The sequence below is a fragment of the Pelodiscus sinensis genome, chromosome 20 (assembly GCF_052426305.1).
Source record: "Pelodiscus sinensis isolate ZL-2025 chromosome 20, ASM5242630v1, whole genome shotgun sequence".
NCBI lineage: Eukaryota > Metazoa > Chordata > Testudines > Trionychidae > Pelodiscus > Pelodiscus sinensis.
In genome coordinates this window covers 23,216,394-23,360,572 of record NC_143071.1, presented here as the reverse complement: position 1 = coordinate 23,360,572, position 144,179 = coordinate 23,216,394, and the positions used below count along the sequence as shown (strand labels likewise).

General features: G+C 46.1%; 1 long non-coding RNA gene across 1 annotated transcript; it reads left to right on the top strand.

Annotated features, from left to right (window-relative positions):
• Positions 1-62,643: 62,643 nt before the first annotated feature.
• Positions 62,644-109,862, top strand: LOC149521953 (uncharacterized). The gene is made up of 3 exons (XR_016347572.1): positions 62,644-62,714; positions 106,500-106,767; positions 108,901-109,862. It is a non-coding gene; the product is annotated as an uncharacterized LOC149521953 (long non-coding RNA).
• The last annotated feature ends 34,317 nt before the right edge of the window (positions 109,863-144,179 follow it).

The window sequence follows — 144,179 nt, the reverse complement described above, 5'->3', positions numbered from 1 at the left end:
ATAAGGGGGACCCTCGGGAAAGGGGGGTCTTCTTGGACCTTTGGCATACCTTCGGGTCCCCCAGGCTCTGGCAGTGGTGTGGCTCGGCCTTCAGTCCTGACTGGTCCGGCTGTGAAGAACACACAGAGGGAGAGGCGGTCAGTCATCCCTGTAGATACTGTCCCTGAGGCCGTGCCCTCCTCTGTGAGCAGCGACCAACAGTCTGCAACTCAGAGGAGGGGAATGTCCCAGGAGCAAGGCCATACGTGGACTGCACAGCAGGCCATGCCTCACAGGGGCCCCGACATGCCCAGAGGACCCATGCTGCCCGCTTCCTACACCCCCCACCATGGTCCACCGACAAACAGCCAAGGGAAGTGTCACAGTGGAATCCCCTCATGGGCTGCAGAGGAGCCAGGAGCAGCCTGGGCCTCCGTGGGGGCCACACAAACAGGTGCAGCTGGCAGCGCTATCTACAGGAGTGGCTGCTGTCTCGCACGTGCAGGCATGCCCATGTGCTAGGTGCGGCACTCCTCGGTCCATGTGGGGTCGTGCCTGTGCCCTTGTGGCTAGTCTGCTTCCAGCCGTGGTGCTCCCCCCGTGGCAGGATGTGTGTGGCCTTCCCCGAGCTCAGGGTGCATGCCTGGGATTTTATTCAATGTGCAGGATCCCAGGCATGCACAGATCCCTTATGCCTCCTGCCTCATTTGCAATGTCGACCTGCCTAATCTGCATCCCTCTGCCGACAGAGGGATGCAGTCTAGACATACCCTAGGGCTACGTCTAGACTGGCATGATTTTCCGGAAATGCTTTTAACGGAAAAGTTTTCCGTTAAAAGCATTTTCGGAAAAGAGCGTCTAGATTGGCATGGACGCTTTTCTGCAAAAGCACTTTTTGCGGAAAAGCGTCCGTGGCTAATCTAGACCCGCTTTTGCGCAAAAAAGCCCCGATCGCGAAAATAGCGATCGGGGCTTCTTTGCGGAAAACAAATCTCAGCTGTCTACACTGGCCCTTTTGCGCAAAAGTTTTGCGCAAAAGGACTTTTGCCCGAACGGGAGCAGCATAGTATTTCCGCAAAAAGCACTGATTTCTAACAGTAGGAAGTCAGTGCTTTTGCGGAAATTCAAGCGGCCAGTGTAGACAGCTGGTAAGTTTTTCCGGAAAAGCAGCTGATTTTCCGGAAAAACTGGCCAGTCTAGACACAGCCAAGGTGTAGTTGTAATATAAATAATAACAAGTGACCATTTCAGATATTATTTTAACCATTTTGTATACTACAGTTTATTGAAATCTGAAGGTTGGTAGGACACTGCAGCATGAGATCCTTTCATTTGTTTGTTTTTCTGCTTCTTTAAATCTACCCTTCCTAGCGGTGTTATCACAAAAATGTGTTCTTGGCTGTTGCACTGATGTTTTCACAGGTGGGATATGGAGAAGTGTTGAGTCATAGTGTCCCATGTGAAAGGAGCAGAGATAGTGGACCACTGTTTTCCTTTTCCATTCCATGCTGTTTTCCTTTTCCCAGAGAAATTCGGTCGTCATGCTCCAACTCCGCAACATTCCCTTTAACAGCTCAGACCAGAGGGATTTAACCAAAAGACACAGTGGGAGAGGGGGAGAGGAAGAGCAGTTGTACTATTTTAACTGAAGTAGAATGAAATAGCTTCAAATATCAGTCTAAGTAGTGAGTATGTGCTGCTTCGCCGCTGAATCCCATCATAGACCAGTGGTAAAGGCTTTTATGGTACAGTAGCAGCTAATATGTCAAGATCAAAATAAACCCCATTCTGTTCACCATGGTTATAATTCCTGACCTGATTCTCCGCACCAGAACGCAAAACCACAGTCACCCAGATTAGCTGTCTCCATGTGCTAGACCGCTACGGCTCTGAGCCACCCTGCCAGGGAGCCTTATTGCAGTTTTTATTCAATGAGATTTGGATAAGCTCAAATCAGTAACTCCCAGATGCCCTCGTCTGCTGTTGCTCGGTATGAGCATATCCCAATATTGTCCTGTGGCAGACTAGCATCTGAGAAATAGATGGTGGTATTTAGTCTTCAGTGCCAGCATGGCTTAAGCTGGGTTAAATGGTGTGGTGTTGCCTGAATCTTGTAAAAGGGCATTTTACACCTGGGCTACGTCTACACTGGCACCCTTTTCCAGAAATGCTTAAAACGTAACAGTTTTCCATTATAAGTATTTCCGGAAAAAGCGCGTCTAGATTGGCAGGATGCTTTTCTGCAAAAGCACTTTTTCCGGAAAAGCGTCCATGCCAGTGTAGATGTGCTTTTCTGCAAAAAAGTCCCGATCGTCATTTTCGCGATCGGGGCTTTTTTGCGGAAAAGAAATCTGTGCTGTCTACACTGGCCCTTTTCCAGAACAGTTTTCCGGAAAAGAACTTTTGCCCGAACGGGAGCAGCATAGTTTTTCCGGAAAAGCACTGATCATTTTACAGTAGATCATCAGTGCTTTTCCGGAAATTCAAGGGGCCAGTGTAGACAGCTGGCAAGTTATTCCGGAAAAGCGGCTGATTTTCTGGAATAAGTGGCCAGTGTAGACACAGCCCTGGTGTGTTTAATTCATGGGTGTGTTTTCCCCTTTGAAGGATGCAAAGAGTAATCTGCTCCCTGCTTCCCTCTGGCCTGTCGCAGGATGGGGAGCGACTTCAGGAGCTCACACAAAGTTCACTGAAGGACTCTGAAAACACTTTCAGATACAAAGACACTGGGCCCAGTGCTCAAATGCAGATGCCTCAGCACCCAGATGCAGAGCACCCAGTTCTGAAGTTGCATGTCAGATTGGCAGTAAGGCTCCTGAATGGTCATTTTAGGTGTCTTCATACCACGATGTGGTTGCAGATGCTGGGATCTGGGTGTCCTGTTAAAGTTTCCCTAGCCCACAGTTTGCAATTTCTATGGAACATAGTACAGAGACAATTTCCCCATAAAGGATGGGTTGAGGGATTCTGCAGAGCTGGGAAACCATAACGTTTCTTTTCTTTTCATCTCTGTGCTGTAACCGCTTCCCATCCTCACAGGCCAATCATCCTTACAGATGAGACAGACAGGACAGGGACGTCCCCAAAATTCCACGGAGATCATGGGGGAGCATGATCCCTTCACTCTTGTCTCCGTGTGAAAAAGTTGCTTTGGCATTGGTTGGAGGACTTTTCACATGAGTAGGGATTTGGACTGTGAGACACACAGTGAGTAAGAGTCCTTGGCAGGGGATTGGAGCACCTTGCCAGCATGATGTTGTTTGACACTGATGCTACTGGTCAAAAGGTCCGCCTGTCACATAAAAAGCCATATGTAGGTCTGCAGGGGTTAAATTTGTATTCCTCTAGGCCAGCCATGAGCTCTGCTGGCGAAAATACCAGGTGTTGAAAATACCAACCTTTATCAGATGACCTTCATCAGCTGCAACTCCCTATGCTGGCTAGCTGAGAGCCGAGTATGGGATAAATAACATGACTTTGGTTCTCAGCCCCGTGGGAATTGAGGGGTAGGGAGGGACAGACGTTCTGATTTTTACTGAAACAGTTTGTCCATTTCCGACCTTCTTTGGAAGTGTGAGTACATGTGTGCACACGCACATACCTGGGTGTTGCATGTGTGAACCTGTGCACAGGGCTGAATTAACACTTCTGGGGTCCAGGACTATTAGATTTTGTGGGGCCCCATAGGCTCTGTTGTGGTGCCAAAAATAAGGGGTTCATAGTGCAGAAGGGGGCTGTGGTTCAGGCAGTAAGGTGAGTTTGGGAAGGGGTGATGGCTCCATCTGGGGGATTGGGCTTGGGAGGGGCTGAAGATGAAGTATTTGGGGTGCAGGATGGGGCTTAGTGGCGAGTCGGGGTTGGGGTGTAGGGTGCTTACCTGAGGAAGCTCACTCACATTTGGTATGTGGGGGGAAGCAGGTGGATCAGGATGGGTTGTGCTGCCCTACACTCGCCTGTAGGCACTAACTTCCACAGCTCCCAGTGGCCATGATTCCTGGTCAATGGGAGCTGCAGGGGTGGGGTCTGCAGGCGAGGGCAGTGTGTGGAGGGAGCTTCCCCTAGCACCCATAGTGACACAGTTCCAGCCCACAGGGGAAGTGAGCATGTGGAGCAGCCTCCGCCTCCCCTTCCTTCCTAGACAGGCCAGGCCAGATGACACCCTCAGCTAAGGGAGCTTTGCAAAAGAGCTGGACAGTTGGTGGTCCAGAGAGCTTTTTGCAGGGCCCCCCTTAGCCTAAGACTGTGGGCTGCAGCCCCTAGAGCCCCTTTCTTAATCCAATCCTGCTGTGCATATCTATAAAAAGTGGCTTATTTGTACTCCCCTGGAAATCTACAATCAACTGCCATGCAATAACTGAGGAGACAAGATGACATTGGAAAGCTTCTGTGGATCACTTGGACTCTAAATTTATTGGTGAACTTCAGTCAAATCATTTATGATATTTGAATGCTGGGTGATAGCATTGCTTTTTTGTTTTGTGTGGTTTTGTTTTTTGTGGGGGGGTTTTGGTGTGTAGTTTAATTATAGTGTGGCTGTGCACTGCCTCTCCATTAATAATACAGTGAATTTCAGTTTCAGATTAAATTTCTATAAAATAGTAAACTGCAAGGGAAAGTGGAGGAAAGTCATGGTTGAGGAAAATAAGTACATTATGAGTCCTTTATTAGATAGAAGCCCATGGCATCAGGCAGACGGGTTCTTACAAACACACACATATGAGAAAAACACGGACTGCATCAATCAGCTTATCAAAATCACTTAAACGAAATGGGCTTCTGCTGAATGTGAGGAGTGTGGTAAAATATCAGTGTAACGCTGGACATATATGAACTGGCACAGAAAGATTATTACCATGCTGTCTGCAGAGAGGTCCCGAATCCTATGGATTCTGTTCATTTTACAAAAAAAATCTTAATTTTTATTGGTCTTGTTATAAGCAGTCACTCTTTATAATAAAATCAGAGGCTGAACATCCATAAAAAGAGATGCTGTTTCTGCCCTGAAAATCAAATGTACATTATAAGGGTATATAAATAGTTTGCTAATCTAGAGCAACCTCAGAACACAAAAAGAAATGAAAAGTAAGGAAAAACCATTGTGCAAGCAGTTCTTATCTGCAGTGAGTTCTGCGCTGACAGCCCTCGCCCTCTGTCCTCATTGTTTCTTAGGGTATGTCTACACTGCAGAGTTTTACGTTCACACCGCAATTACATTCTTGCAACAGAAAGTCGAAAGAATGAAGGGGGTTTTCCAACAGCAGTAAATCTCTTTCTACGAGGAAGAAGCCTTTTTCCAAAAGAGCTCTTTTGTAAAATGGCGTGTGTGGAGAGGGAAGAGGGTTTTTTTTTTTTGAAAGAAGAGGCCTCCTCCAAACCTCATTGTAGGAGGAATAACAGGTAGTTCAAACTAGGACTTTATTTCGAATGCCCGTTTCACTGCCACGTGTAGTCTCAGGGAATGTCACTCAGGGCAGTTACTTCGGGCTTGTAAATTAAAAAAAAAAAAAAAAGGCACCCAGCCAGGAAGATGCAAATCAAGCGCGGGATATTTAAATCCTGGGCTTGATCTGAAATTCCGAATGCCTACATTTGCAGCCCAAGTTCAAATTAGGCTGCAAGTATAGACACACCCTAACTGTTGTCATTCTTAGCTTAGAGGAGATGCAAATGTTCATTGTTCCTCATGCAGTGGAAATTATAATTGGGATAGTTAACACATGTTAAACCATGACTGAAAATGAAATTATGAGGGGTGGGGGGTGCACGCTCCTGTACACGTGCTGCAGAGAGAGCTTTCACAGCAAGAAGAGAAAATGAAGCAATATGGAGACAGCTTCTCTTTTGCCACAGAACAGATCTGAGCAGGAGTCAGTGAAAGAAGCAAGGGGGCTCCTGAAATGCTGCAGTGAAGGAAGTTAAGAGTGAAATAGGGGATCTCCTGTAATTTTGAAGCACAGGTTGGAGCTAAAGAATAGCGTACAAGAAGGACATGAGACAAGATTCCTTCTGCTCTTCTGTCCCCTTTTGTTCTGTTCTGTAGCTTTATGCTCTGTGATAGTATGTTAGTTTGAGGATGCAGAGTCCAGCAGGACTGGAGAAGTGATGCTCAGTAATGAATCTTGAGGAGGAGACAGGCTGAGAGTGCACCAGACATCTCTGTTCATTTCACATCACTGGAGTCAGACACCTGGGTCATCTGTCAGGAAGAAAAAAATCCTAGAATTGTTGAGCTCATGCTTTGGCTTGTTTTAAGCATCTTCTGTTCTCTTGACTCATAACACTCTGATCCACTAGATCCTTGCTACCAGTGCTCAGGTTCCACAGACTAGTGCTGCCTTTTCATTGTTTTCAATTTGGGCACATTCTTGACCATGGCACACTCAGCTTAGATGCTTAAGGAACTGGGCTGGGTAGATCAGTAATAAAGCTGCCTCATTATTTTAGCTGTGTCTCCACACTCTTTTGAAAAAAACCTGAGGACACTAGTGCTTTGGATATGAACACCAATAACAGCAAACCTTAAAACTTACCTTTGTCGTTCTGCCCTTTATAGCACCAGAATGGAACACAGCTTGCCCTTCTGTGACTCGAGTAGTTTTGCTGTGCCGATACAGAGCTTTTATGACATTACGTCTAAACTACACCCCTCTGTTGTCAGAGGGATGTAAATTAGATGTATCAAAAGAGCAAATGAAGCTGGGATTTAAATATCCCACTCTTCATTTGCATAATGGCGGCTGCCACTTTTTTCCGAAACGGGGCTTTTTAAAAAAAAGGCAGTTTAGACAGGGCATTTTCAACAGAAATGCCCTGTTTCAAAAGATCTTGGTCTCCTCAAAAAATGAGGAGTCCAGGATCTTTCAAAATGGGGCATTTCTGTCAAAAATGTCATTTTTTTCTAAAAGCCCTGTTTCGAAAATTATGCAAATGAAGCGCAGGATATTTAAATCCCGGCTTCATTTGCACTTTTGATACATCTAATTTACATCCCTCTGACAACAGAGGGCTGTAGTTTAGACACACCCACACACAGGAAACAGGCATGCTAGGTACTGAAGGTCCATTTTTAGAACCACTTTTTGGGCTTTATATCCACACTTAGAACCAAATGAGAGATGAGAACTCTTTCAACCCAAACTGTAAGAGACCCCAGGGGACATAGGATTATGGACACTTATAACTAACACAAAATAAACAAGACAAAATTATGTGTAATTACTCCTAAAGTCATTTACTTGTTTCAGTAATTGACCTGTGCATTCTTTAATCTTTAATGCTCTTTTAAAATTCAGCCTCAGGGACTCATAATATTTATTGACATTTGTCATGGTTAAGACTCTGGAGGAATTGGACTTTATTAGAAGTCTTCAAAGAAATATCAATTTAGCAATAAATAGCATTAATATTTTGTACACAGCTTTCTCCACCCTGAAAGCTCGGCCATATTTTTTTACATTTTATGAAAGAAAATGACTGGTAAAAAGGGCATTGTAATCAGTTGTTAGGTCTGCAGGACAAAGTACATGATACCATTGTCTGAGTGAATGTTCTTAGGCTATGTCTAGACTGCAGGCTTCTTTCGAAAGAGGCTCTTTCGAAAGCATCTTTCGAAAGAGCCTCTTTCGAAAGATCGCGTCTAGACTGCAGGCGGATCTTTCGAAAGAGAAATCCGCTTTTTCGAAAGAGAGCACCCAGCGAGTCTGGATGCTCTCTTTCGAAGACGGCCTCTTTACATTGAAGAACGCCTTCTTTCGAAAGAGGAACTTTCGAAGGAAGGCGTTCTTCCTCGTGAAACGAGGTTTACCGCCATCGAAAGAAAAGCCGCGTTCTTTCGAAATAATTTCGAAAGAACGCGGCTTGAGTCTGGACGCAGGGGAAGTTCTTTTGAAAAAAGGCTACTTTTTTCGAAAGAACCCCTGAGTCTGGACACGGCCTTAGTGGAAAATCTGGGGTGATATAAAGAAACAGCAGCTGATGCAAGACTTTGATTTGTCTAAATGGAGTGGCATTGGGGTACATCCACACTGGTACGTCTAATGGTGTGGCACGTCTAATGGTGTGGCATTAGAATCTTAGGGTACGTCCACACTGCACCATTATTCTAGAATAACAATACTAGCATCCACACAACAATTGCATTATTTCAAAAGAAAATGAAACAATGGATGGCTTTTTCTGAAATAGCTATTTCGGAAGAGGGGGCATGTGGACATGGCATTAGGAGTTTTGTTGAAAAAAGGGTCCTCCAGGAAATCCCACTGCTGCCCTGCTGGCCATTGTGTCCACATTCATCAGGACTCTATAGTTTCTCTTCCCCAGCAGCTCTTAAATCTGCAGACACAGGGAAAGGGCTTGTGATCGGAAACTAGCCGTCACAGACTCCAGCCACGCTGCAGCTTCCAGTGAATGCTGTGTGGCCACCATGGCAGACTCTCAAACTCCCCAAGAGCCCTTTTCCCATCTCTGGGAGCACTCAGAGGGCTCCCAGGTACCCACCAGGAGCTGCAAAAGGCATGCATCAGCCTGGTCTGCAGCGGAGATCCTGGCCCTCATAGAGTTGTGGGGCAAGGAGGAGACCCTCCAGGATCTCTGCTCCAGTTGACACAATGCAGACATCTATGGCTGGATGACCAAAAGCCTAGCCACCAAGGGCCATACCCAGACTGAGGAACAGGTCCAGAGTAAAGTCAAAGAGTTCAGCCAGGCCTACACCAGGGCGAGAGAGTGCAGCTCATGGTCTGGGGAAGGACCCCACTCCTGCCCCTATTTTGAGGACCTACACAACATCCTGGGTGGTGGTGCAGCCCCTTCTGCATCCCTGGTGGTGGACGGAGGGCTAGAAATGCCTGTCGTTGCCTGCCTGGGGATTCCAGCCAAGGAGGGGGCCAGCAGGGTGACCACCATCACCCTTGAAGCCAATACCCCACAGCGTAGATGTGTTCCAGGCATCCTCCAAGGCTGGGGAAGAATCATCAGGTTAGTGGTCTTAGTGTTCTCACACAGCCAGGGAGGGGGTTGTGGGAGCTGAGGGGCTGGAGTGCGATCGTTGCTTGGCCTTCTTGGCTTGGCTATCGTGCTGCAGTCCGTGCACGTGGATGCATGTGCAGGGCCAGTTTGTGCCACACAGCCCAAGGAGGTAGCACTTGAGCACCCCTGGGCTTCTGCTTACAGGCTCTGGGGAGGCCACCCACACTTCTGACCCCAGGGGAACACCCTCCCACGACGAGCCACTGCTAGAAGGAGACTGGGGACAAACACACACACACACACACACACACACATTGCATAAAAAAGCCTATGCCTGAGCTTACTTGATTTATTCACATGCATTTTCTGAAACTACACTAACTGCAAGGTCTAAGGTTTTGAACTGCAACTCATTGTAATCTTTGTCAAACCCTGGAATTTGTTGTAATCTTTGTAAAACTTTGTAATCTTTGTACCTCTCAGCCACCTTGCTTGTAACTTGCTCTAAACTGCATTCTCCCCTGAGTGAATGGAGAGAGAGAGGATGAGTGTGCGTGTGTTTTTTGGAGTTGCAATGTTAAGACTGGAGCACATGGTGATGAGTCATCACAGACTGCTGTTTTGCTGGATAAAGGGAAGCCTGGGCATGCTCCCTGATGACGAGGTGAATGAGTCACAGGAGCCATTCAGACACCATATAAGGAGAGGGAGCACATGTGAGACTCTCTTTCTTCCCCTGCTCCTCTCTTCAGCCAGTGTCTCTCCTCCTGCCCAGCTTCCCCAGCCATGATGAGCAGACAGACCCTCCAGGATCTACATGCCTTGGCTCTTTCTGCAACCTATATGCCTGTGTAAGTGTGAATGCCTGAGGGCAGGAATGAATGTGTATGAATGAGGTCTCTCCCCTTGAGATGCCACCACTGCCAGAGCCGTTGAGTGTGTGGCACTAATTGAAGGCCAGGCAGCTCAAGGCCTCCCTCCCACCCATTGGATCCCAGTGTGGCTGGCAATTTCCCATGCCTGCTTGTCCCTGGAACATGGGGGGCTGGGAAGCATGGTCCCCTGGAGATGTCGGGCCCCTGTAAGAAAGAGCCTGCTGTTCAGGCCACACGTGGCCTTGCTCCCAGGACATCAGCTTGCTCTGACCTGGGAACTGTTGGTCTCAGCTCACAGATGAGGGCAAGGCTTCAGGGACAGTGTCTCCTGGGATGACTGACCATCTCTTTACTGTCCCTAGCCAGACTAGCCAAGACAGTGGGGCGGACTACACTCCCAAGCTAGCTGCCCAACCCTGAGGGAACCGCAGGCACTGGAGGGCCCAGGAAGACCTGATGTTAAGCAGGGGCGACCTTCCAGCAGCCCCCTGCTTTTTTGCAAAAAAAGCAAACATGATTCTGGGATGCATAAAGAGGAATGTTGTGAGCAAGAGATGAGAAGTCATTCTTCTGCTCTTCTCTGTGCTGATTAAGCCTCAACTGGAGTATTGTGTCCAGTTCTGGGCACCACATTTAAAGAAAGATGTGGAGTAATTGGAGAAGATCCAGAGAAGAACAACAAGAAAGATTAAAGGTCTAGAGAAGGAAGACTGAAGGAATTGGGCTCGTTTAGTACGGAAAAGAAGATTGAGAGGGGACATGATAGTGGTTTTCAGGTATCTCAAAGGGTGTCACAGGGAGCAGGGAGAGAAATTGTTCTCCTTGGCCTCTGAGGATAGAACAAGAAGCAATGGGCTTTAACTGCAGCAAGGGAGGTTGAGGTTGGACATAAGGAAAAACTTCCTAACTGTCAGGGTGGTTAAACACTGGAATAAGTTGTCTAGGGAGGTTGTGGAATCTCCATTTCTGGAGATATTTAAGAGCAGGATAGATAAATGTCTATCGGGGATGGTCTAGACAGTACTGGATCCTGCCGTAAGGGCAGGGGGCTGGACTCGATGACCTCTTGAGGTCCCTTCCAGTCCTAGTGTTCTAGGATTCTATGAGGGAGCATATCTCCATACTCAGGGACATGCAGGAGACGCTAGCCCAGAAAATCCGGGGTGACACGCAGTGGCGGAGAGACAAGTGGACGGAGTTGCTACAGCAGGGACTCAACATATGTGTAACTGTCCAGGCTCTCCTGACCCACCCAGAGCCAGCTCCTGTCCCAGTTCCTGCTCCTGCTCCACCTCCCATGCCAGCCCCCACTCTCTCTCCCATGCCAGCCCCATACTTCTCCTATGCATGACCCTGCTTCAGCCCCCGCCTCCCCACTTATCCCCTAGCTTCCCTGGACCTCACCCCCCCCCCCCACTCCCGAGGTCGCCGAGGTTCCTGTACATGAGGCGGAGGAAGCACCCGAGCCACGCACCACTCCCAGCCCCAGTCCTGAGCCTCTCTCCTCCCCCTTCTAAGATTCTCAGTCCCTCCCTCTCCCCATTTCCAGGTTTTCAGCCCTGCTAGCCCTTCCCGTTTCTAGGGTCTCAGCCCCCCTCCTCTCCAATTTCTTCTGCCCCAAATAAATCACAACACAGTTCTCTTTTTATCAACCAAACAGGTTTTTTTAATTGGCTACGTCTACACTGGCCCCTTCTTCGGAAGAGGCATGCTAATTTCAAACTTTGGAATAGGGAAATCCGCGGGGGATTTAAATATCCCCCGCGGGATTTAAATAAAAATGGCTGCCGCTTTTTTTCCGGCTTGGGGAAAAGCCGGAAAAGAGCGTCCAGACTGGCGCGATCCTCCGGAATAAAGCCCTTTTCCGGAGGATCTCTTATTCCTTTCAAGTAGGAATGAGATCCTCCGGAAAAGGGCTTTATTCCGGAGGATCGCGCCAAAGCCCTTTTCCGGAGGATCTCTTATTCCTACCTGAAAGGAATAAGAGATCGTCCGGAAAAGGGCTTTATTCCGGAGGATCACGCCAAAGCCCTTTTCTGGAGGATCTCTTATTCCTACTTGAAAGGAATAAGAGATTGTCCGGAAAAGGGCTTTATTCTGGAGGATCGCGCCAGTCTGGACGCTGTTCCGGTTTTTCCCCAAGCCGGAAAAAAAGCGGCGGCCATGTTTATTTAAATCCCCCGCGGATTTCCCTATTCCAAAGTTCGAAATTAGCATGCCTCTTCCGAAGAAGGGGCCAGTGTAGACGTAGCCATTGTGTTTACAGTGGAGAAGGGTGGAGCGGGGAAGGGAGGGGTTGTTGGAGGAAAGGCAGAAAGGGGGCAAGGCGCAGGCCCCTAGTGGGGAGGCCCTGGGGAGAGTTACTGGGGTTTTTCAGAAAAACTCTCCCTCAGAGCCTCCCGAATGTACACCCTCAGATGACGGGCCTGGCGGATAGCAGCTGTGCGCAGCTGCTGGTAGGCCCATCCCTCCAAGCAGGCCTCTGCCCTCTATCCTGGAAGGAAGGCTTCCCCTTTGCTTTCTACAATGTTGTAGAGAACACAACACACAGAGATCACCTGCGGAGTGTTGTGCTCCCCCACACTGAGGCAGGTCAGGAGGCACCTGAACTTTGCCTTCAAGCAGCCAAAAGCACAGTCTGCCTGCATGTGGGCTCTGCCCAGGCAGGCATTGAAGCGGTCCTTGCTGGGGTCAAGGTGTCCAGTATATGGTTTCATTAGCCACAGCATAAGGGGGTAGGCTAGGTCCCCCATGATGCACAATGGCATGTCCACATCCCCCCCCGATGCTGCTCTGGGGAAGAAAGTGCTGGCCTCCAGCTTGTGGAAGAGGCTAAAGTTTCTGAAGACGTGGGCGTCATGCACCTTCCCCAACCAGCTGACGAAGATGTCTGAGAACTAGTTGCTGTGGTCGACCAGGACCTACAGGTCAATGTACCCCTTCCTGGTAATGTTCTGCAATGCCCAGTGTTTGGAGGCCAAGAAGGGGATGTGGGTGCCGACAATAGCCCCCCCCCCCCGCAGTTGGGCCAGCGACAATGAGGGCTATGTCACCCAGGTGAATGACCCTGTGGAGCAGGACAGTGCTGATGGCCCTCACCACCAGCAGAAGCAGACAAACAAACAAATCAGAGAATCAAAGGGGGTACCAGAGCCCTTGGGAGGTCCCTGAGTCCTCCCCCTTCCTCCCCACAAATACCCCAGGTGCCACCTCCTATGAAGCCCCTCCCCCTCGCAGGGCTGTGTGAGGGTGAGAATGCAGAATCACCTGGGGACAGGGGCTTCCCCAACCACCCTCACCTTACCACCCCTTACCCCCCCACACTCACAACCCCCTCCTTTCCCTAGGGTTCCCTTTTCCAGTATTTCCCCCGCCCTCCAGGAGCTGCAGCCCAAGAGTGCCAGACCTGCATAACAAGGGCCCTGACGGTCGACTTCCCGACACTGAACTCCCGATGAATTGGTAACTGTCTGGCGTGGCAAGCTTCCAGAGCATGATTGCGACCCACTTCTCCGGGGGGATGGTAGGTCAGATCTGCGTGTCCTGTCATGTGAGGGCAGGGGCAAGTCAGGCTCCAGGAATGTCTCCTTCCTCATACAGAAGTTCTGAAGCCATTGCTGGTCATCCCACTGCTCCATGATGAGTTGGTCCCACCAGTTAGAACTGGTGTCCAGCCGCTAGAAGCAGTGCTCCAAGGTGGGATGAGTCTGAAAAAGCTGCGTTCCCAGACACAAGTTGAGAGTCTCCTCAAGTGGCTTGGTGTCGTGTTCCTGCAGGGCCTGGAGGGCAACCTGCAGGAACTGCTGCAGAAACTGCAGCATGACAGTCAGGGGCTGTCGCGTTCCCAGAGGCAGCTCTGGCTCCATAGCAGGGAGTGCTGTGGTGTCCAAAAGCAGGGCAACCAAAGCATGCAGTGGAAATGCTTTGCTGTACCTCAGAGAAGTAAGTAAGCAAGCAGAAGAACCTGAGAAACAGCAGTACAGGGCGGTCCCTTTAAGCATGAGTCTCAGATACCTCAAGCAGCAGACCCAAGGAAGTCACTGCTGACCCAATGTCCTGCCTGAACTGGTTCTGGGTAGCTTTACATGCGAGATAGCATCCAATCAGTGAGGATGCTCTATTTTGAAATAGCAAATCGCTGTTTTGATCAGCTTTTTGTGTGTAGATTGGCTATTTCAAAATAAGTAAGATATCTTCCCGAATAGCTTATTCCAAAAGAAGCTTGCAGTGTAGATATAGCCTTAAAAGTAGCATAGTCCAGGTGATTTGGAGTCAGAAGATTCCACTTCTGTTCCTAGCTCTGCCACAGACTTGCTCTGTGGCCTTGGATATGTCTCTTCACCTCTCTTTGCCTTAGAGACCATATTCATAACCTTGGGAGAATGATACTTAAATTTGGTTATATCATTTGAGAGCTGCAGCTGAAAACTGTTTTGGATCCAAAGCCAACAGAAGACAGTGAGAACATGTCCATTACTTCCATGGCCTTTGGTTCCTGCCCTGTATCTACATAAGTATTTTTACTACAGAACTTCTGTGCAAAAAAAGGACACTCCCCAGTTTTCCACCAGATAAATGAACTGCATTAAATCTAGCTACTATATGAAATTTCAAATATCATCACCTTATATTAATCTATTACTTTTGCCTTAGATTAATATAGTTATCCCAGTATTTGAAGATGTGCAGGTACTCGGTCATTATGGTAAGTATAGGGAAGCATGTAGGATTCCGCAAATGCCAATGGAACTTTATTTGTGCATTTAAGTTAAAGCTGGTAAGGTTAACCACTGTTAACACTAAAGCTACGTCTACACTACAAGGTGTTTGACCTGGGGAGCGTGCACATCTCAAATGAGCTCGTGCGCAATTAAATGGGCAGTTAAACGGCAGAACAGAGGGCTTTTTCTGCCGTAGGTAAACCTCCTTTTCTGAGGCATAACTGCTTTTAGCACTACAGCTATTGCACAAGGCTAGTGTGGATGCTCCAGAGAGAAAAAGCACAGGTGCTCTGATGGCCATTCTGCAAATGGCCATCAGAGCTTTCTTGTGCAAAACCGTCCATGTAGTGTGGACGTGCTCTTGTGCAAGAAGTTTTTGTGCAAAAACTTGCGCAAAAGGCTTCCTGCGCAAGAAGCATGTAGTGTAGATGTAGCTTAAGGGTGCATCTACACTGCACTGTAGGTCAAAATAAGATATACAATTTGAGCTATGCAAATTGTATATCTTATTTCTATCTTATTTTGAAATAGCTTATTTAATAATTTGGCTCTGTCTACAAAGCATTTATTTCAAAATAAAGTGCTATTCCGAAACATCCCTTACTCCTTGTGGAATGTGATTTACAGGAATGTTGGAAGAGGGAGCCCCTTTATATTTCAAAATAACGGGCATGCTCAAAAGATGTGGAATAACTTTTTTGGGATACCTCCACACTACCATTCCTATTATTTTGAAATAATGGGCCAGTTATTTCAAAATAATAACTCCTGTTTGTCATGAGGAATAATGCTCATTTGAAATTTTTATTAGTGTGGACGCTTAGCTGCTGCTATTTCAAAATAATTGGCCTCCAGAGGCTTCTCACAGCTGCCAAACTCCACTGATCCCCATTCTCCTGCAGACTTGAAAGTTGCAGGCAGAAAGGAAAGTGCTTGTGGCACCAGGCAAGCCCTGCTAGCCCCATGCCACACAGCCCCCATTGAAGGAGACATGACCCCAGTGCTCCCTCTGTGCCCCTTTCAGCTACCAGCAGACCTGCAGCATCCTCTGATGTCCTTGGCCAGGGGCAAGTAGGGCACCCGCCTGGATTGGGGTGGAAATCCTGGATCTCATCAAGGTCTGGGGCACGGAGACTAACATCCAGGATCTCCGGAGCAAGAGGCAAAATGCCATTGTGCACAGCTGGATGGCCACCAGCCTTGTGGACAAAGGGCACACCAGGACCCTGGACCAGGTCCGTATGAAAATCAGAGAATTCTGTCAGTCCTAAGCCAAGGCCAGGGAGCAGCGTTCCTACTCTGGGATGGCACCGCACACCTGCCACTGCTATGAGCAGCTGGATGCTATCCTGGGGGTGGGGAGCCTGTCACCCCACATCATCATCAACTGTGGCCAGGACACGTTAGCATCAGCCTCCATGAGGGTGGGGTTGTGAAGGAGGAGAATGAGGAGAAGCAGGAACAGGATCAAGTTAAGCAGGACACCATGCCTGCTAGCCAGGAGCTGATCAACCAGGAGCCAGTCCCCCATCTCCCAGGATGTCTCCCAGGGCTCAGACAATCCTGGTGCAGGTACTTCAGGTGAGTTCCATAACTTTCCCCATACATATGGGGGCGCAGGTGGTGGGCTGTGAGAGGCTGCGCACTCCTCACTCGGCCTTCTTGCCCTGAAGCTCTGGAGCACTCAGCCCCATGACACTCTCACACAGAAACTCCTCAGTCCTTCTCACGAGGTCCCTGCACAGGCCTGTCTTACTCTGGCTTCTGTGATGGGACATCTTCCCATGACAAGCCACAAAGAAGTCTAGGATCAAGGAAACACACAGCACAGGCTCATGCCCACACTTGGGCAGCATCTGCTCCCGGTCAAGGTTCCTGACTTGGAACCTGCCAGGGGGAGGAAGAAAAGGGGGCCTCAGTTGCGCTCTCTCTGGCAAGCAGCTTCTGCCGCTCTCACACACCTCCCCCAACACACACACCCCCTTCCAGCAGGCAGGGACAGAAGTTCTCTCTGCGGGAAGCAATTAGTACCAACTTGGCTTGTGCTGAACATGGCATGCAAGGAAGCCAAGCCGCCCTGTCACACCCTCCCACCCACAGGCACTTGGCCTGGATGGTGCCTTCCCATGCCTGCTTGTCCCTGGCACATGGGGTAGAGAAGCTCCCCTGGGACATCTGTGCCCCTGCAGGAAAGTGCCTGCTGTGTAGGCACATCTCCATGGCCTGAACCAAGACCTTCAGTGTCGGCTAGGAGATTAGGGCTAGGCTTCATGCACAGTGTCTCCTGGGGTATCCTTGTCACTTTACTTCAGAGCTGGGCCAGCGTGGTGCATCCACTACCTCCCATGTTATCTGCACAATTGCATGGGATCTTCAGGCAGAAAAGAACTCGCGAAGACCTGCTGCGGGGAGGACCTGTCTCCAGTCCCTCATCTGGAGCTACGATGAGGAGCACCAGGAGTGGGCCGCTGTCCATGAGGAGTGCCAGGCTGACTGGGAGCACAGGAAGGCCATGCGGGAGCAGCTGTCACACCAACACAAGGTCATGAGCTCCTCCATAACATCAGTCATGGAGTGCATGGCCATGTGTATGAAGCAGGCCACCAGCCACCTCCCCCCAGCTCCTCCAACTCCCTGCCCAACTCCCTGCCCCTGCCCCCTCAACTCCCCACACCCAACTTCTACCCCCCAACGCCCCTCCTGCACTCCTATCCCCTGCCTCCTCCTCTTAGCCCCCCTCCCCCAACAACCCGCAGGGCTCCTGAATACATGGTGGTGGGATTTTCCAGGCAGCCGAAGCCTCCCGAGGTACCAAAGACAGTCCAAGTCCCATCCCTGAGCCCCTCTCTTCCTTCCTCCCAACTCCTCCTCCTTCCCAGGTTCTTTCCCCAATCCCTCCCCTGTTGTATATCCCTCAAATAAAAAATGATAGTTTTTTTCAAACAGAAAAGGCTTCTTTCTTCGAGTGGTTGCTCATGTCCATTCGAAGTAGGTGTGCGCACTGCGTGCACCGCGTCTTCCGGAGTGTTTTCCCTAGCGGTACCCGTAGCACCGGCAGGGCGCCCCCTGGAGTGGCGCCGCAATGGCGGGGCATAAGTACCCCTGCCGGCGCTGCCCTACCTCAGTTCCTTCTTACCGCAGTGATGGTCGTTGGAGTGTCTCTATATCTCTCAGTCTCTTAGGGTATGTCTACACTACCCTTCTCGTTCGAAGTAGGAGGGTAATGTAGGCATACCGCACTTGCAAATGAAGCCCGGGATTTGAATTTCCTGGGCTTCATTTGCATAAGCGGGGAGCCGCCATTTTTAAAACCCTGCTAGTTCGAACCCCGTGCAGCGCGGCTACATGGGGCACGAACTAGGTAGTTCAAACTAGGCTTCCTAGTTCGAACTACCATTACTCCTCATTTCATGAGGAGTAACTGTAGTTCGAACTAGGAAGCCTAGTTCAAACTACCTAGTTCGTGCCCCGTGTAGCCGCGCTGCACGGGGTTTGAACCAGCGGGGTTTTAAAAATGGCGGCTCCCCACTTATGCAAATGAAGCCCGGGAAATTCAAATCCCGGGCTTCATTTGCAAGTGCGGTATGCCTACGTTACCCCGGTAGTTCGAACTAGCGGGGTAGTGTAGACATACCCTTAGTTAGTTAATGGTTCCCGTTCTCACATTGGTTTGTAAATAGTTCTTGCAGTTAGATAGTTAGGTTCTTTGTTTTGTTCCTTCCCCCTTGGGGGTAAGGAATGCCAGGGCCGCAAGGCTTCAAGACGTGCGCTGACCAGGATCTCCTCCGCCGCATAGCTTCCAACCTGGCCGTTCCGGTGGAACCTGTCATCGAGGACACGGATCCAATGGTGGACATCCTCACGGAGGACGCGCCTACGCGGTTGGCCTTACTGCTCAACGAAACGGTGTCCAAAATTACTAATGCCCTGTGGCAAACGCCGGCAACCTTGACCCCTACCTTAAAAGGGGTCGAGAGGCGTTATTACGTCCCGCACTCAGGGCATGATTACCTGTACTCACAACCCATCCGCGGGTCCTTGGTCGTGCAGGCCGCGGCCCAAAAGGAAAGACTCCCTCAGCCTGGTCCTTCTCCAAAGGCGACGGAGCCTAAGTGGCTGAACCTGTTGGGCCGTAAGGTTTACGCCACAGGGGCGCTACAACTCTGCATCGCGAACCAGCAGGCAATGCTAAGTAGGTATGCCTTTAACACCTGGCAGGCTGCCGAAAAGTTCCGAGACAGACTCCCTGTGGAGGATCATCAGGAGTTCGCGGCTGTTGCCTCGGAGGGTAAAGTCATCGTGCGAACTGCTCTCCAGGCGGCTCTGGACACTGTGGATTCAGCAGCCTGCACGATGGCGACTGGTGTCATTATGCGTCGGGGGGCATGGCTCCATGTCTCGGGAATTCCCCCGGATGTGCAGCATACGATACAGGACTTGCCTTTTGAGGGCAAAGCTCTGTTCTTGGAGCACACCGACTCTAGTCTCCATACCCTAAAGGACACAAGGTCCACCTTGAAGTCCTTGGGCATCCACACGCCGGCTCTGCAGTGGCAGCAGCTGCCTTATAGGCAGCAGGGGAGGGCGCAGCCCCAGATCCCCCGTGGGGATTACTGGAGGCGCCGCTCCCGGACCTCCGGTGGAGGTTCTGGGGTGGCCGCGCACCCTCAGGGGGCTAGGGGTCGACATCGTCGCCCCAGGACCGATACCCAGCGGGGAGGTCCTCACGGTCCTTCCCATCAGGACAAGCCCCAATTTTGACACCCTGTTCGAGAGTCCTGTACCAATCTCCTGCCCTGGCCCCCCATTTGGGGCCAGGCTATCCCTTTTTGCCCATGCATGGGCCCTAATAACATCGGATGCCTGGGTTCTGAACATAGTAAATGGAGGCTATTCTATCCCTTTCCTAGGCCCACCGCCCTCAAAACCCAGCCTTAGTAAGAGACACCCCTCACGAACACATCCTGTGTCAGGAGGTATCTGCGCTCCTCGAAATAGGAGCAATAGAGGAGGTTCCTCCGCATCTGCGAGGAAGGGGTTTTTACTCCCGTTATTTCGTTGTCCCCAAGCCGAAGGGTGGGGTCTGCCCCATCTTGGACCTCTGAGATTTAAACAAGGCGGTCATAAAACACAGGTTCAGAATGGTGACCTTGGCATCGGTCATCCCAGTGCTACAATTAGGAGACTGATACGCGAATCTCGACCTCAAGGACGCGTACTTCCACATGGCGATCAGACCCAGCCACAGGAGGTTCCTCAGGTTTATGGTGGGCCGATACCATTTTCAGTTTACGGTGCTCCCTTTTGGTTTATGTACAGCACTGAGGGTATTCACGAAATGCATGGCGGTGGTTGCTGCATATCTCCACAAACAAGGGGTACACGTGTTCCCGTACCTCGATGATTGGCTGATCCGAGGTCGCTCGTACGGGCAGGTAGAAGCTCACGTGGCACTCACAAGAGCCCTTTTCCTAAGATTAGGACTCATGATAAATGTCAAGAAGTCATCCCTGACTCCCTCCCAACAGATAGAATTCGTGGGAGCCCTCCTCGATTCGAGGGTGGCAAGGGTGTTCCTGCCCAAGAGCAGGTTCCTCTCCATAGTGGAGCTGATCTTGGGGTTAATCCGGTCCCCTATCACGACCCCTCGGGTCTGCTCCAGGCTCCTGGGCCATATGGCATAGTGTACGTACACAGTCCGCCTTGCCAGATTGAGGATAAGACCCATGCAGGTGTGGTTGGTGAGGGCCTTCAGCCAATCCAGGGGTCTTTGGGACTCAATAATTACGGTGCCCACAGAAATTCTGGACTCCTTCCTATGGTGGACCCAGGAAACTGTGGTACGCAGTGGGGTTCCTTTCAATGCCCCTCCTCCCTCCCTGACGCTGGTCACCGATGCATCCGACCTGGGCTGGGGAGCACACCTGGGGCGGCACAGGACTCAAGGCCTTTGGTCCCTCTCCGAGCGAGCCCTACACATAAACATCCGGGAATTGTGGGCGGTGAGGAGAGCCTGTGAAGCCTTCCTGCCAAGGCTCGCCCACCGTTCGATCTTGGTTCGTATGGACAACACAGTGGCGGTCTTTTACCTCAACAAGCAGGGTGGGGCGCGATCACCTCCCCTCTGCAAAGAGGCCCTGCAACTTTGGCACTTGTGCATCACGCACGGTATCTCACCTCAAGTGGAATACCTCCCGGGGTGCAAAAACCTGCTAGCGGACATGCTGAGAAGATCCTTTGAAGCCCACAAGTGGACCCTCAAGGACTCTGCTCTCCCCCAGGTTTTCCGCAGGTGGAGTTATCCCCGCCTAGACCTGTTTGCTTCGGCAAGCAATGCCAAGTGCAGGAACTACTGTTCCCTGCTGGGGCTGCGGAAATATTCCCTGGGGGATGCCCTGACGACCGTGTGGCCAGAGGGCATTCTCAATGCCTTTCCTCCATTTCCCCTTATTTCCAGGGTATTGACCAGGGCGAGGACCTTTCGGTCCTCGATCATTCTCATAGCCCCCAGGTGGCCCAGACAGTTCTGGTTCCCCATCCTAGTGGACATGCTTATCCATGACCCAATAGCACTCCCTCTAGTCCGGGATCTGCTAACTCAACCCAGGGGAATCATGGTTCTCCGGTCTTTCCACCTAGCGGCATGGTTTATCCGTGGTTGAACCAACCTGAAAGGAAATGTTCCCAAGAGGTTCAGATGGTTCTCCTCAGTAGCAGGAAACCCTCTACTAGACGGTCGTACGCTGCCAAGTGGCGGCGCTTGTCGTCTTGGGCGTCCCGGAGAGGAGTACACCCGTCCTCGGCTCCTATTCCAACTATTCTTGACTACCTTTTCCAGCTTTGGTCTAGTGGCCTATCTTTTTCTTCTATCAAAGTCCATGTGGCATCTCTCTCTGCCTTCCACGTTGGTATGGCAGGAGTCTCCCTTTTTTCTAACCCAGTGGTTAAAAGGTTTCTTGCTGGCCTGGAAAAGCTGTACCCCTCGGTGAGGGCCCCGCTTCCCGCCTGGGACCTTAACGTGGTCATACACAGGCTTATGCTACCTCCCTTTGAACCGCTGACCACGCGTTCCCTGCTGCACCTTTCATTGAAGGTTGCTTTCATCGTGGCCATTACATCGGCTCGAAGGGTGTCGGAACTAAGGGCGCTAACTGTAGACCCGCCCTACCTTGTTTTTTCTCATAACAACGTAAGGCTACGGCCTCATCCAGCCTTCCTCCCAAAGGTGGTATCACCATTCCACCTGTCCCAGGAGATTTATCTCCCGTTTTTTTTCCCCAAAACCTCACACCTCCTCTAAGGAGCGGGTGCTGCACTCCCTGGACACCAAGTGGGCGCTGGCATTCTACATTGATAGGACCAAGCCGTTCCGTAAATCACAACAATTGTTTATTGCGTTTGGGGATAGGGTGAAAGGGTCGCCTATTTCGACACAAAGGCTATCAAGATGGGTGTTGCAATGCATCATAGAATGTTATCAACTGGCTGGTAAAACCAGTGGAACAAAGTGTACAGCTAGTTCGGATTAGGAAGCCTAATCCGAACTAGCTAGTCTGTGCCGCGTGTAGCCGCGCGGCACGGGGTCCGACCTAGCCGGCATTTAAAAATGGCACCATCCGGCTTTATGCAAATGAAGCCCGGGAAATTCAAATCCTGGGCTTCATTTGCAACTCTGTATGACTACATTACTCCCCCTAGTTCGAATTAGGGGGGTAGTGTAGACATACCCTATGCCTCCATCGCCAGAGGCATGTAGTCTAGACATATCCCTGGTGTCCTCCCTGGAGTGCTTCCGGAGGCTTTAAACACAATGCTGGCTCCAATCAGTGTGGACGCAGTATTTTGAAATAATTCTGCACTATTTTGATGCTACCTTATAGTGTGGATGTGCTATTTCAACATAGTTATTTCGGGAGTTATAATTCCCTGAAGGGAGGTTCCAAAGAGTCTGGAGAGAGGCTGCTCACAGTAGTGATGGATAGCAGAACAAGGAGCAATGGTCTCAAGTTGTGGTGGGAGAAGTCCAGGTTGGATATTAGGAAAAACTATTTTACTAGGCCTCAGTGTGGTGAAGCACTGGAATGGGTTACCTAGGGAAGTCGTGGAGTCTCCATCCCTAGCGGTGTTTAAGTCTCGGTTTGACAAAGCCCTGGCTGGGTTGATTTAACTGGGATTGGTCCTGCCTTGGGCAGGAGGCTGAACTTGATGGCCTTCTAAGGTCTCTTCCAGCTCTATGATTCTATGATTTCAAAATAAGTTATTTTGATATAATTTCCTAATGTAGCCATGCCCTTACTGAGCTCCATACTACATGCAGCACATATTGAAACAATTATTCTATGGCACTTTCTCCTCTTACCAGGAGAAGTTGGAGAGGAGGATGATACTTGGGCTTGTTTGTTTTTAATTTATGGCTGGAAAGACATATTAGTGAGACTTATGCTTATTTTAATCTGTTTGGAAGGAATTTGCATAGCAATGGGCTGATCACCAAGGCCTGGGTGGTGAGTAAAGGGGCTGCTCTGTTACTTACACCACAGTATAATGCCAGCTAGCATGATTTAACACGGTATTTTCCCCAGGTTTAAGTGGTGTTTCAAACTACTGTTGGTAATTTTTTCTCTTGTCCTAGGTACTAGGATACCCAATTAACATGATTTTAAAATGCCCTTTTCTGGCCCAAGAAAGCAGTTTTCCTTGTGAGTCTCCACTTTGGGGTTGACCATTTAATTGCTACTGAAGATAGCAGGTGTCATATTAAGTTCTAGTCACAAAGGGAAGGAAGAAAGGAGAGAAAAGAAAGCAGTGGGAGATGCACAAACTGGGAGGTATGGCAGCTTTGAGCATATGGCCATTTAAGGCTGTGTTAAATTCAAGTGTTGCATAGCACTTAAACATCCGTCTAACAGACATCATAGAAAATCTTAGCATAAGCAGTTAGCCTGCCTGTGGTCCTGTACATTCCAGTCTCCTAGGCTATGTCTAGACTACGGGGTTTTGCAGGGTTTTCTCCAGTATCCCACAAAAACCCCACCGTGTCCAAAGAACGCTTTTGCTCTTCCGCTTTTTTTCACAGAAGAGCAAACACGCTCTTTTGGGGAGCCCTGTATACTTCGTTTCATGAAGCATAAGGGCTCCACCGAAAGAGGAGGCTTTTCTGCCATTTGGCCCCATCTAGACTGGGCCAAATGGTGGAAAAGCCTCTTCCAGAAAAGCAATCAGCAAAAGTGACACAAATTGTGGAGCACGATTTGATTAGCTTTTTCCAATAAAGCTCCGTAGTCTAGCGCTAGCCCTAGTGTCCTTTGTTTTCTTGCAAGCCCTTTGGTGCTTTGCTTATAAGGACATTTTAAACACCAGACCTTCTGCAACCTTCTCTTCCTTTTCTCGCATGTCCAAGGAGAATTTCATGCTGTAGGTTGGATCATGGTGATGAAAATTCCTATCACAGTTTCCTAGGTTGTTTCAAATTTGGCTTCAGTTTATCTTCAATCAGAAAGAGGACACATAGGATTTCTGTTCAGTTACCATTGGAATCATAGCTCTTTTCCATTGGGACAGATTGTCTCAAAAGCACATCACTTTAAGAAAGAATTTACAGAGAGAAACCCAGATTTGAAATAATATAGCTCTGTGAGCACCCCCGTTCACTATTTCATTTAGATGTTATTTGCGGAAGCTTAGGTGCTCTCTGACAGGCAGCTCAACAAAGGGATAGGGGTTTTTTTCCCCAAAAATTGTTGACCACTTGGGGCGCTGAACATTGTATGCTGAATTCTTTTAAAAAATTGACCCCTGCTAATTTGGACTCCCAGTGATGTTCCAAAAAGAGATTTGTGCACATATCAGGTACAATGCATGGAACATATTCCATGGGTACTCTCTGAATAATTATAAGGGTGAAGTAACGGCAGCATTTGGAAGGAAGAGAAGTCCACAAGTAGCATTTCAACAACCTTTTCAGACTCTCACTCAGGGCAAAAGGATGGACCTGGGCTGTGAATTTCTGATTCAGCTAAAAACATGTATGAACTTTCTAAAAGTTTGTAAGTACGTTTTTGGGTTGGATTTTCCTCTAAAATCAGTGGGGACAATGTTTTTATCCTGCTATGTTTAATAAGTGTGTGGTGTTTGTTCAGACAAGATCTTTTGGTGCCTCTTCCACATTCATCTTCTCAGTTTACTATACCCCTGGAGCTGTACCATGCTGAGCCAGTGCTATCACCATGAGATTAGTTTGCAAACGAATCACAAAAGGATAAAGGGCTATGCTCTTAATAAATGTTGTTTACAAATCATTTGTCTCACTCACTCGTTAGTATGACGTAAATTAATGTGGCTCTAGCTGCATTAGAAATGATTGTTTTAATAACTGTGGTCGCAAAAGCAAAATGCAGGACAATGTAGCACTTTAAAGACTAACAAGATGTTTTATTAGATGATGAGCTTTCGTGGCCCAGACCCACTTCCTCAGATCAAATAGTGGAAGAAAATTGTCACAACCATATATACCAAAGGATACAATTAAAAAAAATGAACACATATGAAAAGGACAAATCACATTGCAGAACAGGAGGGGGATGCAGGGGGGGGGGGGAAGGTCGCAAAGGAACTGTAAGAATAGTAGTGGAGATGAACAGACTCATATTTAAATATTACGGGCCAGATTGTTCATCCCCTACTAACTGAGCAGTTACACCACCAATCCTGTTGATGTCTCTTAGTTGCCTGCTGTCAGTAACTGCTCAGCAATATGCTAAGGGGATTACTGGCCCTGTGTAAAGTGATCAGGTGGGGTAAAGAGCTTAAATGTCCCTGCATGCCATAGGCCTTTCTCTGCCTGGGAAGACAGCCTCTAACCTAACACCAAATGATGCTCAGACCTTTTGTCCCTTAGCAAGACATAGTATTCTCTCTGTGCAGCAGCAATGCCATGGGTGAGGTTTTCAGCAGAGTGGCAGAGCTGAGCTGCCTCTCACATTATGTGTTAAAGATTTCCTTAAATGGTGGAGGAGGGAGCTGATTTGGAGTGGGAGGCTTACCCCAGAGACATTACAGATCGTCTCCTGCTATTTTAGTGGGCTAAAATGAGAGGAAAAGAATCTGCAGCTAATTGGACTTGTGCATTAATCATAGTCTGCTGCTGAATACTTCACCCGTTAGAATGTGTTAATTTGGTAATTACGATGAAGGGGGAGGGGAGATCTCTATAATCCACAGCCTTTCTCTTCCACATTGTATCTATAGGAAATAGGTGCAGTCAGACGTTCCAGCCATGATTATTGTCAAAGGAAACTGCATATTGCCCCCTCCTACTGCACATATGAGCATGCAATCTCTCTGGTTCCAGTTACCTCCCATTAACCTCGGTTAGACATTAAGAGCAGAGTGTCATTTATTTTTCACTTCAGTTGCATCTGAGATTCTATTGTACATATCCCGCTTTCCCTGTGTGAGATGATGAGACCAGTCCATGGAGCTGCTTTGGAAAGGGGAGCTTTTGTTTGCGATGTATCTTTTCTGTTTACCCCGCCTTCTTTTGAATTCTCTTATTTTCCCTGATCTCTCTCAGGGTGTGTTTGAAGTGTTTGCGTGAGGGAGGTTGCAACTGAACTGTGAAAATGGGAAAGCAGGAGTTATACTCTCACTCCTAGAGATCCCACATTGCAGCCCGAACATTCAGCTGAGGAAAAATTATCCCCTTCCCTGCTTTTGCCTTTAGTTTTGTTGATTCAAGCACTAACCCTCTTCTCGTCTCCCACAGCCACCCAACTGGCAACGTGTGTTAAATTCAGAAGTACCATATAAACCAGCTAGGAGGGACAAATAATACAAAAGGACCTCAATAGATGAGCAACATGGACAGAAAATTCAGTCTGGGGAAAATGCAAGAGAGTAGACCTGGCAGAAACTAGTACAAAACGCAAATGCTCACGGGAGGGAGAAACCTGGAAAATAAGAACTCTTGTACCTAATAGTGAGGAACAAATTAAATCTGAGGTTGCAATGCCAAGCTTCCTTCAGTGACTTCATTTTGGGAGCATGCTGTTAGGAGATTCCATTTACAGCCTTCCACTGTGGAGGAATCCGCTATGAAATAACAACCTGATATCAGCTCTTAAAAGCGTCTCCAACTACAATCACCCACTGTTATGTTGCTGATTTATTAGCCAACAAGGAGGTAATCATCCTACAAGAGATCCACTCGGCTTTGAAGTTTCACATGTTAGCTCCTCACTGGGAAGAATTCCCTTCACGCTAATAGAATATTGTGCAAGCTTCAAATGTAGTGCCAGAGCTTATTTCCATGTAGGTCGCATCCTCTTGTTATGAATGACTTCAGCTGTGATATATTTGTGGGAATTCTTTGTGCTCACATGCAGCCTTCACAAATACTGACCTAAGAGACTGACCTCAAAAAACCACATCATTTTCCACTTGGGCAGCCCCAGATTGGTTTTCTGAGTCTGAAGAACCAGAGGGCTGGTTTTGACTCTCACAATAATTTGCTGGCTCATTAGCACTAACTCCTTAAAGGGGCACCTTTAATGTTAGTAGGCCTAAAATGTGACTTAATTTCCCTGCTGTATCTTCTTCCAATTTTCACTTAGTTCCATCTCTTCCCCAAAAATTCAGTATTCTTTTGAAAGGATCCTTTTACAAACCTGCTCTAAAACAAAGTCCAAATTCTGTCAAATCAAACCTTTCCTGGGTGTTTGCTTTAGTAATGAAGCATAAATTGAAATAATTCTCTTTATAGGAGACTATAAAGGTCAGTACAAACCTTCCCCTCAGATTTGGTTGCTCCTAGAGATCTTCTCTCTGGGCTACTCTACCCACACCTTATATATAGAATCACAGAGTTGGAAGAGACCTCCGAAGGTCATTAAGTCCAACCCTCTGCCCAAAGCAGGACCAACCCCAACTAAATCATCCCAGCCAGGGCTTTGTCAAGCCAGGACTTTAAAACCTCTAAGGATGGAGATTCTACCACCTCCCTAGGTAACTCTTTCCAGTGCTTCACCACCTAAAACAGTTTTTCCCTAATATCCAACCTAGACCTCCCCCACTGCAACTTGAGACCATTGCTCCTCATTCTGTCATTTGTCATTATAGGGAAAAGTTTAGTCATATATCCATATGGAATAACAAACAATAGTAAACCAGCAATTAATTTACAACAGCAAAATGTCTATAGGAAAATATATTTGTTTCAGACTTGCAAGGAATTATTATAAGCATAATGTAAAAAGGAAAAAGTTTTAATGATGACAACTCTTTTCTAAGAAATTATCATGCATATGGTGAAGCCAGTTAAACTAATCTTGGATGTAAGAATTAAACCTATTATGAAAATGATTTAGTACAACACAGTCTACATTTGCTATAGACTGACATGCACTTTGGAATAAAATGATTACTACAGCAGCTAAATAGATAAAGACCATTCACCAGTTTTTATTTTTGGGATGACTAATGTGAAACCTTGTTAAACAAAACGCATGATTAGGGTACAATTTTGTTAGAAGAGCAAATTTACAATGAACGTTGACTAGGTGTGAAAGAGACTTCCTCTGCACAAGCCACTTTGCACATCTAGCCTATATTCCTGGACTTTAATTAGCAATGCTGCATCTAACCTGTTACAAGTTGTTCCTTGCCAGACCTTCAATTCTCATGTCAGCAGGTGATAATCAAGTACTTTTAACAACATAATGTTTCTGCGCCTTAGTCTTGGTTAGGAGAAACAGAACTATTTCAAAACTTCTTTGGGCAAAGTTTGTGTTCCATGGTGAAAACTAAAATTAGGACACTATTTTATGGTTTTAATAATTTTTAGTTCATGTTTTTAATCATTTAAATTGCACTCATTATTTATCCTATGAAACCCCTTGAAAACTTGAAACTAAAATCAGTTCGTTTGCTAAATTACTTTTTCCTGGTTGTCACAGGCTGCCATATGTCAGATTGTTTTATTCTGAAGCAAAAACAAATGCTGAACAGTTTGACAGTATAACCCAGACAGATCTGTCTTACAGATCTCCTTCTACAAGGCTGTCCCTTGCAGTTCTTGTGCCCTAACAACCCCCTGTGGGGAGGGGGGGGGATAGACTCCTCAGGAATGTCCAGTGAGGCAGAGGTCGCAAGTGCTCTCTGGCCCCCCAGCCATCTACTCAGGATAAGGAGAAGGTCCAGGGCTTCTCACAGTAGTCTGGGCTCCCTGGGCAGTTCTGAACATGGCATAGCTCTGGCTCCTGGCCTGGCCAGAGAGTGTGGCTTTGTAGGGAAGAGGAGAAGTGGGGCCAGGATCACAGATGGAGGGTGAGACTCCTGCACAGCAGTTGGTTCTCTAGCTGCAGCTTGAGATCAAAGAGGGACATGTAAGATACACTGACCAGTGAATTACACTTTGATGCCCTAAACTAGGGCTTAGCTGTGTCACAAGCATAACACACTCCGGCTATGTCTAGACTGCAAAGCTTTTCCGGGATACCACAATTTCCAAAGAAGCGGACGTGTTCTTTCACCATCCCTGTAATCCTTATTCTACGAGGAAGAAGGGATGTGCCAGAAGAAGAGGTTTTTCTAAAATTTGGCACTGTGTAGACGGGTCAAATTTCAGAAAAGCCTCTTTTAAAAAAAAGCAGGAAAAGATATGCAAAATGTGGTTAGCAATTTGCAAACCTTTTTCCAACTTTACTTTGGAATGTAGACCTAGCCTCAGTTTGTAGAGTAGAAGACTATAACACCTGGGCTATGTCTACACTGGCGGGTTCTTGCGCAAGATGTTATTGCACAAGAATACGTCCACACTGCCCTGTGGTTTTGCGCAAGAGCATCCATGGCAGCGTGGACATTCTCTTGTGCAAGAAACTGCTGATGGCCATTTTAGCTATAGGGTCTTCTTGTGCAAGAATCCCCTGCCACACATCCACAATGCCCTCTTGCTCAAGAGTTCTTGCACAAGAGAGCTTACGCTTGTTAGAAAAGAGTGTAGCTCTTGTGCACGAAGCCCTCTCTTCCCACGCTTTACTATAAATCCTCTTGCGCAAGAGTGGGCCAGTGTAGACATAGCCCTGAAGTTTTGATAAGTGCCTTACCAAAAGCCACTGTTTGTTGAGAATAGAACCAACTTGTCACTGTAAAACCATATAATATATCCCCTCAGGATGTACTGTATTTTTCATTTACAATGAGGTCAAAAGTTTGAACCAATGAAAACAAATAAACAAAAAACCTTTTAAAATTGAGACCAGTGAGTTCTCACTAAGGAAGCTAACCAGGAGATATAAATGGCTTGGACTGAATTTACAGTAATGCCAGCATTTCAACTGAGTGCTTTATTGCACCTTTAAAACAACAGCTTGACATTAGAAAAGAGTAAGATGGATTGTCTGAAAGCAAGAGCCATCCTGCATGAAACATTTTTTTCTACCCAAGGTCCATTTAAATTGTGCCATATTAGAAATGCATTCTGGCATGTTTGTTAATAAAGGCACTCAACTGAACCAACACTACTTGTGTGTGTGTTTGTTTCAGCCCATTTTGTATCTCTAGAGAAATGTTATTGGAATTGTATCACATTTGCAGGTCAAATGAAACTACAGTAATATAAGCACTTTATGTAAATGTGTTGTAGTGTAAAAAATAGCATGTCATCTACTATCAATCTTTAGATAACTGACATTCTTGTTATGTCTCAGTTTTAACATATCCTGATGTAAGGGCAATTATTTTGAGCCAACAAATTGCCTCTCTTAAAACTTTGTTTCTTTTTCAAAGAAGATGTCTCTTTACCAAATCACATATCGGGTCAATTGTTGGCATTGATGGTGAGCTGGTCACATTATTTTATTGACCACAGATCCCCTGACAAATATGTTTAGGGTAAGCTGTTATTGCATAAGGTTAGGATTGATTTGAGTATGACATTGTAGTATATAATCTTTGCTTTTACATCGCAAATTTTGAATGAGGATATGAAAGAGTTTCTCCTGAAATCCTCTTAGACCTTTGGTTAGTAGGTAGATATTGGGCCAAATTTTCAGCTAATATAAATCTATGTAGTATGGAGCTATGCCAATTTATCCCAATTGGCCCATCATATCCTTCTTACTGATGGGGGAAATGAAGCATAAAGAGGTTAATTGGCTTGAAGTCTTCTAGAGATTCAGTGGTAATGCTGGAGAGTTTGGTTTCTAATCCTTCTCTTTAATCACTTTCTTTGGGAGCTTAGTATTATAATTAGTAAAAGCAGAAAATGGTTAACTGACTTGTTAACCCATTTAAAGAAAATATGCCAAAATTTCTTGCAGTGCCTAAAAACTGAAAGTCCCAGTATAGCTATTTTATTCTCTGCATAAGATTTTAATGCCCCTTTGCCTTTCTTCCAAATGATCTCAAATTTAACTTTACAAGAGAGACAAGAGGGTATAAATTGTGTATTTGAATAAGATGTATTTTTTTCCAACTTCTCGGCTTCATCCACCATTTAGTGGTTCATGCTGAGAGGGTCTAATAGCTTTTCCAAATTCTGCATGTGTTGCAACCTCCCTGGGGCTCCCTTAGTTCAGAACTGCAAAACATTCTAGCAAGGAAAAATATTTCACAAAAGCATATAACACTAGTTTGTGTTCATTGTGATGTACTAGAAGGAGATGGAAGAATGCAGATTTCTGCACCACATTAATAGCAGCTTGTATCCTAAAAGATCAGACAACACTTTACATGCTGGACAATATGCTCATTACTAAAATGCACTCAGCGTTCTACTGGAATAGCAGCTATTTAAGGGTGCATATACCAACCCTGTTTAACATGTTAGGCAGGAAGTGAAGAAGTAACCTTTATTCAAAGAGTTCTCAAAATTGTTCATGATGTGAACCACATCTTAATAGATGATGGTCTGACTCCACTTCCTCTTGGTGAACCCATGACACCAATGTCATGATAATGGCAACTGGAAAATTTGAAAAATAATACTGGGAAATCATTCAGTGCATTTGTAGCTGTCTCTAAAGGTGATTTAGAACATGGAAATGAAGCGGCAACGCCTGTAATTATGTCCCCACAGAGCACTAGCAATTATACCAGTTCATGGACCAGTTTTGCAGTTGCTACCTTTATCCAAATAAAATTGTATGGGGAATTTACCTCACTTGAACATAATAAAACATCTTGTAATCTGGCCAAGATACAGGTGCTTGCATGAAACCTCTTACAAAAAGAGCTAGAAAATCTTTAAGTAGTTAACAAGAGTTTAGGACCTTGATCTTGCATTTTCTCTGACATCTCTATGAGCAGTATCTGACCCAGAATGATGCCTATTTAAGCCTCAGTTTAGGAAAGCAATTTAAACATGAGTTTGACCTTTACACACATGTTCGAAACCATCCCTATTCAGCAAAGCACTTATTGAAATCAAGTCTCAAAGCTAAGAATGTGTGATGAGCTTTGCTGAAATCACCTAAATGGACCTACACCACTAACACCACTTCCTGCAGCAGCAGCACCCATCATTTCTCTCCTGTCTCTGTAGTAACGGGGCCCAACCCTTTTTAGTTTAGTTCCTGAGTGCTGACAGAACACACAACCCAAGCTAGAATGGCTTCAAAGTGCTGTAAGAAGTAAAAAAGCAGCATGCAGAGTCAGGAAATTAAGTATAATATCTGAGCACAGCAGCTCAGGATGATTTCACTGTGGCTAGGCAACAGGATCGGAAGTGGAGGAATGATCTCTCTTTGTCAGACAGCCGAGCTGTTAGAGGTTATGAGATTCTTTTATTGCCCTAATTTGCAGTGCGATGCACTGACATTCTCTCCCTGTTGCACAGAGAATATATAAATTATGCCTGCAGGACGATTAACTGTTTGTCCAGGCTAATTGTCAGTATTAAATCTTGCTCAGTCACAGTTTTAAAGCTTTAATTTAAACTCTCTATCTTTAAGGAATCCATACTCCCACTCCCCCTCCCACCATAGGGAAAAATAATAACGCTTTAATGGCTTAAGTCAGTTTCTTCTGTAAAGTTATAATTGGGTATGTGTATAACAGAAGCGTCTACACATGACAAGTCTGTGGATTTTTCCTTTCATTTAGCTGATAATGCCCATTTCAAATCCTATTGTCTTTGCAACCCTGTATTAATTTCTGAATTATGTATTATTGTTCAGAGACCCTTCTTGAGCCAGCGCTATTCCCCACATCTATTACTGCATAAATCTTTGCAGCATGGTTAAAACAGCAATGATTCATCCTGAAAGACAAAGAGGAGCACAAGCTCTAATGAGAAATTTCCCTCATGAAACAAGCGCACTCAGATTTGCAGACCTTTTAAAATGTATCAAAGGGCAAGTGGACCTAGTTGGAAAGAGCTTCATCAAAAGGGAAGAATGCATTTTGAGTCAGAGGTGATGAGATGTTGTGAACAACCACAACATCTGAGGCTGCTCAAACATTCAACTATACCTTCACTTGACCTGGGACAACCAGTCAACCTATATTCTGGGGAGTGGCTTATTTGTGTCTGTTGCTTTAAGACAGAGAATAAGAACTAACCAAAACTGCCACAGAACTTCCATCTATGTTTTATCATGTGTGTTTTGTTGTTTCATTATAAAGATGCCACTCCACAGACACAAACGATCCATATAACCTTACATTCTAAAGGAACCCCACTATAAAGTTCTCCTATTTGTCTAGGAAAGGCTTTTTCTGGACTTCACTGGTAATCTGGGTTTAGCGATTGATGATTACAATGCCTTTGTCTGGGATTAGCAGTTGCATGCCAAAAGTGAGCTATCAGCAATCTATCACTGCATTCTTAAAACTGCTTTTCAATCCACAGTATGCCCTGGTACCTTGGTAAAAAGCCACTGCACTTATGAGAAAACATCAGGACTATGCCATCAGTAAGCGCTTCTGACTGAACTTAGGTTTGGCCAAACACTTTAATTTTCCCAGAATAGTATCTGTCCTTCCTGAAGGTTTGTGTCTTCAAGCCTATAGAATATGTTCTGCCTTTGAAAAGCCTCAGTGAAGACTGCAGATTAGGAAATCCTTAATTCTCTTTGAAAAGCCTGGTAGGGCTACCCAAAGCTGTTGGTGATGTTTTCATTGCCTGCTTCCCCCGCCCAAGTACACACCAGTAGGCACGTATTTTTGCTTTCTGGCTACTTGTTCCATAATACAGGTTGAGATCTTTATTGACCCGAGGCAGGAGATAATTGAGAAGAACAAGGTTGCAGTCAGAAATGAATACAGAAAAGTGAACAAACTAGCCCTTCCCCTAATGGTGAACTTGTTTCAGGAAGATCACTGACCCTGGCAAAAAAGAGAAGTTCTTCTGCCCTAAAGAATACTTGACAGCTCTTATATTTGAACCATTTTTATTGAGCAAGAGAGAGTGCTAGCTTGGACAGGAGAAGCTGAAAAAACATCAAGGACAGATATTTAAACTTCTCATCTGGGGGATAACCTTTCACAGTTCAGCACCTTCCTAAAGCCATGCTAAGCACTGAGTAGAAGCCAGCATCCTAAGGTAGAATTTGAACTCATGACTTTTTGGCTGAAAAATGAGAGTGGGACAATCAGAGTAACACTGACACATTATGTAGCTCTTGTCTTAGGAATCTTTAATTACTGGAAAGGAAAGAGTATCTTTTGTGTATTCCTGCACACACAGTGTTCTGGAGTATTCAAGGGCTTAACTAGAGGCTGGAGAAAGGTGAATGGATCGATACCTACTGAAGAAAATAGCCATCTGGGAGCTGAGAAGAAAGGCTTCTTACTAATCCTGCTCTTTCTAATGTCTTGCAGAGAAACAAAGGGGTTCATACCTGTTCACTTGCTCTACCAAAGCTCACTTTGATAGTGACAGCTTTTTGCATTTTCTCACTTCTTTTCTGAATTCTGCAAAATTAGGGAGAGCAAAAGTTGGAGAGGGGAGGAGTGCAAGACTGGCTAGAATACAAATGCCTGAGAAGACTACAGTTAGGAAAGAAATTCTAAGATGAGATGTGAAAGCAAGAGCAATGATAGGTAATTAACTGGCCAGGCTGCCTGATGGCAAGTATGATTGCCTGTATGACAAGTAGAGGCAAAGCCTAGAATCATTTTGCCTGGAAATGGGGTGAGTTAAAGATTTAGGAATGATACATTAGATTAAAAAGGGAGTTGTGAGAACAGACCAGTCTCTTCTTTTCACAGCCACCTCGTAACCCAAGAAGAAAGGGTCACTAAGGAACTGAATGGCAGGTAGCACTATAAGGAATAAAAGCAGTACTTCATCACACAGCCTGCTGTCAGCCTGCAGAACTCACTCTAACTCAGATCATCAAGTCAAATGCTTTGCCTAGGTTTATTTTAAAAATAGAATAGTTTGATGATTAGTAATAACAGAGCTGATTGCTTCAGTTGTGCGTGCACAATTCCCCCTCACAGGCCATATTCTTGACTGACACAGGTCTTTACAGATGCTGAACAGGTAATTAGACATGTGTGCGTGTGTTCATTTTTATACACCAATGCCAGTTTGTCAACATAAGAGAAGTGGGTGCCATTTTGCAGGTGCAGTTTAAATTTCATCACTCCGTCAGACAATGGTCCATCAAATCCAGCATCCTGATCAGTGCCAAATGCTTCAAAGGAAGGAACAATAATCTTTGCACAGAGCAATGGAAGCAAGCTTGCCCACAGGGTGTGTCCTCAGTACCCTGGGTAGTTATTAGGTAGTTTATACCTTGTAACATGATGTTGTATATTCCTTATATTTGTATGATGACATTATTTGTATTAACTGTAACACTTAGGAGACTTAACTTGTGGGCTAGGACCCCACTATGCTAGATGCTGTAGACACACAGAACAAAAAAGATTGTCTGTCCCCGAAGAACTTACATCCTATCTAATGCAACCGTGGACATTCCTGTTATTTTTATAATGTCTAATGATTTTTTGAAGCATGTTACATTCTTGGCCTCAATTAGATCTTGTGGCAATGAGTCAAACAATTTAATTATGCATTTTGTATAAATAAATAAATTACATACAGAAATAAAAAAGTAAACATCCTTGTTCAATTTTAAATGTGCCATCTTTCAGTTTCCTTGAACGTCCTTCTCTATCCCATTCTTTTATAATTCTTATTTGTCTTTTCTCTAAACTAAACAGTCATATACTTTTCAATTCCTTCTGCAATTGAATATTAGTGTTGGGAGAAACTTCAGAAGGTCATCTAGTCCCATGCCCTGCTCTTCTCATTTCAATTTCTGCAATATTTTCTTTGAGGTGGGTTGATCAGAAATTACTACAGCAATGAAAAGAAAAGATTACCATTGATTTATATAAAGACATTGGTGTGCATTCAGAATTATTTACGTGTTGTTCACTTTGACTGCCATTGCACACTGAGTAGATGGTTTCACTGACCTGTGCATAATAACCCACCGTGATGCTAACAAATGCTAGTCAGCTCTCGTGCTTCAGAGTGTACAATGATCACTGCAGGGTCAGGAAGGAATTTCTCCCCCTCCCCATGTATATTGCATTACACTCAGTTGTGAATCATGTTTAGAAAGTATCAAATATTGGCTACTCTTGGAGGCAAGACTGCAAATTGCAGAGTCTAGTGTGGTCAGTCCAGTATCAGGTTTACCATGGCCCCACACTCAGAAGAGATTCTGTTGCTTGGAACATGACCTTGTGTCCACTCAGTCCCAGAAGGACCCACTCTTCCCTCTGTTTTCCTACCTTCCCCTACCACTCACTCCCCTTTGCCTTCTGCCCCCATGCAAGCAATAGGTGGACCCTCAGGGAAAAAGACCAAGAGGAGGGTGGAGACTCAGGGCAAAACATGGGAAAGTCCATGAACCAATGCCAGGCCCCACAAAAGATTAATCTGGGCCCTGAGTCAGTCTGGTTCCATGCTTCCATTGAACCAACTTGATTTGTGGGACTAATTGAGATTCTAACTGATCTCTGGCTTGTGGTGCCAAGCAACTTCATGAATAGAGCCCTATTAAATTCACTATCCACTTTGGGCAATTTCACAGTAATAGGATTTTTAAAATGGCAATTTTCATGTGTTGAGGGGCACACTGCCTCGACAGTCCAGAAGTCTCCAAAGCTGCCCCCTTTTTCCAGGGCAAATGCAGCCAGTGTGCTCAGTTCATAGCAAATGTCCCACTCTCAGAGCATACACGGCCTACGGGCCTGGTTTAAAATACAGTTCCCTCTACCCTGGTACAGGCAGTCCCCGGGTTACGTACAAGATAGGGACTGTAGGTTTGTTCTTAAGTTGAATGTGTATGTAAGTCAGAACTGGTACATATTGTAGGGGAAACTCTAGCCAAACATTTCTCCAGAGCTCAGTTTTATTCTCCCACACCTCACTTCCCTCAGTCCTTTACTCTCAAGCTGAGGTGTCTGCTGAGAAAAGCCGCTCCGCATCTCCCTGGTCTGCTGGGGGGCGGGGGGCGCTAGCTTCGCGTCTCCCTGGTCTGCTTGGGGGGGCGCTAGCTTCGCATCTCCCTGGTCTGCTGGGGGGGGCGCTAGCTTCGCGTCTCCCTAGTCTGCTGGGGGGGGCGCTAGCTTTGTGTCTCCCTGGTCTGCTGGGGGGAAGCAGCTAGTGCAGGGTTGCCTCACCCAGTTTGTGTGTTGGGATCCGATGTAAGTCGGATCCATGTAACCCAGGGACTGCCTGTATATACGGCCCTGAGGCCTAGTCCCAAGCACAGTTCCCTCTATCAGGGTATATACGGCCCTGCAGGCCTAGTCCCAAAGTACAGTTCCTTCTATCAGGGTATATACGGCCCTGAGGTCCAGTCCCAAGCACAGTTCCCTCTATCGGTACAGGCAGTCCCCGGGTTACGTACAAGATAGGGACTGTAGGTTTGTTCTTAAGTTGAATCTGTATGTAAGTCGGAACTAGCGTCCAGATTCAGCCGCTGCTGAAACTGACCGCCAGTTCTGACTTACATACAGATTCAACTTAAGAACCCCAAGTCAGCGGCTGCTGAAACTGATCAGCGCTGATTCCAGGAAGCCCGGGGCAGAGCAACTGTGCCTCGGGCTTCCTGTAGTCAGCGCTGGTCAGTTTCAGCAGCGGCTGACTTGGGGACGCCTGGGGCAGAGCAGCTGGGGTGCTGCTGGGTTGCTCCAGTAGCGCGGCTCCTTGGCGCTACTGGACCAACCCAGCAGCACCCCAGCTGCTCTGCCCCAGGCGTCCTGATTCAGCCGCTGCTGAAACTGACCAGCAGCGGCTGAATCAGGACGCCTGGGGCAGAGGCTGGGGTGCTGCCGGGTTGGTCCAGTAGTGCCCAGAGCAGCGCTGCGGGACCAACCGGCAGCACCCCAGCTGCTCTGCCCCAAGGTCCACAACAAAAGCCTGGTCTTCTGGGGGGGGGGCACACTAGCTGCGCCCCCCCCCCCCCACCAGCAGACCAGGGACACGGGGAGCAAAGCTGCAGCGGCGGGGTGCCTCGCCTCTGAGGCTTTGCTCTGGCGCGGGACCCACTTTGCTCGGGGTGCCCCTGGTCTGCTGGAGACGGTCCCCAGCAGACCAGGGGCACCGTGAGCAAACCCGCCGGGGCTGCTGCTTTGCTCCCGATGCCCCTGGTCTGCTGGAGACGGTCCCCAGCAGACCAGGGGCACCGGGAGCAGCTTTTCTCGCCCCGGAGGTCAAGGTGGCTGACCGCTGCCTGTGAGCTCCAGGGCGAGAAAGTCCCGTTCGTAAGTGCGGATCCGACATAAGTCGGATCCGCGTAAGACGGGGACTGCCTGTATATCTGGCCCTGAGGTCCAGTCCCAAGCATAGTTCCTTCTATCAGGGTATATACGGCCCTGCAGGCCTAGTCCCAAAGTACAGTTCCTTCTATCCAGGTTCTACAGCCTTCCAGCCTAGTCACAAACACATTCCCCTCTCTTAGAGTCACTACGGCCTAGGGCAGTGTTTCTCAACTGGTGGCACGAGTACCCTTAAGGGTACTTGAGAGAAGTCTGGGGGATACAGCAACACAACTGAAATGAGGAGAAATCTGAATTTTTGTTTTAAGTTTTACAGTGCTTTATTATTTTTGTACTTTTTACACCTCAGGTTCCCAGATACTTTCAGAAAAAATTCCTAACATGGTGGGGGAAAAATTAGTTGAGCAAAAAAAAAAAAACCCCCACGCACCAGGGGACCAAACTTGTTGAGAAAAAAAGGACCCACCAAACACAGCAAGGAAAAAATGTCCCTGCCAGCCTTCCATCCAAGAAGATGCAATTGCCAGACATCCAGGTGAAAACACCTGGCAACCCTAACCCCACGCAGAGAAGGGGTGGGGGGCTTCCTTTCCCTCCCCCTCTTGCAAGGGATTCCTCTCCCCCACACACTTTCTCTCAAGTCCCTCATGCCTACTTAACTGTTAAGGAGGCATTGCGGCCAGTGTAGGGCTAGTTAGGGCTACAAGACACTGCTCCTTGCTGCAGCCAGCCTATTGCAGGGAATAGGGTTGCCAGGTGTTCTGTTTTGAACTGGACAGTCCAGTATTTGAGCTTTCTGTTTGGGAAACAAATTAAGAAAATCTAAATGAGAAAATAGAAATTTCCGGTATTTTCTAAATAAGATGAAATGTAGATTGTGATGTAATGTCACGTGTGTCTGGTATTTTTGTTGAAACCATCTGGCAACCCTCTGGAAGGAGTTCTGGGGCTTGCCCAGATGGGGCCACCCTTTCCTCCCTAAATGCACCCCATGCAGGGAAGGGGCTGGGGATGATTCTCTTCCTTCCCACTCCTGCAAGGTATTCCCCACCACACCTTCCCTCCAGTCCTGCATGCCTCCGTAACTGTTAAGGCTCCAGTCTGCCAGAAGCTAGCCAGCCTGTTCAGTGAAGGGGGTGGGGGGCAGGGCAGGAGAGAAGAGGAAGGGGAGAAACTGTCTCTGCTGTGGCTTCCCCTTCTTTCCAAAAGGTGCCCCATGCAAGGAAGGGACTCGGGGGCTTCCCCTCCCTCCCACCCACCCACCTGCTCACAGTAAAAGGAGTTTTGCTGGAAGCCTCTGCAGCTGCCTGAGCCTGGGAAGGAGCTGCAGCCTTTTTCACTGCCGCCTCGCTGAAATGCTGCAGGGCTCCAGCACGTGGAACTTCTCCCTCCTTCCAGAACTCCTGTGCGCGCCTAAGGTTGCCAGGTGTCCAGTATTCACCTGGACAGTCTGGTATTTTCACCTCTTGTCCAGTAAAAAAATTCAGAGAATACCAGACACCTGAGATGTCTGGTATTCTCTGAATTTTTCCCCGGCCAGGAGGCAAAAATGCCGGGCACCTGGCAACCCTACAAACACTCAGCACTTGGCCTCCCCAAGTCCCTCCCTGGCCCCCAACACCAGCCCTGGTCCCCATGCTTACCTAGTTCCCCAAGGCTGCCTGCACAAAATGGGTGCTGGACAAAAGACACTGGATCTTAGTGCTCAACCGCTCCCCTGTTCCTATCCCTGCAGTCACTCTTAAAGAGGACATGCTGTTTTAATGCTGTTTTATTGTATTGTATTTTATTTTTGGCTTAATAAGTCCTTGGAGTTTTTTTTTTGTTGCTCAGCAACTTTGGTCTCCCCCCCCCCCTTTTTTCCCTTCAACAGAATTTTTTCCTAGTGTTTTTTTTTTTTTGGAGCGGGGGGGTGTTCGGTATTTTTGTTTCAACCATCTGGCAATCCTATGCGTGCCTCTCCCACCTGCAGGAGAAGAACTGGAAGTATCTGGCCGTGCTGCAGCGGAGGCTGGGGGAAGTTTTAAAAGTGGCCCCAGGGACACCCCTTGCCCCGCACCAGATGTGGCAAGGTAAAAATGTCCCCGCCAGCCATCTGTCCAAGAAAAACAGAAAATACGGGACATTTTGCATGACTGGTATTTTCTGGATTTTTTTTACTGGACAGAAGACGCAACTTCCAAACTGTCTGGAAGAAACCCTATTTATACTCAAAAATGTCATCGCCCACCCAGCTATGATTAAATTATTTAAACAAATGTGTTGCAATGGTAGAAAAAATTTTGTGTGTCTGAAAACTAGGTACTAGGGGTACTTTTTTTTTTTTTTTAAAGGGATATTTTATTTAAAAAGTTGAGAAACACTGGCCTAGAGGCCTAGTCCATAGGTAGCCTCCCAAGCTGCCTGGGAGCAGGGTTATCGTGGGGTGGGGAGGTAGGGGGCATGCTGCTCAGCTCTCAGGGTTTGGCACGGTGAATCAGAGCCTCCCAGATGGCCTCACTAACCGGGGCGTTCATTGGGGCTGTGGCTGCTGCAGCAGAGCCTGCTGCTGCCGGGGTTACTGCTCTTGGGGTGGCTGCAGCTGCCAGGGCTGTTCAGGAGCCTGAGGTTCTTTCCCTCTGGCAGCCAGCCCTGACTGAGCTGCTCCAGGCTCAAGTCTGTCTCCAGTGGGAGCATGACCAGCAGGTCTGTGGGGGTGGGGCCATTCTCTTAGTTTAAGTGCAGGGCTGGGGCATCCCATCACATCATGGTTTTAGCTATTTAAACCTGAAATGTCATGTTGTGGTAATTGTAGAGGTCTTGCCCCAAAAGGACTTGGGGTGTGGTGGCAGCACTGCCTTCAGAACTGGGCAGCTTGAGAGCGACAGCTGCTGGCCTGCATCCCAGTTCTGAAGGCAAAGCCACCACCAGCAGCAGTGCAGAAGTAAGGATGGCATGGCATGGTGGTGCCACGCTTACTTCTGCACTGCTGCTAGTGGGTCACAGCCTTCATATGCTGGTGCCCCGCCAACAGACGCTACTCTTCAGTCACCCCGTTCTCAAGGCAGCACGGAAGCAAGGGTGGCAATACTGCAACCATTCTAAAATAATCTTGCAATCCCTCTACAACTCTCTTTTGGGTCAAGCCCCTAATTTGAGAAACACTGGTCTCCCCTGTGAAATCTGTACTATGCTGTTTTCTAGGTACATTGTGTCCTGAACCTCTTGATAGAAGGGTCCAATAAGCCCATCAGTGAACATAGGAGTGGCCCTCCCAGCTGAAAGAATGTTACAGCAATTTTTATTCAGCTGGGGAATAAACTGTATACTGAAGCAAAGACCTCTCCGCATTCTGGGCTAGTCTGTTGCTAGAGGGCAGGGGAAAGAGTGAGTGCTAGAGCGAATGCAGTGACACAAGGAGAACTGCTATCTTTAATGCTAATTAAAGATGGGTCTGGGTTTTCATTAGAAACCCTGTTTTTGCTGGGGAGCAGAGAGGATATAGCATCCAGATGTAGCTGCAATTTATATGTACATGAGTTGTAAAAATGAAGAGTTTAAAACTGTAGCAGAAACATGAGCAAAATATTGCAAGTATGAGAACAAAAGACATTGAGCTGAAATAGCTGGGATCTTCAGCCCCTTCTGCGGAGTGTGTGGGGGAGGATGTTAGTCTGCCCTGGTTCGGCAGGGATGCTTTCTTTAGCATATACTCTGCATATTTTACTGCCGGCGAAAATATGGCAATGATTTAATATGCAAAGGTAGAGAGCGTGGCATTGATATGTATCCACCTTGCATAACATGCGCATTCATATTTCAAAGGTGATACGGGAACCTGCACAGCTGAAGGGAGGAAGGCATTTGTCAGGATTCAGCACTAAAAAGAGGTTAGCTTGATGTAACAGGAAGGGGTTTGTGGTCAGACATTCGAGACTCTTTAAAGCCTTAAGTGACCCTTCAGGAAGAGAACAAGCAATAATCGTGCTGGTTGTTATTATTATGTTATTATTAATATTAATATATTAGATGTTGGGGAAAAAGAGAAACATAGATTTGAAAGTGCTGGATGATGCAATGTAGAAGGAGAAGAGTCAACAGATTCAATAAATAAAGGGCTAAAGATAGTGAAGCAGAGTGAAATGAAGAGAACTTGAGATGGAAAATCATTCCCTTGAAGCCCATGCATTCCTCTGCTTAGTGAATTTGCACTAAAGCCAGTTAGGGTGTGTCTAGACTACAGATTTTTTTTCGAAAAAAGTGGCCTTTTTTCAAAAAAACTTCCCCTGCAACTAGACTGCTGCTGTGTTCTTTTGAAAGTAAATCAAAAGAATGTGGCAGTTTTTTCAACTGCAGAAAACCTTGTTTTAGGAAGAATAATGCTTTTTTTCAATAATGCTCTTTCGGAAAAAGGTGCTATGTAATGAAAACTGCTTTTTCGAAAGAGAGCATCTGGACTGCCTGGGTGCCCTCTTTCGAAAAAGTGGCTTGCTTTTTCGAAAGTACTGGTTGTAGTCTTGTAGCTCTTTTTCGAAAGAGGCTTTTTCGAAATATTCTTTTGAAAAAGCCTCTTTTAAAAGAGGCTTGTAGTCTAGACGTAGCCCTAGTGAAATGAGCACCTTGGAGAGCTGTAGTGGTTTTGTCATTTTTATTCTGGGAACAGAGCTGAGCTGTGCAGGAAAAGAGGGGTTGACACACACAGAGAAGTGACAAGTGAAAAGGGGAGCATAACGTGCAAATAGCATGGCTTGCAGGAGCCTTTTACATTTTTATTTCATTTTATTTTTGGAATTGGGGATGGAGAGGAGCAGCAATGAATGAAGCAGTCTGATTCTGGTGTTTCAGTGCAACTCTGATGTGTGAAGCAGCCTAGAGAGGGGATACATTGCCCCTGAAAAGCTGAGGTGGCTGTATGTTGGGCTGTCACTTTACTGTGAGGTTGATGACAAGATTAAGGGATGGGAGGGCAGAAGCAGACCATTTAGAAACGAAGGCTGGTACCTCCAAAACAGGTTAGAATTTCAATGAATAGAAAGCCTAATTCCCTTAGTCTCCCTCAGAAATTACCAGCCTGAGAACATGGACATAGGGATTGCCATACCAGATCCATGGATCAGATCCCTGTCTGTGGAAATGATTAGTACCAGTTGCTTCAGAGGAAAGGAACAGCAGGCAGTTATGAAGTAACCTGTTCTTAAAAACATAAGAACCGTCATGCAGGGACAGATGAAAGGTCAGTGTAGCCCAGTGTCCTATCTTCTGACAGTGATCAGTTTCAGATGCTTCAAAGGGAATGAAAAAGGACAATTTGAGAGATCAAATTGCTTCTTGCGAACAGAGGTTTAGGGTCCAGCTCTGAGCACCGGGTTGCATCTGACTGTTTTGGCTACTAGCCATCAATGGGCCTCCATTAATTTATCTAATTCTTTTTTGTATCCAGTTATAATTTGCTTTTCACAGCATCCTCTGGCAACAAGTTCCACAGGTTGACTGTATGCTGTGGGAGCGGGAAAGAATCCATTGATCATCCTTCATGTAGGAACAAATGATATGGATAGATTCTCGCTGGAATGAATCAAGGGAGACTATGCCAGATTGGAGAAATCAAGGCTCAGGTGATCTTTAGTGGGATTCTGCCTTTTCCTAGAGAAGGGCAACAAAGGTGTGACAGGATTATGATGGGATAACATGATCTTGGCAATTAATTGACCTTTCACTATCAGTGGTAAATAGGCCAATGGCGGGATGATAGGAGATACTATAGAGAACTTTTTTCTGGGTGTCTGGCTGGTGAGTCTTGCCCACATGCTCAGGGTTCAGCTGATCGCCATATTTGGGGTCATGAAGGAATTTTCCTCCAGGGTAGTTTGGCAGAGGCCCTGGAGGTTTTTCGCCTTCCTCTGTAGCAAGGGGCACGGGTCACTTGTGGGAGGATTCTCTGCATCTTGGGGTCTTTAAACCATTGTTTGAGGACTTCAATACCTGAGATATAGGTGAGAGGATTATTCCAGGAGTGGGTGGGTGAGATTCTGTGACCTGCATTGTGCAGGGGGTCAGACTAGATGATCATGGTGATCCCTTCCAGGGCAGTATCTCCTACATATGTACCCACCCACACACTCACCTCTTCCAAGTCAGGTCTAATGGGCAAAGCCTGGTAATCCCAGGCATGAGTCTTCATACTTCTGCAAATCAATCTCCCTTCTGATGTACAGAATCCTTGTTTTTCCAGTCTTGTCCTCTTTGCAAACAACTCTGCCAATGCCCTCAAATCATAACCTGAATGCCACCAGCTATTCATATTTTGGGGCCTCTCTACCATAAACCGCACACTTAATCTGCTACATTTTGTAACACTGTGCATATGTTTATGGAAATGTGCTTTTGAATATGAATATATATAATTCAAATATGCTTTATTCAAAACAGGGCAAGTAACTTATCATTCAAGAGCTTCTAATCCCCTGAATGTGTATATTCTTGTACGTGAAGTTAGAAATATAAAGTGTAAACCTGTTTATTAGTCTAGGTCTTCTAATAAAATCTATTAGTATACTAAAGGAACTTAATAGCCCAGTGCTCAAGACAAGAATCTGTGAATAGTCCTACAATAGACCAATCTGTGGTTGGTCCTACAAAGACATGTGACTATACCACCTGGCTCTGGAATCCATTTTGAATGTGGTATTTTCCCACAGAGGGGTAGGAGGAATGGGACAAGGACAAGGACTTCCTGCCCTGGGGAAATTCTATTTAAGGAATGGAAAGCAAAGATGATTGTCTTCAGTTGGCTTTACAGACTGCTCCCCACCTCAAGAAAACACATGAAAGGACCTGAAAAGAAAAGAACGCTAAGGAGGGTAGAAGTTGTTAGAACCAGATCAGCTCTGGCCTGAAGAACTTTCCCTGAAATAAGAACGAGGGTGAGAAATTATGATTTGTAACAATTTCTCTTAGCTGGCATGCTTTGTTTATTTTATCTTAGTAACTTACTTTGATCTCTCTGTCATCACTTGCAATCACTTAAATCCTACTTATTTTACTTAATAGAATCACTTTTGTTATTATCAAAATCAGTGTAACTAATTGTTACCAGAGGGACAACAACGGTGCATAGCTCTCATTAATTGATAAAAGGAGCAAACTATGAATTTCCTCTGTGTGAAACTTCTATGCAGAGTAAGACAGATTTATTTGGAGTTTTGGTCTCAATAGGGCTGTTCTCCTGGGTGCTGTTCTCAGTGTCACTGTGTCACTCTGCTCAGGGGCTGTTACGCTAAATCTGTGCCTTTGTTTGGGGAGACCAGAGCTCCTTGCTTAGCAGGACAGGGTGTTGGGGTGCCACAGAGGACAGGTTGGCAGACATCAGGTGTTTTGAGCCTTTCCTATTTAGAATCAACCGGCTGTGTTTTATTTATTGTGCAGCTGTTTGCTTATAAGCCTGAGTGTTGTCTCAAGTTTTGAAGCTCATTGCTGGTGAGATTGATTTGCATTTCCCAGAGTTCACACTCCAAGGGTTACCTCTGCACAGAAAAGGGCATGCCCATTAGAGACAGTATGAGAGTCAAGGCTTGAATGAATGAATTCCTGATTTTCTGATGCTGTCCTCTGACCATTAAACCAAGCCCTCTCCCTGGCTTGGAATGAAATGATGAAATCCATTTGACATTTCTGAAACATACATCAAACTTGTATTTGCATCCAACAGAATGCGGCCACTGCCTGTTCCCTTTGCTTCTACCTAATGTTCCACATGTGGTTCTTGGGTATCTCCTGAGCCTTAGGTGTCTTAGTCCCTCTATTACTTTAGGGGCCAGGCCTTGGAAGCTATGGGCATTTTTTGCCACTGTTTCCTGATTCTTGTTAGATGTTCTGCCTCCTCCCCATAGACCAGTGGTCATCAACCAGTAGGTCAGGATCTACCAGTAGATCTTGTAGCCTCTGACAGGGAATCCTGCCTGACTGGTTTGGCTGGGAAGCTCTCAAGCACAGACATTTCAGCTGCCCCTTCACCCACTGTCATGCTGCTCCTGCCCTCTTCCTTGGAAGCCTCCTGCTTGCTGTGCAAGCTGAGGGAGGGAGAAGTTGTGGGGTGCTGATGTCAGGGTGTCCCTTTCCCACCCTGTACCCTAACTCCACATAGAGGGAAGAGGATGGATGGAGCTTGGCAGTGCAAATCTCTGTCACTCTCGCACAGTGTGTGTGTGTCTCATTCTCACATGCACACACTGTCCTTCCCTCTCATCTTTGCTCCTAGGGTGGATGGGACTTAACTCTCTGCACTCCCCAGGCAAGTGCCATATACCTTAGGCCACTCCAGAACCCACACCACCACCCTACCTTCAGCAGGTTCCTTATCCTGCTTTCCTAATGTGGGAGCCATTTTCATCTTCATCTCTGGGACAGCGGATGTTGGCTGCCCAGCTGCTGCTTGGGTAGGTGGAAGGGGGTGGGATTGAGCCCACCACCCTGCGCTACAGAGGCTGATGCCCCTTAGTCTACTCAAAACCCCCCACCACTTCCCTAGGGTCCTTTATCTTGTGTTGGCTGTCTGGCTGCTCCCATGGTGGGGGGGGGGGGTAGGTAAACAGGACTCCAACCCACCACTATGTGCTACCCAGGTGAATGCCCTAGCCCCTAAGCCAGTCCAGAACTTACCCCACCTCCCTACCTTCAGCAGCTCCCTTATCCTGCTTTCTTATTGCGGGAGCCAGGTCCATCCCGGGAGCAGCCTGTGTTGGGCTGTCTGGTCACTCCCAGGGTGGGCAGAGGGGGCGCGACTTGAACCCACCACTCCGCACTCCACAGGCTAATTCCTTAGGCCATTCCAAAACCCACACCACCTCCCTACCTTCAGGGTATCCCCTCCCACTCTCTACCCCTTGGCCCAAGACCAGAGCCTGGACCCCAGCCCCTACCCCAGCCTGGTGAAAGTGAATGTGATTCGTGGAGGAAGGGGGTTGGAGTGAGCAGGGTGAGGCCTCAGAGAAGGGATGGAGCAGGGGCAGGGCCTTGGGGAAGAGGAGGAAGGAAGCCAGGAAAGAGTATTTGGGTTTGAGGTAGATCTTGCATTGCACTTAAATTGAAAAAGTGATCTTGTGGTTTAAAAGGCTGGAGACCCCTGCCATAGACTGTCTGCTGGTGGCATGTGGCCCAACATTTGGAAATACTTTGCAACCAATTTGTTCATCTTAAGATCTCATGATCTGGTACTGTTTTACAACTATTACTAGCAGCAGCTATGGCTGCATCACACAACTTACTGTACTTCAGCCTTGTTGAAGGTGATTTCTCCAACAGCTCTGGAAAGTTACATTCTGCAAGTCCAAGTCATCTGCAGGATGAGGTTGTCATTTTTGTTATCAGGAAAGCCAACAGGGAGATGGTTTATTTGGTTCCATTTGCTTCTCACTAAATTGCTACCAATGGAAAGGAACCTTTTTTTATCAAAGTACCAGAAATGGTGTTTGCAGCATCCATTGGGGCTCAGACTCAGCCATCGAGTCTGTTAAAAGGCAGGCAGACACCTGTCTTTTCTCAGCACTGCAAGTCCTAGCTGCAATACAGAGCAGCAGGTGCCTCATTCACAAGATGCTCTATAACTCTTTGGTCTCTGGGGAGCTAGAGAGGAGAATGTACTTTGCAGTGAGGTGTGAAGAATAGAGAGGGCTTCTGCAGTGTTAATGACAGTGGGCCGCACTCCCGGAGCAGTGGAAACTACAGTAACTCGATCACTCTTTAATTATCTGGAATTATAGTGCCGGTCTCATCCTTTTTATGTTATGGTGAAAGAAATCAGGGCATACATTAATTATCTAATCCGTATGTAACGTGTCACACATAATTTTCCCAGAGCAAAAGGTTCCAGCTTTAAGACCTGCATCGTCTCTTAATAATCATGTGTGAAAGAAGAAAATAACACTCAATCTATGATTATTACACTGGTTGGTGCCTATTGGTGCTGCTCTCGCCAGAGCTGGGTTAATGTTCCCATTAGAGAACCTTAGCTTGGAAAGCTTGAAACTGGCATTTAAATATCCTCTGAGCCTGACTCTTGCCTGGCAACCGGGGGTGAATGGGCGAGGTATGGGAATTGGATGCTTTTCGTTGTTGTTGCCACTAGTGTGTTCTGAATTTTGCTTGTCTATGTTTGGAAAAAGAAAAAGAAAACCAAACAAAAGCCAATGCCTAACCTAGAGAATATGTACCGAGGTTTGAGAAGCCGGTGGTCAACTAAAATCAATTAGGATAGCATTTGTTTTACTCTGTCCATGATGCATGGTTTTATGGTTAATTTAAGCATATTATTACTGTCATTAATTCAAACTTTATGCAGTGAAAACTTATTAAGAATAGAGCTGGGCGATTACTGGTTAAAAATGGTTGCATATTCATTCAAAATAGGAAACAACTTTGACTTGTCTTCATTTTTGCCTCTTTTGGGGTTCATTTTCATTGAATATTCTCACAAATGAGTTTAGTGGTAAGATATTTGTGGGGACAATGAATTTCATGAGGGATGTTTCATAATATTTGTTATGAATGATTAATAAAATTTTAATCATAAGTGCTTACAGTGGAAACCATATTTTAAGGGTATGTCTACACTGCAGCATTTTTCCAGAAAAACAGTATTTATGTTCACACTGCTATTGCATTCGTTCAACAGAAAGTTGAAAGAACGAAGGAGTTTTTCCGACAGCGGCAAGCCTCTTTCTACAAGGAAGAAGACTTTTTCCAACAACGCTTTTTTGGAGAAAGGCATGGTGGATCCAGACAAGGGTGTTTTTTCAAAAGAAAAGGCCTCCAGGAAATAACACAGGTGCTGTAGTGACCATTCCGTCCAAAGTAATCAGCACTCTATAGTTCCTGTCTCCTGCCAGCTCTTAAAGCTGCAGGCACCTGTCACAAGCCTTGTGGCAGGAAGCCGGGCCTGGGAGGTGCACCTCTCCGTGCGGCTCTGATTGCCACCCAGATTTGGACCCATGGCCCAGCCTCAAGTCCCCCAAAACCTCCTGGCCCTCACCAGGGCTCCCAGGACCCAGCCAGGGGCAGCAAAAATTGTGCGTCCTTCTGTCCCTCCTCGAGCTGTGTGGGGAGCAGGAGACCCTGCAGGATCTCCATTCCTGGTGAAGAAATGCCGACATCTATGGCCTTATGACTGAGGCTCTGGCAGAGAGGGCACCTTTGAGCAAGACAGGAGCAAAGTGAAAGAGCTCTGCCAGGGCCATGCCAAGGCCAGAGAGCGCAGCTCTGTCTCCGGGACAGAACCCCACTCCTGCCCCTACTTCTGGGAGCTCTACCAGATCCTGGGGGGGTGGGGAAGCCCTTTCCCCACCTGTGGTGGTGGACTTGGGGCTTGAGACACCCATCGTTGCCTGCCCAGAGCTCCCTGCCAAGGAAGAGGAGGAGGAACAGCAGCTGCAGGAGGAGGAGGGCACAGCCAGCATGGTCACCCTCACCCTGGAGCCGGTACCCCAAGGCTTGGAGATCTCCCAGGCATCTTCTGATGGTGGGGGGGGGAGGGTCATCAGGTGAGTGTTCTCAGTTTGTTACACACACAGGGTGGGGGAGGTGGGCACAAAGGGGAAGGGTGCGATTGTCGCTCGGCCTGGACATCGTGCTGCAGTCTGTGAACATGGAACCACATATAGTGCCAGTCTGCGATGCGCAGCTTCAGGAATCCCCACACATATGTCCTCCCACCACCAGCCACCGCTGGAAAAAGGTTGGGCACAAGGGCGGACACACAACCCCACACAGACCAAGGAGTGCCGCACACAGGCATGCCTGCCCATGCGAGGTACCACCCACTCCCGCGGACAGCGTGTGTGTGTGGGCCCCATGGAAGGTGAGGCTGCTCCAGACCCCTCTCCCACCCGTGGGATCCCTGTAACCCAGTTACACCTCCCAGAGGGGTTCTTCCGCCTCCGGGTCAGTGAGCGCCCACTCAGCACCCGGCTCCAGCAGACGGAGGGTAGCTGCTCCTTCCCCTCCTGTGCTCCAGAGCACCCTCCCTTCCTTTCTCCCCTGTCCTGCTGCCTGGAGCCCTCCCTGGCCAGCTCTCCCCTGTGGCTACCTGCCTGCTTGCCTCCCTGTTGCCTCTCCCTCCCAGGACAGCTGCTACCACCCACAGCTTGCTGCTGTCTTGGACGGGGGGGCCTCTGGGCCTGCCCCTCCCCATCCAGGGGGAGAGGTGAAGAGGACCCGTCACCACCAGCACCTACCACCCAGAGCTCCTTCCTTGGTTGGCTGCCACCCACCTGCTGCTGCTGCAACACCTGCGCTTCATCGAGGAGGAGGACATACACTTGGACTGTGGAGGGGATTTGTTTGTTGGGACTGAGCCTTTAACATCTGTGCTCCTGGGGGGTGGTAAACTGAGTTACTGTGAGGGGGACTAGGGGAGAGGCACAGAGCCCTCCCCCAGTCTAGTTGTCCCCCTCTTTCTATTGCAACCACCCCCACAAGCCCCTCCACCATCCTCTGTTAACACCAGGACCTGCTCTTTGTCCTGGGCGGATCTAGCTACTTGCCCCCTTTCCACCTGGGACTGTTTGCACAGTCGCAGGTGTGAGACTGAGCACCCCAAGCACTTGTGGGTGTTCTCCCTCCCCCCTTTGACCTTGGCCCCCCTCCTTCAGCTACGTTTGGCTCGGGGGGCCTCCCCCAACCTCTACTCCCCCCTTGATCCCCTACCACAGCAGTTTGCCTCCCTGTTACCTGTCCTGCTCTAGTAGCCCAGTTTGTTATTCCTTCCCTCCCTGCCTTAGCCCTCCCTGAGGCAGTTTGTTGCCTGCCCCACCCTGCCCCTGAAAGTTTGTTTGTTTACCTGCCCTGCCTGATCTCCACGCAGTTGCCTGGTCTGCTCCTCCCCAACCACCGGTCAGTTTGCTGTATTTGCCCTGCCCTCTGAGCCTCCGCCCTTCTTAGTGCCCTACCAATCCCAGCTCCTTCTTGCTCCCTCCCCCAGCATCCCATTAGTTCTCTGCCTACCGCCCAGTGCACCCTGGCCCCCTCCTTAAGCACTCGTGCTCCTTTCTTCCCCAGTTAGTTAGTGCCCCCTGTTCACTGCACCCCCAGTCACAGTTGTGTGTCCTATCACCTGAGGGCAGGGTGAGCCACTCGCAAAGCTCGAAGAAGGTGACTTTCCACGTGGGGAATTTCTGCAGCCATGCGGAACGTCGTCCGATAGCTGGTCGGACCACCAGACCAAACTTGTCTCTTGCCACCAGAATCGGCTTTCCGCAGTGTCCAGGGGATCAAGGAGCATATGCAGCAGCAGAAGCATCAGGACCTGGGTGATCGGTTCCTGCAGTCCAGGGTGATCCTCGGCCTGCTGGAGCAACATGCAGGCAGTTTGCAAGCACTGCACACCATGAGGTGCAGCGTGAGGCCCTTGAGCATCTGCAAGGGCAACCAGAGCACACTGCATCACTTCTGTGTCCCGCAAAGGGGGAGGCAGTGGAGGAGCGTGTGAGATGCAGCAGTAGAGAGGAGCCTCTGAAAGCACAAGTCATAGCTTGCCTGACCAAGCAGCCGCAGGAAATCTCCACTCTCCTAGAGCCCTCCCCAGAGTGCTTCCTAGGGCTCTACATCTGAATCAGGTCTCAACCAGTGTGGACATACTATTTCAAAATAATTCTGACTAATTTAGATGCTTCCCCACTATTTCACTCTTGTTAAATCAGCAGTTATGTCTAATTTAGTTATTTTGAAATAATTTTCTAGTGTAGACATGCCCTTAGACAGAAACACTTCTTGTTTTCTCTTTTTTGGGTGGGGTGGAGAGGAAAGGAATCCTCTTGTCCATCCCTGCCCCCTCTCCTACTGCCTCCCCCCCATCCCTGTCCCCTCCCCGCTCTCCAGCCCACTCCAGGAGAATGATCTGAAGGAAGTTATGTAATTTTCCCATCAAGACAGCAGAAGAACTTGGTATTAAAAGATCCTGTTAGGCAATGATGATGATGTCAAGAAATAAGGTAATTAGCAAAATGAAAGGTTCTGCGGACTTTGTGAGAAAGGCATGGCTGTAGAAAAATCTATTTGTCATAAAATCTTAAGGCCAGATTAATATCCTCACTTTGAGTATATTTGTGCTGTTCCAGCAGCGTGAACAGGCTGAAATTCCAAATTATCTGGCTACCTGAGGATTCACTCAATGAAGGTGGGGACGCCTTGAAAATGTGAAGAAATCTATGCCGCCGTGTACCAGAATAGCTTCTTAAGGCCGCAGGGAGTGATGTGCATTTAGAACGCCTGGTATTTACAATAGCTTCTGTGCATTCATTTGTTTAAATTTAAATTTAAAGGTGGGACATCTCCCATTGATATCAGTGTAAGTTTTACTAATGAGCTCAAAGGGAGCCGGACTGGGCTTGTGAAACTGTGTTGGTTGGTCTTGCATTAAATATGTGGTCAGAACTGACACCAGAGTATTCCACAGTTCTTGGCTCCACCCTTCTTTCTAATCTATATAATCTACAGAGGTACAGCTACATAAAATGGGGAGGGGCTTATTGTAAAAATGGATGGGATCTGCAGCTGCATTCACAGGATGCTAAGAAGTTAGCAGGAGACATTTCCCCTTGCCTTCTCCTTTTCACGATGCCTTTGGCCACCTGTGTTTATTTCGAAGGGTACCTCTCTACTGCAGTCACAGAGTAAGAGGGCAGGCCTAACTCAGCTAGCTTTATTTTAGGTCCAGAAGTTCATGCACATCAGCATGGGCTGTGCAAGTCTGTTGAGCAGCACAGATTGGCTCTTAAGTTTCCCTGTTCCAGGTCCCCAGCTAGCTGAAGTTTGCTCAGGTATATCTCCCCTAACTGTTGTCAGCCCCTGTGATTGCAGTATAAACATACCCTGAGGTGTGGTGCCAAGGCAGCATGTGAGGTTGGTACCTCATCTGGTGTACTGTATATGGAGCCCAATTCAATAGAGGGGACATCCCCACACATCTGGAGTAGGATGCTAAGTGAATGAAATCAGACACAGTCCAACAGAACCACTTTAAAGAACAGAACAACAACAACAAAAGCATGAAGCCAGTGAGTCTATTTGTGTTCTGAGTTCCAGCTGGCTCGCTTTCTGATAATTCATCTCTTTGTAGTGTTGAGGTATAAGTGAGGCCCCGGATACCTCACATTAATTAACAGTGCATTTCACTGGCTTTTTATACTGATATTCTTTCCCTTTGTTCTTCTGCTGTGTGACACGGGGGAGACCTGTAAGATTCCATTCTCTTTCACTTGGATTTGCTCTGCCCTTTCTGCTGGATACAAGGGATTTGATTGTACTAACTGGATTGGCAAATGTATTGTTCAGACAGCTGTGGCAGGGATGACTTTGTGTATTAGTCGGCAGGTTAAGTAGCTCGTGAAAGCTACTGACATCTACTGCTGCTGCCAGGCTCTGCTGTACCTATTCAGGACCATCCGGTTTGAGGCAGACATTGATATTGTGGGGCTAGAAACAAACTGATAATGAACAGAGAAAACAGGCCTGAAGAAGCATCGTGCAGCTTCCTATAGACTTGTTCAGAAATGAATTGAACATAATTATATATTGGATGAACAACAGAGGCTGAGCTTTGCAAAGCAGCCTCAGGGGATTCAGATCCTAGCTCCCATTGATTTTAATGGGGATTGGGCATCTAAATCCACTAAGTGGCTTTGTCTATCTCAGACTCAGTGTCTTTATCACTGCATTTGGGTACTTAGACAAAAAAGCCTGGTCCTAGATGCCTTCTGAGCTGCTAAGTCACTTGTATTTCAATGTATTGGTGTAAATATGGGAGAGGTATGGTTATGGTTGCAGTTTGTTCCAAGCACAACAAAAGAGGAAGAGCAGTCTAGTGATTAGGCCACTAATCTAGATGTGGATATGCAGGTTTCATTCCTTGTTCCATCACAGACTTCCCGTGTGACCCAGGACAAATCATAGAAGCACAGATTTGGGAAGTTTGGCACCCAACTGTGTTTAAAAATTTGGACCTTAGTCATTATGTGCTAGGTGGGTTGGGGGGAGGGGGAGCTTGGCTCCACACACCCTGAAAGGAGCCAAGGCCAAAGGCAACCAGCCATTACCACCACCAAGATTGTGGCATGCCGCCTTCCCTGGAACCATGCGGAGCTGCAGAGCAGAGCTCCAGCAGCAGTTTGAAGGAGTCCAGGGCTCTGGCCACCGCCACTGCAGTAATGGTGGCAGTGGCTGGAAGCTCAAGGCACCTTGAATCTCCAGGCAATTGCCTCTTTTGCCCCTCTTGTCAACAGGCCTGTTAATAGGACGTCTCTCTCTCATAGGGTTGTTCTGAGGTTAAGAACATGGAAAGGTGCCAAATTCTCAGGTCCAGATCTGTAAAGTTAGTTAGGTGTTACATCATTCAGTGCTGCAAATTCTCAGGGAGCCAGTCCCATTTTCAAAAGTGATGTAGGCAACTGTGACAATCAATGGGACTTAGTCTCCTAAGTCACATTTGAAATTAGGCGTTTGCCATCTACGTCACCTAGGCCTTGCAATGCTGAGTCTAAATACCTTTAAAAATGTGGACCTCAGATGCTAATACGAACCGAATAAGCTAATAATAAGAATTTAAGCTGAGCTAACCTATGTAATAAGAGTCTAAGCTAGCTATGCATAACCTGCTTTGTGTTGCATCTCTGAGAGAAAGGCTTTGAGTGTAGTGTCCTGTCCAAGAGTGATAAAAGCACATTTTAGAGGCAATTAAGGATGGGAAAATGTTGTTACCCATCCAGTTTATATCTAATGTGAACAAATAGATATTATAGGCATCTCTTTCAAAAAATCAGGTGCTGTACAACAAAACAAAACAAACAAACAACAACAACAAACGAGAGACAAGCTAATCCAGAAGTCATCCAAATACTTACTAAAGATTTTGTCTTCCTATCTCTTTACTGTTTTTATTCTCATTTCTACAAGGGCCAGCGTCTCATGGACAGAGCTATTGTAATTACATTTTTGTGTATCTGGCTGACACAGATTGCATGTATGCTTGTGTATGTATCTGTTTCAGGACCTGTATTACCTGATGTAAGTCCTCCATTGATGATGTCCTGCTCAACGAGAGCCTGGTGACTCCACTCGGAGCTCTCACCAGTGGTCAATATTGTTTATAAGAACATTTTTATTAAGATATAAAGTAAGATGATTCCAGCCCCAGGAGTATGTCATCTAGCTTAGATGGACACACTGTAGTTAATTAAGAGTTTGGGGGAGCAGACACTTGTGAAGTCATCAAGATCTGGAAGCAAATTGATCAGTGAACAAGAAGATGTTTGAAGGAAAAAAAGGGGGGTCTTAGTGCATGGGAAAACAGAGGCTTTTCCAAGCCAGGTAGCAATTGATGCCACTTGGGGATGGACAAGACTTTGGAACAATGAGGATGTTTATGGTAATCTCATGCCACATTTATTTCCTGAAATCAAAATCCTTTAAGGCTTGTGTTACATTGTGGGAACCAGTGTCCCCTGTGGGTATGTCTAGACTACATGGCTCTGTCGCCAGTGCCATGTAGATTAGTTTACTAGACATACCCAAATGAAGCGGCGATTTAAATAATCGCCGCTTCATTTAAATTAAAATGGCTGCCGCGCTGAGCCAATCAGCTGTTTGTCAGCTCATCGCGCTAGTCTGGACGCACCGCTGTCGACATCAAAGGCATTTGTCGACCGCCCCGGTAAGCCTCATCCCACGAGGCATAACGGGGCTGTCGACAAAGGGCTTTGATGTCGACCGTGGTGCATCCAGACTAGCGCGATGAGCTGACAAACAGCTGATTGGCTCAGCGTGGCAGCCATTGAATTTAAATGAAGCGGCGATTATTTAAATCACCGCTTCATTTGGGTATGTCTAGTAAACTAATCTACATGGCACTGGCGACAGAGCCATGTAGTCTAGACATACCCTGTAAGATGAGTGGTTGGGTGGCCCCCCAGAAGAGATTCAGGTGCCTCCCTGCTGATTAGCAGAGTGCCCACAGCCACTTTCAGCTGGCAGCTTGTGTTTCTACTGATGGTGCACATCCACACATGCTTATGTGTATAACAAAATTTATTTCACCCATGAATGAAAAAAATTAGAGGAAACACTGGTGGAAACCTGTCATTATGTAGCTAGGAAAAGTGAAGCACAATGAGGGGGAAGTCACTTCTCCAAGGTCACCAACGAGGCATGTGAGAATAGGACTTTGGTCTCCTCATTCCTATTTCTGCCTTCCATGTAGGGTGAGACTTGCCTCCATTCACTCCTCCCACATCTTAAAACATCTGCATGAAAAAGCCTGTCCACAATTGGCAATTCAGGTTTCAGACTGCATGTTCAGTGGGCTCTAGATATGTCTGGTCTGTGCATCTTCAAGGTCCTCTGCTTCTCAGGGGCCCTCACTAGAGCTTGGGTTAGGAAGTGGACTCAGTACCCATAGTCCTGATGATGGTTAGACCACTGACCTCAGGATGGACCTGACCTAAACGTGAGCCATGGTATTAGATTTTCTTTTTAAAGAAGCAAGTTTCCCACAGACAACAAGCAGGGGCAAGAAAATAACAAAATCTTTTTAAAACTGTATGAACAACCTCCTGGAGAAATGCTGCCAATAAAGAAAGAATCATCCCCTTCATTCAAATGTGGCTTTAATGAAAAATACATATCCACAGGCTTTCTTTCAGCCTCTATTATTAATGTGACCTTTACTCAACTGCTTCCCTCTCCTTTTGATTTCTGTGAATAAATGTAATTAGGAGGGTGTATGAGATGCAGCTGAGCTTCAGCAAGGGGCTCTGATGCTGGGTAGGTGCGCAAGATGTTGCCCAATTAACTCCTTCAGCAATGTGGACACAGGGACAAGTGGAGGCTTTCGTTATGACTGACACTACGGGGAACATAGAACCTTTTACACAATTGGATTGATGAGGAGAAAATTCTCCTGCAGTGGGTGGCACTTGTGATGATAGAAATCATAATCTTGTGTGAGTGTCATTTAAAAAAGTGTTAATGCTACTTTAAGTCTGAGAAATGGAATATTTCAAAGTCATAAAATGCCAAATTAAGGTTACAAACTCTTCCCTTTGAAATGTTTTCTCTCACTAGCATTGTAAGCTATTTGTTAGCTAACAGAGTATAGCACCAAATTAAATTCAATATGCAACCTTTCATAAGTAAGTAAGGGTATGTCTACACTACCCCGCTAGTTCGAACTAGCGGGGTAATGTAGGCATACCGCACTTGCAAATGAAGCCCGGGATTTGAATTTCCCGGGCTTCATTTGCATAAGCGGGGAGCCGCCATTTTTAAATCCCCGCTGCTTCGAACCCCGTGCTTTCGCTTTTGCGCAAAATCTTGCCGCCTGTCTACACTGGCTGCGAGTATTTGTGCAAGAACACTGACTTTGTAATGTACAAAATCAGTGGTTCTTGCACAAATATTCTGATGCTCCCGCTCAGGGATAAGCCATCTTGCGCAAGTATTCTTGCGCAAGAGGGCCAGAGTAGACAGCAAGGTTAATTTCTTGCGCAAGAAAGCCCGATGGCTAAAATGGCCGTCGGAGCATTCTTGCACAAGAGAGCGTCTACACTGGCACGGATATTTTTGCGCTAAAGCAAATCTTTTGTGCAAAGGTACATGCCAATATAGATGCTCTCCTGTGCAAATACTTTTAATGGAAAAACTTTTCCGTTAAAAGTATTTGCACAAAATCATGCCAGTCTACACGCAGCTTTAGTGTCATCTGCAAACTTGCTGAGGGTGCAATCCATCTCCTCAGCCATGTCATTAAGATGTTGAACAAAACCAGCCCTAGAACCGATCCTCAGGGCACTCTGCTAGAAACCAACCGCCAACCTGACATTGAGCCATTAATCACTACCCGTTGGGCCCAACAGTCTAGCCAGCTTTCTATCCATCTTACAGTCCATTTACCCAATCCATATTCCCTTAACTTGCTGGCAAGAATATTGCGGGAGACCATATCAAAAGCTTTGCTAAAGTCAAGGTATATCACATCCACCAACTTTCCCATATCCACAGAGCCAGTTACCTTAACATAGAAGCTAATCAGATTGGTCAGGCACGACTTGCCCTTGGTGAATCCATGTTGACTATTCCTGATCACTTTGCCCTCTTTCAAGTGCATCAAAATGGACTCCTTGAAGATTCCCTCAATGATTTTTCCAGGGACTGAGGTAAGGCTGACTGGTCTGTAGTTCCCTGGATTGGCCTTCTTCCCTTTTTTAAAGATGGGCACTACACTTGCCTTTTTCCAATCATCAGGGATCTCTCCCAGTGTCCACGAGTTTTCAAAGATAATGGCCAAAGGCTCCGCAATGCCATTTGCCAACTCCCTCGGTATCCTCAGATGCATTAAATCTGGACCCATGGATTGGTGTATGTCTAGCTTTTCTAAGAAGTTCTTAACCTGTTCTTTACCCACCAAGGGCTGCCCACCTCATTCCTTTCTCTTTTGCTTTAAGCATTTAGCCTCCTTCATTGTTTTTTATAGTTCTCCCTTTTGCTTCCTTTCCCCCATTTATTCCTCTACTCTGTCAGATATAGGGGAAGATTTTCAAAGACCCAAAGAGGAGCTAAGTGACTGACTTTAATCAATGGGGTTGAGTGTAGAGCTCTCCAGTGAGCTCCTGGAAATCTACACCACAGTATTTTGAGGCGCTACTTATAATAAGAGTAGGTAAAAACTTTTCAGACACACTAAGTATCATTGTTCTTTTAAACATTAACAAATTCCCTTTAAAGGTGACCTGCAAAGGACATAACACTGGTATTGTGCCCAGTTTTGCTTCTTTATGATGGAGAAAGAAGGCCCAAAAGGTTCCTTTTTTTTTAAAGTTTGGATGGTGGGTTGATTCTCTATCCTTGTTATTTACTTTAGAAATTCAGATTCTGTCTGCTCTGTAAGATTCCATATTTAGGGCCATAAATCTGGTCTTCCCTTATGAAATATGGCCTTTTGTGTGCTTTTACCCTATACTCCACAGATTTCATGGGAGAAATTTAGTGTTTCTCAAATTAAGGGGTCCGACACAAAAGGGTGTTACAAGATTATTGGGGGGGGGGGTCACGGCATTTCCACCCTTACTTGTGCACTACAGTCAGTGCTGGTTGGTTAGAGAGTGGCAACTGCTGATTGAGCACCCCACTCTGTAGGCAGCAGCACAGAAGTAAGGGTGCAATACCATGCCAGGCCATTCTTATTTCTCCAGTGCTCTTGGCAGTGGTTCTACTTTCAGAACTGGGCTACCAGCCAGCAGCCCCTGATCTCCAACTGCTCAGCTCTGAAGGTAGAGTTGCCATGAGTAGCAGTGCAGAAATAAGAATAGCAGTACCTCCCTCTCCTTACCATAAACTTGTGATAGCCTCACAATTCCTTTTTGGGGTTCAGGACCCAAATTTCAGATTTAAATAGCTGAAATAATAAAATATGCAATTTTTAAAAGCCTGTGACTGTGAAATTGACTAGACTCTGGACTGTGAATTAGGTAGAGTCCTATTTAGAGAACAAATGAAACACTAAAATCACAAGAGACAGAAGAGAGGGATTTGTTGGCATAGTTGTTTTACTAACATCTATTTAATGCTAATGTGTATTGAATATGTGGGAGGAAATAGTTCTTTTTTAAAGATTCAGTACTTTCATACTGTTAGTCGAGATATGAGTGCTTGCAATAAACTACTCCAACTGCCCCACAGATTCATCCAGCAAAACCTGGAAATGCCAGTCTTGAAATTGCAGGCATTTTTAGGTTTAAAAACTAAGTGAAAAACCATCTTTCATGTTTTCTTTACATCATAATGAAATACAAGAATGGCACAAGCCCAATTTTAAATTTTTTCTTTGTAGGTCACTTTTAAATACTAATTTTAAAACAACTGAGTGATTTTCTTCAAATCATGGAGACTTAAAACTAATTGAAGTGTATGTGTAAAGCAGTCAATAAGGAATACAAATAGCGGTGTCCTTCCTGCAAACTGTACCCTAAAAAGCTTTACAAAATGAGATAACATCAGAGCAGGAGGAAGAAAAAATTGAGCTGGTGAGAAAAGGTTTGGAATTGAGATTGGAAAGATCGGAATCTGGATTGCCAGGTGTCCAGTTGTCAACCAAACACCTGGTCGAAAAGGGAACCTCTCCAGCTCAGTGAAAATGAGCGAGTGAGGGAGGATGGGGAAGAGCAATCCACAGAGGGAAGGGAGATGGAGTGAGTGGGGCAGGGCCTCAGAGAAGGGGCAAAACAAGAGTGTTCAGTTTTCTTTAGTCAGATATTTGGCAAACCAAAATGGAAGTTTACTCCAGCTGAGGATCTGTCCTTCACTGACTTCAATGGAAGTTGAATATGATCAGCCCCTTCCAGGATTCACAGTTCAGGACAGCATACAGCAATAGTTTGTTCAGGCACGAAAGTGCACATGAGCGAACCATTTCCCAGGAGGTTGGAACACATCGATTTTTCATTCCCAATGAATATCAGAAACGGCCAAGTGTATTTTCTTTAAAAGTACCCCCAAAAACATTCACTTCTGAGGAAGGCCACGCCTTTAAAGCTTCAACCCGTGAAAGTTACCCTTTTAGTCAGACAATGTAGCTGAAGAAAAGGGTTTCATACAAAACACCATCAAGCAAGTGAGAAGGAGAGAAAATGGATGTCTGTCAAGCACAGCCCTTCAGATGCCTGACTGTAGGTGCAGCAGAGATTATTACAGTCAATGGCTATACAGGGATACATTTGATACACCATTCTGTTCGAGTTAATGTTCGACTTAGTTCAAGTTAACGTTTGACTACTGCGTGTAGCCGCGGGCAGTTAGTTCGAACTAAGGGGGATTTAAAAATGGTGCCCGGATGGGAAGATGCAAATAAAGCCCGGGATATTTAAATCCCGGGCTTCATTTGCAACTTCGAATGCTTACATTAGCCTCCCTAGTTCGAACTAGGGAGCGAGTGTAGACATACCCTTCCTTATTCACTTTCTCCAAACCATTCATGATTGTATAGACCTCTATCATATCCCCCCTTAGTCTCCTCTTTTCCAAGATGAAAAGTCCCAGTCTCTTTAATCTCGCCTCACATGGGACCCGTTCCAAACCCCTAATCATTTTAGTTGCCCTTCTCTGAACCTTTTCTAATACCAGTATATCTTTTTTTGAGATACACTCTAGCCCCCAGCTTCCCTTTATCGAGGGTCCCTGTTACACAATGAACCCTACAGGGTATGCATTTCACCAGGTTTATTGCCCTTGTACCCCTCTGGTGAGTCCAATATATCCCTCCACCTGAATGAGTCGACACCTGCCCCAGTCTGAATGGGTCTTCCAATGGTATCCTCAACTAGTCCTAGGTACAGAAGAACCATTCACCGCATGTGCCGTAAGGATCACAGCTCCGGTTAAAGTCGGACAGGCATAAGGATCTTGTGCATAATGGGGGTTTTGTGCAAAAAAAAGCCCATCTACACTTTTTGTTTTTGTGCAAAAACCCCTTGCGCAAAACTGGCTTGAATAAATTATGCAAATTAAGCAAGGAAAAATGCTAATCCACACTTAATTTGCATAGGCTTTGCCAGCAGTGTAGCTGTAGCCACTGAGAACAGAATGGCGCGCCAGGCCCAATAATACAAATAATAGCTAAAACAACAACAATGGGGACACAAACAAAATATTAAACAGCTGCTTATTAAGTGAGCACTAGCCAAATGGTACATTGAATCTCCCTGTGGAAAAAATAGCATGTGATCATTTAATTAAAGACTGTAGCACAATGCATATGCAAAAAGGGGTCAAATTAAGAGAGCACAGGTTTTAATTTTAGCATTTTGTAACTTCTGAGTGCTTGACTTTGCAACCTGAAGAGCATTTTTATTAAATTTTTGTATAATATATGTATACAAATGTTTGCATAATTTTTCCAGTTCTAATGATTGATACACACACACACACACACACAGAGTTAGGTCTGGACAAATGATGCTAAAAAGGTCCATCATTGTTAGTTTGAATATTTAAATTAATTTGCTTTAGACATGCTCTCAACTCCTTTCCTCCCCCTTCCGCCCCCCACCTTTGAGTTATTTTTTTTTTTGAAACTTCTGAGCACAACAGTTTTGCTGGTAGAAAATGTTGGCAGGAAGTGGATTTCAAAGTTGCATGAATGCACTAGCAGAAGCTAACCTGTGTAAACAGATACTTGCACCAGAAAGTCTCTGCTCTCATTCAGTCAGGGAATGGAAACAAGGCTGTGTGGCTCTTCTGACCACTCACATCTAAGCAGCACAGCTTGAAACAGCAATATGCGTCATCAGTCCCTAGAGGCGCTTTAAAAAAAGAACTAGAAAAGATAGAAACAATACAACCCTAGATTTCTAATAGCAAATGCAAGGCAATCGACACCTACTTATGGATATTCTGCAAGCAGAAAAAAGGGGTAAATTCACTCTATGAATTATTTGTTCCAATCTAATACATATGGGTGTTTGTATGTTTGTGTGTATGTACAATATATGTATGTGTGTGAATTCAAATAAGATAATCACATGGACTGCAGTGAAGTCCTATTTTACAGTCTTTTACCCTGCTCAATATAATCCATTAGGGTATTTTTCTTCCCTTTTAGATCTAATCACAGTTAGCAGTGCAGGTTGAATCATTTCAAGTGTTTTCTGTCGTCTTATCCGGCTGCCCTTTTAATGTTGTTATTGAGCGCCCGAGCTTGTGTTGATTTGCATGCCATTTTGCTTTTGATCTCCATAGCAACCACTACCAAATGGCCTGAGAATAATAGAAGTGCTTTTTGGAGCTGCAAGTAGGCTCTATGCAGACTGCTGATGCTGGAGGGTTTTTTCTCCAATAAATAAATAAATAAAATTAAGATGGCAATTGTAGCAAGAAGCCCTGCTAGTGAAGCCACGGTTTCCTTCTGCTCCCCACTTCCTTTCTTGTCTCTGCATCCTCTCATGCTGTTACATTTCAGAGATGTTCATTGCAGTCATTTTAAAGCAATGGATGCATTCGGAAAAGGTTGTAACAAATGAATGGGCGTGGCACTAGCCTTTGGTATCTGAGCTTCACAGAAGGCTGCCCTGTTGTTCCTTGTCCTGATTTTCATTTATTCCATGAGTAAGAATCCACAGATTTCAAAATTCTCTATAAAGGAGGAGGAGGAGGGATTGGAATCTGCTCACAGCTTTGTGGGAGATTAAACATTTTTTGCTAAACTTAGCTTTCCTTATAAAAGTAGACTGATATTCTTTATCTTAGTTAAAGCACAAGACTGTAGGCAGGTTTTTAGGTCTTTGCAATGAAACACTAAGGTGATTTTCAATGTCAGTGCTCTCCTGTCTCCAGCAAAGTTGCTTCTTTTGATTCAGACTCACTTTCCCTGTTTGGAAATAGGAGTATGGCTGGGACACTCAGCTGGAACCTGAGAATTCTGGGTTGAATTTTTGGCTCGGTCTCAGACTTTCCTCTTGACCTTGAACAAGTCAGTTTCTCCATACCTCAGCTTCCAGTCTGTACAATAGGAACAATATTTCCTTTCCCTCCTCCCTCGCTTTGTCTGTGATTTCCATGTAGATGATGAGCTCTGGATGTATGTCCATCATCTTGCACAATAAGGCCCAGGTCTCAGTTGGAATTCTAGGTGCTGCTCTAATAGGGATAATGTTAGAGTGCAGCACTATGGGAGTATTAATCTAACAATAAAGCTCTATGCACAGCTGGGCACAGCAATGCTACCAATTCATGTTATTTGCTGTCCTGTCCAAATCTCACACCAGAAACAGTGACCTGGAAACTGCCCTGTTTCATTGGGGTATGTAAACAGTCAGGACATGGTTAAAAGGATTTCATTAGGATCTTGAACACAATCCAGAGAATCATCAAACACCAGCAAAGAAACCCTGTAAGAAATAGACTTCTGAACCTAAATTCCAGCCCAAGCTGCCATGTCCATACAGCTGCTTTAAACATGGTAGTGCAGACTCAAGTCTGTTCACCTGGGCTTGGAGGCTGCTGCTGCAAACTGTGTAGACATGCCAGGTTACTGTGAGGTATCTCCCCTTCCAGTTCTGCCTGCCTTGTGATAGTGCCTATAATTGTTTCCTGTACATCTCTGTGCTTCTTCTCCCCCCCCCCCCCATGAACTCGGCTGCCCACTCCTTTCCTTTCTTAAGCTACAGAAAGGCCCAATGGTGCAGACACCACTTTGGTTATTGAACAACCAGAACACCATGACAGGAAGGGAGAGTGGGATGAGAGACATGATGACAGAGAAGGTGGGCAGAACAGGCTGGAAGGAAATACTTGACAATGCTTTTTGCTTTCAAACTGTTCCCCTGATCCAAGTTTTCCCTTCTAACCAGTTTTCCCTCTAATTTTTGCATCCATGTGAGCAATAAATTTTGTTGCATGCACTGAAGCATATGCAGAAGTGCACCCTCAGGAGCAACACATGCTGCTGGCTGCAGGTGCTCTGCTAATCAGCTGGGGAGCATTTGAATCTCTCCTGAGTGGCTGCCCAAGCACTCAGCTTACAGGGAACACTATTTCCAACCAATTTCCTATGACAAGAAAATAGCTGTTGTGCCAGATGGAATGAAAATGCTGAAGAACTCACTGGGTCCTGAACGGTCTCCAGATATTGAGGGAAAAACATCCAAGACAGCGTATCCTTCCATAGCAGTTGAACAGGGCTCAGGAGCTCATTGTCTGGATTTGGCACTGTCAGCAGTGGCGAGTGTAAATCTTCCTTGCCTTGGAGTGGTTCACAATGAAGGGCAGCTGTGGGGGGCTGATGTGTTTGAGGTCTCCTGGGGGGGAGAGAGAGCAAGTGTTTTGGAGTGGCCCTATCATCTGGGTGCAGTCTGCCATGTCAGCTAAATAGTGCCTACCAAGTTCCACCCTGCTCCCGCCCTCCTTAATTAACACAGCAACCATAACTTTGTTATCCTGGGCATGAAACAAGGCTAATGAATCATGTCATACTTTGAAGCCACATTAGATCTGAAATTGACACAAGCTTTTACATCTAAGTCACTCCGCCCCCTCGTTTTTTCCCTCCCTCTTTCCCCAACCCCCAATGCAAGGCAGGGCCATCTCACTGTTTACCTGTCAGTCAGCTAAGGAATTTGCATGTGAGTTAAGCTGTTATCTTGAGTAATTACGGAGTGGGTCAGTGACTCCTCCCAGCAAGTCGGGGAGAAATGCTTTGCCTAGCAAGCAATGTCTCTATCGCTGACGGACTGGCAGCTTGCAGTTGGGAAAATGAATGCAAACTATAACTCAGGGCTAATTGCACTCTTTCACTATCTCTGGGGCATATGCTACCAGCTTAATTAGAAAAACAGAGTTGTCCCTCAATGCGTGAAAGAAACGCTTCACAATCAGTACATTCAGGTGAGAGGCTGGGGAAAAAGGAAAGAGAGGAATCCCACAGGTTTTGAGATCTGTGACCCTGTGGTCATCAGTAGGAGCTTCCCCAGCAGGGCAGAAATAGCAGTTTGAGGAAATAGTTGACAAAGCATGGCTATAATTTTTTCACCATTGATTAAAAACAAGGAAACTTCTCTGTTTCTCATCAAAAAAACAATGGCTTTTTATCCAGCATGTTAGCAGATAGAGGGGGTATTCCTGTACTGCAGGAAGTCTGGAGGGCATTTTATTACAGTCGTAGAACTGGGGTCTTGCCTATATTGAGAACTGGCAACAATTCCATACACCTACCAAAGGGATTTATATGGCCTCCATAGTATCTAAACACCTCAAACCTTTGTTTAGCTTCATAACACCCCTGTACAACAGGTCTCTTTATCCTCCTTTTATGCACAGGGCACTGAAGCACAGAGAGATGGGTGACTTGCCCAAGGTCACAGGGGAATTTTATCCAGCTCTATGCACAGGGGAATTGTGTGTTACAGCAAGGACTTGACCACCCAGTCTCTTTTAATTCCAGCCTAGAGCCATAGCCACTGAACCATTCTTCCCCTGCAAGCAACTGCTAGCCACTAATGTAACTGCCCCTGAAAGTAGACAAGATAAACTATGATCACCTTACACCAGTTTCAGAATATATCAGTGGTTGGCTATTGATCATTGGAACAGGGGCATATTCCCAGTATAAAAAAGGTCTTAGTAATGGCAAAGACATGTTAGATCTTCCAATCTGTCACTCTGACTTGTCCACCAAAGTCACTGGTAGAAGTGTGAACAGAACTTGGGAATCTTGACACCTATCCCTGGCATAAGTACAAAGGAAGCAGCTAGTTAATAGAGTAAGCTCTCAGATAAAATGCAATCAGTGAAAAAAACAAATAAACCAAAGAAGCTAAACAGAAGGTGTCATGATCATGAGGGTTAGCCAGCAGCCTGGGAATTAAGGGGTTAACCTTACCAAATTCAGGTAGATTCAGCCAATAGGAATGTAGGTAGGAATTTCAAATTGGAACAAAGAAATTTTTGGTTTTTCCCTCATTTGTCCTGGACAGTTTCTCTCCAGCTACTGAGGGAGTCAGACAGAATGGGCTCGTCTACATTGGCCCCTTTTCCGGAAGGGGCATGGTAATTTTTGAAATCGCAATAGGGAAATGCGCGGGGGATTTAAATATCCCCCGCGGCATTTAAATAAAAATGTCCGCCGCTTTTTTCCGGCTTTTAGAAAAGCCGGAAAAGAGCGTCTACACTGGCCCCGATCCTCCGGAAAAAGCGCCCTTTTCCGGAGGATCTTATTCCTACTTTGAAGTAGGAATAAGATCCTCCGGAAAAGGGCGCTTTTTCCGGAGGATCGGGGCCAGTGTAGACGCTCTTTTCCGGCTTTTCTAAAAGCCGGAAAAAAGCGGCGGACATTTTTATTTAAATGCCGCGGGGGATATTTAAATCCCCCGTGGATTTCCCTATTACGATCTCTGAAATTAACATGCCCCTTCTGGAAAAGGGGCCAATGTAGACGTAGCCAATGTCTCCCTCCAAGAATAGACTCTTCACTCTTCAGTAAGTAGGGTAAAGTTTAGATAAATCCATTAGGTTTTATTGTTTTATGGTTTGGGAAATGGGATCTATTGTCTGTGCACTTTTAAAAAATGTTTTGCTTTCCTTTATAATTTAGTTCTAGGCCCATGGTAGAGTTTCCTCATGAGTATTACTTGTGACTTTTCCGTCTAGTCATTATGCTAGCAACAGGAACATTGTGGAGATAATAAAAGTTCTTTCTCTTTTCTTTTTATTAACCTGGTATTGGTTAATTTTTGTGTCCTGGTTTCTACTTTAGGGGTGAGATTTCCCAGGTAGTCTCTTCCTGGTTTCTTTATCATTACTTGGGTGGTGGCAGTGGAGTTTTATCCCCAAAATTTAGGTTGTTAAGATTTTGGGGGGAAGTTTTTTACCAAAGCCTGAAAAGATAAGGTGTTGGGGTACTTTTGTGGGCCCCCACTTCTGCATTTATCATGCCAGAATAGGTAAGGAGCCTTGACAGAAGGAAGACAACTAGGCTATGTCTAGACCACAGGCTTCTTTTGGAAGAACCTTTCTTCGGAAGAGATCTTCCAAAAAATTTCTTCCAAAAGACAGTGTCCATGCATAAAAGCACATCGAAAAAACTATCTGCTTTTTCGAAAGATAGGATCCACACTGAATGGATGCTATCTCATATTTAAACTGTGATTACTATGGATGGAGTAGCCACCAGGACACCTGTGCTTTTTCCTCTTTCCTCTTCTTTCCAAAGAACTCCCTCTTCTCCATCCACACATGCCTTTTTCCGAAAGAGCTTTTTTGGAAAAAGGGTTCTTCCTCATAGAAAGAGGATTACCAATGCTGGAAAACCCCCTCTGTTCTTTCGATTTACTTTCAGAAGAACATGATTGTACTGTGCACGTCACTTAGGTTTTGTTGGAAAAAAACGGATGTACTCCTAGGCTACATCTACACTACGAATTTTCTTGGCAAAAAATATGAAAACGAGGGACTCATTTGCATGACTCATGATCTCATTTGCGTATTTTCTGCTGATCCATTTTTGCGCTGGGGCTTTTGCGCAAAAACAAGCAGTGTGGATATTTTCTGTTTGTGCAAAAACCCCTTTTCCTGCAAGATGGAAAAGGGTTTTTTGCACAAAAAGAAAACGTCCACACTGCTTGTTTTTATGCAAAAACCCCAGCACTAAAATGGATCAGCAGAAAATATGCAAATGAGATTGTGACTCATGCAAATGAGTCTCTCATTTGCATATTTTTTGCTGAGAAAACTCGTAGTGTAGACATAGCCCTAGAGTGTTGGAAGTGGAAATCTTGTGCTGAATCTGTTCATGCCAAAGAGATTTTCCAAAAAGTTATGCTGTTACTGCACTGGGGGAAAGGGTAGCTTCTTTATTTTCTCCATAGGCTGCATCTAGACTGGCAAGTTTTTCCGCAAAAGCACCTGCTTTTGCGGAAAAACTTGCCAGCTGGCTACACTGGCCACTTGAATTTCTGCAAGAACACTGACTTCCTAGTGTCTGAAATCAGTGCTTCTTGCGGAAATACTATGCTGCTCCTGTTTGGGCAAAAGGCCTTTTGCGCAAAACTTTTGTGCAAAAGGGCCAGTATAGACAGCTGAGATTTGTTTTGCGCAAAAAAGCCCCGATCGCGAAAATGGTGATTGGGGCTTTTTTGCGCAAAAGCACGTCTAGATTGGCCATGGACGCTTTTCTGCAAAAAATGCTTTTGCGGAAAAGCATCCGTGCTAATCTAGACGCTCTTTTCCGCAAATGCTTTTAACGGAAAACTTTTCCGTTAAAAGCATTTGCGGAAAATCATGCCAGTCTAGACGTAGCCCTGCAGTGTTTGTCAAGTCTCACTTAACAAGTTTGTTTTTGAGTAGTGGACAGTTTGGTTAATCTGAGTTGTCTTTCTTTGGTGGCTGCAAGGTGTGCTTTCTTCGCCAGGGAATTCCACATTCATTTGAGGAAAATATTATGCAGATTTAGAATGAACCAGTGGGGGAAATGTGTAGTGGTGATTGGAGGGTTAAAAATATTGCCTTCTCAGCTTGAGCCATTGCTGCTTACAGGGATGCTTGAAGAGCTGGGATCCTTTGTCCTACAACCTGTGCTTTGGAGCATGTTATTCCTGTCTTGGCCATGCTATCAGAATACAGCTATGTCCAATGTTTTTGGAGATCATCAGTGCTATAGCAATGGCTGATTTCCAGTGTCATTAAGAAAACTATTGTGCACCCAATAGGTATAGCCTCAAAACTTACTTGACATTTCCTATCTGGGTAATTATCCATTACTCAGTAGCTGATCTTCCACTTTGAATTATTGAGAAGGCTGTGGCAAAATAACTGTGAGGTCTGATTCTTCTCTTCTTTGCTGCAGTTTCACACGGGCATAACTCCACTGACTGTACTAACATTATTGCTGATTTACTCTAGTGTAAATGAGAAGAGAATCAGAACTGAAATATCCTGTTGCTTCAGATCTTCTTGACACTTGCGAATGGTCTGAGTACAAAATTGACCATGGTGCTGCACAAATTGCTTTGGCAGATCTCTTGACAGAAGATGAAGAACAGGTGTACACGTGTGGTTAGATCTGTCAGCAGCCTTAGCTGCTGTTGATAATGGCGTGCTGTGGATTCAAGCATTAGGATAGCTTGCTTCAGTGACTTCATTCCTGTCTCTCTGAGTCTTCCCAAAGGATAGTTTTGGGCAACTTCTCTTGTTTCCCAAGGTTTCTTTTTCATGGAATTCTATAGGGTTCTGTCTTGTCCCCACTCCTTTTTCAATGTGCATATTTGGCCATTGGAAGAATTAGTCAAGAGCCATGTTCTACAGCATTGGTGGTATAATGGAACCCAGTTCTGCCCATCAATTTCATATGATCCAGGATAGTGCTGCTGACTGTCTAGCCCTATGTTTGGTAGACACTGGGAGATGGATGAGGGCTACGTGGGTGTTGCTCAATACAGATAAGACAGAAGTGATGTTTTGAAAAATTTCTCTCGTGGTGCTTGTTTCCTCTCTAACAGTCAGAGGAATACAAAATGGCTGTCAATGTCTCCAAAGAGTAGAATCTCTAGACATTTTAAGGTATAGTATATAGTAAAAAATTAATACTTACACACTATTATAAAAAAATAATACTTATAAAAATCTTTTATACACAATATCTTTGTGCACCACTGATGATTCAGATAAACTCTGAAAAAGCCCCTAACATGAAATCCTGGAGCTTTCTTTCATTTTCTTACTTCGAAAGACTGGACTGAATGCTATTCAGTGTAAATCTGTGCATCATGGGTCAATTCTTATATGGCATAGATAGGCTAAAAAATACATCTTTTTAATGAAATGTTTGTTCTGAGTATAAATCACAATTGTTTGTAATGCTTACACTTTAAAAAAGAACTGCTCTAAAAGCCCAATTTTTAAACAATTGGATCGTGAGTGTAATATGAATGTAGTTAAGATGATAAATGCAGCTAATTTTCTCCCTCTATTAGCCCCTTTCACACACTACTTACAAATGCCAGTCAAACTCAGCAATCCTTTCATTTTATTATTCAGTGGCGGGGTGGTTGGATTAAAAATACATGATGGCATTTTCCAAGTTGGATCTATCTGTGCCACCCCTGTGTCTAATTCTGGCCTGACATTTGCTATGAACAGGAAGAAGCATGCTTTGTGGGTAAAATCCTAAGGTTTGACTGGGGATGAGGAGACAAGGATTCTGCTTCTAATGCTGCCACAGTCTCTCAGTGTAGACTGGAACAAGTTGCAATCATGTCTTTATGCCTTTGTTTTCCTAGCTACAAAATGGGGATAATGATGCCTCTTCACCTGAGAGAAGTGTTAAGGACAAAGTAATTCAATTGTTGTTTTCAAAGCACTTTAAGACCCTCCAATGGAAGGTGCTTATTACTTTGGCCTTTCCCAGTGTTCCTTGATCTCTTCCTACTAATAATCTTTGTCTCTATTCTCTTAATCCTATTCAGATCAATAGGTATCAGCTGCAACCTGTTCATAAACCTTACACTGTTATTTCATGAGGCCTATTGTATCTCTCTTTGGGTATGTCTAGACTACATGGCTCTGTCGACATAAACTAGCCTACCCGACATAGTCAATGAAGCCAGGATTTAAATATTCCTGGCTTCATTAAAATAAAAATGGCCACCGCGCTGTGCCGGATCAGCTGATTGTCGCTAGACTCCCGCGCTGTGCCAACAATCATATGATCCGGCACAGCGCGGCAGCCATTTTTATTTTAATGAAGCCAGGAATATTTAAATCCCATCTTTATTGAGTATTTCGGGTAAGCTAGTTTACATGGCTCTGTCGACAGAGCCACGTTGTCTAGACGTACCCTTTCTGAAAAGTTTCATTAGTGTTTCCTGGGTGAATTGAGATCACTGTTCATTTAATATCCAAATCTGCTTCTTTTTTTGGCTGATCCCTCCTTCCCAGAATTTTTGCTTCTTAATCTGCAGCAGACTGTGTCTAACCTGTTACTACGGTACCCTCTGGGTGTATTTATCCAACTTTGCTCACTGTCATAACAGATGAAGATTGTCCAAGATACTGCAGTCCTCACATGACTCTCCCAGCACGGCCTTCCTCCTGGGTAACAAAATGGATTCATATTCCTCCCAGGTCTGTCCTGGCTCAGTCTTACCTAGAGAGTAAATGCTAATGAAGGCACACTGACTATAAATGGTTTTGTGGATTGTTGAGTGGTTTTTATTTCCATGTGTGAGAACCACTTGCTATTCTGGGTTCATTCCAATTAAATTAGGGCTGTACTAGGATCCCAGAGGTGAAAAGCCCTGTGTCCAAGTGATCAGCTCTCCAAATCAGCTATTGTTTGTTAAACGAAAGGGACACTAAAGTCCAATTATTGCAATAGAATGAGCTGCTGCTTTAAACTGAAAAATTTGACTTAGCACAAGGGATATTTGCGATTGCCTCTGGCTTCCCTGGAGCTAAAAAATTATATGCTTTCCCTCTTCACTAAATTAAAACATACTTGGATTGGTAGTGGGACTGAAGGAAACCCCAAGTGTCAGCCCTCTTTGCAAACTGTAAGCTAGTAATTGGTTTGGAAATACTGAGTGAATAGGTAAAAAGGCTTCTCAGGGATTCATGCTGAATAATATAGACTATATAGTGGGGGGGGGGGTTGATTTTGTTGCCAGAGTTTGCCACATGAGCTGTTAATTTCCATCTTTGATACATATACACAATTAAAATGTGTACTCTGCAACCACTAGATATAATTTTCCTTGAATCACACTTCAGCCTCATCTATGATTTCTCTCACCAGTTCCTCTGTCTTCCAAATGTGAAACCCCAGCCAATGCCAATGGCTAGCATTCTGCAAAGCTCTCAGCTCACCAAGGACACAATTTCTGATGCTGAGGACAGAGTGAGGGTACGTCTACACTACCCTCCTAGTTCGAACTAGGAGGGTAATGTAGGCATACCGCACTTGCAAATGAAGCCCGGGATTTGAATTTCCCGGGCTTCATTTCCAAGTGTGGTATGCCTACATTACCCCGCTAGTTCGAACTAGGGGGGTAGTGTAGACATACCCACAGATATTAATGCGTCTTTTAGATCTGGTATGGTTCCTGCTGCCTTGAAAGAGGCAGTGATAAAACCGTTACTCAAGAAGACTTCCCTGGACCCATATGACTTAAATAACTATCACCCAATTGCTAATATTCCCTTTTTGGGCAAGGTACTCGAGCGGGCGGTGGTGCTGCAACTCCAAGCTTTCTTGGAAGAAACAGACTGCTTAGATCCATTTCAGTCTGGCTTTAGGCCTGATTTTGGAACTGAAACAGCCTTGGTCGCCCTGGTAGACGATTTACGCCAGGAGATAGACAAGGGAAGTGCATCCCTGTTGATTTTTCTAGACCTCTCAGTGGCTTTTGATACCATTGACCATGATATCCTTCTGGGATGCCTGGTGGAGTTGGTTATTGGAGGCACTGTTTTGCAATAGTTCCAGTCCTACCTGTCGGGACGCTTTCAGAAGGTGGAGCTAGGGGGCTGCTATTTGACCCCGTGGCGATTGTGCTATGAGGTCCCGCAAGGTTCCATCTTGTCCCCTATGCTGTTTAATATCTACATGAAGCCGCTGGGAGAGATCATAAGGAGTTTTGGAGGACGGTGCCATCAATATGCAGATGACACCCAACTGTATTTCCCTTTGACATTAGAACCAGGGGTGGCAGTAACTGATCTAAATCAGTGTCTAGAGGCAGTGATGGTTTGGATGAAGTCAAATAAGCTGAAGTTGAACCCAGATAAGACTGAGGTCCTGTGGATCAGGAGTGATCTGTTCATGAATGTGGCATGGCACCTGTTCTAGATGGGGTTACTCTCCCCCTGAAAGAACAGGTACACAGCTTGGGAGTCCTTCTGGACCCTTTTTTAACATTTGAAAATCAGATTTCTTCAGTGGCCAGGAATGCCTTTGGGCAACTTCATTTGATCTACCAGCTGCGACCCTTACTAAACAAGCATGACTTGGCCACAGTGGTTCATGCTCTTGTTCCATCCCGACTGGATTACTGTAATGCGCTTTATGTGGGGCTGCCTCTCAAGAGCCTTCAGAAACTTTAACTGGTCCAGAATGCGGCTGCTCAAGTTTTAACTAACAGTAGTTATATGGACTACATTATGCCAATGCTTCGGCAGCTGCACTGGCTTCCGGTATGTTTCCAGGCACAATTTAAGGTTTTAGTTATGACCTATAAAGCCTTAAATGAGTTGGGTCCAGGGTATCTGAAGGACCATCTTCTCCCATATGAACCTGCCTGGGGATTGAGGTCAGTTGCTTTGTGTTCCCCCACTTGCGGAGATAAGATTAACATCTACGCGGAACAGGGCATTCTCAGCTTTTGTTCCCAGGCTGTGGAATTCTCTTTCTCGGGATATTTAGCCTGTTTCAGTGTCAGGCTAAAACCACCCTTTTTACTCGTGCTTTTATTAATGTTTGAGTCTGTATGTGTGTGTTCCTCCCCTCTATATGTTTTTAGCTGGTTATGTCCTTCTGGGGTCTCATATTTTAAATTCTCATATTTTAAATTTTTATATATATTTGTATTTTTTTGCTTGTTTTTGTAAGCTGCCTTGAATATTTTAAATAGAAAGGCAGGGTAAAAATATGTAAATAATAATAATCATAATACGTTCTCCACTGTATACTTTTGTGGGGAAGCTTTCTGCCTAGTTTTCAAGGAATTGTGTGTATGTGCTGTATTTTTCTTACCCTCACCAGCTCTTCTAGCCTGATGCCCGAGTCGTGTCAGGGAAGGAGCAGGAACAAAACAATTGCCAGTTTCTGGAGTAATTACTGTGGGATTCAGGAAAGATCATCTTTTTCAGATAATCACAGTGTGCCTAAGGGAACTCATAAGAACATAAGAACGGCCAGACTGGGTCAGACCAATGGTCCATCCAGCCCAGTATCCTGTCTACCAAGAGTGGCCAATACCAGATGTCCCAGAGGGAGGGATCACAATAGGCACAATCCTCAAATGATCCCACCGCTCTGTCACCCACCTCCAGAGAAACAGAGGCTAGGGACACTATTCCTACCCATCCTGGCTAATAGCATAGATAGTCCTAATCTCCATGAATCTATCTAGCTCTTGTCTGAACCCTGTTAAAGTGCTAGTCTTCACCACATCCTCTGGCAAGGAGTTCCGGAGGCTGACTGTGTGCTGAGTAAAGAAAAACTTCCTTTTGTTTGTTTTAAACCTGCTGCCTATTAATTTCATTTAGTGTCCTCTAGTTCTTATATTGTGGGAATAAGTAAATAACTTTTCCTTATTCACTTTTTCCACACCAGTCATGATTGTATACACCTCTGTCATATCCTGCCTTACTTTTAAGCTGAAGAGTCCCAGTCTTTTTAATCTCTGTTCATAGGGGACTTTTTCCAAACCCCTAATCATTTCTGTTGCCCTTTTCTGAATCTTTTCCAATGCCAATATATCTTTTTTTGAGACGATGTGACCACATCTGTATGGAGTGTTCAAGATGTGGGAGTACCATGGTTTTATACAGGGGTAAAAAGATATTTTCTGTTTTATTCTCTATCCCTTTTTTACAATACAAAAATAAATTCCATGTACTCTCCACTCTGAAGAACACTTGACCTTGAAATCCCAATAGCATGGGTGCAGTCTGAGTAATTAGACCACATAGTGGCAAACACTGTGCATTTACATACTCACCAGCTGCACAGTGAAGGCTAGATTTTAGCAGCTGCCATCATTTTTCTACCCACTGTCTTCCAAAGCATTTCAGGTTTTGGCTTACTGGACTTCAATAGTAGGAACTAAATGTAGCAAGATTATCAAATGTCCATTACATTCTGTTCTCAGTGTTTCTTCAATGGATACCTCAAAAGCATCTTAGAGCTTGAAAGAGAAACTAAAATTTGATCCTAAGGGTCTTCTCAGGAACCTGGATTGGCTGACCCCAGGTGCAGGGCTCAAACCCTCAACCTCTGGGTACCTTATCCACTGCACCATTGGAGTAGCCCCCCAACTACTGAACAATCTCCACCCCCCCCCCCCCCCACTGTTCTAATACTAGCAAAAATGTTTCTTAGGGGAAGCTGCCCATCCTTTCTCTACAGATATGTGTACGCTGGAGCTGGAAGTTGTAAGAGCAGTGGGAGGTGTTAGCCATCCTATGTATGATCCCATCTGAGACCCTCTACATCTCTACTGAGGAGCTAACCTCTCCTTCTATTCACACTGTTCTGTCTACAGGTCCGTTTTAGTGTTGTATATCTATCCTAACTAGAAATTAGATTGTAGTTCTCTTACTCAAAATCAAATTTCACCCATGACTGACTTGCCTTCCAAAGACTGTGGTGGGTTGGGTCTTCTTGGTAGCTACAGAGTTGAAATAAAGGATTAGAAGACACCTATCCTGTCCCAATGTGACACAATGCATCTCTGTATTCACACTTTACACACTATTGTAATAATCTTTGTAGAGTAAAACTCCAGTTGTCCGGCATCCAGTGGTCTGGCACTCCTGATAGTCTGGCACCACCTGGAACCCGGAAGTGCTCCAGGCAGCCGGACAATTGGAGCTGCTCTGCCTCAGGCTTCCCGGAGTCAGCTGCTGGTCAGTTTCAGCAGCGGCTGACTTGGGGACACCTGGGGCAGAGCAGCTGGGGTGCTGCCGGGGTTGGTCCTGCAGCGCTGCCCCCCATCCTCCTCAACCCCATCCCAGACCCCTCATAGCCCCCCCCCCCTTCCGATAGTCCGGCATATCTGATAATCCAGCACCCCCTGGGTCCTAAAGATGCCGGATTATCAGAAGTTTACTGTACATTTTACTTTAAGTGATACATGCCTTGTGATGTAGCACTTAAAACCCATAGCTTGCTGATCAGTAATATCATAGTAAAATCCATGTGGCAACATTCTGTGCAAAGTTATGAACATAAGCTGAAATCATGACTGAAGTGTATTTCCCAGATAAGTCTGGGGAATGGAGAAACCAGTTTCTCAAAGACAAAGTAAAGCAGATGTCCCAGCTGCATATCAACAAATCTGATGGGCAATTGTCTGTCAAGTGGCCATTCTTTGGCAAAAAGAGGGGGCCACATCTAGCACATGTTTAGGGTCCTGGCACACAGAGATTTTGATATCACCATATGATTCAACTTCATTAAAAAACCTTGTACACTTTAGGGGCATCCCTCTTTACCCAGTTCATAGGGCTCAAGGTGTAGCCTTTTTAATGTAGGCACCCACTCTTACCTGTTTCTAAGGCTCAGGTGTAAACCTATTGATTTAGGCACTACCCACCACCTTTCCGTGGGCTCAGGCATAGCCTTACACGCTGTGATTTTGTGTTGCCTTTTACCAGTGAAGAGCCTTTCACAGAAATAGTTTGTGTAACTCTGTTTAATAATAATCACCCAAACCCAAGTGCACTCACTAAGTGTACAATGCTCATCACTCCCAATGAGGTTAACTTTTCATGCTGTCCAATCAGAATCAGGTTCATCTGAAGGACCCATTTTCTACCAGCTGCAAAGGTGACTCCTGGGTGCCTGGCCCTTGCCACCACCAGTCGACATAGGACTGAGCTGTGGTACAAGGACAGGATACTAAGTGGATTTAACAATTGCCTTAATCTGTCTCTGCTCCTGGGCTTCGGCGAGGGGAACAACCTTTGAGGTAGCACATAAAAACATGAAACAACAAACGTATTAATGAAGGAATTAAGCATTGCACACTATGCCTAAAACCAGCTGACAATGTAGTCATGTGTAAATGCACATCTAGTGTTATTCAACCAGCACTCTGCCTTCGTTCCTCTGGTCTATTGCACCATTTACTGAGGTTGTAACATAATAGCTATGCAAAATAGTCTCTCTCTCTCTCTCTCTCTCTCTCTCTTTTTTTAAGTAAGTGAAACTAAGTCTTCTAAACCAAGGTTAACAATATATATTTATGAGTTGTTGCCAGCTGCTTCTGTGTTTTCACATGTATTTGTTAATGAACAGAGACCTAAGGGTCAGGTTATTATGTAAATAACCATTGTCAAGGGTAAAGGTGAAGAACCTAGTAATGAGTTGTGTCTTTCTGTCTCTCTCACAAGCCACTAATGAACATTAGATAGTCCCATTTACAAGGTTTTTATCCTCATTTTATATCAGAGGGGGGAAAAGAAAAGTAAATTTGCAATTAAGTTGGAATGAGTTTATTTTCCCTGCCCAAGAGCAGCCAAAGTGAATTGTTTCTTCTGTAGGAATTAGGAACATATAATCTGACTGTCTTAAATTTGGACAAAACACCTTACATATTCTGGTATGTGCTGCATCCAGTCATTTCTTTTAAGCCTCTGACTGCAGCTCTCTCTTTAGAAGAAATCCACAAATCAACAGTCTGCATCTTTGTAGATAACACTTAACTGTGAGACACACTCAGTGAGCCATCTAACAGACTTTTCATTAGGAAGGTTAACAGCAGACCTGCCTACCCAGGATTACTGACAGAGTGCGAACAGAAGGTGCAGCCTCGTTGCATATGCCTTTAATATCATACCGCAGAGAAAGGAGCCGTTAGCTCCCAGACACCTGACACCCTGCACTGTTGTTAAGGTAACAGTGCAAATAGGAGCAAGAAATCTCTCTCAAATGAATGTGTCTTCACAGATCGTAATGGTGGATTAATGCAGATTCTGCTGTACACTATCAAAGCATATACAGGCAATCCCCGAGTTACGCGGATCCGACTTATGTTACGAATGGGGTTTTTCTCGCCCCGGAGGACGGGAGCGGCGGGACGCCCAGATGCGCCGTGGTCCCGCTGCCCGCATCCTCCGGGGCGAGAAAAGCTGCTCCGCGTCTCCCTGGTCTGCTGGGGGGGACACCCCCCCAGCAGACCAGGGAGACGCTGAGCAAAGCCGCAGAGCACGCAGGCAGTGGGACAGCCCAGATGCACCGCGGCTGTCCCACTGCTGGCGTCCTCCGAGGCTTTGCTCCCCGTCTCCCTGGTCTGCTGGTCTGCTGGAGACCAGCAGACCAGGGAGATGGGGAGAAAAGCCTCGGAGGACGCCGGCAGCGGGACAGCCGCGGCGCGTCTGGGCTGTCCCGCTGCCTGCGTGCTCCGCGGCTTTGTTCCCCGTCTCCCTGGTCTGCTGGTCTCCAGCAGACCAGCAGACCAGGGAGACACGGAGCAAAGCCACGGAGGACCCGGGCGGCGGGACCGCGGTGCGTCTCGGTCTGCCGCCACGTCTTCCTGGTCTGCTGGGGGGGGGGGGGGCGGGGCGCAGCTAGTGCGCCCCCCCGCAGCAGACCAGGCTTTTCTCTGGACGCCTGTGGTAGAGCAGCTGGGGCGCTGCCGGTTGGTCCCGCAGCACCGCTCTGGGCGCTACTGGACCAACCCGGCAGCACCCCAGCTGCTCTGCCCCAGGCATCCTGATTCAGCCGCTGCTGGTCAGTTTCAGCAGCGGCTGAATCAGGACGCCTGGGGCAGAGCAGCTGGGGTGCTGCTGGGTTGGTCCAGTAGCGCCGAGGAGCGGCGCTACTGGAGCAACCCAGCAGCACCCCAGGTGCTCTGCCCCAGGCGTCCCCAAGTCAGCTGCTGCTGAAACTGACCAGCGCTGACTACAGGAAGCCGGAGGCAGAGTTGCTCTGACCCGGGCTTCCTGGAATCAGCCGCTGATCAGTTTCAGCAGCAGCTGACTTGGGGACGCCTGGGGTTCTTAAGTTGAATCTGTATGTAAGTCGGAACTGGCGTCCAGATTCAGCCTGTTGAAACTGATCAGTGGCTGATTCCAGGAAGCCCGGGGCAGAGCAACTCTGCTTCGGGCTTCCTGTAGTCAGCCGCTGGTCAGTTTCAGCAGCAGCTGAATCTGGACGCCAGTTCCGACTTACATACAGATTCAACTTAAGAACAAACCTACAGTCCCTATCTTTTACGTAACCCGGGGACTGCCTGTAAGGGAAGTAGACTGTATATGCCAGTGGCTAAAATCCTGATCCCCTTTGCCTAAGAGAATTTTGTCTTTTGGCAGAGGCCTCAGTTTCTCTGTCTTTAAAACAGAGACAGCAATTTCCTCGTTCATAAGGCTATTATGAAGATGGATTCAGTTATAATCTTGGATTTTGAGCTCTCTAAGGCAGTGACTATCTTCGTTGTACTTGTTTGTACATTGCTCAGCATATTAGGGCCCTGGGCCCCAGTTGTGGCCTCTCAGGCATTGTCAGGGATATATAATAGTCATTCATGTTTGCTAAGCCCTTTGGGCCAGATTTACCAAGGGATTTAGGCACCTGAAGATGCAGATAAGCACCCAATGGGATTTTCAAAAGTTCCTAAGAAGATTAATTCCCAATGGACTTCAGTAGAATTGAGGCATCTAACCTGCTTAGGCATTTTGTAAATTTCAGTAGGTATCTTTCTGCATTTGCAGGCACCTGAATACCTTGGTAAGGGGAATGAGACGTCTACCTATGTTTTACACAGAAGTACTGTCCCTCATACTTTGTGCTATTTGAAGAAATCTTGGTGGAGTATGTTTGTAGAAAAATCTCAACTGTAATGCTCTATAATTCACTGACAGGTCAATGAAAATATTTGTTTTTACATTAATTTTGCTTGATTTTTCTAAATATCAGAGCTGAAAATCAAAGATAGAGAACAAAGTACTGAGGAGAAGATGGGGAAAGCCCTAATTTGCACATATAGCCATAGGTAAAATCCATAAAGCACACAAGAGGCAGAATGGGATAGTCTGCACAAGCCTCATTTGGTGTTTTGGGTAATGTAATGTGGCCACTAGGGTGTCTCTGCAAGCAAGATATTGCATCGCTTAAGACTTTCTAGAACAAATAAAAGCTAAATATAACTGATGGGGTGACTGACTGGATGTCTTAGCATCTGCTTTTTACTTTTATGATTGAGAAATAGTTCTTGAAATTGTCATTAAAAACATTAAATTAAGTTTCTCTGGTTAGGAGAGAAAAGAAAATCCACCTTTCTTTGCTGACGTGTTTTTGTTCTTTGTGGGCCTTTATATATGTGGAAAACACCACTGAGAGCTTCTAGGGAGTTATGAAGGGGCTGTTACAGACATTTGTACATCTATCATAGGAGTTCAAATCCATTTGCCGATATGCTGTACACAGACGTTTTTTACCAGTAATTGTCACGTATACAAAGGTTTTTATGTGTCACAAAAAGATCTCACTTAAGAGAAATAAATGTGCTTTTCATCTTTTGTTGGCAGGAGCAGTAGTGGTTGGGAAGAGGGTAATTGGTGATCTTTTCCAGTCTGATAACCAGAACAAATAGGAGGCTGTTGTACAGAGTTTGTTGCATTCCCCACTTCCCTCCTCCTCCTTTGTGGATCATTGTAAGGTACTTTCCTGGCTTTCTTCTCAGCGTAAACAAATATCACAAACATCTACAACTAAGCAACAGGGGCAGGTAACAGGAGAAAAATGCTGACACGGGGGCTACATCTAAACTGCAGGCTTCTTTCAGAAGAAGCTTTTCCGGAAGAGATCTTCCAAAACAACTTCTTCCAAGAGAAACAGGACTATGTAGCATTTTAAAGACTAGCAAGATGGTTTATTAGGTGCTGAGCTTTCGTGGGCCAGACCCACTTCCTCAGATTAAATAGTGGAAGAAAATTGGCACGACCATATTTTCTTCCACAATTTGATCTGAGGAAGTGGGTCTGGCCCACGAAAGCTCATCACCTAATAAACCATCTTGTTAGTCTTTAAAGTGCTACATAGTCCTGTTTTTTGTTTCAGCTAGACCAGACTAACACGGCTACATATCTATTACAATTCTTCCAAAAGACAGCGTCCACACTGCCAAAGTACATCGAAAAGGCAATCTGCTTTTTCGAAAGACAGCGTTCACACTGAATGGACGCTATCTTGCATGTAAGCTGTGATTACTTTGGATGGTGCAGCCACCAGGATACCTGTGCTTTTTCCTCTTTCCTCTTCTTTTCAAAGATCTCCCTCTTCCCCATCCATACATGCCTTTTTCCGAAAGAGCTCTTTCGGAAAAAGGCTTCTTCCTTGTAGAAAGAGGTTTACCAAATGTTGGAAAAAACCCTCTGTTCTTCCAATGTTTTTTCGAAAGAACATGATTGCAGTGTGGACCTAAGTGAAGGGTTTTTTGAAAAATGGCCATTTTTCCAAAAAAACCCTCTGTAGTGTAGACATAGCCGGGCTGACACGAGTGTTGTGTGAAGAATACCTCTCAATAATAGTGATAGAAATGTAGCCGTGTTAGTCTGGGGTAACTGAAGCAAAATGCAGGACAATGTAGCACTTTAAAGACTAACAAGATGGTTTATTAGATGATGAGCTTTCGTGGGCCAGACCCACTTCCTCAGATCAAATAGTGGAAGAAAATAGTCTCAATAATAGTTCTTATTCACACTAGCTTTCCATAATGTAAGTGTGAATTGTGGGCTATTATTGACACTGAAGTAGCTTCTCTGACAGATGATCAGGACAATTCCACTTGTGTCCAAGATTTTAAGACCATTTATTTAAAAATGCGCAGGCCTGTCCTTTGGGGCTTTATTTTTAGGTATAATTTATTTTGGAAAAGAAAGAAGGTAGTCTACAGCCATGCATTTCCTGGAGGATTATTGCACTTCTCAGGGGGTTGAAGTTCAAAAGACTCTCAGGAGGCTTATGGGGCTTTGACAATGCTAAGTCCCATCTGTACTACCAAACTCTCCGAGGCACCTCATGTATCATGCATGTGCTTAAGTCCAGCAGTGGCCAGAGTGACATCCTAAGGACTCAGACTGGAAAGGTACCAGTGTTCCTTTGTGGATGCATGATGAATTTTATTGATTTTTTTTATAAGGCATTTGGCAATATCCACCAGCTCTCCCTTTGGAACCCTGGACTATGCTATTGCTCCTGAGGAGGATATTAGTATTGTAATTAGACTGAATGCAAGACACTCTTGTAGGAGCATGCTGACAGGCTAAGGAAAAGACCAATACGAGATCTTCTCTGATCCATACTTTTGAAATTAGAGTGGGCTGCAATCCCTTGTCATATAATGACCTTAGCAATAGCAGGTCATCACACACATCTACCTACAAGCAGCCATCTGTTTTATAGGACAAATATGAGGCAGGGAACCATAGCAAGGATCAAGTAGAGGTAGTTTAAAATAATACCAGATTCCTGTACTTTACACCACGTGCTTCATTTTCACTAGTCAGAATCTTTGTGTAAGACATATTTATACTGACAAAAGTTACGCCAACTGCATGTCTGGCTGAAGGGAAGATTGGGTTTACAATGCGGTGTGGCCTTGAAAGGGACAGGTAGCAGTAGGCTGAGCCTGATAAATAATGGATGAATTGTGCTTGATTTTGCTGATGATGTGACCTTTGAGAAGAGAAGAAACAAAGAAACAGCAAATGACCAACAATACTGATGAACAGGCTAACTGAACTGGACACGTCATTAACACCAACATACCAAAATAATTTACATGCAAGGGGGTGGGGCATGTAATCAGCAAAAACAGGCAAGAGGTGGCAGCTTTGAGTAAGAGTGAGCTTTTTTGTATAGTTTCAAGCACTGCCGGTTTCTGGCATTTGCTGTTGGAAAAGCTTGGAATGTGACTATCTGCATGAATTTTGAATTTTGGACCAAAGGACAGGTGTATTAAAGGATGGGAGTTTGTTTCTATAAAATTCCCTTTGGTTGGATCCAGTTAATAACTCAGTGGGTTTTTCCTTGTTTATGTAAAATGCAGAAGTGACCAAAGGCCCTACTCTGCGAGGATCTGTACAACCACTGAGCAGAATGCAATTTTCACTCAGAAGAGCTTACAAACATAAAGGATATGGAGGGAAAGGCACAGCACAAGCAAAGTGATTATGGTGAGGGTGTGCATAGAAAGTGTTTATTCCTTTTCTTTTTTCATTAGCTTTTAATTATTAATTTATTTCTGTGGACTTTTCTTTGTACTACTAGATTTTCAGTAATAGGCTGACTGCCTCCATATTTCAAGCATGCAGGTAGGTAAAGCAGGAGAAATAGTGAAAACCAATGTTTAGGAATAGAGTCCTGCATGGATACAAAATTGGTATCTGCATCTATAAAAATTAGCCGCAGATATCTACATCCACATCCGTGGATGCAGATACCCATGGATATAAAGCAGATATGCACAGATTTGCAGGGTTCTACATACAAAATTGATATCCTCATCCACAAAAATTAGCCACAGATATCCTCAGCCACATCCACATCTGCAGACGTGTATAAAGTGGGTATCTTCAGATTTGCAGGGATCTATTTATGAACGAACCGTTGACCAGTTGAATTATGTGTGTGCCTACTGTTGTTTGCTATTGAACATTCATTTGAATGGGGATTTATTTGAAGATGTGTAGGGAGTAACTATTCTTCACCCAATCATCCATTTTAACATGCCAACAAAATATTCTCTATTCATTATTCTCTTAATAAAGGTTTAGCCATCCACTCTAGAAACAGAAACAATACCATGGTGACCGATGTAGCCAGTCACATTCACTGATTAACAAGTAATGAATAGGCAAATTAAATACTTCTCCAGTAAATCAGAATCTTAAAATTATTCTAGCCAGTAAAACTGGTCAAACCAGCACAGTGGATTGATTTATAATATATTTACTGCCAGAAAAAATGGGCTGAATTCACAGTAAATAATTCAACCAGGTTGCCTTGCTAGTTTCATGTATTTTATTTTAATGAAATTTTTCACTTTGTTTAGTGTCTTCTATTTGAAGATTCCATAGCAATGTACAATGTGAATTAATTAGTCTTTTGAACCCCTGCCATACATCTTCCCCCTGTTAATATTTGCTGAGTTATTATTTGCACATACTTAAAGTTGAGGCCAGAGTGAATTCCACGAGGTCACACATTAAGTCAGTGCTATGAGTGTGACTAGAGCCCAGAAGTCACAAAGTCGCTGTTAGACCACATTCCCTCTCTTTAACGTGAACTGCAAAAGCAGAGCCTGAAACAAGTTTTTCTGATATTATACAATGTCAGATTTATAAATATCATGAGACCATGTTTAAAATAAAAATAAGCTGTCGAGGATTTAAACAGAAACTATTGTTATCTGCCTTCCTCAGCTCATTCTGCTAGAAATGGCATGAAATAGAGGGGAATATTCTGCAAATGTAAGATATTCTCTCAGTTTGAACTTTCAGAATTTAAAAAAGTATGTATACAGATGATGGAAAAGCAGGAAGGAAATATCTTGAAAATGCCAATATTTTTCCTGATTTTATTCAAAATTATTTTGTAGATATTCCAAAATTTGAAAAAATTCTGTTCTATTTTTTGCTGTGTTCTATGTTTTGTTTTATGTCTGTTCTCTTTTACGGATAAAACTGATAGGTGTTTTTAATCAAAACAAGAAACAGTTTCTCAATAAATCTGAGTTATAAATGAATCTAGGCATATTTTAGTTAGGGTGAATGTAGTAGAGCAGCCAGTAATGGATGAATTGCAAAAAGAATTATTCTATTGCTTTTGTTATGCTTCTATAGTTGGACACCACAGTCTAGAAATCTAGGAATGAAATCCCATTATAAACTGGTTGTCATCTGTCTCACTTGTAGCTAGCATTGTTCATTGCAGAGTAGATGTGCTCTTTATTGTTCCCTTTTCCGAAAACTGCCCTGGGGGTGATTTGGATGCTTATCTGAACTAAAGTCAGAACATTTAAAGGTTCTCCTGTCACCGTGAGTGTGTGTTTCTGCTGTAGGAGGTTTACAATGTATTTGTACATGTACTTTTGCTATAGGTAGACTGACTTGCTGCATGCTTTTATCCTGGGTGCTATGATGTCTGCCTACGTTGTTGCTGGAATTTGCATGCTTCTTTATTTTAATTGACTTATAGCAGTGGCACTAGAAGTAGAGCCAGTATTATTAAAAGAGGGTAAAAACAAGATCATAGTTTGAATGTAGAAATTTGGATATAACCCTCAGTGAAGCAAGCACTCAGTAATGAGAGGCCAACAAAACATTCTCTATAGTCTGGTTACAAGGCAGACCCGTCAAGAGTTAGGAATAGTGCTCCTGAGTCAGGCTTTGGAAGTGGACAAGAAGCAAGTAGTCACAACTGGTAATAACTCAGGGTACGTCTACACTACAATGTTAATTCAAACTAACTTAGTTCGAATTGGTTAATTCGAACTAAGCTAATTCGAACTAACGGATCTAGACTAAAAAACTAGTTCGAATTAGTGTTTTGCTAATTCGAACTAGCATGTCCACATTAAGTGGACCCTGAACCGGGCTTAAGGATGGCCGGAAGCAGTGCCGGCAGGGCATCAGAGGAGGACTTAAAGCATGGAGATGCTGTCTCAGGCTAGCCGAGGGCTGTGCTTAAAGAGTCCCGACCCCCACCCCGGACAGACAGTTCTCAGGGGTGCCCCGCTTGCAAAGCAGTCCTGGCTTGGAGTGCCCGGAGTACCCACACTGGGCACATCACAGCACTCGGCCATCATCCCGGCTGCACTTGCCGCAGGCTGCTATCTGGGGAGAGGGGGCAATTGGGGGGCTGCAGGAGACCTTCCACCCCAAAAGCCCGCAGAGCCAGCCCAGTCCTCCCCATTGGGGGCTCGTACCCCATTCCTCCCTCACCTCCTTCCACTTACCCTTCCCTAGCCCCTTTTCTTGATGTACAAAATAAAGGACAATTGTGTTCCAAAATGGAATCTGTCTTTATTGAACAAAACTGGGGGAGACTGGGAAAAGGAGGTGGGAGAGGGGAAGAGAGAGGGGAGGGCAACTAAAATGATCAGGAGTTGGGAACAGGTCCCATATGAAGAGAGGCTAAAGAGACTGGGACTTTTCAGCTTAGAAAAGAGGAGACGGAGGGGGGACAGGACAGAGGACTATAAAAGCAGAAGTTGGGTGGAGAGGGTGCATACAGAAAAGTTCTTCCTGAGTTCCCATAAAGAAGGACTAGGGGACACCAAAGGAAAGGAATGGGTAGCAGGCTTCAAAGTAGTAACAGAAAGTTGTTCTTAACAAAGCGCAGAGTCAACCTGTGGAACTCCTTTCTGCAGGAGGCTGTGAAGGCTACAACTAGAACAGAGTTTAAAGGGAAGTTAGATCAAGTCATGGAGGTTGGGTCCATGGAGTGGTATTAGCCAGGGGGTAGGAGTGGTGTCCCTGCCCAAGGTTTGTGGAAGACTGGAGAGGGATGGCACGAGACAAATGACTTGGTCACTGTCTTTGGTCCATCCCCTCCAGAGTTCCTAGGGTTGGCAGACAGGCTACTGGGCTAGATGGACCTTTGGTCTGACCCAGGACGGCCATTGTAAGCTCAGGGCTCAGGGTCAGGGGTCTCAGTGGACCCCCTTGATTTTCATGCACACCTGCTCTTGGGTGGCCAGGCTGGCAGCTCTCCTGCCCTAGCTGGCCACGTTCCTGTGCCTAGTGTGGAGATCGTGGATGAGATCCACGATGTCCACACTAGCCCAAGCGGGTGCCCGCCTCTTGCGGTCCCGGGCAAGCTCCCGGGAGCCGCCAGCCTGGTCCCGGGAAGAGGGGGAGGGCTGAGGGGCATCGGGTGGCTGGCTCGAGCCGTGCCAGGTGCAGGGTCTGCTGGCTGGGTGCTGGCAGGCTTGCACCTGGCACGGGCACCATAGCCAGCCCGTACCCCTTTAAGGGGTCGGGGGCCGGGAGGGGGGCAGTAGAGTTTCCCTGGTGTTGGCCAGAGTGGCCACCAGGGAAAGCTGGGGAGGGCTAGCCTCCCACTAGTTCGAATTAAGGGTCTACACAGCCTTTAATTCGAACTAGTAAGTTCGAACTAGGCTTAATCCTCGTGGAATGAGGATTACCTAGTTCGAACTAAGTGCTCCATTAGTTCGAATTAAATTCGAACTAACAGAGCGCTAGTGTAGCGCCTATGAAAGTTAGTTCTAACTAACGTGCGTTAGTTCGAACTAACTTTGTAGTGTAGACATACCCTCAGATCCTTAATGGTTTACAAAACTCTGATGGTCATAGTCCCTTGAGACTTCCTTAGAAGATATGCATGCAAAATGCACGGGAAGCATGTTTCCACAGCCAGACATGGCCATGGAAAAAATCTTGGACGAATCCTCAAGGAATCCATTTTGAAGTATGTGGAAGAGATGAAAGTGAACATAGTCAGCATGGATTCACCAAGGGCAAGTCGTGCCTGACCAACCTGATTAGCTTCTACGATGAGGTAACTGGCTCTGTGGACATGGGGAAGTCGATCGATGTGATATACCTTGACTTTAGCAAAGCTTTTGATATGGTCTTCCACAGTATCATTCACAGCAAGTTAAAGAAGTATAGATTGGATAAATGGACTGTAAGGTGGATAGAAAGCTGGCTAGATTGTCTGTCTCAATGGGTAGTGAACAATGGCTAAATGTCTGATTAGCGGCTGGTATCAAGTAGAGTGCCCCAAGGGTCAGTTCTGGGGTGGGTTTTGTTCAACATCTTTATTAATGACCTGGAATGAGGGGATGGATTGCACCCTCAGCAAGTTGGTGGATAACTCTAAGTTAGGGGGAGAGGTAGATCCTTTGGAGGGCAGGAATTAGGTTCAGAGTGACCTAGGGTATGTCTACACTACCCCCCTAGTTCGAACTGGGGGGGGGGGGGTAATGTAGTCATACGGAGTTGCAAATGAAGCCCGGGATTTGAATTTCCCAGGCTTCATTTGCATAAAGCTGGCCGGCGCCATTTTTAAATGCCGGCTAGATCGGACCCCGTGCCGCGTGTAGCCACGCGGCACGGACTAGCTAGTCCGGATTAGGCTTCCTATCCGAACTAGCTGTACGCCTCGTGGAATACCCCTAGACAGATTAGAGGATTAGGCCAAAAGAAATCTGATGATGTTCAACAATGACAAGTGCAGGGTCATGCACTTGGGACAGAAGAATCCCAGCATTGTTACAGGCTGGGGTCTGACTGGCTAAGTAGCATTCGGTAGAAAAGGACATGAGGGTTACAGTGGATGAGAAGCTGGATATGGTCAACAGAGTGCCCTTGTAGCCAAGAAAGCTAACAACATACTGAGGTGTATTAGTGGAACCATTCCCAGCAGAGCTAGTGAAGTAATTTTTCTCCTTTATTCTGCACTGGTGAGGCCGCATCTGGAGTTTTGTGCAAAATTCTGCACACACACACACACACACACACACCCTGCCCTCCATTACAGAAAAGATGTGGACACATTGGAGAAAGTCCAGCAGAGGGTAACAAAAATTATTAGGGGGCTGGAGCACATGGCTTATGAGGAGAAGCTGAGGGATTTGGGTTTATTTAGTCTACAAAAGAGTAGCGTGAGGGGGGATTTGATAGCAGCCTTCAACTAGCTGAAGGGAGGTTCCAAAGAGGCTGGAGAGAGGCTGTTCTCAGTGGTGACAGATGACAGAACAAGGAGCAATGGTCTCAAATTGCAGTGGGGGAGGTTGGATATTAGCAAAACTATTTTGCTATGTGTGCGGTGAAGCATTGGAATTGGTTACCTAGGGAGATGGTTTAGTTGGGATTGGTCCTATGTTTAGAAGGGGGTTGGACTCAATGATCGCTTGAGGTCTCTTCCTTTGTAGGAGAAGGATGATCCAGTGAATACCAGCATGGCCATTGGGAAATCTAAGTTCAATTCCCTGACCTGACACAGGGCTCCTATGCAACTTTGGGCAAGTTACTTAGTTTATCTGGGCATCAGTTTCCCATCTGTAAAATGAAGATAACAGCACTGGCCTGTTTCACAGGGTATTGTGAAAATAACTGTATTAAAAATTGTGTTATAATCAATACTGTGGTAATGAGGCCATGTAAGTATTCAGGTGAGATCAATATATACCACGTTTGATACACAGAAAGCTGAAGTTAAGGAGGATTTGGAGAGAATAAGGCTTACTTTATTTAAAGGAGCTCAAATTTTTGGTCATATATAAGAACAGGACAGAAGAAAATGTCAGGTCCTCAATTAAATGTCTGTTTGTACCTAATTAGATAAAGTAACTATGCACCAAAATTCACCCATAGCTCAAATCATGTATTTTTCTGGGGTCTGAAAATATTGGGTAACTTCATTATTTATATTTTTAATAGCCATACAATTCTGGTCTGTCCCCATTTCTCATTTTTCATATACATCTGGGAACTTTCTGGTTCCAGCCAAGACTGTAAGTAGTGATGCTGTAATGCCATTAAAAACAGCAGTTCTGGCTGTATAACTAGTCCACCTAGAAGCAAGATGTTACAGGACGGGTGGGTTAAACCATCTCCACAGGCTGGATCCAGCTCACCAAGCGGGTTTATCTGGCCTGCAGATGCTCTGCTGCTCCCCCACCCCCAGGCCATCTAGAGCCTGGGGACAGGAGAGCACACAAAGTTTCCTCCCCCATCAGTGGCACATGGCACTTAGAATCAACCCCCAAGGTTAACGCTAAGCACCGTGTGCCCCTTGCAGGGCAGGGAGCAAAAGATTTTGCATGCTGCCCCCACTCCCAGGCACTGATTGACCCCAGAGGGGCAGGGCCTCGGATGGAAGGGGCACCGCCAATACACTTCTGTGCTTCCCGTCCACAGACCCTGATTGGCCTGGGGGTAGGGGTGAGTGCACAAACTCTCCTCCTACTACCAGGGGCATGGGCACTAGAGGGAACTACCAGCTGTTCTGAACAGCCGGCTGTTCTCTCGGGAAGTGGGAGCAAAGACTTCACGTGTTACCCTACCCCAGGCCAAGCAGGGTCTGGATGAGGGAGCACAGAAGTATCCTGGCCCCGCCCCTTCAGCCCAAGGAACTGGCTTTTCTGGGGTGGCCCAGGGCCTCTTCAGAAATTTCTGAAGTGCCCCCCTGGCTAAAATTATTGCCCACACGTGTGACAGGGTGCAGGAGTACGGTGTGATTCTTAGTGACCTGGAGATTAACAGGCTCAATCTTTTGCTCTTCCTGCATAGGTCTTTAGAGGTAACTCTTCAATATGGGAATGACTGTTTGAAAAGACAGGGCAAGAGAGGGCCTTTGGAATGATGATGCTCCATACTCAGTCATCACGTGCTTGGGCTGAACACAAGCTGGGGAGCTCCTCTGTTTTATTTTCTGATTACATCCAGATACTTATTCCTTCATTATAACCATTGCCCTCAAGAAAAAAAATGCCAGGTAATAGACTGGCTGGCTAAATCCTGAATCTTGCAAAGACTTAGGTGCATGCTTAACTTTTGAGCATGTGATGAATTCCATTGAACTGAATGAAACTATTCATGCTTCAAGTCTTAGCAGGATCAGGGTCTAGGCTCTCTTTGCTTTAGAATCCTTCCATGAATTTACACAGGAACTGATAGGAAATGTCACCTACTTGTTCTCCTGAGATTCCCAGGCCAGTATTGGAGATTCAGGAGTTAGGAATAGTTTGGGTATAATCAAGGTAAGCACCCAAACATTGGCATGGTTATGTAAATCAAAACTGTGAACCTTAGAAAACCTACAGAGCTTAACTAACTAGCAAACAATACCACTGAGCATACATATTCTTTTAATACTCTCCACTATACTCTTTAATACCCTCTGCTGCACTCTGAGGCTGTCTAGACTACATGCCTCTGTCGTCAGAGGCATGTAGATTAGACACATAGGCAAAGTCAAATGAAGCGGCGATTTAAATGATCGCTGCTTCATTTAAATTTACATGGCTCGTGGGATGAGGTTTACCGGGGCTGCCAACAAAGGGCTTTGATGTCGGCAGGGGAGCGTCCAGACTAGCGCGCTGAGCGGACAAACAGCTGATCAGCTGTTTGTCGGCTCAGCGCGGCAGCCATGTAAATTTAAATGAAGCCGCGATCATTTAAATCACGGCTTCATTTGACTTTGCCAAACAAACAAATCTACATGGCTCCATCGACGGAGCCATGAAGTTTAGACATACCTTGAGATACAAACTCTCCCCCTGATGATTTCCTGGTAAAATAAGACTTTAACAGATAAAACTGACACTCATAGTTGGACAAGAAGGTGGCCATTTAATGAGAAATGATGGCTTAAAATCAAAGAAACATTGTAGATTCCTGGAAAGGAAAGGGAAGGTGCCAGTTTTTAGAGAAATGATTGGAGAGACAGGCCTTCTGGGTTCTATGCCTGATTTTGCCACTGGTTTGTTGGGTGACCTAAGAGAAGTGTATTTAATCTTGTTATACTCAATTTATCTGTCTGCAAAATGTCATTAATGATACTAATCTGTCTCACAGAGATGATGTGAAACTTAATTAATGTTTGTAAAGCCTCTTAATTCTCCAATTGAAGGAGCGTAGAAATGGTTAGTTTACATATTTTGGTAAATGGGAGTGAAGAAAATGTGTTTAAAATGATAACTTCAATGGTAATTTTCTAGACTAGTTTCTCAATGCAGTACCAAGTGCTCTGTAAAGATCATAAGTGGAAGTTCACTTGAACGACCTATGTACTCATTCATGCAGTGGTGCTGGAACCGTTTTTAGAATGGAGGTGCTGAGCTGTGGCCCTCACTACTCCCTAGAGCCATAGCTCCGGGATGAGGGAGGATGTGAATAGTAGTAAGGCAGCCAAGGCCGGGCTACAGATGGGGATGGGTGCGGGGCCCTGGGCTGGGGCAAGTAGAGGAGCCCTGGGTGCAGGGCCAGCAGCCAAGATTCTGGGTGCAGGGATAGAGACTATGACCCAGGCACAGGGCCAGGACCATGAGCAGCTGTAGAGCCCCTGGACACAGGGCTTTTAGCTGGGACACCGCACAAACCCGAGGTATGCGCAGCACTCCCCGCATCCCTGGTTCCCATGCTTATGTAGTTACTTTTTTTGCATTGTATTATATGAACATTGTATGTAGCTAGTCCTTAGATTCATCTCTGATGATTTCCTATATGGAAATGTATCTCTCAGTGCCAGGCTTGTGTGTCACACTAAATATAGCTTTATTTTTCCTGACTCATAAAAAAATGGACAACGATTAAAAGTTACAAAGGGCAATAGTGGCCAATTAATGTCAGTTCTCATTTCATCCTCTGGAGGACTTGTACATACTGCACGCCAATGGGTGCATTGACATTCATAGCTCCTCTAGGGAGAGAAACATATGGAAGCTCCACAGGGACAAACTTCGTGATCTGAATTGGCAATGAATGCATGGCTGAGCCTCAGCTGTGGAAACTCTTATAGATAACAAGACTTCATGCTTCCACAATTCTCATTTTAATCTGTCCGTTGCTAAATATGGTTTCAGCATTGCTTGAGTCAGGAAGAAAACTAGAACACCACCTTATTATGAAGAGATGTCAAGGTGCAGCTGGCTTCCATTATAAATCCTGTTTTGTCTCCCATATAACGTTGATTGTAAAATTGGATTGACCTGAAAATTGAAATATGTTCTCTGTAGGCAAAGGAGAATGTTTCCACAAAGTTTGAAGAAAATTCATCAAACCATTCTTGAGGCACTTAACAATATCAGCCTGATCTGAAATGTTGACTTATGTCTAACTGTTCATTTCCTTCCAGCTCAAAATATAGCTTATTTTAAATCTATGTAAATACCCGATATTTCCATTCACTGGCTTTCTGAAAAATAAAAAGTTAAAAGTTGATCCAAATTTTTTTTTGGTGAACTGAAAATTAAAAAACAAATGAACAAACATAGGCCAAAACATGCTCTGCCTCTGCTGTCTCGTTTTTAGGTGTGCAGCCATACGTGAATCCTGCTTTTGTTTCCCCTCACCTTGGTATAGACAAGTCCATACAACCCTCAATGCATAAAAGAACATCGCCTTCAGAGGCTCTCATTACCAACCGCAAAGATTAACACAATCATAAGCATGTATTGTTCAGGTATTCCTCACATCTCTGGTATCACCTTGTGCCACCTTGTGTCAGTCCAACTAACTTCTGAATCTGGTTCACAGAGACAAGCTCATCATTTGAAGTCAGGGCTCTCAACTGCTCTCTTTCCTTGGAGAGCTGCCTCAGGGATGCTTCTTTCAGGATATTCTTGTTCCCATCATTTGGTGAACAATCTTATCTTCCCTCTTTTTTTGGGCATTCCAATCTCTCCCACTCTCTGGAGCCCTCCCAGTTCCTTCCTCTAGTCTACACCTCTTCCTTCCACATGAGCACTCATCCTTCATGGTTTCTGTCCCTTTTACAAATCCCTTCTCCTTAAAGGCACTTTCCTCGTAGTCTCCTCAGGCATCTTTTCCACAGGGTGCAAGTGCTCCATTATGGATGGAGAGACTTGGGGAAGGATTAGACATTTCTTGCTAAATGTTGATCTCATCTCACCACAAAAACTCCTGAAATAAGTTTGCATTAGACTCATAGGATTGAAACCTCAGGAGACCTCAGGTAGTCTTCAAGTCCAATCCCTGCTAAAAACACAGCCAATCCCAATTAAATCATCCCAGCCAGGACTTTGTCAAGCTGGGACTTAAAAACCTCTAGGGATGGAGATTCCTCCTTCACCTCCTTAGGTAACCCATTCCAATGTTTCACCACTCTCCTAGTGAAATGGTTTTTCCTAATATCTAGCCTAGACCTCGCCCATTGCAATGTGAAACTTGCTCCTTGTTCTGCCATCCATCACTACTGAGAACAGCCTCTCCCCATCCTCTTTGGAATCTCTCTTAAGGAAGTTGAAGGATGCTATCAAATTCCCCCTCACTCTTCTCTTCTGGGGTATGTCTACACTACCCTCCTAGTTCGAACTAGGAGGGTAATGTAGGCATACCGCACTTGCAAATGAAGCCCGGGATTTGAATTTCCCAGGCTTCATTTGCATAAGCGGGGAGCTGCCATTTTTAAAACCCCGCTGGTTCGAACCCCGTGCAGCGCGGCTACACGGGGCACGAACTAGGTAGTTCGAACTAGGCTTCCTAGTTCGAACTACCGTTACTCCTCATTTCACGAGGAGTAACGGTAGTTCAAACTAGGAAGCCTAGTTCGAACTACCTAATTCGTGCCCCGTGTAGCCGCGCTGCACGGGGTTCGGACCAGCGGGGTTTTAAAAATGGCAGCTCCCCGCTTATGCAAATGAAGCCCGGGAAATTCAAATCCCGGGCTTCATTTGCAAGTGCGGTATGCCTACATTACCCCGCTAGTTCGAACTAGCGGGGTAGTGTAGACATACCCTTGTAGACTAAATAAAACCAAATCTCTCAGTCTCTCCTCATAAGTCATGTGCTCCAGTCCCCTAATCATTTTTGTTGCCCCCCACTAGACTTTCTCCAATGTGCCCACATCCTTTCTGAAATTCTTCCCAGAATTGGATGCAATAATCCAGTTGTGGCCCTGGTGAGGATCAACATTTGCAGAGTCAATGTCAGGAAAAAGCTGCTAGAGTTTGATTTAAGGATATTAACTTGGTAAATTTTGACATGTGAGGTTGACAGTTTTGTGTTTTAATGGTTAGAAAGCTTTAACGTTTTGAATCCCAACATCTGCTGTCATTAAATAATTGTCTGATCTCCCTATTGTTTGATCTCCCCCCTTCCATAATTTAAATTGATACACAATTGAAAAAATACTTCAAAATAAACATTGATATTATTCCTCAAAATTATAACAAAGATTGAATTCTTTTAAGCCTACTGATTGGCAGCTACTGCAGAGAATCATCATCAAGTCCAGTCCCCTGCACTCGGAGAAGGACCATGTACCATTTAGAATTTTTAGATCATCCCTGGCAGATTGTTGTATAATCTCCTCTGAAATATCACCAATGATGGAGATTCCACAACCTCCCTTGGCAATTTATTCCATTACTTAACCACCATGACAGTTAGAAAGTTGTTTCTAAAGTCCAGCCTAAATCTCCCTTCATAGGCGTGCACACGGGATGTGCCGGGTGTGCCCAGGCACACCCTAATGTTTCAAAGGGAGCGTGAGCGAAGGAGAGACGCTTCGGCGCTCAGGGGAACGGACGCCGTGCTGGGTTTGCTGCGCATGCACGGTGAAAACCGGCGGGTTTTAGGACCCCATGGAAGGAGGCGGCAGGGCAGCCCATGGAAAGAGGCGGTCCCCATGGAAAGAGGCAGTCGGGGGCAGCGTGGCTGGCTTTGGGGAGGGGGCCAAGGTCGGTGGCAGCACAGCTGGCTGAAGGAAGGGGAGAGGAAGGGAGGGCAGGGGAGGGGAGGGGAGGGGAGGGGAGCAGAGGGGGCCGGGGTTGGGGTCGGGTGCAATGCAGCTGGCCTCAGAGAGGGGAGGGGAGGGGGTCGGGGGCAGTGCGGCTGGCCTCAGGGAGGGGAGGGGAGGGGGTCGGGGGCAGTGCGGCTGGTCTCAGGGAGGGAAGGGGAGGGGGTCGGGGGCAGTGCGCCTGGCCCCCGCTCCCTCCAGAGCTGCTTCCCATCCCCTCTTCCCTCCAGCCCCCCTCTTTCTCCATCCAGTCCCTGCCCCCCAGCCAGTCCCTCTTCCTCCTCCCCCAATATCAAGTGTGTCTCGTTTTTTTGAGGGTCTACCTGGCAACCCTATAAGTTGGACCCAGTGCAGGCACCAAGTGATGGGGAGACTTCCGGAACTTTGGGAACCAGAGACTGTGGGGTGGGGTTTGTGGCCCAAAAGGGGGCTGAGAAACCTAAGAAAGACAGAGTAGAGGGAGCACCAGAAGGGTGACAGTCAAGGTGACCCTAGAACTCTGTTACAGACCAGTTGGCGGCTGCTGGAAGAGGAGGGAAAAATAGGGGGTAAGGGTCGGAGAGGAAGGGGCTTGTGCTGAGGAGAGGGGGGCAGGTCAGGAGAAGAAAGGGGAAGGCACCAAGGGACAGGGTGTAGGAGAGAGACAAATGCCAGGGGGCCAAGTGGAGACAATGAGGAAAAGGGCAGGAGGGGAGGTGTCAGGGGGGGGGGGGGCAGAATGGTGCTAGGAGAGGAGAGGGGAAGGGCTTTGGGGGCTAGAGGGGAGAAGGAGAAGTGCTGGGAGAAGGCTTGAAAGAAGGGGTGGGCATGAGGAAGGTGGGGATAGAGCAAGGCACATGTGAGGGCACAGAGGGGCATGATGGGAATGGGGGTGGTGAGGGAGTGGGCATCAGGAAAAAAGAAGGAAAAGGGGGCAGGGGCAGTGAGGGAAGGGGGAGGCACCAGGAGGGTGCAGGGCTAAGGGAAGGTTAGGGGGATTCTGGGGGGTGAAGCAGAAGGGCAGACACCTTCAGGGGAGGGACCAGCACCAGAGGAGAGAGGCAGGGCAGGTGTGTAGTGGGAGGTGTTAGAAGAGGGGATGAGGAGGGGTAGCTCACATGATCAGAGTGGGGCTACTGAAGGAGTGTGCATGGGGCGGGGGAGAGAAAGACTGGTGGAGGGGGCAGGTATCAGGAAGGCTGAGGGCAGTGAGAAGGGCAGGAGTCAGGACAGCAGAGGTGGATGAGGGATTGGGGGGGGCAGCAGGCACCAGGGGAGCTGATGGAGCAAGGGGAGTAGACAGGGCAGCAGAGGGGAAAGGTAGAGGTTCATAAGATATTTATTAATAACTTGGGTGCCACAGTGGCACATCCAAACAAGCCACAAACTCAGTACTGGTGCACAACACAAAATTTATTGTGCTCATGGGAGGAAACTCTTAGGCTGCGTCTAGACTGGCAAGATTTTGCGCAAAAGCAATTGCTTTTGCGCAAAATCTTGCCACCTGTCTACACTGGCCGTGGGTATTTGCGCAAGAATACTGACTTTGTACTGTACAAAATCAGTGGTTCTTGCGCAAATACTCCGACAGTCCTGCTCAGGGATAAGCCCTCTTGTGCAAGTATTCTTGCCACAAGCCAGGAACTCTGAACTGGTTGAACAGTGCCTTGCCTATTAAAAATAGGTCAAGTAAAGCACAGTGAAGGATTAGGGACTTGGTTGGCAGATAAAATGGTATAGCAGATGAGACAAAATCACTCAATTCTAGTCATTATTGAGTTCCACTCTAGGTTCTGACACTTCGTGAGTTCTTTATGCTTTATAATTAAGTGAAAGTAGACTGTCATGGGCATGCACTCACTTCTACCTTACCTAAGTAATCCATCAGAAGCCCAGTCAAGGCCTGATCCAAAGCCAACTGAAGTCAATATAATGGTCTTTCCACTGATACCACTGGGCTTTGGATCAGGTCCTGAATGAGGCAGAGCTTTGTAGGAACTGTTATTAGATTCTTCTCCTCCACATGGTTCTTTAACAATCTGGTGACCCACCTGTCCCATTTGTTTACAGATTGTGTCTTCTTTCGCCTACACAAAAGAAAAGGAAACAATGCAAGATATATGTATAAATAAATAAACAAATAAATAAAACCTACAAAATTTTACAGATTAAAAAGCAAAACAAAATCAAATAAACCTTTCATTCATTTAATAGAGAAAAAAGTTAAGGTGGCTACATGACAGCATTGTAATTAACAATCACATTGTTTCCAAAATCCATGCACTTAAAGGTAAGAAGATGAATGGTTGTGATGATCTTGTGATGATCACCATGTAATCTTTCACTGCCCACATAATAAGCAAACACTTTATTTTGATCATGTATTAAGAAGTACATATTTCATCACAGCTCAAGCTTGTTTGGGGACATTTTTGGGACACTGAGAGGGTTAATCCTGTCTAAGCCACTCTGAGGATATGTCTACACTTGCACCCTAGTTCGAACTAGGAATGCAAATGTAGGCATTCGAAATAGTAAATGAAGCCAGCATTTAAATATCCCATGCTTCATTAGCATAATCTTGGCCGCATGCTGTTTCGGAACCCAGCTGTTTCGAAAATGAAAATGCACTCCGGGCTGTGTTAGTTCGAATCAAACCCCTTGGTTCGAATTAATGTTACTCTTCATTTTGTAATGCACTTTCAGTTTCGAAACAGCTGGGTTCCGAAACAGCACACGGCCGAGATTATGCTATTTAAATCCCGGCTTCATTTACTATTCCGAATGCCTACATTTGCATCCCTAGTTGGAACTAGGGTGGAAGTGTAGGCATACCCTCCTGAGAGCCTCAGGAGTAAGGCAATAAAGACATGTAAAAGGTTAGTATTGTTTATTATTTCTTCTTCTTCTTCTATGGAATGATGATGGTATTTTATGAATCCTGGAAAATAGATTTTTCCCTTTTTAAAATGGGCACTTCACACCCACTGTGAGTGAAGTATGTTGCTGCCATTAATAATAACCATAAATAATAAAGCGCTTAGTGCTATACTTTTAAATGACTGAATTGTAAGAATCTTCTTTAAAAAACTTGTATGAATGCCTATCACTTGTGTGCATATAATTAGTTCTCAAATCTTGAGTTATCTCCTGATGGAAGGCAAAACCTTTTGAATTCAGTTTCAGGCAAAAAATACTGTGCCACTTAATTCAGAAAAGGGTAGTATACACTTAACATCAGATAATGACACAAGAGGATTTTGCTGCTTTTCCTGCACAACTGCTAGAAAGGACAAAGAAAATAATTCCTCTGTTATGATCCTATGGGGTAATGATGAAACCCAGTCCACAGTGATCTCAAATAACATGGAATAGGGGAAATGAAATGCCCAAATAGGCTAAACGAGCTGGATTTTCATTGTCATGGTCCTCCATGTACTTTCCATATTTTGTCTGTGATGCTAAGCCACTGGCTAACCTGTTTCTGAACCTGCCACTAGCACATAGAGATTACTCACCCTGGATACTGCACTTCAGCAAATACTGAATTAGCCCTGGCTAAGTAATCTTGTTAACGTGATTCAGTGTTAAATGGATCTCGATTAAATGGGGCTTTATATTGTCCCAGCTGGAGATGATAAGCCTCCACAAGGAAATGGCAGGAGATGGAAGGAAATTGCTTTACTTCATTCTGGGACATTTAATCCCATAAAACACTTTCTACTTCCCCACCTCTCTCTTTTTATTTCAGCCCACTTCCATGGACCCAGTCTGCAGTTGTAGAATGAGGATAGCAGTGTGTGGTGTGAAGGAAGGTCGCTTCTCATCATCTACCATTTGCCAGCTAGAAGATAAGGCAGCAGCAGGGCATTTAATAACTGTGATGATGGTGATGCTCTATTTTCATATTGTGTTCCATTTAAGAACTTCACCATTATTATCATTGCATTTCCATCAGACCTTTTTCCACTTCCGCTCCCCAGGCTTTTATAAAATGGCACATCTGGGATAGGAGCAATCCACAGTCAGCCTATGTCCAGGAGTAGTTTGCTGAGCATCAAACACCTTGGAAAATATCTAGAGCAGTGGTTCTCAATCCTTTTGGCCTGTGGCCCACCTGGCTCAATGAAAACCTTTCCGTGGACCACCAGTTGCTAATGAAAACTCGCTGTTAATTACATAATTAGGCCCGAGCCATTTTGCTAGTGCTTCAGCTAGAAGGAACGGTTTAATTTATGCAGGAAGAAAGGAAATATTATTAGTATGGGCAGTGTGGGGGAGCTTGCTTCACTGTCTCTGTCTCTGTCTCTATTCCATGGATAGAGACTTCACTTTCCAGAGATGTTTCTTCAGCACAAGTAGATAGAGCCAGCAGCAGCAACTGGCTCAGTCTGAAGCTCACTGGCTTTTGGTTCTTTCAGAGTGTATGTAAGTTTACCTTTTGAAAATCAGCATACACTTCTCCCTCTTTCTTTTTCACGCACACAGTCTTAAACACAATCATAATTATCACACTACCAGGAGAGTGGAACAGTTCCTTGGCCGTCCCATCGCACACAGCAGGCCAAATGCTGCACTGTCAACTTCATGCTGTGCTACTGGGATGTAAGACAAGGCAGAGCTTGCCCTATCACTTTCAACATTCATGTACTGCCTTATACTCGAAAGCTAGAATGTTTTCTATTAGTCTCACTGCATCTGTTTTGTGTCCCAATCAGAGTGAATCCAATCTTGGCAAGTTTTTCTCTATGTCTCTTCTACTCACTGCAAGATCACTCTCAGAAATGCAGCAAGAAAGTAGGTTTGCCAGGTAATTTCAGCAGCCCATTAGGATCTACCTTCCTCATTTGGGTGCCTTGACAATCTAATTCAGAGGTCTGCAAATCACTGAATTGTACCAGAGAAGGCGGCAGATGAGTGGTGAAAAGGATTTAAATGAACCACCCCATTTACAGTCTGTGTTAAATGATCAATCTCTTTGCGAAGCTTCCAGGCACAAAGAAAGCACAGAGGGTATCAAAATCCGCACTCACCTATTACATTAGTGAATATCCTCTTCCCATTGTCCTGCATATGCCCTATTGGCAGGGATCTATGGGCCATTCCAATGAACTGAGAGAACACAAGATGGGATGCAGACACAATCTTTTCCTAATAATAACTTAGCTGATTTGATTTTTTTCTCATTTCATTGACAGAAATATGATACATATGCAGTTACTTGAATTTATCCCATAAATATCACATTTGAGGTAGATTTTTAAACTCCTGAAATTTCCCTGACATGAATCCCAGAACCATGAAAGCAGCCCATGTTAACAATGGCTGCAATTAGACTAGAAATGATCTAATCTGCTGGAGATTTCCTTCATTATCTCCCTAATCAAGGCCTCTATCAAGCTTCTTTGATGGGTTACTGGGGGGAAAAATCTTCAAGTAAACTGATGCTGGAGATAATTAATTAACTTGCCACCATCATCACTCTTAGACAGACTCAATAAAAAAAACAGGATGTGTCCTTCTCAATTACTGATCTTCAGGTTGTGATGAGCAAAAATACTCTACCAAATTTCAGGCTTCAGACACATCAGTGTCTGCACTTCAGAGTATTTTCTCGTGCTATTTGTCATCTTGTTGGTTACTGATCTCGATGTTTTTAGAGCTGTTTTTGCGTGTGAGCTGTTACAATAGGTAAAAAAAAGTATGCCATTGCTTGAGTTGTTTGTTTTTCCCCACACCCATTGTCAATGCTGCCCAACAGTAAGTATCCCAATTTGGACAGCACCTTTCATTCAGATTATTTTCAAATAAAAGCTACATTTGCATTCTTTGGCATAGCACGGGAAATAAAGAACAATCCAGAGCTGAAAGCCAATTCAACAGAACAATACTCGAGTAGCATGCCATTATGAAATGTGCTGCTGAGCTGTCCCCATAGCTTACTTAACAGGATCTGTCATAAGCAAGATGAACATCTTCTCCCCTGAGTCTCACAGGTTCTTCATGGTGTCCCAGCTTTTATCTGCAAATGTCTGTGAAGTTCCAAGCTTACTTGTGAAGGTTAACACTCTGAATCAGGCTGTGCAAAATGTACATTTCACCCCCAACAGAAGCTGGTTTGAAATCTAGTTTGGATGGCTCAGATTAATTTTCCCAATATATAAGCTTCCCCTACCAAGAAGTTCTGGTTTCCTCTTTCTCTGGTTTTAATGGCCTTCGAATAACATCTTTAGTTGTTTCTACACTAGCCACTAGTTTCTTAAAATTTCTGGCATTAATATCACCAGAGCAGCTTGACTTACAGTGTAGGCAGGCAGGCTGCTGGAGCACTAAAGTCACCTAAGATAGCTCAGGTCTAGGTGACATGATGGTTAAGCACTCATACTGTTGATACCAACTGTGAAACTGTACTAAGGATGGTAAGAGTGGAAAAAGTAAAGAGAAAAAGGCTAGTGTAGACAAAGCAGCTGAGATTTAAGTTCCCTTCAGACCACTTACAAAAAAGCAGGTAGGAAGGTTTTCACTTGCCCCCAGAGCCAAGAGCCTGTTCACAGAAAAGTCACCTGGATGTTATGATGAGTTTAGTTCAGCTCTAATCATCTGTCCCAAGAGATATATAAATAGAGTCCTACCAAGTTCACAGGCATGACATGTGTCATGCACGATGACACTGTGTCTCCCCCATGAAATCTGGTCTTTTGTGTACTTTTACTTCTGCATTGCCTTTCAACTGGGTGTCTGGAAAGCATCATCTTCTGGTGAGACACCCAGCTCTGAAGGGAGTGCCGTCTCTCCCTCCTTCCCCCGCCTTCTCCCCAAGCAGCAACACAGAAAGGTGGCAGTACCATACCTAGTCAGAATGTAAGGATGGTAATTCAGCAAACCACTCCCCAACCCTTTTGAGAGTCAGAACAGCTGCAGGTACAACACTGTAAAATTTCAGAAATAAATACCTGAAATTATTTAATTTACAATTTTAAAAATATCATGATCATGAAATTGACAAAAATTGACTGTGAATTTGTTAGGGCTCTGTTTAAACCTAATATATATCACCATATATTATGTACTGAATAGAAAGCAGGGCTCATATTGCTTGATTGTTCAAAACCTCAGATTCTTCTTTTTGGAAAAATACTAACTGCCTATGTGATGAAATAGCCTTACCTTTTAAACAAGTCTAAGAAAGAGAACACCACAAAGAACTGCCAGACATGTACTATTCTTTACTGCCTCTCAAGAAATTTCAGGGCCCCCAGTCCTGTTCCTTAAATTTATAGGATGACTTCAGACGGCAAATTCCTGCAGCAGGGACCATATCGTTTTTCATGTCTGTACAGAGGTAAATAATAAATGTTCTAATTTGCTTATAATAACAAAGGAACGAGGTATTTATAGAAAACATTTTTATTGTATTTTATTAATTTACGTTTTATAATCCATCTATGAGCACTTCACAATTTCTCATATATATTTGTTGAAGTTTTTGCTGAATAATTTCTGCAAATTTTTCTTGTTCTGTAGATTACACATGAACCCTTGATTATGACAATTAAGTATGGTAAATTTGAATTTTGTCGGTTGGGTTATGACTGGACATAGGTCAATGGTATTGCTGATGCACTATGATTGGAGGAGAGTAGCTTCTAGACTCAGGTTTCCATGGTAGATAAGCAAAGTGAACATATTCAAAATTTGCTTACCACAAATAGTGTGTAATATTTGATTTTTTTTTCAAATAATTCTGCTAGAATGCTTGTGGAATGCAAACATGCACAAAGTGAATTCATCATTTTATCTGAACAAATATTTGAAGGATATTTGTGAAGTATTTGCTTGGCTCTCAGTCTCCTAATGTAGGCATTTTTGCAGTGCCCAGCAAAGACAGGCGCCTTTCATATACCTAGCTCAGTATTTGTGCATATGTTAGCAATCAAAGATAAAATAAGAGTCTGGGAGCTGAAGTGAAAGTTGCTGGTTGCTAATGCTATATAATGTCCTGTTCCAGAACCCCCCTACCCATCTCCAGAACTGCAGTTTGACATTCTGGATGAGAATGCACAGCTGTTCCTCCATTAACTGCAGGACATCACAGACTATGTTGTTCCTTGTTCATTATCCTCCTGGGAAAAGGAGGAATATTTTCATCTTCAAGAATGTTGTATAAATATGAATTAATGTTGAAAATAGAATCCTGAAAATAACTCAGAAAGGCTTAAAAACAAGATAATATTGAAGCATCTACTTGTAAGCTTCACCCCAGTCATGTATCACCCCATTTCATGTATCACCCCATTTATAAAGTATCTTTCTTAAAAACTATCATTCATCCTTTTGGTCTGTAAGCCCTGAAAAGCTCCTAATCAATGACATTCCTCACACTCCTTGTTCATTGCAGAAACCCCCTTTAAAAATATTTGCTAATTGATTTTAAGCCTCTTTGTGGTTAAAGCCTAAGAACTGGATTTACCAAGTTACTGGAAGAACCATCTGGTACAAAAAATCCATTTCCTTGCCAAAGCATTTCAGCTTAACTGAAACAGGGAAAGGGTTATAGGCCCAGCAATGTGGGCCTGACAGCAATTTCAGTTGAACTAGCTGTTGGCATTTCATGTTCACGTTTTGGAAAAAAGTGAGGAGGATCTGCACAGGTAATCACAGATGGTTCTTAGGCTTGTTCTCCTTCAGCATCCCTATGTAGTCCCCTTACTAAAGGTGCCTTTGACTTTTTCTGGGAGGAAGCTGTGTGCTATAATCTAGCCCTAGAGACTACAACTCCCATGAGTCCTTGAGGAAACCAGGAAAGGAGGACTTATCCAGGCATGTTGAGAGAGGAGCTCAGTAGTCTGGGTCTCTCTATTTTTGGGAGAGGGGAGCCAGGCTGATGTGGAGGAGCCTTATATCCAGTCCAGGAGCTATTGTGTTGCAGCTACAGACTGGGCTTGAGAGCCTGCAGTGCTTAGATCTAGCAGGCTGCTTCAGGGGCTGTTGATTGCCCTAGAGGGGAGAGACTCTGGCTGTGCCTGTGGCTGAGAAGGACTACACAAAAACCAGCACACAGGAGGAGGCTGTAAGTAAATGGGCTCTTTGAGAAAGTGTTGCCTGGGACAGACCTCAGAGATATAGACTAACTATGGGTCCAAAGAGAGGCAGTGTCCAGTCCAGTGAGCCAGAGCTGCTGGCATTTGGTGGAGCCTGCTCCAGTGGCAGAGGGATTTTGCAGCTGGCTGCTCAGCTTGGACCAACACACACAAGATCTGCACAGTCCTGTATCCACTCCAGATGCATACCTTCAGGCGTGCCTATGCAAGCAAGTGTCTGGGTCTCTGAATCCAGAGTAGTGCACACTCTGGGGTAGGATAAATGGTGGCAGTACAAATGCCAGATAGATAAGTTCCTATTATTTCTGTGTCCTTTATTAATTTTATTCACTGTTAATCTGTTAAACCCTGTTTCTTTAAGTTGTTAAGTAAAGGTGTGTTAATTTTAATGTAATCAATTAGATGTATAATATTTATAATTTGTAATTGTTGTCCAGACACACAGAAGCTAGGGATACCATTCCTACCTATCCTGGCTAATAGCCATTGATAGACCTAATCTCCATGAATATATCTAGTTCTTATCAGAACCCTCTTCAAATCCTAATAAAATAAAGGATAAGGGATCTTTCGGAAAAGGCTTTATTTTCCGAAAGATCCGCATCTAGATTGGCGCTTTTTTCCAGCAACGCTCCATGCCGAAAAAAAGCGGCAGCCATTTTTATGCTAATGAAACGGGGGAGATTTAAATCCCTGCTTCATTAGCAATTGCGATACATCTAATTTGCATCCCTTTTGCGGAAAAGGGATGCAATCTAGACGTAGCCATAGTGTAGACGTAGTCCCATAGTATTCTTGCCAGCAAGTTAACAAAGAATAGACTGGATAAATGGACTGTAAGGTGGATAGAAAACTGACTAGACGGTCAGGCCCAACAGGTAGGGATCAATGGCTCAATGTCTGGTTGGCAGTCGGTATCAACTGGAGTGTCCCAAGGATTGGTTCTAGAGCCAGTTTCATTCAACATCTTTATTAATGACCTGGTTGAGGAGATGGATTCCACCCTTAGTGAGTTTGCAGATGTCACTAAGCTGGGGGGGGAGATATATATGTTGGAGGATAGGGATTGGGTCTAGAGTGACCTAGACAAATTGAGGGATTAGGCCAAAAGAAATTAACTGGTTATCTAAGGTGTTTGTACACCAATGTGAGTAGCCTGAGTAACAAACAGGAAGAATTGGAGGCCCTGGCCCAGTCCAAGAACTACGATTTGATTGGGATAACAGACTGGGTGGGATGACTCGCATGACTGGAGTGCTGTCATGGAAGGATATAAACTGTTCAGGAAGAACAGGCAGGGGTGAAAAGGAGGTGGAGTTCCACTGTATGTAAGAGAGCACTATGATTGTTCAGAACTCCAGTATATAGAGGAAGAAAAGCCTTTCGAGAGTCTGTGGGTCAAGTTTAGAGGTGTAAGCAACAGCAGTGATGTTGTGGTTGATGTCTGCTACAGACCGCCGGATCAGGTGGATGAAGTAGATGAGGCTTTCTTCGGACAACTGAGAGAAGTTTCCAGATCACAGGCCCTGGTTCTCATGGGGGACTTTAATCACCCTGACATCTGTTGGGAGACAAATACAGCAGTACACAGACAATCCAGGAAGTTTTTGGAGAATGTTCGGGATAACTTCTTGGTACAAGTATTGAAGGATCCGACAAGAGGCCGTGCGCAACTTCACCTTCTGCTCACAAACAGGGAGAAACTAATAGGGGAAGTAGAGGTGAGTGACAACCTGGGAAGCAGTGATCATGAGAAGGTAGATTTCAGGATCCTGACCAAAGGAAGAAAAGAGTATTAAAATACACACCCTGGGATGCTAACATGAAGGGGAAAGGAGCCCAGGAGATCTGGCAGTATTTTAAAGAAGCCTTACTGAAGGCACAGAAAGAAACCATTCCAATGCGTAGCAAGAGAAGCAAATATGGTAGGAAACCAGATTGGCTTAACGGGGAAATCCTTGGTGAACTTAGGCACAAAAAGGGAGCTTACAAAAAGTGGAAACTTGGACAGATGACTAGGGATGTGAAGGATAACAAGAAAGGTTTCTACAGGCATTTTAGCAAGAAGGTGACCAGAGAGAGTGTGGGGCCCCTACTGGGTGAAGGAGGTAATCTAGTAACAGATGATGTGGGGAAAGCTGAAGTACTTTATGCTTTCTTTGCCTCTGCCTTCACGGAGAAGCTTCACGGAGAAGCTTCCAGACTAATGCGCTAAGTGACGCAATATGGGATGAAGATGGGTAGTCCTTGGTGGGGAAAGAACAGGTTAAGAACTATTATAAAAAGCTAAATGTACATAAATCCATGGGTTCGGACTTAATACATCTGAGGGTACTGAGGGAGTTGGCAAATGTCATTGAGGAGCCTTTGACTGTTATCTTTGAAAAGTCGTGGAGATCGGGAGAGATCCCGGATGATTGGAAAAAGGCAAATGTAGTGCCCATCTTTAAGACAGGGAAGAAGGATAATTCAGGGAACTATGGGCCTTACCTCAGTCCCTGGAAAAATCATGGAGGGGATCCTGAAAGAATCCACTTTGAAGCACTTGAAAGAGAGGAAGGTGATCAGGAATAGTCCTGAACACCACTAAAGAAAGTATGTGGATGCATTGGAGAGAGTCCAGCGGAGGGCAACCAAAGATTTAGGAGGCTGGAGCATATGACCTATGAGAAGAGGCTGAGGGATTTGGTCTTTTTTAGCCACAGAAAAGAAGATGAAGGAGGATTTGATAGCAGCTTTCAACTTCCTGAAGGGAGGTTCCAAAGAGGATGGAGAAAGGCTGTTCCCAGTAGTGACAGATGGCAGAACAAGGAGCAATAGTCTTAAATTACAGTGGGGGAGATCTAAGTTGGATATTAGGAAAAGCTATTTCCCTAGGAGGGCAGTGAAGCACTGGAATGGGTTACCTAGGGAGGGGGTGGAATCTCCATCCCTAGAGGTTTTAAAGTCCCAGCTTGACAAAGCCCTGGCTGGGATGATTTAGTTGGGTTGGTCCTGCTTTGGGCAGAGAGTTGGTCTCGATGACTCCTGAGGTCTCTTCCAGCCCTAAGAGTCTATGATTCAATTATTTCTACTTCCTCATGCTTCATCTGCATTTCCGCTTGCTTCATTTGTAGGGAGAACTCAATCGCATGCTTAGTAAGAGATCTGCCTGCCTTAAGGACACTCTCCCACCTTGAAGACAGCGGTGAAGGAGGGGCATGGCCTTCATCTGCTGCTTCTGCCCCCACAAGATTACTTCCCCCTGGGCTCACAAGGACATCCTCTTTTTCCCCCTCCTCAGGGTGTGAGTCTTCCTTAGAAGTGGACATCTGGCTCTGATCTGAGACTGATTTCACCTTGATGTGTTGCTTAGGGAGAGTTGGTTGCTCTGGGGCCCAACCACAACCCTGCCCTGCTCTAGCCTAGCTGTCCAGTTGCACTGAAAGCTGGGGGGGGGGGGGGGACACTGTTTGGTTTGGACTCTCTGGCTGTGCAGATTTAATATTCTGTGTGCCTTTCCCCCTCAGGCAGCAAAAGAGAGAGAAAAAAGTCCCAACACTTCCAAATGGCAAAAAAGAAAAAAATGTCCTTTTAAAATCCTGTGGTCTGTGTTTCTGATTCAAAATGATCCCACCACTCTGCCACATTGTCAGTGATGTCCAGCACTCCTCCTTTCCATCACAAGGTCTGCCAAACAGAAAGGAATAAAATTGGGTGGAAAAAATGGTCATTCGTTGCACACAATGGAAAGTATGAAAGTAAAACTGAAATATATCTGGTATTTTTTACCCAAAGGCAGAAAAATTCCATCACTGTCAGGTAAATTGTTTATTTGTGTGTTATTTAAATTCTTTATTTTCTCTGTGTTTCAGCAAAGAATAAATCATCAAATAAGCCACTGCCAGAAAACAACCTTTGAAGCAGACAAGACGAGGTAGGGATTTCATTTTGGATTATTTCAGTGCAAGAGGTTTAGTTGTTTCTTTTATGATGGCATGGTCCCAGAAAAGGTTTGTGTGCTTTCAAACTGCACTGTTTCCCACCCCATCATGAAGGTACAGGTGAGGCTGGGATGGTTACTCTATTGATAGGAACATAAAAGAATAGTTGGAGATCAGAATGGAATCTGAGGAAGAATTAAGCATATTTATAGTAAAGACGTTAGGCAGCACAACATACTTTGTTAAAACATATAATATTGCAACTTAGAACCATGTCAAAATATCTGTTTCTCTGAGGGTTGGCTTACTTTGTGCTATTGTACTTTGAACTATTTGACTTACATGCCTAGATTTTTAGAAGTTGAGAGTTATGCTTATGCTATAAATCATTCAAAGGGTTGCTTTTTAAGCTTGTTTGTCAAAAATTCACAAATTGGATTTTTAAAAGCATTCCAAAATTGTTTGTCATAATTGGTTATTTTTATATTTTCCGTCAACTCAGTATGGTCAACGTTGTTTGAAAATTTGAAATGTTTGATGAAATAATTGAAATATTGTTACAAAATATTTTCTGTATTTTTCAAACAGCTCTAGTTATTTTTCCTTAAGTTTGCAATAAGATCCCTGAGCTTACTTACACCTCTGTATGATGAGGCATTAATGATTTTCATGTGGTGAAACGTGTGCTATATTTTTATTGTTTGCTGGGATTTTCTTTTAATTAAACTCAAGTGAACATAAGTGAACTCCTTTATTCCTTTATTTCTAAAGCTATGGTAGCTTACACTGAACACGGTAGTGAACTCTAGAGAACATACATGATGGTTGCTCAGATTTCAAAGCCAGCTCATTAACTCAGGGTATGTCTACACTAGCTCGTTAATTCGAGCTAGGGAGGCAAATCAGGCAACCAGAATTGCAAATGAAGCCCGGGATTTGAATATCCCAGGCTTTATTTGCATGTTCCCGTCCAGCCGCCATTTTAAAATTCCCCTTAGTTCGAATGAACTGCCTGTGGCTACACATGGCAGTTTAAAGTTAATCCAAACTAAATCCTTAGTTCAGTTTAACTGTTACTCCTCATGGAATGATGTGTAACAGTTAATCTGAACTAAGGACTTAGTTCGGATTAACTTTAAATTGCCACGTGTAGCCGTGAACAGTTCATTCGAACTAAGGGGGATTTAAAAATGGCGGCCAGACGGGAACATGCAAATAAAGCCTGGGATATTTATCTCCTGGGCTTCATTTGCAATTCCGGTTGTCTGATTTGCCTACCTAGCTCGAATTAACAAGCTAGTGTAGACATTCCCTCAGACAGTTAACTCCTCCAATGTGGAACCATTAACTTTATCTGTGGGTTGGCATGTGGAGATGTGAGATATTATTCCTTTCCCCCCAGCTTCTGGCATTGAATTATTTTAAAGGTGTATAGATTCTTGGTGCCTGTTGCTTTCAATGGGTGGCTGGTTTTAAAAATAGGTTTGTTGTATTTTCACATCTGTCCCTTACTGAAACCGTGATGACTTTTTATCATTGTCATTAATTGGGGGCCTGATTCAGCAAAACACCTGTTTATGTGCTTTAATTCCACTCATTTCAATAGGGACCCTCACAAAAATGAGAAACAAACAAACTCACCGATGTGGCCCCAGACTGAGAAGCAGAAAAACAACCCTCATATCCCCCTCACACACTAGAGCAGGGCTACTCAACATGCGGCCCGCAGCCCATTTGTTTGCAGCCTGCGGTGCAGTTTGGGTTTGCGCGGGGCTCAACACGTAGCCCGCAGGTGTGAGCCAAAACAAAAAAGTAGTTCATATAATGGTCTTCTGTTGATATGCATTTTACTAGTTAAATTCCTGGACTGTCATTACTCGTTAAAAGTGCTGTCATATGGGTGGAAATTGGGTAAATATTACATTTTATTAAAATCAGTGATCTGACTTAAAAGGGGCCTGCGTGTTGTGTAGTCTTGCCTTAATCTTTGTATTCATGCACATCAGTGTGAAAAAAGCTATTTGCATATATTTGCATATATATTTGCATGTATACGCAACCACACTTAAGTTGCGGCCCTCGGCATGTCCTGTAAATGTCATTGTGGCCCCTGGGGCTTCCAGTAGCTCTGCACTAGAGCCTAGGAAGGCCCCGGCTTATAGATTTTGTGGCCCTCCTAGACTCTGGGGTGGCACCAAGATGAGGGGCTCAGCGTGTAGGAGGGAGGCTGCCAGGAAGCAGGCTTGGGGTATGAGGTCTGGGCTGGAGGGAGGGTGCAGGAGTGCACTAGGTCTGAGCAGGAAGGTGAGTACAGGGGTGGGCTGTGGGTGAGGGGGCTGGTGGGAGGTAGGGTGCATGAACATAGAAGGGGGGTGAGGTCTCAGGGAGAAGGTGGATACAGGAGCAGGCTGGGAGTGGAGAGTCTGGGCAGGAACCACTTCCTCTTCCCATCAGGCACAGGCCGTGGGTCAGATCAAGAGCCTGTGAGGCTTGGAGCTCCCACTCCTGGAGCGGGGAGCCAGCAGTGGCACTGCAGCCCCTAGGAGGGTATTGAGGGGAGGCTGCAGGGCTGCAGCACCAGTTCTCTGATGCTGGGGGGGGGGGGGGGTGTGGATCCAGGCAAGCCAAGGGCTGATCCAGCTCCCAGGTCTTAGTTTACCCACCCCTGCCTTAAGCACTGATCTAAATGAAGTAACAAGACATTTGGAACAGCAGTAGTCTCCAAAATTAGGGCTCTTAAACGAATCATGGCAAAAGGTGCTAATGAGTGTGAGTGTGTGTGTGTGTGTGTGTGTGTGTGTGTGTGTTCTTGCACACAAACTAGCCCCAAGCATTAGAGCAAACTAACATAGGAAATGCTTGCATCTTACTAGTTGTGCCTTCTCTATTAGAGAAAATTTACACTTTGGAAAAGCTTATGTCATACTGTAGATAAAAGACAATGAGAGCAATATAAGGTAATTCCAAATCATAGATCTTCAACAGTTACAGGGCTGAGACACTCAGAGTCACAGAAACTTTGCACGTACTCACATGAGCACAGCCTCAGTGAGACAAGAGGCTCCTGTCCTTTCTTTAAAATTTGCTTTCACTTTTTCTAAATAAAATAGTTGATTTTACTTAGTTACTTGGTCCATGACTTTGATTCCATTGGGACTTACATACAAGTGTGCACATGTAACCACCAGCAAGGTGGATTTAAACCTGACTATAAGAGCCTCTACCCTCTGAGCTAAAAGCCAGCTGCCTCCCAGCCCATGCTGTAGAGGTCTCTTGATCTTAACTGTTGCAGTGGTCTAGGTGCCACTTGCACTACTCAGTAACCACACTAGGGGTGCGTCTAGACTTGCCAGCTGTCTACACTGGCCACTTGATTTTGCACAAGAGCACTGACGTTCTACTGTCCGAAATCAGTGCTTCTTGCACAAATGCTTTGACGCTCCCGTTCAGGAAAAAGCCCTCTTGCGGAAATGATTTTGCGCAAGAGGGCCAGTCTACACTAAGGCAGCTAAGACATTTTGCGGAAAAGCAGGCTAAACGGAAAAAAGCCCTAGTGGCCGCTTGGAGACTCCATAGCCGCAGGCAGCTCCCGGGCTTCCTGGTAACCCGAGCCCCCTTAAAGCAGACGCAGGCTGCTAAGGTCACAAGGCAGGAGCCCTTCTCGGACCTCTGGCCAGAGGTCTGCCACGTGGCCCCTGCCGTCCTCAACAGCCACCCCAGAGCAGGATAGCAGCTCCAGGGGGTGATCCGGCACCCGCACCCCCAGCACAGGAGGCCCCCAGGGCCAGAAAAAGACGGGCCCCATCCTGGTCGTCAGGGGAGCTGGACGCCCTCATGGACCTGTGGCAGAAGGAGGAAGCCCTCCACAACACCCGCTCCTGGTGCCGGAACGCAGACATTTCGCCCAGCAGGGCCATCCAGCCTGGACCCTGGAGCAAGTCCGGGCTAAAGTTAAGGAACTGCGCCTGGGCTACGTCTGGGCCAGCGAGGGCCAGGGGGCAGGAGCCGACACCTGCCCCCACTACCGACGGCTCCACGCCATCTTGGGCCAGCCAGCCCTGCAAGCACCGGATGTCCCCGTGGACAGCAGCATGCACCCCCCCCCCCCCCCGTCACCAGGACCACCAAGGTGGGGGAAGGAGACACCAGCAGCGGGTCGGAAGACAAGGCCAGCACTGCCACCCTGCAGGCCCCCTCCAGCAGCCCCGATGTCTCCTGTGCATCCTTGGAGGCCAGGGAAGGATCCACCGGTGAGTGTTGCACTTTGCACTCACAAGGGCGGGGGGGGAGGGAGTCCCAAGGGGAGAGAGGGAGAGCACGTCACTCAGGCCACGTGACCTGCAAGCTGTGTAGCATTAGGCAGTAAGCAGCACGTGCAACCACATGCAGCCTGGTGACCGAGCGGCACGTGGCCGCGGCAGGCAGCTCCAGGGCACGCCTGGGACCATGCTGCTCACACACATCCAGCGGGACCTGGGGGGAGGGTGGATGCCGGCTGGAACTGGCCAGGGCCCCAGGGACTCAGGCCAGAGCCTGCAATTCCGCAAGGGTGCAGCACAGAACAGCACACTGTCCCATGCCTGGCTGTGAGGCTCCTGGGAAAACCACAGCGTCACAGCCCTGTGAGCGTGGCCCCCACCGAGCCCCTCGCCTGCTCCCGGTGCCTTGGCTGGCCCCCCGAGGGAAGTCCCCACTGCGGCCACACATGTCCCTGGGCTACTTGTGTGAGGGCTAATGGCAGAGGGAGGGGGGAGCACTCGGGCCGGCCCTAGGGCCACCTCAGTTTTGCTGCAAGGATGGGACACTCCCCAGTCACCCCTGGTTCCATCCAGGAGATATCCCACGTGATGGGGATCTGAGAGCCCAGACCACATCTGCCAGATGTGCTCCCAGACCCTGCACCTGGCACGGATCGAGCCACCCACCCGATGCCCCCCAGCCCTCCCCCTCTTCCCGGGACCAGGCTGGCGGCTCCCGGGAGCTTGCCCGGGACCGCAAGGGACGGGCACCCGCCTGGGCTAGTGCGGCCATTGTGGACCTCGTCCATGATCTCCGCACTAGGCACAGGAAAGTGGCCAGCTAGGGCAGGAGAGCTGCCAGCCTGGCCACCCAGGAGCAGGTGTGCATGAAAATCAAGGGGGTCCACTGAGACCCCCCGACCCTGAGCCCTGAGCTTACAATGGCCGTCCTGGGTCAGACCAAAGGTCCATCTAGCCCAGTAGCCTGTCTGCCGACAGCGGCCAACCCTAGGGACCCTGGAGGGGATGGACCGAAGACAGTGACCAAGCCATTTGTCTCGTGCCATCCCTCTCCAGTCTTCCACAAACCTTGGGCAGGGACACCACTCCTACCCCCTGGCTAATACCACTCCATGGACCCAACCTCCATGACTTGATCTCACATCCCTTTAAACTCTGTTCTAGTTGTAGCCTTCACAGCCTCCTGCAGCAAGGAGTTCCACAGGTTGACTCTGCTTTGTGAAGAACAACTTTCTCTTACTAGTTTGAAGCCTGCTACCCATTCCTTTCCTTTGGTGTCCTCTAGTTCTTCTTTATGGGAACTAATGAAGAACTTTTCTGTATGCACCCTCTCCACCCAACTCCTGCTTTTATAGTGCTCTGTCCTGTCCCCCCTCCATCTCCTCTTTTCTAAGCTGAAAAGTCCCAGTCTCTTTAGCCTCTCTTCATATGGGACCTGTTCCCAACCCCTGATAATTGTAGTTGCCCTCCCCTCTCCCACCCTCTCTCTTCCCCTCTCCCACCTCCTTTTCCCAGTCTCCCCCAGTTTTGTTCAATAAAGACAGATTCCATTTTTGAAAACAATTGTCCTTTATTTTGTACATCAAGAAAAGGGGCTAGGGAAGGGTAAGTGGAAGGAGGTGAGGGAGGAATGGGGTACGAGCCCTCGATGGGGAGGACTGGGCTGGCTCTGCGGGCTTCTGGGTGTGGAAGCTCTCCTGCAGCCCCCCAATTGCCTCCTCTCCCCAGATGGCAGCCTGCGGCAAGTGCAGCCGGGCTGATGGCTGAGTGGTGTGATGTGCCCAGTGTGGGTAGTCCGGGCACCCCTTAAAACTGTCTGTCCGGGGTGGGGGTCGGGACCCTTTAAGCGCAGCCCTTGGCTAGCCTGAGGCAGCAGCTCCACGCTCTAAGTCCTCCTCTGATGCCCTGCCGGCACTGCTTCCGGCCATCCATAAGCCCGGTTCAGGGTCCACTTAATGTGGACATGCTAGTTCGAATTAGCAAAATGCTAATTCGAACTAGTTTTTAGTTCTAGACGCATTAGTTTGAATAAGTGCTGTAGTGTAGACGTACCCTTAGTGACAAGGCAGTGGTGTCCAAAACGGCAGAGGGCAACCACAAAAACTGCTACGGCTGTCAGTCCCTGCAAGAGGTCCTATAGCTCACAGCAGGAGAGAAACAGCTGTCCGGGGAGATCCCTTTAAGCATGTGTCTCAAAGGAGCTCCAGCCCCCACCCCCAGAAAGAGCTGGTGCCCTTTTGCCCTCTTCAAAATGGTTCCAGGCTTCTGCTTTTGCACAAAAGCGACCTGCCAATGTAGACACGCTTTTGTGCAAAAGCACGTCGTTATAACGATAACTCTGGGACCAATCTAGACGCACTTTTGCGGAAATACTTTTAACGGAAAAACTTTTCTGTTAAAAGTATTTCAGCAAAATCGTGCCAGTCTAGATGCAGCCTAGGTGTGTGGGTTACACACAGATTTCAATGTGGAGAAGTGAGAGAGCACCTTGAAAGAAGAGACAAATTCTACCTCAGCTGCACTAGTGCAGGTAAGAAGTAACTCTGCAGAAGTCAGTGGAGTTGTTCCTGATTTACCTGGTTACATATCAGAGCAAATCTGGTCCCAAATTAGAGAGAAACTCACGTCCTCCTCCAGTCAATAAAGAGTCTCTGACTTCAGTAGGAAACAGATTGATACCCAGAGAATGGGGTCCATGCAGAAAAACGTGAACCAGTATTTACTGGTTAGAGTAGTGATGCAGTGGCCTGGGTCTCTTCCCAATCTTGCCATTGGCTCCACTGGGTGGCCTTGGAAACATCTCGTACATGAGAACATAAGAACGGCCGTACTGGGTCAGACCAAAGGTCCATCTAGCCCAGTAGCCTGTCTGCCGACAGTGGCCAGCGCCAGGTGCCCCAGAGGGGGTGGACTGAAGACAATGATCAAGCAATTGGTCTCCTGCCATCCCTCTCCAGCCTCTGACAAACAGAAGCCAGGGACACCATTTCTATCCCCTGGCTAATAGCCTTTTATGGACCTAACCTCCATGAAATTATCTAGCTTCTCTTTCAACTGATAAGTCCTAGTCGCTTTAACCTCTCCTCATATGGGACCTGCTTCAACCCCCTAATCTTGATGCCTCACTTTTGCCAACTGTAAGCAGAGATGGACCTCTGTCATGGCGTTCCGATCTAAATACCAGTATCAGGAGTACGCAGTGATAGGAGGCATGTTCGACTCCACAGGATGACTTTTTCAGTCACACCTTTGCCACGTGCTCACTCTGGCTGGCCATAGATAAAGGAGAGCTGCAGAACCTTCCCAATGTTTGTGTGGTCCAGATCCTTTCTTGCACTTTGGGTCCGTCTCTGCTGCAAACTGGTGATAACAGACACCCACCTCCCTTCCAGGGCACTGTGATTTGTAAATTGTTGGGCTGAGACTATTGGATGAGAGGCAGTAGGAGCAAGCATTAGTATCACCTGCAACTTTGGCATCCGGCTTCCCCATGCCGAGGGACTTTAGCCCTACTTCTGACCCACTAGTCCCAGTCCCGGCCTCTGGACAGCTCCTCCGGGATCCTGCTGGCCCCGCTGACTTCAGCTCCACCTGGGATCTCATCACCTGCCATCCCCAGGACTCTGTAGCCTGTCATCCCCATGGTTCAAGCCACTGGCCTGGCAGGCTCCACTGCCACTCGGGGTCCTGCTGCTGGCCTGAGGCTCTGCAGCCGCCTCCAGTTGTGGCTAGGTTACCAACTCTGCCCGACTAGATGGACCAGATGCCATGTGCTGCAATGGTTTCCTGTCCAGTCTGGGACACTTGGCAATCCTAGGTGTGACCCCACCCAGCCTGTGGCGGGGAGTGGCGTGAACAGATGTAGGGGTGCAGCTCAGCAGCCCCATCCAAAAATAGTTCCAGCACCACTGATCCTGCCTGCAAACTGTGACTAACTTCAGGGGCTGATACAGCTCCCTTTGGGACAGGGCACTTTTCGAAGGAAGGGGACTATATAGCATATATTGTGTTACAGCCAGGCATGTGGAAAGAGAGAGAACCCCACTGCTACTCACAACCAGTAATAGAAGTAATAATAAATATAATTAATGTCTTAATTATCCTAACAGATGGAAAACTGGATGGAAAGCAGCACAGAGAGGTGTATTGTTGGTTTCTTTTAAAATACTGTGTCTGTGTCAGGAGCTCTGTAATTCCTTTAGCTGTGTCCTCTCTCAGGACTATGGTGCCAGGCTGATGGATGGGTAAAGCTGCTGCAGAATATTCTATAGTGTTAGATTGCCTGAAGGCACTCAGTAAGCAACATAGAAGGGGATTGAAGGGATCAGGAGAGCTAATTACTCAGCTGGCAGGGTTGTGGGTCCCCTGTAATGGTGCAGCTAGTGGCGATGGAGAGGGAGGGGGGAAATGGAAGAGGATAAGGCAATGGCAGGAGTTAGAACAATATTAGAATAAATAAGAACATAAGAACGGCCATACTGAGTCAGACTAAAGGTCCATCTAGCCCACTATCCTGTCTTCTGACAGTGGCCAATACCAGATGCCCCAGAGGGAGGGAACACAACAGGTATCCTCATTTGATCCCTCTCCTGTCTCCCATTTCCAGACACACAGAAGCTAGGGATACCATTCCTACCCATCCTGGCTAATAGCCATTGATACACCTAATCTCCATGAATATATCTAGCTTTTATCTGAACCCTCTTCAAATCGTAGCCTTTACTGCATCCTCTGGCAAGGAGTTCCAGAGGTTGACTGTGCGCTGAGTGTAAAAAAACTTCCTTTTGTTTGTTTTAAACCAGCTACCTATTAATTCCATTTGGTGGCCCCTAGTTCTTATATTGTGGGAATGAGTAAATAACTTTTCCTTATTCACTTTTCCACATCAGTCATGATGAACATAAGAACATAAGAACATAAAAACAGCCACACGGGGTCAGACCAAAGGTCCATCTAGCCCAGTATCTTGTCTGCTGAGAGAGGCCTATACGGGTACGTCTACACTAGCCCCCAGATCGATCTAGGGAGGCTAATGAGGGTGACCAAAATTGCAAATCATGCCCGGGATTTAAATATCCTGTGCTTGATTTGCATGTTCCCAGCCAGTCGCCATTTTAGAAATTGACTAGCCCGTAGTACCTGTCTGTGTCTACACACAGCAGTGAAACAGGATTCCAATTTAAAGCCCCTAATTCAAATTAGCTAGTAAACCTCATTGCAGGAGGAATAGCAGCTAATTTGAGTTAGGGTTTTAAATCGGAATCCCGTTTCACTGCCGCGTGTAGACAAGGGCAGTTACTTCGGGCTAGTCAATTGCTAAAATGGCATCCAGCCGGGAACATGCAAATCATGAACGGGATATTTAAATCCCGGGCTTGATTTTCAAATTCAGTCACCCTCATTAGCCTCCCTAGATCGATCTAGGGGGCTAGTGTAAATGTACTCTACCGGATGCTCCAACATAGAAGAGGATTGAGGGATCAGGAGAGCTAATTACTCAGCTATCAGGGTCCCCTGTAATGGTGCAGCTAGTGATGATGGAGAGAGGGAGGGGGGAAATGGAAGAGGAGAAGGCAATGGCAGGAGTTAAAACAATATTAGAATAAATAAGAAAATAAGACCTTTTCCACATCAGTAATGATTTTATAGATCTGTATCATATCCCCCCTTAGTCTCCTCTTTTCTAAGGTGAAAATTTCAAGTCTTTTTAATCTCTCTTCATATGGGATCCAGTCCAAACCCCTAATCATTTCTATTGCACTTTTCTGAACCTTTCACAATGCAAATATATCTTTTTTTAAGATGAGGCAACCACATCCGTAAACAGTACCCAAGATGTGGGCGTACCATGGTTTTATATAGAGGCAATAAGATATTTTCTTTCTTATTCTCTATCCCTTTTAAAAAAGATATTAGCAGAGATGAACTTCTGAACTAAGAGGGCACAAAAAGGAAATCTGTTTCCTCCCTGCCTGGAAGGAGTTCACAGAGCAGCCCACTAAGCAAAGAGTGGGATGGGGGAGGGAGGAGCGCAGGACCGAGCACTGAGCTCACTTTAACTGTATCTCTCTCACCTCTCAGATCAGTGGCATGCTGGGCGGCATATGTAGAGCACAGCAACACTGGAGGTAGGAATATGATTATGCAGCACTCCCTCTAGGTATGGGCGCATCAAGATCCTTCTTTACTTACATGTCCCAAGGAAGAAATGGTGACCAATGACAGGTGTTGGAGAACCATTCTCCCTACCCCCATTGCCGCCTGTAAACATTGGTGTGGCTGGCATTGTTCTTTTCTTGCCCGGTGCTAGAAAGCAATCCGTGAATTGAAGGCTTTGTGTGGTGTTAATAATCATAAATCAGATCTTTCAGGTACTTATGCACTCGCTCACTGTTCTAGGAATCAATTTGCTCAGTTACAAAACAAAACAAAATGTCCCTGAGCTCTGATGCTGGAAAGGTACCTAAAATAGAAGGACAATACCAAGATGGCTTTTGCTGCCCTGCCATGGCTCAGAGCACCACATACAACAAGCCAGGGATTTGGGCTTATGAGAGGTTTGCTGCAGTGCTGGGTAAGCATCACAGAATGGAATAAATAACTCCAGCACAGCGCCTTGCCTGCAAACAGCTCAACAAAGAAAAAAGGAGAGGGTTGGCGCAAATCACTTATGCACAGAATTCTTAAAAAGGGGATAGAAATTAATCAGAGTCGTTCAAGGCTTCAGACAGCAGAGCAGTAATTAACTATTTCAGCCACAGCCAGCTTTATCTAGGGTTCTACATTAGAATCATTCCTCAAAAGGGGTTGCTGATGTGGGAAACATCTCCCCCCCCCCATTTTCCCTCCCCTCATCATTTCCCCTAAAACAAATGAAGGGAGGGCTAGATTCCCTATATGTTTTTTTAAGTTAGATTCTTCATATCAAACCTGTTGCTTTTCTGTTTGTATCTCAGCCCCCTCCATTCAGACAGCTCCAAGGGCACATGCTGGCTGTACATGTCCATAGTTCAGATAGTTGCAGTGTCTTCTAAAAAGCAGCCAGTAGTGCTTCCAGAGTCCCAGTGCCTGGTGAGCATGGATGTGAAGTCTGACTGCCGTTGTTCTGTCCTTGGTCTTTATCGGAGAGGCTCTAACCACTTGCAGGGGAGTGTTGTGATAGCTCAGGTAAAGTGCTTTTGGGAAGTGCTGTTTCTTTTTGCACAGGCTTTGCAGAAGCTGGAGCTAACAGAAAGAGGCTTGTGGTTACCACAACAGGAGAAAGGAGAGCCAGATATGATTTTCATCTCAAACAAAGATTTGCTCTTTGGTCTCAGGGAAAGTTTCAAAATCCATCATTTTCAGAAGCAGCCTCTAATTTTGAGTGCCATCCTCAGCTTTGAGGTGCTCAACTTGAGACACTCAGGGCCTGATTTTCAGAGATGTTGCCATCTGCAACTCTAAGGGTATGTCTACACTAGCCCCCTAGATCAATCTAAGGAGGCTAATGAGGGCGACCGGAATTGCAAATCAAGCTTGGGATTTAAATATCCCGCGCTTGATTTGCATGTTCCCGGCCAGTCACCATTTTTAGAAATTGACAAGCCCAAAGTAACTGCCTGCATCTACACATGGCAGTGAAATGGGATTCCAAATTAAAGCCCCTAATTCAAATTAGTTGGTAAACCTCATTGCAGTTACTTCAGGCTAGTCAATTTCTAAAATGGCGCCTGGCTGGGAACATGCAAATCAAGTGTGGAATATTTAAATCCAAGGCTTGATTTGCAATTTCGGTTGCCCACATTAGCTTCCCTAGATCGATCTAGGGGGCTAGTGTAGACGTACCCTCAGTGCAGTCACAGTCTGAGAATCATGCTGTAGGTATCCCAAACTGGGCATACAAAAAGAAGAAAAGGAGGTACCCAACATTAAAGTTTACAGAGAGGTAGCCATGCTAGACTGATCTTGGTAAAAGAAAACAAGAAAAGACTAACAAGATGGTTTATTAGGTGATGAGCTTTCATGGGGCAGACCCACTTCTTCAGATCATATTCTGAAAGTGAATTGGCATGACCATTGTATAATAGAGGGATACAATGAAGAAGTAAACAAATTACACAGTAACGAATCAGCTACATAGGACAGAAGGTGAGGGCAAGGAGACAACATTACAGGCTATTTCTGAAAATTAGGCCCCTAACCAATCTGTGCTTTTGTTTCCTTGTCTATAAAATGGGGTTGGTGATACTTACCAATCTCTTGTGAGGACTTCACCTGGGCAATGCTGCCATGCACAAGGGTAAAGTACCTCCCTTATAGAGTGGGCAGTGCTGGACACAGACTGTTCCTTCTATAACAGACTACAGTGTACTGAATGGGGACGAATTTAATGCATCCGAGGGCACAGCGGGAGATGGCTGATGTGATAACAGAGCCATTGGCCATTATCTTTGAAAACTCGTGGAGATCAGGAGAGACCCTGGATGACTGGAAAAAAGCAAATGTAGTGCCTGTCTTTAAAAAAGGGAAGGAGAATCTGGGGAACTACAGACCTGTCAGCATCACCTCAGTCCCTGGAAATATCACAGATGGGATCCTCAAGGAATCCATTTTGAAGCACTTGGAAGAGGGGAAAGTGATCAGGAATAGTCAACATGGATTCACCAAGGGCGAGTCGTGCCTGACCAACCTGATTGCCATCTGTGACAAGGTAACTGGCTCTGTGGACATGGGAAAGTCAATGGATGTGATATATCTTGTCTGTAGCAAAGCTTTTGAGATTGTTTCCCACATTATTCTTGCCAGCAAGTTAAGGAAGTATGGATTGGATAAAAGGACTGTAAGGTGAATAGAAAGCTGGCTAGATTGTCGGGCTCAATGAGTTGTGATCAACAGCTTGATGTCTGGTTGGCCGTCAGTATCAAGCAGAGTGTCCCAAGGGTCGGTTCTAGGGAAGATTTTGTTCAACATCTTTATTAATGACCTGGATGAGGGGATGGATTGTACCCTAAGCAAGTCTGCAGATGACGCTAAGCTAGGGGGAGCGGTAGATACATTGGAAGGTAGGGATAGGGTCCCTTCCAGCCCTGTGATTCTATGATTCTATGAATGATAAAGAGTTGTCTAATTGGTTAGTAATGCTTTAAATAAGGTTACAGCTACAGCTGAATAAATAATCTATAGTAAATTATCTGTTGGGCTGATTCAGTGTTTTTCCTCATTGGTAAATAGTCTGTGAATAGCTTGCAGTTTTCTCAGATTTATTCATTATTTAGAATTATTACCCAAATAATTCCTACCAATTATTTTTGGTCTGTAGCTTGTTTGCAAGGCATTTGTTGTGCTTGAGATTCAAAATCTAAGCTTCATTGGTTAGCTTTGAATGGTCAAACAGATCTCCTGGTGTTGTTTCTGGTCCTTGATTGTATGAGTGTATCTCACAGAGGCGTGGGGAAAACACTGTTTAATGAATTCAAAATCTCTTTGTGCAAATATTCTCAGATAGTCACATACAACTTGCTATTTTCACAAATGTTCTGGGTAGTAAACTCTCCAGGAGATTCACTCAAAACCTTGTACATGAATCAAGCACTAGACGGCAATACACACTCAATCTCCATCTACACTAAGGGCATTTCTACCCTAGGAAATTATTTTGAGATAATAACTCCAGAAATAACTGTTTCAAAATAGCATGTCCATACTACAGGAAAGCCTCAAAATTAGTCCAAGGCAGACTCCCTTAATGTGGACGTGCTTCCTTGACTTAGAGCCCAGAAACACTGGGGAGTAATTACTGTGAATGACTCTGGGGAGTAGTTACTTTGCAATAGCAGCAGTGGAGCATCCACAAGGCCATTATTTCAAAATAACTATTTTGATATCAATGTTATTCCTTGTGGAAAACAGGAGTTATTATTTTGAAATAACCAGCCTGTTATTTTGAAGTAACAGGCTTGGTAGTGTGGATGCTTCACTTGTTATTTCAAAGTAAGGGTAGTGTAGACCAGGGCTAAGTGTTTTTTCTGAACCATTCTCCATTTCTGCAGCTCCTCCGGTGACACCAGCAGTGAGTACTCTGCTATCCACAAGGAGTGAGCAGCGTCTGCTATATTTATCATGGCATCACGTAGCTCTGCTCAGAGCAGAGTCAGGTGGCATAGCTGTTAAAATGCCAAAGGCCAGCAGTGCATGTTACTTCCATTGCTACAGATAAATGGAAGTGCAGTATAGATACTTTGCAAGTCTGTAGTGGTCTACAGCTTGCATCTAGTGATCTATCTTACATTTAAATTTATTTGCTCTGTTCAAAGAGGATTTGATCTGCAGGAAAGAAATTTTAACCATCTTTATTTCGATTTAAAGCTCTATTGCCTTAGGGAAAGTTGGTGGGTACATCGAAGAGTGTAGTGTCAGCAAAACAGACAAGCAGTCTGTTTCCCTTTGTATCTTTTTCATTAATGTGGAAGGCACATATTAGTCTGGAGGGAGGAATATTGCAGGACATGTCAGTTTGGAGATGGAGTCTGGCTCATCATCACCCCAGCATGAGAAGCTTAAAGAGCTTCTTTTTATTACTATCCTGTTAAAGGTGAAGCAGGAGAGCCCCTAACTGCTACCTTCAAGACTGTGAATAAAGTTGGTGGGGTGAGGAAAAAGAAACCTGATACTTGCTTTGTTAAGGCTGCTTAATAAGAGGGGCATATGATTCCTACCCATGCTGCTTGTGTCCCTGGCATTTAGTTTCTGTGGAAAATCAGTGGATATGGCTTTTGGAGCATACAGATTGCCTGCTTCTCACTCCATGCACAAAATCCATGCTTTGCGCTTCTACAGTGCCTTTTGTCCAAAGACTTCAAAATGCTTTATGCAAACATTGAATAAGCCTTGCAATATTTCCATAAGGTAGGTAAGTCATTACAGCTGCTTTGCAGTTAAGGAAAATGTGGCACAGAGCAGCCACACAGAGTCACTTCTGGAGCTGGAAGTAGAACTCCAGGGTCCTGACTCCTGACTTTTGCTCAATGCCTCAATTTTGGGAAATCTGAATCCGCAACAGCAACTAACCCCCTGGTTATTAATCTCTAATGGTACGTCTAAACTGCACCCTTATTTCAGAATAAGCTATTTCAAGATAGAAACTCCAAAATAACTTATTTCAAGATAACGCATCTGCACAGCAAATGCCCACTGAAATAGCACTGAGCTATTTCAAAATGGGCACTACTTTTGCCTTTTTCCAATCATCCAGGATCTCTCCCAATCTCCATGGCTGCGTCTAGACTGGCAAGTTGGAAAAACTTGCCAGTTGTCTACACTGGCTGCTTGAATTTCCGCAAGAACACTGACTTCCTACTGTCTGAAATCAGTGCTTCTTGCGGAAATGCTATGCTGCTCCCGTTTAGGCAAAAGTCCCTTTTGCGCAAAACTTTTGCGCAAAAGGGCCAGTGTAGACAGCTGAGATTTGTTTTCCGCAAAAAAGCCCCGATCGCGAAAATGGCAATCGGGGCTTTCTTGCGCAAAACCGCATCTAGATTGGCACGGACGCTTTTCTGCAAAAAGTGCTTTTGTGGAAAAGCATACGTGCCAATCTAGATGAGATTTTCCGCAAATGCTTTTAATGGAAAACTTTTCCATTAAAAGCATTTGCGGAAAATCATGCCAGTCTAGACATAGCCCATGAGTTTTCAAAGATAATGGCCAAAGGCTCTGCAATTACATTTGCCAGCTCCCTCAATACCCTCAGATGCATTAAATCTTGACCTATGGACCCTAATCATCTTGGGCGACATGGACATTGCTGGATTTGCTGCCATAGTCTTCCCCAACTGTGGGGTGGGGGCGGTATTGACGGCACCCACATCCCTAGCTGGGCCACTGACTACTGGGCATCCAAACACTTCAGCCAGAAGGAGTACTTTTCTATGGTCCTGCAGGCCCTCGTGGACCACTGAGGCAGGTTCACGAACATCAACATCAGGTGGCCAGGGAAGTCAAACGACACCCACATCATCTGCAACTCCAGCTTCTATGAGAAGATGCATTCTGGCATTTTGTTCCCCGATCGCACCATCAGAATCAGAAATGTGAACATGCCGATGTCCATAGTGGAGACAGGAGGAATAACAGGTAGTTCGATTTAGGGCTTTAATTCGAAATACCGGGTCCCTGCCATGCGTAGACGTGGGCAGTTAGCCTGGACTTGTAAATTTCAAAAAATGGCGACCGGCCGGGAAGATGCAAATCAAGCGCGGGATATATAAATCCCGGGCTTGATTTGCAACTTTGAATGCCTACATTAGCTTCCCTAGTTTGAACTAGGGGGCTACTGTAGACATACCCTTAGATCCTTTGTCTGGTGATGATGGCATTTTTCAGATACGTTGCAAATGAAATCTGTTATTTATTGGCTACGTCTAGACTGGCATGATTTTCCGCAAATGCTTTTAAAGCACTTTTTGCGGAAAAGCGTCCATGGCCAATCTAGACGCACTTTTCCGCAAAAAAGCCCCGATCGCCGTTTTCGCGATTGGGGCTTTTTTGCACAAAACAAATCTGAGCTGTCCACACTGGCCGTTTTGCGCAAAAGCTTTTCCCTTCCTCCCACCAGCTTAGTCAATTGGAGCTTTCAATAAATAGCTCCCAAAACAAAAGGCATGAAAACTGATCTCACATTAACTTGGGAGAGAATAAAAAACCCACACGTGCTCTGAAAGGGAACTGCAGGGAAAATGTGTATTATTGGATTTTGACGACATTTGCCCCTTTTTATCTACTGGGTTTTGGCATGAATGGGCTGCCTCTGGTCTAGATTTCAGTGTCTTTGGGGTATATCTCGCTCACATTTTTTATCAGAACTTTTTTCTTCAAAATGCTACCCAAAGTTTATTTTGCTGAAGAGTTTCACACAGAAAAATAAATCAGAACAAACGTCAAAATGATATATATCGATTTTTCAATTCAAAGTAACTTTTCATTCAGAAATGTCCTTTATTTTTGAAAAAAATATTAAAAACAAAAAATATTTAAAATTGAAACATAATATTGTGTTTGGGGTCAAAACATTTCAATCAAACCTCAAATAATATTTTTAATATAGATTTTTGGAAGTGCCAGCAAATTGAAATATATTATTCCCAAACTCTATTCTGAGGAGTGGTGAAGAAAGTAAGGATATGTCTACACTACAGCGTTATTTCAAAATATCTTATTTAAAAAGAGTTAATTCAAAATAAGTTATTTAGAAATAACGTGTCTACACACAAAATGCATTTTGAAATACAGGCAGTCCCCGGGTTACATGAATCCGACTTACATCGGATCCCTACTTACAAACGGGGTGAGGCAACCCCACACTAGCTGCGCCGCCCCCCCCCCAGCAGACTGCCGAGACCCACCGCGGACCTGCCGCTTGCGTCCTCTGCAGCGAGAAAAGCTGCTCCGCGTCTCCCTGGTCTGCAGGACTGAGGGAAGTGAGGTGTGGGAGAATAAAATTGAGCTCTGGAGAAATGTTTGGCTAGAGTTTCCCCTACAATATGTACCAGTTCCGACTTACATACAAATTCAACTTAAGAACAAACCTACAGTCCCTATCTTGTACGTAAACCAGGGACTGCCTGTAGCGCGTCCACACTGAGTGGACACTGAATCACATTTAAGGCCAGCCAGAAACAGGTCCGGCAGGGCATCAGGTCAAGAGTTACTTTGTGTGGCTGCTTCCTGAGGCTATCTGAAGCCTGTGCTTAAAGGGACCCCCCTGGACAGCTGGTTCTCAGGTTTCCCTGCTTGCTTGCCTACCTCAATGAGGGACAGCAAATCATTTTATCTATGTGTGCTCTGCTTGCCCTCACTTGGGACACCACAGCACTCTGCAACATGGAGCCAGACCTGCCCCTGGGCACTCTGGTGCTGCTTGTGAACACATTACTATGAGCCTAGCAGCACTTTCTGCAGGCTGCCATCCGGGAGGTCCATTGCGGGGCTGTCAGTATCCAGGAGGCCCTGTGGGAGAGCTTCTGCCCTGAGGAGCACTGAGAGCCTCCCTGGTCTGCCCCACTGGGGGCTTGTGCCTCGTTCCTCCCACGCGTCCTTCCACTTACCCCTCCCTAACCCTCTTTCCCGATGTCAAATAAAATACACGTATTTTCATGAACACAAACTCTCTTTATTTAACAAAATTGGGGATGGGGAGATGAAACCCTGGTGAGATTGGGGAAAGGAGGCTGGAGAGGGGAGACGAGAGGGTGGGAGAGGAGAGGAGTAAACCTGGGAGGAGGGAGCTGGAAGGGGAAAGCAAGGGGGAAAAGGGGGAGGGGAAGCTAAGGGCTCAGGGTTGGGGGGGTCTCAACGGACCAACTTTATTGTCATGCAAACCTGTTCCTGGGTTAGCATGTGGCCTTTGGTGGCCAGGCTGGCAGCTATCCTGCCATAGACAGTCGCGTTCCTCTGTCTAGTGCAGAGATCATGGAAGTTGGGGGCATCCCCTCCAAATCTGAATAAGGTCCATGATCTCCACCCTGGATCGGGAAGGCGCCTGCCTTCTCCGGGACCTGTCAGGCTCCTGGGAGCTGGCAGACTGCTCCAGGGGAGCGGTGGAGGGCTGGCTGCCAGTGGCTTGCTGGCTCATGCTTTGAGGCCACTGGGTCAGGGGCAGTGACTGCTGGCTCTGGGCTGGCATGTTTGGAGCTGGCACAGGCACTGTGGCCAGAGTCAACCCCTTTAAGGGTTCCGGGGAGGGGAAGGGAGAGGAGTGTTCTTGATTGAGGCTGGAGTGGCCACCAGGGCACCCTGGGAAGGCTGGAGGCCCCTTATTTCGATATAAGTGTCTACACAGCACTTATTTCAAAATAGCTATTTCAAATTTGGCGTTATTCCTCGTAGAATGAGGTTTACCAAATTCAAAATAAGCGCTCCACCATTTCAAATTAATTTCGAAATAGCGGTTTGGCTTTGTAGATGCTAGTAAAGTTATTTCCAAATAACGGCTGTTATTTCAAAATAACTTTGCTATGTAGACATACCCTAAGGGAATCATTTGCATGAATACTGCTCTCCATTTCAATAGTTTTAATTTTGTAGTGTGGGGAAGAGAGACCTGGAAACAAATAAGTTAAGGACTGTTATCAAATGAACAGGGTTTAAATGTTCTTCACCTCTACTGAAGGTAGGACAAGAGGTAATAAACTTAGTCTGCAGCAAGGATGATTTAAGTTAGATGTTAGGAAGCACTACAGCTTTACAGTACTATGAGGTTTCTAACTATAAGGTTCTTTACAAGTTCCCTAGGGAGTTTGTGGAATCCCCATCACTTAAGATTTTTTAAAAAAGGCTAGGCAAACACCTGTCAGGAATTGTTTAGGGTTACTTGGTCCTATCTCAGTGTAACACTGGCAGACCTCAGTCATCTATGGGAAGAATTGAACCAGGGCCCGCTGGAGCTTAGTGCATGAGGCTCTATCTCATGAATCAAAAGCCAGCAGGTAGCTAAGGCTATAGAGCTGACTCATTATTCTCTCAGTAAGAGGTCTCAGGATACGTCTACACTACAGCGCTAATTCGAACTAAGCTAATTCGAACTAACGTGTCTAGAACTAAAAACTAGTTCGAATTAGCGTTTTGCTAATTCGAACTAGCAAGTCCACATTGAGTGGACCCTGAACCGGGCTTAAGGATGGCCGGAAGCAGTGCCGGCAGGGCATCAGAGGAGGACTTAGAGCGTGGAGATGCTGTCTCAAGCTAGCCGAGGGCTGTTCTTAAAGGGTCCCGACCCCCACCCCGGACAGACAGTTCTAAGGGGTGCCCCGCTTGCAAAGCAGTCCTGGCTTGGATTGCCCGGAGTACCCACACTGGGCACATCACAGCACTCGGCCATCAGCCCGGCTGCACTTGCCGCAGGCTGCCATCTGGGGAGAGGGGGCAATCGGGGGGCTGCAGGAGAGCTTCCACCCCCAGAAGCCCGCAGAGCCAGCCCAGTCCTCCCCATTGGGAGCTCGTACCCCATTCCTCCCTCACCTCCTTCCACTTACCCTTCCCTAGCCCCTTTTCTTGATGTACAAAATAAAGGACAATTGTGTTCAAAAATGGAATCTGTCTTTATTGAACAAAACTGGGGGAGACTGGGAAAAGGAGGTGGGAGAGGGGAAGAAAGAGGGTAGGAGAGGGGAGGGCAACTACAATGATCAGGGGTTGGGAACAGGTCCCAGATGAAGAGAGGCTAAAGAGACTGGGACTGTTCAGCTTAGAAAAGAGGAGATGGAGCGGGGACAGGATAGAGGTCTCTAAAAGCAGGGGTTGGGTGGAGAGGGTGCATTCAGAAAAGTTCTTCCTGAGTTCCCATAAAGAAGGACTAGAGGACACCAAAGGAAAGGAATGGGTAGCAGGCTTCAAACTAGTAAGAGAAAGTTGTTCTTCAGAAAGCAAATAGTTAACCTGCGGAACTCCTTGCTGCAGGAGGCTGTGAAGGCTACAACTAGAACAGAGTTTAAAGGGAAGTGAGATCAAGTCATGGAGGTTGGCTCCATGGAGTAGTCTTAGCCAGGGGGTAAGAGTGCTGTCCCTGCCCAAGGTTTGTGGAAGGCTGGAGAGGGATGGCACGAGACAAATGGCTTGGTCACTGTCTTCGGTCCATCCACTCCAGGGTCCCTAGGGTTGGCCGCTGTTGGCAGACAGGCTACTGGGCTAGATGGACCTTTGGTCTGACCCAGGACGGCCATTATAAGCTCAGGGCTCAGGGTCGGGGGTCTCAGTGGACCCCCTTGATTTTCATGCACACCTGCTCCTGGGTGGCCAGGCTGGCAGCTCTCCTGCCCTAGCTGGCCACTTTCCTGTGCCTAGTGCGGAGATCGTGGACGAGGTCCACAATGTCCGCACTAGCCCAGGAAGGTGCCCGCCTCTTGCGGTCCAGGGCAAGCTCCCGGGAGCCGCCAGCCTGGTCCCGGGAAGAGGGGGTGGGCTGGGGGACATCGGGTGGGTGGCTCTGTGCCGTGCCAGGTGCAGGGTCTTCTGGCTGGGTGCTGGCAGGCTTGCACCTGGCACGGGCACCGTAGCCAGCCCGTGCCCGTTTAAGGGGTCCGGGTCCGGGAGGGGGGCATAGAGTTTCCCTGGTGTTGGCCAGAGTGGCCACCAGGGAAAGCTGGGAAGGGCTAGCCTCCCACTAGTTCGAATTAAGGGGCTACACACCCCTTAATTCGAACTAGCTAGTACGAACTAGGCTTAATCCTCGTAAAATGAGGATTACCTAGTTCGAACTAAGCGCTCCGCTAGTTCGATTCAAATTCGAACTAGCGGAGCGCTAGTGTAGCGGCTATGAATGTTAGTTCGAACTAACATTGTAGTGTAGACAGACCCTAAGTGCCATTCGATGGGACATTACACCACACTCACCAGGGGTGTGGGTTACATCACCACAGACGGATAGACTAAAATAATAGTTTCTCAATATTTTGATACCATTGCAGTTGTGGCTGACCCAGGAGCCCCCCACCACAGCCAATTCAGAAGCTGGAGCAGGCTTCCAGGAGACACTCTGCTTGGGATAGGGGGTGCAAGAGCAACCCCCAAGTCATGTCCCTGTCCTGCAGGCCCCCTCTGCAGTACAGATGAAGGGTTTGCAGCTCAGCACAGTTGCACATACAGCTCTCCTTGACGATGCCTCAGAGCCACAGCCCAACGATAGTAAGAGCCATGTGGTCAGGCAAATGTGAGTAGCTACAGAATGGACCCTCCACTCCACCATGCGCAGGGGGAGGGTCTGCAGCATGGTGCCCCATAGTGTTAAGGCTCTGCCAGCCTGGCTGGAGGAGACCAGACTTTGGGGAAAGGAGAAGAGGCAGGTATGGGGAGGCTCATGGTGAAAAGTGGATGGGCCAAGCCCACTCCCTGCTTCATCCTTCCTCCCCATTTCTGGAGCTTTTTAACTAGGGACCAGTTTGCTGCCTGCTAAAAAACCTGTATCAGAGAGATCTCATGGACTGGTCATTGGGATACACTTGACAGCCCTACATTTCCATGCTTCTGATTTGCACCTCAAACCCGAGAGTGTGATTCCCAAAAGCCAGAAGCAAACCAATCCTTGGCAAATTACTTGGCAAGGTCTAGATAAACCATCTCACTGCCATGTCTGCTTCCCCCAAACTAGCCCCAGAACCCTAATCATTTCATCTTAGATGTCTTAAGCGGGTAGGTTGGGGCATGCAAGATACAGCCCATGTACCAGATCTGGCCCACCAAGCCTTTTAATCTGGCCCATGGCTCGCCCCTGCAGCAGGGAGCAGCACCGCTCAAAGCAGTTGGCTGCTCCCTGTGTCCCTCTGTGCTTTAGGGGCAGGAGAGGCATTGTGTGTTGCCCCACCCTCAGAAAAATCTCTCAGCTTCTATTGGCTCTAAACTGGCCAATGGGAGCTGAGAGATTTTTCTGGGGGCAATGCAGCACAATTTCTCAGCTCCCATTCCTGTTCTGACCAACAGGAGCTGAGATATTTTGCTCGGGGTGGGAGCAGCACGTAAAACCCCACCCCTGCAGGACAGAGAGCTGGGCTGCTGGCAGGCAGGGAAGCATGCGTGAGAGTGGTGCTAGCTGGGAGCTGCTTAAGTAAGCACCTCCTGGCCAGAGCCTGCCTCTGGCATCTCACCCTCTCCCACACAACAACTCCCTCCCAGACCCTGCACTCCCACCTACACTCCTCTCCCAGGCCAGAATCCTCTCCTGGACCCTGCAACCAAATTCCCTGCCCCAGGTCACCACCCAAACCCTCTGCACCCCCATGCCTCTCCACGCCAGGTCACAACTCCGTCCTAGATCCCAAACCCCTCATACACTGCTTCCCCAGGCCAGAATCCTCTCCTGCACCCATACCTACCCTAGTCCCCTTCCCCAGGCCACAACACCCTTCTTCACTCAAGCTCCCTCTCAGACTCCACACCCTCTTCTGCACCCCATGCCCTACCCCGAGGTCCCTTCTGCACCCAATCTCCATCCTAGACCATGTATCATCTCCATAGAAAATTGCATCCCTTGACCACTTACCAAAATCTTGGAGTGCCCCCCCCATAAAAATTATTGCCCAGCCCTGGGGTAGGTCCTAGAGCTTGGGTACCAATGGGTAGTGTTGTAGTGATGGTCCCTGCCCCAAAGAGCTAGGAAAGCAAACCCTAAGAGGCAGTCTCTTCAGTTTTGGGTCAAGACACACTGGGAAGCCTGAGGTGATAAGCTGTATGCTACTGCCTATGGGTATGTCTACACTACCACCCTAGTTCGAACTAGGGTGGTAATGTAGGCAACTGGAGTTGCAAATGAAGCCCGGGATTTGCATTTCCCGGCCTTCATTTGCATGTTGCCTGGCACCGCCATTTTTAAATGTCCGCTAGTGCAGACTCCGTGCCACACAGCTACACGCGGCACGGACTAGGTAGTTCGGACTAGGCTTCCTATTCCGAACTACCGTTACTCCTCGTGGAGTATGAATATGCAAATGTTAAGACCCATCTTTTTCACGTTATTTATTTACAATCAAGCTAAAGTTGTAAAGATGATACAAGCTGGCTTCTGGATTTGGGTTTGGGTTTCCTTATGAAAGTCCTCTACTTTGTGGGGAATAGGCTGAGAAATCTAGTTGGATAATGTTTTTGGTTTGATTTGATTTTTTGTGAGGAGAGAAGGGGTCAGTACCGTGAGGCTGCGTCTATACTGCCAGCTTCTTGCACAAGAAACGTTTTGCATAAGAGTTTTTGCGCAAAAACTTTTTGAGCAAGAGCACGTCCACACCTCAAAGTACATCACAAGAGCAATGTGCTTTTGCGCAAGAGAGCGTCCACAGTGCATGGATGCTCCTGCGTGAGAAAGCTCTGATGGGAGTCACAGAATGGCTATCAGAGCAGCTATGTTTTTTCCTCTGGAGCATCCACACTTGCTTTTTTGCACAATAGGTGTCGCGCAAAAGGGAGTTATGCCTCATAGAAGGAAGTTTACCTACACTGGCAAAAGCCCTCTGTTCTGCCATTTTACTTCTGATTTACTTGTGCAAAAGCACATTTGAGGTATTGACGCTCCGCCGGTTTTTGCGCAGAAACGGCCACCTTTGCACAAAAACCTTACAGTGTAGACGTAGCCTAAAGCTTTGAAATCTACACCAGTATCTATTGCAAAAAGCTGTCTGCAGATGGTGCAGTCTCAATTTACCTTTGTTATTCATAAATATAGGGATGATATTTATTTCATTAGAATAAACCTCTTCATAGCTGGAGTAGCGAGCGGAACCCTAGGATCAAGGACTTTACTTCATTTGGGATTGTGTGTCACTAATATTCTGGTTAAATAAATACATTTTACTAATTGGATTACTCAGACAGCATAATATACTGCTGGATTTCCAACATGATTCTAATAAATTGTGTGAAGAACTTAATCATGTTAGCTTCCAAAAAGCTTGTAAGAGATGAAATTAAAAAATAAGTAGAAGTTGACATCTATTACATTTAATGGTGTTTTCATTTTCCTCATGCTTCTTAGAGTTCTCTTTGCCATAGCTTTGCTGCTGTGATTTTATTATCGTTACGATTGTGCTATCTGCCTATGATTAGGGAGGCCAGGGAGTTAGAATAGGCACCAAAGGATCATGGCACTCACTTTGCAATAGTCCTCTCTTCTCTCAAGGCTATGTCTAGACTGCAGACTTCTTTCAGAAGAAGCTTTTCCAGAAGAGATCTTTCGAAAAAACTTCTTCCAAAAAAGAGTGTCTACACTGGCCAAGTGCATCAAAAAAGCAATCTGCTTTTTTGAAAGATAGGGTCCAGGTTGATTGGATGCTGTCTTGCATATAAGGCCACCCGGAACCAATTCAGCCAGGGCTTTAGGTCACTAGTTGCTTCCAAGTGCTGATGCTGGAGTCTAGCTTAAAGAGACCCGCCCTCTGGACAGCCATTTCTCAGCTTCTGCTGCATGCTTGCCTACCTCTTTGATGGACAGCAAAGCTCTTGCAGTGCGTCCTGTGGTTGCCCAGCTTTTTTGGATGCCACAGCTTTTGTCTTTGTGTCATGGAGTGGGAGCTGCCGCTAGGCATGTGATGGCCCCACGTGGCCAGGCTGCAGTTTCTACAGCACTTTGTGCAGGCTGCCTTCCTGGCCCTGCATGAGTTTGACTCAGAGCTCATTCTTGGAAACCTCTCCCTGTGTGCAGGAGCAAGAGCATTGCAACCACAACCCACAATGAAGAGGCATTTCTGGAGGCTGGGCACCAGTTCTGACTGGTGGGACCAGCTGGTCATGGAGCAGTGGCACGACCAGCAGTGACTCCAAAACTTCCCCATGAGGAGCTCTGTGCCTGGCTCACCTCTGCCCACCCGTGGTCTCATCACCTCAAAAAGATGTTTGGCCTTGGAAAGGGTTCAGAAAAGGGCAACTAAAATGATCAGGGGTTTGGAACAGGTCCCATATGAAGAGAGGCTAAAGAGACTGGGACTTTTCAGCTTAGAAAAGAGGAGACTGAAGGGGGGATATGATAAAGGTCTACAAAAGCATGAGTGGTGTGGAGAGGGTGCATAAAGAAAAGTTCTTCATTAGTTCCCATAATAGAAGGACTAGAGGACACCAAATTAAATGAATGGATAGCAGGCTTCAAACTAACAACAGAAAGTTCTTCTTCACAAAGCAAATAGTCAACCTGTGGAACTCCTTGCTGCAGGAAGCTGTGAAGGCTAGAACTAGAACAGAATTTAAAGAGAAGTGAGATAAAGTCATGGAGGTTGGGTCCATGGAGTGCTATTAGCCAGAGGATAGAAATGGTGTCCCTGGCCTCTCTTTGTGGAAGGCTGGAGATGGATGGCATGAGACAAATGGCTTGATCATTGTCTTTGGTCCATCCCCTCCAGGGTATCTAGTGTTGGCTGCTGTCGGCAGACAGGCTACTGGGCTAGATGGACCTTTGGTCTGACCCAGTATGGCCATTCTAAGCTCAGGGCTCAGGGTCGGGGGTCTCAGTGGACCACCTTGATTTTCATGCACACCTGCTCCTGGGTGGCCAGGCTGGCAGCTATCCTGCCCTAGACGGCCACTTTCCTGTGCCTAGTGTGGAGGTCGTGGATGAGGTCCACGATGTCTGCACTAGACCAGGCGGGCGCCCGCCTCTTGCGGACCCGAGCAGGCTCCCAGGAGCCACCAGCTTGGTCCCGGGAAGAGGCGGAGGGCTGGGGGGCAGCGGGTGGCTGGCTCGTGCCGTGCCAGGTGCAAGGTCTGCTGGCTGGGTGCTGGCAGGCTTGCACCTGGCACAGGAACCTTACCCAGCCCGTGCCCCTTTAAGGGCTCCGGGGCTGGGAGGGGGGTAGACGAGTTTCCCTGGTGTTGGCCAGAGTGGCCAGCAGGGAAATCTGGGGAGGGCTAGCCTCCCACTAGTTCGAATTAAGTGGCTACAAAGCCCTTAATTCGAACTAGTTAATACGAACTAGGCGTTAGTCCTCATAGAATGAGGTTTACCTAGTTCGAATTAAGTGCACCGCTAGTTCGAATTAAGTTCGAACTAGCGGTTTGCATGTGTAGCGCCTATCAAAGTTAATTCGAACTAACATCTGTTAGTTCGAATTAACTTTGTAGTGTAGGCATACCCTGCAGGTGGTGAGGGCCATTAACTCCGTCCTGCTGTGCAGGGTCATCCGCCTGGGAGGCCTGGACCCCATTATAACTGGATTGCTGCCCTAGGGTTCCCACACTGTGGTGGATCGATTGATGGGACCCACATCCCAATCTGCGCACCTTAACATTGAGCGGCTACTTCTCAATGGTGCTGCTGGCCCTGGTCGACCACCGTGGACAGTTCACGGATGTTTTTATTGGGTGCTCAGGCAGAGCATATGATGCCCGCGTCTTCAGAAACTCCAACCTCTACGAGAAGCTGGAGGCAGACACGTTCTTCCCCCACCATGACTTTGTGGTTGGGGATGTGCAGATGCCACTATGCATCATGGGGGATGCAGCCTACTCCCTCATGCCATGGCTTATGAAGCCTTATACCAGCCACCTGGACCCCAGCAGAGACCAATTTAATGCCCTTCTCACCAGCCCAGGATTCAGGCGGAATGCACCTTTGGGTGCCTCAAGGTACGTTTCAGGTGCCTCCTGACCCACCTGGAGCAGAACATCCCCCGAGGTTGTGTTGGCATGTTGAGTCCTCCACAACATTGTGGAGAGGAAGGGGGAGACCTTCCTACCTGGGTGAGGGGCAGAGGCTGGCTGCGAGGGGAGAGCCTTTGAGCAGCTGCAGGCAGCTGCCATCTGGCAGGCCCATCAGGCTGGGCTGCGCATCAGGGAGGCCCAGAGAGAGAGTTTCTCTCAAGAATCCCAGTAACTCTCCCCAGGGCCTTCCCACTAGAGGCCTCTGGTTGCTCCACTATCCCTTTCCCACCACAACCCCTACCTTCACCCCTTCCCTGACCTCAGAATAAACACACCTGTTTCGATTTGAACACAATGAACTTTGTATTTGTCTTTTTTTTAAAAAGGAGAGGGAGACCTCACAACCTGGAGGGCGATGGGGTCTCAGAGTCGTTTGGGGGTTGGCTGGATGCGCCACCTTGAGTGCAGAGACTTCATTGAACTTGGGATTGGGTGGGTCTGGAGACCACAGGGGTGTGGACCAGAGAAGGGGCTGGAGCGGGGTCAGGGATGGCAGGGGGAGACCACATGGGCATCACTTGTGGAGGGAGCATTGGCATAGCAGGGGGAACATGTGCATTGCTTGGGGAACAGGGCAGGGGGAATGGGCATAGCAGGGGGCGCAGGAGGTGGTAGGCAGGAGCAGTGACAGCAGCCGGGTGTGCCATCATGTTGTGCATGATGGCACACATGCTATTGCACCGCTGCGTGAGCTGGTCCCACATGCAGTTCTGCCACTCTGCATCCTCACAGATCTTCTGCACCATGCTGCCGCATCAGGTCTTCATGGACCTTGGTGCACTTTCAGGTCCCCCAGGCTCTGGCAGCTGGCTTGGGTGGTGTGGCTCACCCCTCAGTCCTGACTGGTCCACCTGGGGAGAATACAAAGAGGGAGAGGCGATCAGTCATCCATGTAGACAGTATCCCTGAGGCCATGCCCTCCTCTGTGTGCAGTGACCAACAGTCCTTGGGCCAAAGGAGGGGGATGTCCTGGGAGCAAGACCATGTGTGGCCTGCACAGCAGGCCCTGTCTTACAGGGGCCCCAAGGTGCCCAGGGGACCATGTTGCCCACAGCAACCATCTCCAAGGACAGCATGATGGTGGCTATGTCAGTTCGAATTACCTAGTTCGTGCCCTGTGTAGCCGCGCTGCACGGGGTTCGAACCAGTGGGGTTTTAAAAATGGCGGCTCCCCGCTTATGCAAATGAAGCCCGGGAAATTGAAATCCCGGGCTTCATTTGCAAGTGCGGTATGCCTACATTACCCTCCTAGTTCGAATTAGGAGGGTAGTGTAGACATACCCAGGGTGTGTCTAGACTACAGAGTTTTGTCGACAAAAGTGGACTTTTGTTGACAAAACTATACCTGCGTCTACACTACCACTGAGTTCTGTCGATATAACATCGACAGAACTCAGCAGTTTTGTCGACGCTGGTAAACCTCATTTTACGAGGCATAACACCTTCTGTCGACAGAGTTTCTGTCGACAGAAGGTGTTACTGCATGTAAACTGTCCTTTGCGTCTACACTACCATGTCGACAAAGCAGCTTGCTTTGTCGACAGAACTAAATGTAGTGTACACGCTCTTTGTCGACAGAAGTTTTGTCGACAGTATCTGTCGACAAAACTTCTGTCGACAAAAGCCTGTAGTCTAGACGTATCCTCAGTGAGCAGGCCTGTGGCAAGGAGAGCTGTGAGGTCAGGGTGCTGCTCCAAGGCTGGCTTCCTGCCATAAGACTTGTCGAGAGTACCTGCAGCTTTAAGAGGTGCCAGGAAAGAGGAACTATAGAGTTGTGATTACTTTGGACAGAGGAGCCACCAGGGCACCTGTGTTATTTCCTGGAGGCCTCTTCTTTTTCAAGAAAACCCCCTTCCCCATGCATACATGCCTTTTTCCAAAAGAGCTCTTTCGGAAAGGCTTCTTCCTCATAGAAAGGGAATTACCAGGGAAAACCCCTCTGTTCTTTCGTTTTCCTTTTGAAAGAATGCAATTGAAGTGTGGATATAATTTAAGGTTTTTTTTTGAAAAACTCTGTAGTGTAGTCATAGCCTCACTTATTGCTAACAATGCAGAAAAAAGCAAATCCTCCACATTGTCTATTGGAGGCAGAGGAGAATGTAGCTTGTTTTTTGGACAGATACAGATGTAAATGAGACCTGAGGGAAGGTAAATCAGCAGTTGCCACTGAAAATGAGGGAGATTAATGCTGAGAGAAGCACAGTAAGCCAGTGCTCTGGTTCCTTAGTTCAGATGCCATGGGTTCTAATGCCAGGTTAGGTCATTTCAGAAAGAGCATTGCATAGGTTAGTGTGATTGACAGTCTCTGATCAATAGAAGCTGAGGAGTGCAAAGCAGGGAGGAGCAGGGCATACTGTGAGTCAGAATTAACATGTGGCAGAAAAACTGAGAGGCAAAGTGCATCATCACTGTAACTCATCATTCTTACAATAGCCTTGCCCTTAGTCTGCACTAAATTCACTTGAACGTTTTCACCCACAGGCAATCATGGCAGGGGTGAGGTGTGTTTTTTTTTTAGACAGCAGTATACTGTAGCACAGAACAGATTTCCCTTTTCAGTAGCAAGTGACAAATGCTCTGTTAAAAGCCGATAACTTGTAGCCTAGTCAATAGAACTGTGGGTTAGGTATATAGTTCAAGGTGTATTATTTAAGTGACAGCCAGCTGTCCATAGAGTCTACTCTTAACTGTGAAATAAATGTCACAGAAGGGAATTTTGTGCTCTGAGCTGAAAGACACCCAGCGAGTCTAACCAACAGGTGGGGACTGTACTAATTGATGAAGTCCACTATGGCTATCTGGATAGCAGTTGATAGGCACAACAGGCCATTTGTCTTTTACACAGGTCAAATGAAGTCCAATAACATACACTGCAATTATGGCTTAAGGACTCTTACTCATAAATATAATTACATCCTTAAGCATCCCCTTTACCTTACAGATTCCTAAAGCTGAGCACAGACCTGTCACATACCAGAGAATTAAGCCCTCATGCTGAAGTGATCACCAGAAGCAAAATGATCACAAGAAAGATTATGCTTGCAGCTCAGTGTGATGGAGGGGAAACATTTCTCACGGCTCTTCATTCCTTCCCAACCACTTAACAGTATGGATGCTCTTGTAGTACCATGAGGCAAAAGATCTGGATTCTGTTCTGAGCTTGTTCACAGATTACCTGTCTTATCTTGGGCAAGTCACTTAACTTTTCTATATCTGTTTGATATGTAAAATGAGGATAATAATTACTGCATAAAAAGGGTGTTCTAAAGAATAATTGAGCATTGTAAAATGCCATGAGACCCCCTGATGGAAACAGACACATAAAATGGTTGTAACTAAAAAGATTACGTAGAAAAAAAGATTGGCAGTCATTACAACAGAGTTCTTTTCTCTTCTGAGTTTATGAAAAAACTACAGACTAGTGCCTCAGATTCTACAATAAGGCAACTATTGGCAAATGCTGACTTCAGAGAGCAATCACTAAAAGTGCAAATACTATGAACTCATTGTCAGAACCTGTGAACAGCCTGCTGGCTGAAATACATAGCAACATTCACCTAGGCCAAACCATCATTGTCACTACAGTCCTCCACAGTTCAAATGCTGTCCTCACTTCCACGGTTAACCAATTGCCTACAGAAACATGTGAATGAAAGCAAAGGCAGAATTCTGTCCTGCAATTTGAATTGTGTAAACAAGTCTGATGATAATTCATGAGTGTTACTTCTGTTTGGGTAGGCCCTATGGCCCACACAGATCATCTCGAGCAGCCAAGGTAAGATGGAGTAAGCAAGGCAGGGGATATTTTATAGACACTTATTGGAGCTGAACTCTCTGGCTACGTCTAGACTCCAAGCCTCTTTCGAAAGAGATCATTTAGACTGCAACCACTTCTTTCAAAAAAGCAAGCCACTTTTTGAAAGAAAGCACCCAGGCAGTCTGGATGCTCTCTTTCGAAAAAGCCCTGTTTGCATTCAAGAACACATTTTTTCAAAAGAGCATTTTTGAAAAAAGGCATTCTTCCTTGTAAAATGAGGTTTACCATGGTCGAAAAAAACCACCACGTTCTTTTGATTTCATTTTGAAAGAACACGGCAGCAGTCTAGATGCAGGGGAAATTTTTTCGAAAAAGGCCACTTTTTTCGAAAAAACCCCCTGTGGTTTTTTCAACATACCCTCTGATGTCTCACTTTACCCATCTGTATAATGGGCATCATGAAGCTTAGGCATCTGTTTGTCAATTAACATTTATAAGGTGCTACTGAGTTTCAGTGCTCAACTTTGAGATGAATACTGAGTGACCATAAATTAACTCCAATTGAATGCCAAAGAGGTAGTGGGTGTTCAGTACTTCTGAAAGTCAAGCCCAAATTGGGCATCCAAAGTCAATGCCCACTTCTGAAAATGTTGGTTTATGGGTTTTGAGATCCTAAGCTGAAAAACACCATATGCTGAAGTAATAGAGTCTAAGATTTTCATGCTTCCTTCACATCTGCGAACAGGTGAGTGTTAACAGGAAATTTAGAGAGGGAGTTCTCCAGGTAAAGAAGAAGCAGATACAGGACTCTTGAGGGAAGTAGCTGTCTGCAGAGTGTGTTGTGTTTGGGGCTTTCTTGCTGTGTCCTGAGCTTGTGTTTGTGAGTGAGGCTTTTTTCCCCCGTCCCTTCTCCTTCTTTTTCCCCCTCCACCTCCCCTTCATGGAGTGTGTGCTGTGACTGGCAGGTGGAAACTGTTGGCTTCTAATTAAAGTTTGAATTGTAGAAACCTCTGTTGACTGACTGAGCCTTGGTAGTGGGAGGGACTTTCAGGCAGTCCAGGGCTTTATAAAGCAGTGAGCAAGCAACCAAGGGGCTTGCAAACAGGTAAGTGCTAACAGGGAGTTGAGAGAGGGAGTTGGGAAGAGGGCGAAGTTCTCCTTCCTTTCTTTTAAATCCTTTCTCCAGGACAGCAGGGATGGATGGTGATAGGTCTGCTGTTACTTGCACAGTGTGTGCCATGTTTATTTTCCTGCCGGAGGAAAGAACAGATTTCACTTGTACTAAGTGTAAACTAGTCGCCATTTTGGAAGAAAAAATTAGAGGATTGGAGGCCCCAGTGTCGACCCTACGCTCAATCAGAGAGGATGAAGACTTCCTTGATGGAAGACAGCGTTTAATCCTGCAAGCACAGCAGGTGAAAGAGCCAGAGAGGGCAGTATGGGACAAGGAAGAGAACTGGCATAATGTAACTTCTAGAAGGGGAAAAAGGCCAGCACAGGAATCCCCCAATGCTATAGAGGTAAGTAATCGCTTTCAGGCTCTCTCCATAGGCTCTGCAGTGCTGAATGCTTTGGAAGGGACCTCACAAGAAAGAAACCAGAAGGGAACACCATCTATTGAAAGGCATGGGATGCGTAATCCTAAGGATGGGGGTTCCACGACCACCACCCCCAAAAGAAGACGACAGGTGGTGGTGGTCGGAGACTCTCTCCTAAGAGGGACTGAGCCATCCATCTACTGTCCGGACCTGGAATCTTGAGAGGTGTGCTGCTTACTGAGACCTCGAATTCCGGATGTGACTGAGAGGCTTACAAAACTGATCAAACCTTCGGATTGCTACCCCTTCCTGCTTCCTGCTTCCTCCACGTGGGATGCTGTTCCAGGTACAAGGATTGTTAGGAAGAGATGGGATCCAACTAACCAAGAGAGGAAGGAGCATCTTCGTGGGCAGGCTTGCAAACCTAGTGAAGAGGGCTTTAAACTAGGTTCCTTGGGGGACGGTAACCAAAACCCGGAGGGGAGTGGGAAAGTTGGATACCAGGAAGAAATGCAAAGAGAAACGAGCAAGAAAGGAGGACCCCTGATTCGAATGGAGAAGATAGGGTGATCAACTGGTTATCTGAGGTGTTTGTACACCAATGCAAGAAGCCTGGGCAACAAACAGGAAGAACTGGAGGCCCTGGCCCAGTCCGAGAAATATGATTTACAGGCAGTCCCCGACTTACGCGGATCCAACTTACGTCGGATCCGCACTTACGAACGGGGCTTTCTCGCCCCGGAGCTCACAGGCAGCGGTCAGCCACCTTGACCTCCGGGGCGAGAAAAGCTGCTCCCAGTGCCCCTGGTCTGCTGGGGACCGTCTCCAGCAGACCAGGGGCATCGGGAGCAAGGCAGCAGCCCCGGCGGGTTTGCTCGCGGTGTCCCTGGTCTGCTGGAGATGGTCCCCAGCAGACCAGGGGCACCACGAGCAAACCCGCAGCAGCGGCGTGTTCCCCCACTTCTGAGGCTTTGCCAGAGCAAAGCCTCAGAAGCGCGGGACCCCGCCACAGCTGCAGGTTTGCTCGCGGTGCCCCTGGTCTGCTGGGGACCATCTCCAGCAGACCAGGGACACCGGGAGCAAAGCGGGTCCCGCGCCAGAGCAAAGCCTCAGAGGCGAGGCACCCCGCCGCTGCGGCTTTGCTCCCCGTGTCCCTGGTCTGCTGGGGGGGGGGGCGGGGCGCGCAGGCCAGGCTTTTGTTGTGGACCCTGGGACATAGCAGCTGGGGCACTGCTGGTTGGTCCCGCAGCGCCGCTCTGGGCACTACTGGACCAACCCGGCAGCACCCCAGCCCTCTGCTCCAGGCGTCCTGATTCAGCCGCTGCTGGTCAGTTTCAGCAGCGGCTGAATCAGGACGCCTGGGGCAGAGCAGCTGGGGTGCTGCTGGGTTGGTCCAGTAGCGCCAAGGAGCCGCGCTACTGAAGCAACCTAGCAGCACCCCAGCTGCTCTGCCCCAGGCGTCCCCAAGTCAGCCATTGCTGAAACTGACCAGCGCTGACTACAGGAAGCCCGAGGCACAGTTGCTCTGCCCCGGGCTTCCTGGAATCAGCGGCTGATCAGTTTCAGCAGCAGCTGACTTGGGGTTCTTAAGTTGAATCTGTATGTAAGTCAGAACTAGCGGTCAGTTTCAGCAGTTAATTGGGATAACAGAGACTTGGTGGGATGACTCACATGACTGGAGCACTGTCATGGAAGACTGTTCAGGAAGAACAGGCAGGGGGGAAAAGGAGGAGGAGTTGTACTGTATGTAAGAGAGCACTATGATTGCTCAGAACTCTAGTATATAGAGGGAGAAAAACCTGTTGAGAGTCTATGGGTCAAGTTTAGAGGTGCAAACAACAGCAGTGATGTGGTGGTTGGTGTCTACTACAGGCCACCGAATCAGGTGGATGAGGTAGATGAGGCTTTCTTTGGACAACTGAAAGAGGTTTCCAGATTGCAGGCCCCGGTTCTCATGGGGAATGTTGGCCGAAGGGTTGTTTTCTATTTGTCAATGGAAGTTGTCTGTTATATACTGAAAATATGGAATTAAACCTTGAAAAAGCTTGTTCTTTTCCCCCTTTTGTAAGAATGGTTTTACCTGACGTCTTGAAAAACACAATAACTGAACCAGAGAACTCTCCCCTGCGCTAGTTTTCCACTGTAAGAATTTCACCAGCTGCATCTTCTCCTTACTAAAGTGTCCATTTGTATTAATAACCACAAAGTAAACTTTAAAGGGAGTAAATTTTGAACCATGAAAAGAACACACACTCCTTTTGTGTTGACTTTGTAGAGCAGGGCTACTCAACTTTGGAAGCCCCGCAGGCCACAATGATACTCACAGTACACGCCAAGGGCCGCAACTTAAGTGTGGGTGCATATACATGCAAATATATGCAAATAACTTTTTTCACACTGACGGGTGTGAGTACAAAGATTAAGGCAACACTACACAACACACGGGCCCTATTTAAGTCAGTTCTGCTGATTTTAATAAAATGCAAAATTTACCCAATTTCCACCCATGTGACAGCA